The sequence below is a fragment of the Garra rufa genome, chromosome 11, assembly GCF_049309525.1.
Source record: "Garra rufa chromosome 11, GarRuf1.0, whole genome shotgun sequence".
Classification (NCBI taxonomy): Eukaryota; Metazoa; Chordata; class Actinopteri; order Cypriniformes; family Cyprinidae; genus Garra; species Garra rufa.
Genome location: NC_133371.1, coordinates 16,278,744 through 16,422,202, shown reverse-complemented (window position 1 = coordinate 16,422,202; position 143,459 = coordinate 16,278,744). Strand labels below are relative to the sequence as shown.

The 143,459-nt window shown below is 40.0% G+C and overlaps 2 protein-coding genes and 1 long non-coding RNA gene across 3 annotated transcripts; 1 reads left to right on the top strand and 2 right to left on the bottom strand.

Moving 5' to 3' along the window:
- Nucleotides 1-36,025: 36,025 nt before the first annotated feature.
- LOC141345468 (uncharacterized) lies at nucleotides 36,026-36,988 on the bottom strand. Its single transcript, XR_012357019.1, has 3 exons — nucleotides 36,883-36,988; nucleotides 36,549-36,619; nucleotides 36,026-36,123 (listed from the first exon to the last, which is right to left on the bottom strand). It is a non-coding gene; the product is annotated as an uncharacterized lncRNA (long non-coding RNA).
- A 33-nt stretch (nucleotides 36,989-37,021) lies between these two features.
- LOC141345245 (uncharacterized) lies at nucleotides 37,022-40,454 on the bottom strand. The gene is made up of 6 exons (XM_073850131.1): nucleotides 40,265-40,454; nucleotides 38,435-38,585; nucleotides 38,049-38,268; nucleotides 37,869-37,944; nucleotides 37,088-37,347; nucleotides 37,022-37,036 (listed from the first exon to the last, which is right to left on the bottom strand). The coding sequence occupies exons 1-6, from the start codon at nucleotides 40,452-40,454 to the stop codon at nucleotides 37,022-37,024; spliced, it is 912 nt and encodes a 303-aa protein (XP_073706232.1).
- A 40,554-nt stretch (nucleotides 40,455-81,008) lies between these two features.
- Nucleotides 81,009-141,271, top strand: drc4 (dynein regulatory complex subunit 4). The gene is made up of 11 exons (XM_073850853.1): nucleotides 81,009-81,253; nucleotides 81,827-81,919; nucleotides 82,041-82,238; nucleotides 123,126-123,332; nucleotides 123,819-123,873; nucleotides 125,310-125,515; nucleotides 125,734-125,901; nucleotides 126,022-126,108; nucleotides 133,365-133,574; nucleotides 133,694-133,759; nucleotides 135,651-141,271. Exons 1-11 carry the CDS (start codon nucleotides 81,251-81,253, stop codon nucleotides 135,795-135,797), a joined length of 1,440 nt encoding a protein of 479 aa, XP_073706954.1. The 5' UTR covers nucleotides 81,009-81,250; the 3' UTR covers nucleotides 135,798-141,271.
- The last annotated feature ends 2,188 nt before the right edge of the window (nucleotides 141,272-143,459 follow it).

Genomic DNA, 143,459 nt, shown 5'->3' with positions numbered 1-143,459 from the left:
AACTGCTGAAAACTGCTGAAAACTTCAAACTATTTCAGACTGAAAACAGTCAAACTTTTAAAACTTTTACAAACTTTAAAAACTATTTTAAACTATCTGGTGAGACTTTCTCAAGCCAACTTCAAAGTTTGTCTTGACGAACTTTTTTATCTAGTTATTATTCTTCTTCTGAGACAAAAATTTTCTGACTGCTACTCCTCCTAGAGCTTTAACTCTACAAACTCCAAACTCAGCCCATATCTTCAGTCTGGCCTCACTCGAGTTGCTATATCTTTTCTAACTGATCGGATTTACGGTTTTCCTAAAAATGCCGATTAAAATTGGGAAATAAATCTCATTGACTTACATTGACGGAATGTTCAAACTCCAACTGTCAAAATTCAAATTTAAACTGCCAGAATCCTTTGAGACTCAATCAGGCTTCCCTTCTATCTACTATTTCTAATCCATTCAAACTCATTTAAACTCATCTATCTATCTATCTATCTATCTATCTATCTATCTATCTATCTATCTATCTATCTATCTATCTATCTATCTATCTATCTATCTATCTATCTATCTATCTATCTATCTATCTGTCTATCTATAAATCTGTCTATCTATAAATCTGTCTATCTATTAATCTGTCTATCTATAAATCTGTCTATCTATAAATCTGTCTATCTATTTTATTTATTTATTTATTTATTTGAGAAAAAGGGGACAATACATATTAATGAACATTTTCACAAATGTAAATATGTCAGATTATAGCCTTAGGCTAATTTCCATCTGCAGACCCCCTGGCAGGTTGGTGTTACACACAAATTAATAAATACATACAGAGCCATATATACAAACTATATACAGAGAGACAAGGACAAAAACAGTGATCACATCATGTTAGAACAAACAATAACAACAAGAGTGAGCAACAAAGGACAAAATAGAAAACCAAAAAGCATCAACTGTATTACACACACCAATTTTGCACAAGCCCTGACTGACCTGATATTGCACTGACCCATATTACACCATTCTATATTGCACTAACCCGCATTACCCAGGTGAAAAAATAATATACTTAAATGCAATTAAAATACACTTAAATACCCGCAAATACATTTTTAGTACATTGTTTTTTTTTTGTGTTAAATAAAAGTTTGATGGTTATACACTATAAATTTACTAATTAAAAGTATGTTTATACTTCAGTAGGACTTTAGTACACTTGACAAAAGTATACTAAATATCAGTAATACTTAAATAATTTTTTAGTGTACTACAATAAAGTACACTACAGAAAAAACATCCAAAAGAGTTTTATTAGTGTGTTTTTCAAAAGTGTGCTTTAAATGCTTTAAACATTAGTTGATTTTTAGTACACTGTTTACATACTAATCTTGAGTTTAAAATAAGTTAATATATAAAAAAATCTATTAGTAATGTATTGTAGTAGAAGTACATTTTCCCAAAAGTTGTACTTAAGTACACTTAATATGAATGCATTATTATCACTAACACTTAAATTGATTTTGAGTGTGGTAATTTTAAGTTTACATTAAATTGATTTTATTAAAAATCTATTAGTAATGTACTGTAGTAGAAGTACATTTTCTCAAAAGTTGTACTTAAGTACACTTAATATGAATGCATTATTATCACTAACACTTAAATTGATTTTGAGTGTGGTAATTTTAAGTTTACATTAAATTTATTTTATTAAAAATCTATTAGTAATGTACTGTAGTAGAAGTACATTTTCCCAAAAGTTGTACTTAAGTACACTTAATATGAATGCATTATTATCACTAACACTTAAATTGATTTTGAGTGTGGTAATTTTAAGTTTACATTAAATTTATTTTATTAAAAATCTATTAGTAATGTATTGTAGTAGAAGTACATTTTCCCAAAAGTTGTACTTAAGTACACTTAATATGAATGCATTATTAGCACTAACACTTAAACTGATTTTGAGTGTGGTAATTCTCCCAGGTTAAAAAAAAGTGCACTAAAATACACTTTATTTAAGTATACTTAGTACACTTTTCAGTAATGTACTAAAAGTACTCTATTTTCGCACACTAATTTTGTACTTATTGTACTAAAAATAGTATTAAGTATATGTTAAGATAAACTTAATACCATCTAAGTGTACTCAACTGTGCTATTTTGAGACACCATGAAATTGAACTAAAATGTGCTTTTAACATACTATATCTGTATTTAAAAAAATATATTTAGTTACAACTAGAAATACACTTGAACCCTACTTTTGAACATTTATAAATATATTTATGACTAATTTAAAGTATAGCAATAATATATTAAAAGAATATACAAAGTGTGAAAAAAGTGTGCTAAAATACAATTTAAGTACACTTAGTGCACTTCCCTAATGTACTTAAAGTGCTCTATTTTCGGCCACTAATTTTGTACTCTATATACTAAAAGTTATTCTTAAGTATATGTTAAGATAAACTTAAGATCATCTAAGTGTACTCAACTGTGCTATTTTGAGACACCATGAAGATGAACTAAAATGTGCTTTTTACATACTATCTCAGCATTTCCAAAAAATGTATTTTGTTACCACTTCTAATAGGATTGAAACATATTTCATAAACCTTTAAATATACTAATTATACATAAAAAATAAACTTACTGATTATTTAAAATACATGAATAATATATAACAAATGTATACAAAGCGTATTTATAATGTATTGCCCAGATATTTTTATCAATAAAAAATACACTTGTTGATTATTTAAAATACATAAATATATAACAAATGTATGCAAGGCGTATTTATAATGTATTTCCCACATATTTTTATTACAAAAAAAATACACTTGTTGATTATTTAAAATACATGAATAATATATAATAAATGTATACAAAGCATATTTATAATGTATTGCCCACATATGTTTAATAATAAAAAATACACTTCTTAATTATTTAAAATACATGAATAATATATGATAAATGTATACAAAGTGTATGTCATGCCCTTGGACTGTTTGTCTTGGTTTTTCCCAGTGTTTCCCCCATTGGACTGTCTGTTTGGTTTCTCCCATGCCCTTTTTTGGTCTTCCTGCTCATTAGTGTGATCCCCTCCACCTGTTGTTGTAATTATCTCCCCTTTATAAGTTTGTTTGATTTCCTTGTTTCTTTGTCCGGCTACAAGCGTTACACCTATGTTCCTTCGTTGTGTGCGCGTCTTCTCCCGCCATTCCTGTCTATTGTTACTCTGCCTGAGGATTTATTGAAGACTTTTTATTGAAGACGTTATTTTTTGCTTTCCTACACGTTTCGTGACAACGTATTTATAATGTATTGCCCATACATTTTTATTCATTATAATACACTTATTAATTAATTAAAATATATCAATTATATATAATAAATTTATTCAAAGCGTAATTATAATGTCTTGCCCACATATTTTTATTAATAAAAAATACATTATAAATACGCTATGTATACATTTATTATATATTATTCATGTATTTTAAATAATCATCAAGTGTATTTTTTATTAATAAAAATATTTGGGCAATACATTATAAATACGCTTTGTATACATTTGTCATATATTATTCATGTATTTTAAATAATCATCAAGTGTATTTTTTATTAATAAAAATATTTGGGCAATACATTATAAATACGCTTTGTATACATTTGTCATATATTATTCATGTATTTTAAATAATCAACAAATGTATTTTTTATTAATGAATATATGTGGCCAATACATTATAAATACGCTTTGTATACATTTTTTATATATTATTCATGTATTTTAAATAATTAATAAGTGTATTTTTTATTAATAAAAAACATGTGGGCAATACATTATAAATACGCCTTGTTTACATTTGTTATATATTATTATTGTATTTTAAATAATCAGTAAGTTTATTTTTTATGTATAATTAGTATATTTAAAGGTTTATGAAATATGTTTCAAATGTATTATAAGTGGTAACAAAATACATTTTTGGAAATGCTGAGATAGTATGTTAAAAGCACGTTTTAGTTCATCTTCATGGTGTCTCAAAATAGCACAGTTGAGTACACTTAGATGATCTTAAGTTTATCTTAAGGAGTACTTAAGAATAACTTTTAGTATATTAAGTACAAAATCAGTGCCCGAAAATAGAGCACTTTAAGTACATTAGGGAAGTGCACTAAGTGTACTTAAATTGTATTTTAGCACACTTTTTTCACACTTTGTATATTCTTTTAATATATTATTGTTATACTTTAAATTAGTCATAAATATATTTATAAATGTTCAAAAGTAGGGTTCAAGTGTATTTCTAGTTGTAACTAAATATATTTTTTTAAATACAGATATAGTATGTTAAAAGCACATTTTAGTTCAATTTCATGGTGTCTCAAAATAGCACAGTTGAGTACACTTAGATGGTATTAAGTTTATCTTAACATATACTTAATACTATTTTTTAGTACAATAAGTACAAAATTAGTGTGCGAAAATAGAGCACTTTTAGTACATTACTGAAAAGTGTACTAAGTATACTTAAAGTGTATTTTAGCACACTTTTTTCACATTTTGAATATTCTTTTAATATATTACTATTATACTTTAAATTAGTCTTAAATATATTTATAAATGTTTAAAAATAGGGTTCAAGTGTATTTCTAGTTTTAACTAAATATATTTTTTAAAATACAGATATAGTATGTTAAAAGCACATTTTAGTTCAATTTCAGGGTGTCTCAAAATAGCACAGTTGAGTACACTTAGATGGTATTAAGTTTATCTTAACATATACTTAATACTATCTTTTAGTACATTAAGTACAAAATTAGTGTGCGAAAATAGAGCACTTTTAGTACATTACTGAAAAGTGTACTAAGTATACTTAAATAAAGTGCATTTTAGTGCACTTTTTTTTTACCTGGGTACACTGATCCCTATTGAACAACCCATGTTATACTGTCTCTTATCGCACAACCCGTATTGCACTAATAATTGTATTCCTTTTTGTAATGCACTAACTCTGTTTTACGTCTTATATATAATGAACTAAACATGATCACATGTTTGTATGTCCCTCAGCCACAGTTTTAAATGACTCCTAAAGGTAGGAAGACTTGTGCTTTCCCTCACTGACAGTGGAATACTATTCCAGAAGCTCACTCCCTGATAGGACAGGACATTCTGTGAAAAGGCGGTCCGCCTAAATGCCAATTCACAATCACCTCTCTATAAATCTATCTATCTATAAATCTGTCTATCTATAAATCTATCTATCTATAAATCTGTCTATCTATTAATCTGTCTATCTATTAATCTGTCTATCTATAAATCTGTCTATCTATTAATCTGTCTATCTATAAATCTGTCTATCTATAAATCTATCTATCTATAAATCTGTCTATCTATAAATCTATCTATCTATAAATCTGTCTATCTATTAATCTGTCTATCTATAAATCTGTCTATCTATTAATCTGTCTATCTATAAATCTGTTTATCTATTAATCTATCTATCTATTAATCTGTCTATCTATTAATCTATCTATTAATCTATCTATCTATAAATCTATCTATCTATAAATCTATCTATTAATCTGTCTTTCTACTTGTGACTTGCTAGTAATGCTAAAATCATGCTAGCGACTTGCTAGTAATGATAAAATCATGCTAGCTACTTGCTAGTCATGCTAAAATCATGCTAGCGACTTTGCTAGTCATGCTAAAATAATGCAAGCGACTTGCTAGTCATGCTAAAATCATGCTAGCGACTTGCTAATCATGTTAAAATCATGCTAGCGACTTGCTAGTCTTGCTCAAATCATGTTAGCGATTTGCTAGTAATGCTAAAATCATGCTAGTGACTTGCTAGTAATGCTAAAATCATGCTAGCGACTTTGCTAGTCAGGCTAAAATCATGCTAGCGACTTGCTAGTCATGCTAAAATCATGCTAGCGACTTGCTAATCATGTTAAAATCATGCTAGCGACTTGCTAGTCTTGCTAAAATCATGTTAGCGACTTGCTAATCATGTTAAAATCATGCTAGCGACTTGCTAGTCTTGCTCAAATCATGTTAGCGATTTGCTAGTAATGCTAAAATCATGCTAGTGACTTGCTAGTAATGCTAAAATCATGCTAGCGACTTTGCTAGTCAGGCTAAAATCATGCTAGCGACTTGCTAGTCATGCTAAAATCATGCTAGCGACTTGCTAATCATGTTAAAATCATGCTAGCGACTTGCTAGTCTTGCTAAAATCATGTTAGCGACTTGCTAGTCATGCTAAAATCATGCTAGCGACTTTGCTAGTCATGCTAAAATAATGCAAGCGACTTGCTAGTCATGCTAAAATCATGCTAGCGACTTGCTAATCATGTTAAAATCATGCTAGCGACTTGCTAGTCTTGCTAAAATCATGTTAGCGACTTGCTAGTAATGCTAAAATCATGCTAGTGACTTGTTAGTAATGCTAAAATCATGCTAGCGACTTTGTTAGTCAGGCTAAAATCATGCTAGCGACTTGCTAGTCATGCTAAAATCATGCTAGCGACTTGCTAATCATGTTAAAATCATGCTAGCGACTTGCTAGTCTTGCTAAAATCATGCTAGCGACTTGCTAATCATGTTAAAATCATGCTAGCGACTTGCTAGTCTTGCTAAAATCATGTTAGCGACTTGCTAGTCATGATAAAATAATGCTAACAACTAGCTAATCATGCCAGCAACATGCTAGTAACCACCCTGGGTACCCTAGTAACCGCATAGCAACACCTTAGCAACCACCTCAGGTACCTTAGCAACCACATAGTAACACCTTAGCAACCACCATGGGTACCTTAGCAACCACATAGCAACACCTTAGCAACCACCCTGGGTACCTTAGCAACCGCATAGCAACACCTTAGCAACCACCATGGGTATTAATCTGTCTATCTATAAATCTGTCTATCTATAAATCTGTCTATCTATAAATCTATCTATCTATAAATCTGTCTATCTATAAATCTGTCTATCTATTAATCTGTCTATCTATAAATCTGTCTATCTATTAATCTGTCTATCTATAAATCTGTTTATCTATTAATCTATCTATCTATTAATCTGTCTATCTATTAATCTATCTATTAATCTATCTATCTATAAATCTATCTATTAATCTGTCTTTCTACTTGTGACTTGCTAGTAATGCTAAAATCATGCTAGCGACTTGCTAGTAATGCTAAAATCATGCTAGCTACTTGCTAGTCATGCTAAAATCATGCTAGCGACTTTGCTAGTCATGCTAAAATAATGCAAGCGACTTGCTAGTCATGCTAAAATCATGCTAGCGACTTGCTAATCATGTTAAAATCATGCTAGCGACTTGCTAGTCTTGCTAAAATCATGTTAGCGACTTGCTAGTAATGCTAAAATCATGCTAGTGACTTGTTAGTAATGCTAAAATCATGCTAGCGACTTTGTTAGTCAGGCTAAAATCATGCTAGCGACTTGCTAGTCATGCTAAAATCATGCTAGCGACTTGCTAATCATGTTAAAATCATGCTAGCGACTTGCTAGTCTTGCTAAAATCATGCTAGCGACTTGCTAATCATGTTAAAATCATGCTAGCGACTTGCTAGTCTTGCTAAAATCATGTTAGCGACTTGCTAGTCATGATAAAATAATGCTAACAACTAGCTAATCATGCCAGCAACATGCTAGTAACCACCCTGGGTACCCTAGTAACCGCATAGCAACACCTTAGCAACCACCTCAGGTACCTTAGCAACCACATAGTAACACCTTAGCAACCACCATGGGTACCTTAGCAACCACATAGCAACACCTTAGCAACCACCCTGGGTACCTTAGCAACCGCATAGCAACACCTTAGCAACCACCATGGGTATTAATCTGTCTATCTATAAATCTGTCTATCTATAAATCTGTCTATCTATAAATCTATCTATCTATAAATCTGTCTATCTATAAATCTGTCTATCTATTAATCTGTCTATCTATAAATCTGTCTATCTATTAATCTGTCTATCTATAAATCTGTTTATCTATTAATCTATCTATCTATTAATCTGTCTATCTATTAATCTATCTATTAATCTATCTATCTATAAATCTATCTATCTATAAATCTATCTATTAATCTGTCTTTCTACTTGTGACTTGCTAGTAATGCTAAAATCATGCTAGCGACTTGCTAGTAATGCTAAAATCATGCTAGCTACTTGCTAGTCATGCTAAAATCATGCTAGCGACTTTGCTAGTCATGCTAAAATAATGCAAGCGACTTGCTAGTCATGCTAAAATCATGCTAGCGACTTGCTAATCATGTTAAAATCATGCTAGCGACTTGCTAGTCTTGCTCAAATCATGTTAGCGATTTGCTAGTAATGCTAAAATCATGCTAGTGACTTGCTAGTAATGCTAAAATCATGCTAGCGACTTTGCTAGTCAGGCTAAAATCATGCTAGCGACTTGCTAGTCATGCTAAAATCATGCTAGCGACTTGCTAATCATGTTAAAATCATGCTAGCGACTTGCTAGTCTTGCTAAAATCATGTTAGCGACTTGCTAGTCATGCTAAAATCATGCTAGCGACTTTGCTAGTCATGCTAAAATAATGCAAGCGACTTGCTAGTCATGCTAAAATCATGCTAGCGACTTGCTAATCATGTTAAAATCATGCTAGCGACTTGCTAGTCTTGCTAAAATCACGTTAGCGACTTGCTAGTAATGCTAAAATCATGCTAGTGACTTGTTAGTAATGCTAAAATCATGCTAGCGACTTTGTTAGTCAGGCTAAAATCATGCTAGCGACTTGCTAGTCATGCTAAAATCATGCTAGCGACTTGCTAATCATGTTAAAATCATGCTAGCGACTTGCTAGTCTTGCTAAAATCATGCTAGCGACTTGCTAATCATGTTAAAATCATGCTAGCGACTTGCTAGTCTTGCTAAAATCATGTTAGCGACTTGCTAGTCATGATAAAATAATGCTAACAACTAGCTAATCATGCCAGCAACATGCTAGTAACCACCCTGGGTACCCTAGTAACCGCATAGCAACACCTTAGCAACCACCTCAGGTACCTTAGCAACCACATAGTAACACCTTAGCAACCACCATGGGTACCTTAGCAACCACATAGCAACACCTTAGCAACCACCCTGGGTACCTTAGCAACCGCATAGCAACACCTTAGCAACCACCATGGGTACCTTAGCAACCACATAGCAACACCTTAGCAACCACCCCAGGTACCCTAGCAACCACATAGCAACACCTTAGCAACCACCCCGGGTACCCTAGCAACCGCATAGAAACACCTTAGCAACCACCTCAGGTACCTTAGCAACCGAATAGCAACACCCTAGCAACCACCCCAGACACCATAGCTATCTATCTATCTATCTATCTATCTATCTATCTATCTATCTATCTATCTATCTATCTATCTATCTATCTATCATCTTTAAAACTGCTAAAAACTATTTCAGACTGAAAACCATCAAACTTAAAACTTTTTAAACTTTTTAATCTTTTTAAACTTTTTAAAGCTTTCAAAACTTCTTTAAACTTTAAAGCAAAGCTTTCTCAAGCCAACTTAAAGTTTGTCTCGACGAACTTTTTTATCTAGTTATGTTGGCTTGGAGAAGCCAACATATTGTTATGCTATTTAAACTTATTATTATTATGTTGGCTTGGAGAGCCAACATACTGTTATGCTATTTAAACTTATTATTATTATTATGTTGGCTTGGAGAGCCAACATACTGTTATGCTATTTAAACTTATTATTATGTTGGCTTGGAGAGCCAACATACTGTTATGCTATTTAAACTTATTATTATTATTATTCTTATGACCTACAGAAATTTCTGACAGCTACTCCTCCGAGGCCTTTGAAGCCACAAGGCCCAAACTTGGCAGAGACCTGGGCCCTTGTCCCGAAAGAGTTGCTATATCTATTTGGACTGATCAGATGTACAGTTGATTTATTATTAATTTTTGAATATGACAAATTTCCCAATGAAATACATGGGCTGAGAAAAAATGCGCCCTCTAACAGTAATACCTCTCGACTGAACAGGCGGGACTCAAACCTCTTACTTACAGTCACTCTGAAATCGGTGGAAATACAAATAAATACCGCCTTAAAAATTTTCATATTACAGCGATTTAACTCTAAATACCGATTAGAACATATCAACAGCTAAATTCAGTGGTTTGTGAGTAGTTCTTGTAAAAGAAAAGCTCGCACCCTTCAGCGCTTATACAAGCCGTCATCATGTACTCTCTCTGTATGTGCTCATTAACAACATAATTTGCACGAATTAGAACGCCTTTAAAATTAATATATTTCAGTGATTTATTTGTAAATACCCATTAGAACACATCAACGGCTACATTCAGCTGTGAGCTGTTTTGTGTAAAAGTTAAACCGCTGTCTTTACAGATTGTCTTACAGATGAGCTTCACATCTCCGTCTGAGAATTATACATGACTGCACGTCTTTTAAAAGCATTTAAATAAAAACACTCCAGCGATCCAACACAATAAATATACAAGAATATTTTAAAGAACTACATTAGCTGCAAATGAGCTTTTCAATACGTTTCAGTAACGAACATGTTACCGAGCTTTGACTTACTTTCACTTTGAACTCGGTGGAAAATGCATATAAATAATGCCTTTAAAATTACAATATTCCAGCCATTTAATTGTAAATACCCATTAGAACACATCAAGACCTGAATTCAGCTGTTTGAGCGAATTTATTGAAAACCCTAAGCATTTCCTTCACCGCATATGGTTGCCTTCAACGAGTATACATGGAGACGAACGACATAATTTGCACGAATTTGACCGCCTTTAAAATTACAATATTGCAGCGATTTAATTCAGTCCACCCATTAGAAAATATCAACAGCTAAATGCAGTTGTTTGTGAGCATTTTGTTTTCACCCAGAGAGCGATGTATTCAGCAGTGTGTTAGACATGAGCTCCGAGATGTCCGTCTGAGAATTATACATGACTGCACGTCTTTTAAAGGCATTTAAATACAAACACTCCAGCGATTGCACACAATAAATATATAAGAATATTTTAAAGACCTACATTGAGTGCAAATGACTTTTTTCACAGGCTTAACTAACTAACATGAGATGCACTGCTCAGTCTTCATCTGCATCAAAGACATCATTTGCACGTCTTTTAAAGGTATTTAAATACAAACACTCCAGCGATTAAACACAATTATAGTAGAGTAATATATTACACAGCTTAAATGCTTGCTTATTAATGCTTTTAGGCTCAACCGCACAGCAACGCTTTCAAGCACGCGCTGCACACTTGTTGTATGGCAAGCTGTTTTAACCTAAAATACACATAAATCCTCTATGGCAAGCTGTTTAGCCTAAAATATACTAAGCATTACTTATCGTAATAGCATTTTTATTAGCAACAATTCAATCAGAGAGCTCTAAGTGTTCTGGGCTGGCCCTTTTGCCCGAAGGCTGCCCAATTTGGCTCTCCAAGCCAACATTTAAAGTTTGTCATCGAACTTTAGCTTCTAGTTATTATTATTATTATATTTTATTATTCTTATGACCTACAGAAATTTCTGACAGCTACTCCTCCGAGGCCTTTGAAGCCACAAGGCCCAAACTTGGCAGAGACCTGGGCCCTTGTCCCGAAAGAGTTGCTATATCTATTTGGACTGATCAGATGTACAGTTGATTTATTATTAATTTTTGAATATGACAAATTTCCCAATGAATTACATAGGCTGAGAAAAAATGCGCCCTCTAACAGTAATACCTCTCGACTGAAGAGGCGGGACTCAAACCTCTTACTTACAGTCACTCTGAAATAGGTGGAAATACAAATAAATACCGCCTTAAAAATTTAAATATTACAGCGATTTAACTCTAAAAACCCATTAGAACATATCAACAGCTAAATTCAGTGGTTTGTGAGTAGTTCTAGTAAAAGAAAAGCTCGCACCCTTCAGCGAGTATACGAGCCGTCAGCATGAACTCTCTCTGTATGTGCTCATAAACAACATAACTTGCACGAATTAGAACGCCTTTAAAATTAATATATTTCAGCGATTTATTTGTAAATACCCATTAGAACACATCAACAAATCAGCCTTTTGTGATCTGTTTTATTTAAAAGTTAAAGCACTGTCTTCAGCAAATGTGTTATACAGACGAGCTAACTTACCCGACTGAGAATTATACATGACTGCACGTCTTTTAAAAGCATTTAAATAAAAACACTCCAGCGATCCAACACAATCAATATACAAGAATATTTTAAAGAACTACATTAGCTGCAAATGAGCTTTTCAGTTTCACTAACGAACATGTTACCGAGCTGTGACTTACTTTCACTTTGAATTTGGTGGAAAATGCATATAAATAATGCCTTTAAAATAACAATATTCCAGCCATTTAATTGTAAATACCCATTAGAACACATCAAGACCTGAATTCAGCTGTTTGAGCGAATTTATTGAAAACCCTAAGCAATTCCTTCACCGCGTACAGATTGCTTTCAACGAGTATACATGGAGACGAACGACATAATTTGCACGAATTAGAACGCCTTTAAAATTACAATATTGCAGCGATTTAATTCAGTCCACCCATTAGAAAATATCAACAGCTAAATGCAGTTGTTTGTGAGCATTTTGTTTTTTCATACAGAGAGCGCTGCATTCAGCAGTGTGTTAGACATGAGCTCCGAGATGTCCGACTGAGAATTATACATGACTGCACGTCTTTTAAAGGCATTTAAATAAAAACACTCCAGCGATTCAACACAATAAATATAGAAGAATATTTTAAAGACCTGCATTGGGTGCAAATGACGTTTTTCATAGGCTTAACTAACTAACATGAGATGCACGGCTGCATTTATGTGTCTGTTAACAAAGACATCATTTGCACGTCTTTTAAAGGTATTTTAATACAAACACTCCAGCGATCCAACACAATAACAGTTCAGTCATATAATAAAAAGTTTAAATGCTTGCTTATTTCTGCTTTTCGGCTCAACCACACGGCAACGCGACGCAACTTTGAAGCAGGCGCTCATCACTTATTCCAGTATGGCAAGCCGTCTTAACCTAAAATACACATATTCATCCACTATGGTGTTCTGGGCTGGCCCTTTTGCCCGAAGGCTGCCCAATTTGGCTCTCCAAGCCAACATTTAAAGTTTGTCATCGAACTTTAGCTTCTAGTTATTATTATATTTTATTATTCTTATGACCTAAAGAAATTTCTGACAGCTACTCCTCCGAGGCCTTTGAAGCCACAAGGCCCAAACTTGGCAGAGACCTGGGCCCTTGTCCCGAAAGAGTTGCTATATCTATTTGGACTGATCAGATGTACAGTTGATTTATTATTAATTTTTGAATATGACAAATTTCCCAATGAATTACATGGGCTGACAAAAAATGCGCCCTCTAACAGTAATACCTCTCGACTGAAGAGGCGGGACTCAAACCTCTCACTTACAGTCACTCTGAAATCGGTGGAAATACAAATAAATATCGCCTTAAAAATTTAATTATTACAGCGATTTAACTCTCAATAACCATTAGAACATATCAACAGCTAAATTCAGTGGTTTGTGAGTAGTTCTTGTAAAAGAAAAGCTCGCACCCTTCAGCGCTTATACAAGCCGTCAGCACTAGGCTACTCTCTCTCTACATGTGCTCACAAACAACATGAATTGCACGAATTAGAACGCCTTTAAAATAAATATATTTCAGCGATTTGTTTGTAAATACCATTAGAACACATCAACAAATCAGCCTTTTGTGATCTGTTTTATTTCAAAGTTAAAGCACTGTCTTCAGCAAATGTGTTATACAGACGAGCTTTCACGGATCGGAGCTAACTTACCCGACTGAGAATTATACATGACTGCACGTCTTTTAAAAGCATTTAAATAAAAACACTCCAGCGATCCAACACAATAAATATACAAGAATATTTTAAAGAACTACATTAGCTGCAAATGAGCTTTTCAATACGTTTCACTAACGAACATGTTACAGAGCTGTGACTTACTTTCACTTTGAACACGGTGGAAAATGCATATAAAATAATGCCTTTAAAATTACAATATTCCAGCCATTTAATTGTAAATACCCATTAGAACACATCAAGACCTGAATTCAGCTGTTTGAGCGAATTTTTTGAAAACCCTAAGCATTTCCTTCACCGCGTACAGATTGCTTTCAACGAGTATACATGGAGACGAACGACATAATTTGCACGAGTTAGAACGCCTTTAAAATTACAATATTGCAGCGATTTAATTCAGTCCACCCATTAGAAAATATCAACAGCTAAATGCAGTTGTTTGTGAGCATTTTGTTTTTTCATACAGAGAGCGCTGCATTCAGCAGTGTTTTAGACATGAGCTCCGAGATGTCCGACTGAGAATTATACATGACTGCACGTCTTTTAAAGGCATTTAAATAAAAACACTCCAGCGATTCAACACAATAAATATAGAAGAATATTTTAAAGACCTGCATTGGGTGCAAATGACGTTTTTCATAGGCTTAACTAACTAACATGAGATGCACGGCTGCATTTATGTGTCTGTTAACAAAGACATCATTTGCACGTCTTTTAAAGGTATTTTAATACAAACACTCCAGCGATCCAACACAATAATAGTTCAGTCATATAATAAAAAGTTTAAATGCTTGCTTATTTCTGCTTTTCGGCTCAACCGCACGGCAACGCGACGCGGCTTTGAAGCAGGCGCTCATCACTTATTCCAGTATGGCAAGCCGTTTTAACCTAAAATACACATATTAATCCACTATGGTGTTCTGGGCTGGCCCTTTTGCCCGAAGGCTGCCCAGTTTGGCTCTCCAAGCCAACATTTAAAGTTTGTCATCGAACTTTAGCTTCTAGTTATATTTTATTATTCTTATGACCTAAAGAAATTTCTGACAGCTACTCCTCCGAGGCCTTTGAAGCCACAAGGCCCAAACTTGGCAGAGACCTGGGCCCTTGTCCCGAAAGAGTTGCTATATCTATTTGGACTGATCAGATGTACAGTTGATTTATTATTAATTTTTGAATATGACAAATTTCCCAATGAATTACATGGGCTGAGAAAAAATGCGCCCTCTAACAGTAATACCTCTCGACTGAAGAGGCGGGACTCAAACCTCTCACTTACAGTCACTCTGAAATCGGTGGAAATACAAATAAATATCGCCTTAAAAATTTAATTATTACAGCGATTTAACTCTAAATACCCATTAGAACATATCAACAGCTAAATTCAGTGGTTTGTGAGTAGTTCTTGTAAAAGAAAAGCTCGCACCCTTCAGCGCTTATACAAGCCGTCAGCACTAGGCTACTCTCTCTCTACATGTGCTCACAAACAACATGAATTGCACGAATTAGAACGCCTTTAAAATAAATATATTTCAGCGATTTGTTTGTAAATACCCATTAGAACACATCAACAAATCAGCCTTTTGTGATCTGTTTTATTTCAAAGTTAAAGCACTGTCTTCAGCAAATGTGTTATACAGACGAGCTTTCACGGATCGGAGCTAACTTACCCGACTGAGAATTATACATGACTGCACGTCTTTTAAAAGCATTTAAATAAAAACACTCCAGCGATCCAACACAATCAATATACAAGAATATTTTAAAGAACTACATTAGCTGCAAATAAGCTGTTCAGTTTCACTAACGAACATGTTACCGAGCTGTGACTTACTTTCACTTTGAATTTGGTGGAAAATGCATATAAATAATGCCTTTAAAATTACAATATTCCAGCCATTTAATTGTAAATACCCATTAGAACACATCAAGACCTGAATTCAGCTGTTTGAGCGAATTTATTGAAACCCCTAAGCATTTCCTTCACCGCGTAGTACAGATTGCTTTCAACGAGTATACATGGAGACGAACGACATAATTTGCACGAATTAGAACGCCTTTAAAATTACAATATTGCAGCGATTTAATTCAGTCCACCCATTAGAAAATATCAACAGCTAAATGCAGTTGTTTGTGAGCATTTTGTTTTCATACAGAGAGCGCTGCATTCAGCAGTGTGTTAGACATGAGCTCCGAGATGTCCGTCTGAGAATTATACATGACTGCACGTCTTTTAAAGGCATTTAAATAAAAACACTCCAGCGATTCAACACAATAAATATAGAAGAATATTTTAAAGACCTGCATTGGGTGCAAATGACGTTTTTCATAGGCTTAACTAACTAACATGAGATGCACTGCTGCATTTATGTGTCTGTTAACAAAGACATTATTTGCACGTCTTTTAAAGGTATTTTAATACAAACACTCCAGCGATTCAACACAATAATAGTTCAGTCATATAATAAAAAGTTTAAATGCTTGCTTATTTCCGCTTTTCGGCTCAACCGCACGGCAACGCGACGCGGCTTTGAAGCAGGCGCTCATCACTTATTCCAGTATGGCAAGCCGTTTTAACCTAAAATACACATATTAATCCACTATGGTGTTCTGGGCTGGCCCTTTTGCCCGAAGGCTGCCCAATTTGGCTCTCCAAGCCAACATTTAAAGTTTGTCATCAAACTTTAGCTTCTAGTTATTATTATTCTTATGACCTAAAGAAATTTCTGACAGCTACTCATCCGAGGCCTTTGAAGCCACAAGGCCCAAACTTGGCAGAGACCTGGGCCCTTGTCCCGAAAGAGTTGCTATATCTATTTGGACTGATCAGATGTACAGTTGATTTATTATTAATTTTTGAAAATGACACATTTCCCAATGAAATACATGGGCTGAGAAAAAATGCGCCCTCTAACAGTAATACCTCTCGACTGAAGAGGCGGGATTCAAACCTCTTACTTACAGTCACTCTGAAATCGGTGGAAATACAAATAAATATCGCCTTAAAAATGTAAATATTACAGCGATTTAACTCTAAAAACCAATTAGAACATATCAACAGCTAAATTCAGTGGTTTGTGAGTAACGTTAGTTCTTGTAAAAGAAAAGCTCGCACCCTTCAGCGAGTATGCATGCCGTCAGCACGAACTCTCTCTGTATGTGCTCATAAACAACATAACTTGCACGAATTAGAACGCCTTTAAAATTAATATATTTCAGCGATTTATTTGTAAATACCCATTAGAACACATCAACAAATCAGCCTTTTGTGATCTGTTTTATTTCAAAGTTAAAGCACTGTCTTCAGCAAATGTGTTATACAGACGAGCTTTCAGGCTCGGAGCTAACTTACCCGACTGAGAATTATGACTGCACGTCTTTTAAAAGCATTTAAATAAAAACACTCCAGCGATCCAACACAATAAATATACAAGAATATTTTAAAGAACTACATTAGCTGCAAATGAGCTTTTCAGTTTCAGTAACGACCATGTTACCGAGATGTGACTTACTTTCACTTTGAACTCGGTGAAAAATGCATATAAATAATGCCTTTAAAATTACAATATTCCAGCCATTTAATTGTAAATACCCATTAGAACACATCAAGACCTGAATTCAGCTGTTTGAGCGAATTTATTGAAAACCCTAAGCATTTCCTTCACCGCGTACAGATTGCTTTCAACAAGTATACATGGAGACGAACGACATAATTTGCACGAATTAGAACGCCTTTAAAATTACAATATTGCAGCGATTTAATTTAGTCCACCCATTAGAAAATATCAACAGCTAAATGCAGTTGTTTGTGAGCATTTTGTTTTCATACAGAGAGCGCTGCGTTCAGCAGTGTGTTAGACATGAGCTCCGAGATGTCCGACTGAGAATTATACATGACTGCACGTCTTTTAAAGGCATTTAAATAAAAACACTCCAGCGATTCAACACAATAAATATAGAAGAATATTTTAAAGACCTGCATTGGGTGCAAATTACTTTTTCATAGGCTTAACTAACTAACATGAGATGCACTGCTCAGTCTTCATCTTCATCATCAAAGACATCATTTGCACGTCTTTTAAAGGTATTTAAATACAAACACTCCAGCGATTAAACACAATAATAGTAGAGTAATATATTACACAGCTTAAATGCTTGCTTATTAATGCTTTTAGGCTCAACCGCACAGCAACGCTTTCAAGCACGCGCTGAAACACTTGTTGTATGGCAAGCCGTTTTAACCTAAAATACACATAAATCCACTATGGCAAGCTGTTTTAACCTAAAATATACTAAGCATTACTTATCGTAATAGCATTTTTACTAGCAACAATTCAATCAGAGAGCTCTAAGTGTTCTGGGCTGGACCTTTTGCCCGAAGGCTGCCCGGTTTGCTTCTCCAAGCCAACATTTAAAGTTTGTCATCGAACTTTAGCTTCTAGTTATTATTATTCTTCTTCTGAGACAAAAATTTTCTGACTGCTACTCCTCCTAGAGCTTTAACTCTACAAACTCCAAACTCAGCCCAGATCTTCATACTGGTCTAACTCGAGTTGCTATATCTTTTCTAACTAATCGGACTTACGGTTTTCCTAAAAATCCCGATTAAAACTGGGAATAAAATCTCATTGATTTACATTGACGGAATGTTCAAACTCCAACTGTCAAAATTCAAATTTAAACTGCCAGAATCCTTTGAGGCTCAATCAGGCTTCCCTTCTATCTACTATTTCTAATCCGATCAAACTCATTTAAACTCATCTATCTATCTATCTGTAAGAAATATAGTCTGCCTCGACCCAGATTCCACTCCACAATATATGTTTAATTATGCTCATTTCCCAAATTGGCTTAATTATTATAGAGAAGACGAAAGTCAACAGTTTAGACCATTTGGGATAATCTCATCCCAAGCAAAAGGTGACCAATTGTAGAATGGGAGCGGGTGTGAGACACTGAGACCCATCTCAGACAAAGGGGTGTCAGAACTTAATTAACATACAGACCACAGCTGTTACGACAGGAGCAACTTAATTTGCATTAGGATAGTAAACTGTAATGCTATAAAATGTTTGAGCAAAGGATGTTCTGGGTTCATTCTGACTCCGCTGAACCCAAGGTACAACATGTACTTTGTCACTGCTATGCTGCAATAAACATCTTCATCGAGATCTTCTACGTCCTCATCACTTTTTCTTACATTGGCGAGCCACCCAACGAGGATTTCCGAAAAAAGCAAGAAAAGGTAAGAAAAGCAGTTTCTTTCTTCTATGCTGTTTTTGTCAGGGAACCCCCTCGTTTAAAAAAATCTAGAAAAGAAATTGTAAGGATTGAAGAAAATATAGTTTATTTCGTATTGGCAGGAGGAGTTCTTAGGCCTATTCTATACAATTCTGTTTAAAATTCTAACGGAACTGAATTAACCCGACATAGTGTGGTGACAGAACTGTATTGGAATTGTTGTTTCTAAAGTAACTGAAGCAAAGCGTTTAAGTTTAAAGTTTCTAAAGTAACTGAAACTTGTTGTTGGTCTCTTATAATTCTGTTAGGATTCTAATGTAATTGAATCAACCCGACGCAGTGTGGTGGCAGAGTTGTATTAGATCTGTTGTGTCTGAAGTTGTAAGTTTCTAACGTAATTGAAACGGACTGAGATGATGTTATAATTCTGATTGAATTCTAAAGTAACTGAATTGATCCGATGTAGTGTGATCACAGAATTATTTCATGATATTTGTGTTATAGTGTAGTGAGTCCGACGTACCGTGACTCTGTGAAGTTTAAAACAGTAACCCGAAGCAGTGTGGTTTTTAGCCCGACGTAATGTGGCACTGTTTTTAATCTGATAAATATCAGTTTGAGCCTGAAGAACTGTGGCTAGAAAAAAAGCTGTTTAAAAAAATATGTAACAAAAAAATGTTTTGTTCCATGCACTGTGACAAACATTGTTATATATATATTTTTTAAACAGTTGCAGAAGCTGAAACTGTAAGTGCTTGTTTTGCCTGATGTGTGAGACACTTGTCATAATTCTGTTAGGATTCTAATTGAATCAGCCCGACGAAGTGTGGTAGCAGAGTGATATTAGGTCTATTGTTTCTAAAGTAATTGAAACAGAGTAAGTTGTTTTGATAATTCTGATGAAAGTAAACTGTTTTAAAAATATAACCTAAAACCCGAAGTAATGTGGTTTTTGTCCGACATACTGTGATAGTGTTACATTTTTAATAGTTTAGTGTAGTGAAGTCTAAGGCCTGACGGAGTGTGGCCATGTCCGAAGAGGTAAAAATTTGGTTTAGAAGCCTGATGTAGTGTGGTTGTTTTATTCATTTGTGTCCAAAGCACAGGAGCTGTGAATAATTAGACTAACAGCTATCTTAAAGTAACTAGATAATGTTCAGTCAGTAAAGGAATAAAGCCTATTAAATTGCTGAAGACAATTTAATAAGATCATGAAAATGGAAGAGCTGATAGTAAAATACATCGCTAAGCATGGCTCAGTAGGAATGTTTGATGGGATAGAGAAGGCAGATGACCCATATGAGTGGGCTATGTCTCAATTCAAAAATTGTCCCAAAATGCCTAAAAACAAAGAGGGAAAAGTTGCTAATGCACTTCAAGCTCTTTTTGCTTCATACACGGTAACTAAGAAAAGATTAGAAGAAATAAAAACAGAAAACAAGTTGCTAAATTCTCAAGTCAGCTGCTATGTTATGTCTTTGAGAAATTGCGAGGCTGAAGAGATCATTTTGAAAGAACAGATAGTGAAATTGACAAAAGAAATTTCAAAAGCTGAAACAGAGAGGGAAACATTTAGATCTTTGCATGAAGGGACAACTATACGGTTGGTACATGCCCAATCCAATTCTGAATATGACGAGAAGAAGTGCAAGGAAGCCTTTAGTCAACAGCATAATTCTTCAGATGATTCTGTGAGGTTCCCAATAGCACCAGTGCGAACAAGACAGTTTGGAAATAGAAATGGAAATGAGAGGGTTCTTGATCAAAGAACGGAAAATGGCCAAGCTGTTAGACAGCTGTCTTTTATGGACTTCCAAAGTCTTGTTGCAGCAGTGGGTACTTTTGAGCCTCATAACATGGAGCCTGTAGAGTTCTTGTCAAAAATGGAAAAGGTAGTGGATGTTTATAGTGTGTCAGACGAAGATGCTTGTAGACTTCTCATGATCTGCATTCCTCGCTCATTAACTAGTGCTCTCTCACAGGAAATTAGAGACAAAAGAGCAGACAGAGGGGCAAGGAGAGAGGCTCTACTTAGACTTGTTGCAACTGATTTGGTTAACTTGAGGAAGATAACTGAAGTGACAATGGAACCTGGAGAGCATCCTCTAGCATTTGCTTCCAGGCTGTGGGAAATGTTTAGCTGTTACAGTGGTTTGCCAAATGCAACTAAACAAAATCTCATGTTTAAGTCTGCATTAATTGCACAGAGCAGTCCACACATGCGAGAAGCCATTGCTCTTCATGTAGATGCAAATGCACCATACGAGCAAATCATTTCCAAAATTACACAGTATTTTAAATGCAAATACTGTAGTCAAAGGAAAGCTGCAGAATCAAGACATCCAGTTACTGCCTTTGGCAGGAGAGATTATTCTGGATTATCTGATGGTTTCCATCAGAGACCAAGGAGATTTGAAAGAGTAAATACAGAAGGTGTTACTCTTTGTTATGCGTGTGGAAAAGCTGGTCACATTGCTAGACTTTGTCAAGAGAATGAGAGACCTCATCAAAGCTTTGTCTGTTATGCATGTGGAAAAGATGGTCACATAGCAAGGCATTGTTCGGAGAAAAGTAGGAAAGATCAGGAAGTTGTTTGTTTTGCTTGTGGAAGGATGGGACACAAAGCAAGACAATGTCACTTTTCACACAAAAGAAAGATGGGCTATCGTGATTTGCTTAAAAAGATTTGCAATTTAGAGACCCAGTTGGCATTGTTGAAAGGAAATAAGGAAAAGGCCATTCACACCTTGCCAGACACAGCACTGCAAGAACATGACTGTAGCTCAGTCACAAGCAGATGCTGATGTGAACTGAAGGAATTGTTTTATGATAGTATCATATTTTAGAAAAATATGCTTACTATCAAAAGGGGGGTGATTCTTTATGAATTATGAGAAATGTGATAATGGTATTGGTATTTAAATACAATTTATGAGAAATGATTTAATTGCATTCTGTGATTAGATTTCTGTAACTTTGATGTTTGGAATGTGAAAAGATTCTTGTGGGGGAAAGGGGGGGCAACCTCTTCTTTTTGATCTTGTTTCAGGTATATGCATCTAGATGTTTGTTGGAAAGGTGTAAACTCCTGGAGAAAAATGATCTGGTCATCCAAAGGACAAGAAGGCCAGCAGAACCAGTGGAGCCAGGGAACTTCCACAAGAAAAGAGACTTCTTAAAGAACAGAGTGACCATCAGAACCAGAAATCCAGAGATTTACAGACCTATACGATCCAAAACTCCACACCTAAAAGATCTAGAAATCCTGAGATGCACCAGGGGATGGACTTGAGAGACCCGCGCAGACTGCAACAACACCAGTGACTGCTTCTGAGAATTTACTATCAAATTGAAAAGAATTTACAATGGAAAAGAGAACCAAGGAGAGATCAAACCTTTTCAGAGACTATGGACAGCAATCATTCCACCAAGATGGAAAAGAAGTGGGCAAAGGACAGACCCACTCAAAGAAATGCACAAAGACACAGACTTACTGCACACAACACTAGAAAGACACAAATATATGCATACTCGAATGCAGAAAAGATATTATTGTGTACTGAATGCACACATGTGGATAAAGGTTGTTCACACACTAAGAAAATGGCACAATGCACATGACACTAGAATGACACAAATATATGCAGAAAATATATTATTGTCTATTGAATGCACATGTGGACACAGGAGGTTCACATTGATAAAAGGAACAGAACGCATGTGAAGAAAACACAATGCATGGGCATGGCTACACACACACTTTATGCTATTGATTGATGTTTTAGTCCTTAGGCTTTTGGCTATGTTTTGTACTGTCGTAATGTTTAGTACATTTAGATAATTCCTTTTGCTGTTATGGTTCTCAAGTGCTCCTCCCACAAACCCAAGAAAATGTTTGTGTGTCATTTTGCTAAATTTTAGAAAAGGTCTCTATGATAATTTTGCCTAATTGGATGGAGCGATAACCAGTGTGCATGAGGTGATGACCCAATGACGGGTAAGATTCTCTGATGGCCATTTAAGAGGACAACCTAAGCCAGGGCTTCACCGCCACTGGGCACCTGCCCAGGAAGGGAGGTGTAATCTGTGTAAGGGAGTGGATGTGATGCTTCTTCCGGGCCAAAAGCATCAAACGGGGGACTGTAAGAAATATAGTCTGCCTCGACCCAGATTCCACTCCACAATATATGTTTAATTATGCTCATTTCCCAAATTGGCTTAATTATTATAGAGAAGACGAAAGTCAACAGTTTAGACCATTTGGGATAATCTCATCCCAAGCAAAAGGTGACCAATTGTAGAATGGGAGCGGGTGTGAGACACTGAGACCCATCTCAGACAAAGGGGTGTCAGAACTTAATTAACATACAGACCACAGCTGTTACGACAGGAGCAACTTAATTTGCATTAGGATAGTAAACTGTAATGCTATAAAATGTTTGAGCAAAGGATGTTCTGGGTTCATTCTGACTCCGCTGAACCCAAGGTACAACATGTACTTTGTCACTGCTATGCTGCAATAAACATCTTCATCGAGATCTTCTACGTCCTCATCACTTTTTCTTACATATCTATCTATCTATCTATCTATCTATCTATCTATCTATCTATCTATCTATCTATCTATCTATCTATCTATCTATCTATCTATCTATCTATCTGTCTATCTATTAATCTATCTATCTATAAATCTGTCTATCTATAAATCTATCCATCTATTAATCTATCTATCTATAAATCTGTCTATCTATAAATCTATCTATCAATCTGTCTATCTATAAATCTATCCATCTATTAATCTATCTATCTATTAATCTGTCTATCTATTAATCTATCTATCTATTAATCTGTCTATCTGTAAATCTGTCTATCTATAAATCTGTCTATCTATAAATCTGTTTATCTATAAATCTATCTATCTATTAATCTATCTATAAATCTATCTATCTATTAATATATCTATTAATCTATCTATCTATTAATCTGTCTTTCTATAAATCTACTATCTATTAATCTGTCTATCTATAAATCTATCTATCTATAAATCTATCTATCTATTAATCTATCTATAAATCTATCTATCTATTAATCTATCTATTAATCTATCTATCTATTAATCTATCTATCTATTAATCTGTCTTTCTATAAATCTACTATCTATTAATCTGTCTATCTATAAATCTATCTATCTATTAATCTATCTATCTATAAATCTATCTATCTATTAATCTGTCTATCTATAAATCTATCTATCAATTAATCTATCTATCTATAAATCTATCTATCTATTAATCTGTCTATCTATAAATATATCTATCTATTAATCTATCTATCTATAAATCTATCTATCTATTAATCTGTCTTTCTATAAATCTATCTATTAATCTATCTATAAATCTATCTATCTATTAATCTGTCTATCTATTAATCTCTTTCTACTTGTGACTTGCTAGTAATGCTAAAATCATGCTAGCGACTTGCTAGTAATGCTAAAATCATGCTAGCTACTTGCTAGTCATGCTAAAATCATGCTAGCGACTTGCTAGTCATGCTAAAATCATGCTAGCGACTTTGCTAGTCATGCTAAAATAATGCAAGCGACTTGCTAGTCATGCTAAAATCATGCTAGCGACTTGGTAATCATGTTAAAATCATGCTAGCGACTTGCTAGTCTTGCTAAAATCATGTTAGCGACTTGCTAGTAATGCTAAAATCATGCTAGTGACTTGCTAGTAATGCTAAAATCATGCTAGCGACTTTGCTAGTCAGGCTAAAATCATGCTAGCGACTTGCTAGTCATGCTAAAATCATGCTATGGACTTGCTAATCATGTTAAAATCATGCTAGCGACTTGCTAGTCATGCTAAAATCATGCTAGCAACTAGCTAATCATGCCAGCAACATGCTAGTAACCACCCTGGGTAACCTAGTAACCACATAGCAACACCTTAGCAACCACCTCAGGTACCTTAGCAACCACATAGTAACACCTTAGCAACCACCATGGGTACCTTAGCAACCGCATAGCAACACCTTAGCAACCACCCTGGGTACCTTAGCAACCGCATAGCAACACCTTAGCAACCACCCCGTGTACCTTAGCAACCGCATAGCAACACCTCAGCAACCACCCCGGGTACCTTAGCAACCGAATAGCAACACCCTAGCAACCACCCCAGACACCATATCTATCTATCTATCTATCTATCTATCTATCTATCTATCTATCTATCTATCTATCTATCTATCTATCTATCTATCTATCTTCAATCTTTAAAACTGCTAAAAACTTTAAACTATTTCAGACTGAAAACCATTAAACTTAAAACTTTTTAAACTTTTACTACTTTTTAAAGCTTTCAAAACTTCTTTAAACTTTAAGGCAAAGCTTTCTCAAGCCAACTTAAAGTTTGTCTCAACGAACTTTTTTATCTAGTTATGTATTACTCTTGTATCCACAGGTTGATGACAAATTAGGTCATGGCCCGTTTCAATATGAAGGGGGGGGGGGGGGGGGGGCAAGCTTGCCTTCATCAAGCTCAATCTGTACACTGTTGTCACAGGTAAAGAAAACAAACTAACTAAATAATAAAAAATTTAGTGTTGTATGACTGTGACAGATTTGTTTAGCTTCCTTTTTGATTGTTAAATGAAAACCACATATTGTAGTCAGCAGGTTGGTCAGCTGAGTAGATCAATTTAAGTGATACCCACAAAAACTGTCACTTCACTGCACTTTTTTATTGTTTTCTTTATTGTTTTCAGGTGAAACTGTTTTAACAGTTTGGGCCTGTCAAAACTATTTTTTCAGAGTTATCTGTCACACAGAAATAACACATATACACTGATTTCTTGATTGGCAGGTCATTCCTGTTACTAGACTACCTTTCTGTTTGAGATATTTATTGTTAGTCAGAACTTGAACATTTATTTTTGCATTCATACTGATGTCTTTCATCTATTGTGAATTTACCTTAAAATACTAAATAATTTAATTAATAAAATAGTGCATCAAATCCTATATTCCTCATACATTTTTATTTTTAAATATTTCCAGGAAACATCAAAAGAGACAGAGGCGAATATTGCAGCAGTCATCGAATTCTGTTAAAAATATGCCCCAGAGTAGGTGGAGGTGGCAGAAGAAAAAGCTGTGAAAAACATTGATGTTAATATGTTTTGAAATATTGGAATTACAAGTGGATCTCTCTCTCTCTCTCTCTCTCTCTCTCTCTCTCTCTCTCTCTCTCTCTGTGTGTATATATACAGATTCCAATTTGTTGATTTAATATTTAGATATTTTTAAGGGTTGATCTCATGCCAACAAAATCCAGATTAAAGGGATAGTTCACCCAAAAATGAAAATTGGATGTTTATCTGCTTACCTCCAGGCTGTAGGTGACTTTGTTTCTTCAGCAGAACACAAATGTAGATTTTCATTTTTGGGTGAACTATCCCTTTAACCACATCTTTCTTTAAAGTTGGAATTTGACAGCTTAATTTTAATGTTTTGAAAAATGTTGGAAATGTTAATTTGAAAATGTTCAATTTCAATAATGCTAATATAATAAAACAAATATTTTAATATATAGTCCAGTCATCTCTTTTGTCATTTTTCTGATATAACCAACCCACTGTCAGGAACGAGACTGAATCCAAATGCAGGTGAAAGCAAGGCTTTTTATTAATTAGGGAAAAAGAGCAAACAAAAAATTAAAGTAAAAAATTCAGCTTAATAACAGCCGCAACAGTCAGCAACGGTCAACCTAGACCGAACGGGGGACAGACCAGCCCCAGCCAAGCCAGCAGGGAAGAGAGTCGGCTTAACCGCGGCGATCGACCGCAGATAAACTCCAGAGGGAGCACAGAGAGCGAGCAGAAAGAGAGCAGACGGGGCTTCCGTGAAGAATCTGCGTTGAGCTCCAGATGAGGCGGGGCGTGCGAGCTGAGAGAAAACAGGCAGGGCTGCTTTGTAGTGCTGTTGATGAATTCCAGAAGATCGCGGCGTGCGAGCCGAGTGAGAGCAGGCGGGGCTGCCGTGGATTGCCGCTATTCGCGGCGTGCGAACTGAGTGAGAGCAGGCGGGGCTGCCGTGAATCGCCGCTGTTGAATTCCAGAAGATCGCGGCGTGCGAGCCGAGTGAGAGCTGACGGGGCTGCCGTGAAGGGAGGGAAATCCGGGCAGACGTGAGCCAAGGCAGAGAGCAAAAGGAGTCCTAAAGAGCGGGCGGGTAGAAACAAAAAATGACTAAGTCAGGAACGCTAGACAGACAAGACACTAATGGAAAACAAGACGGGCTTAGTAGTAACAGCTAGAAGTCAGGGCTAGAAAATTAGAATCACGGACTGACACCATACAGAAAACACGAGGGGATTATAAAGGGGAGATAATGAGGACAAAACAGGGTGCAGGTGATGGGGAAAATTAGCTAACAGGGATAACAAGAGGGGCGGGGCTGACAACACAATGACAGCGGAGCACATGGCGAGCTGTCAGACACAAACAAGCATGTGCTCCAAGACAACAAAAGCACCAGAAGAACAAACACAAGACAACAAAACCTAGGCAGACCACACCGAGATCGTGACAGTACCCCCCCCTTCAAGGACGCCACCAGGCGGCTCAAGGAGGGGGTCTACCTGGTCTCCGGAGGAAGTCCCTGATCAGCGACTGATCCAGAATATCCCGAGCCGGAACCCAACTCCTCTCCTCCGGACCATAACCCTCCCAGTCCACCAGGTACTGGAAACCCCTGCCACGACGTCGAACATCTAGCAGTCTCCTAACAGAATAGACAGGAGAACCATCCACTAGACGAGGGGGTGGGGGGGCAGGGGATGACATGTTGGCATTAAGAGAGGATCTGAAAACAGGTTTAACCCTGGATACATGAAAAACAGGGTGCACCCGACCAAGAGAGGAAGGTAACTTGAGCCGTACCGCAACCGGATTAAGGACCTTAGTGATCTGGTATGGACCAATGAACCTAGGCGCTAACTTGCGAGAGACAGCCTTGAGAGGCAGGTCCTTGGTAGAAAGCCATACCTTCTGACCACAGACATAGCGGGGCGCTGGAGTCCGGTGGCGATCGGCCGCCGCTTTGGTCCGTCTGGAGGCCTGGGCCAAGACCTTCCTAGCCTTTTTCCAGACACGGCGACATCTCTGGACAAAGGCTAGGGCAGACGGTACTGCAGCATCGGGTTCCTGAGAGGGAAACAAAGGAGGTAGATAGCCAACAGAACATTCGAATGGTGACATACCTGTGGATGCCACTGGGAGAGTATTGTGGGCATACTCAATCCAAGAGAGCTGTTGGCTCCAGGAGGCAGGATTGCGGGACGCCAGGCAGCGGAGAGCTCGCTCGAGATCCTGATTGGCTCGCTCACATTGTCCGTTAGTCTGGGGATGAAAACCTGACGACAGACTCGTAGAGGCCCCGATCTGTCAACAGAATTCCTGCCAGAAACGGGAGACAAACTGGGGACCCCTATCAGAAACCACATTGACCGGAAGACCATGGATCCGGAAGACATGGTTAATTACCAGTTGAGCTGTCTCCTTGGCAGATGGGAGTTTGGGCAGGGGAACAAAATGAACCGCCTTGGAGAAGCGATCCACCACCGTGAGAATAACGGTGTAACCTTTAGAAGGGGGCAAGCCAGAGACAAAATCTAAGGCTATGTGTGACCAGGGACGAGAGGGAATAGGTAAGGGTCGGAGTAGACCAACAGAGGGACGATTGGAAACCTTATTTTGGGCACAAACTGAGCAAGCCAATACAAACTGCCTGACGTCCTGGCCGATGGAGGGCCACCAAAATCGCTGGCGGATGGCAGCCAGCGACCTCCTGATCCCTGGATGGCAGGTAACCCTAGATTCATGACCCCACTGAAGGACTTCAGGGCGCAGCGCCTCCGGCACGAATAACCGACCCGCTGGACACTCATCTGGCACTTCCACCCCTCGTCCGGCCTCCTCTACCCGTCGCTCAACGTCCCAGGAAAGGGCCCCTACCACCACTCCCTCAGGGAGTATGGCATCGGCCGGAGACTCCTCTCCCGGGCGCTCAAACTGACGGGATAGGGCATCAGGCTTAACATTTTTGGACCCGGGCCGGTACGAAAGGGTGAAGCTAAATCGGTCAAAGAAGAGTGCCCAGCGAGCCTGGCGCGAGCTCAGCCTCTTGGCCGAACGGATATATTCTAAATTTTTATGATCCGTCCAGACCAAGAAGGGCTGCGCTGACCCCTCCAACCAGTGACGCCACTCACCCAAGGCCAACCTAACCGCCAGCAGCTCCCGGTTACCAATGTCGTAATTACGCTCGGCTGGGTTAAGGCGATGAGAGAAAAATGCACAAGGGTGCACTTTCTCATCCTTGGGGGAACGCTGGGACAAGACTGCGCCTACCCCGACATCAGAGGCGTCCACCTCAACAATGAATTGCCGTTCAGGATCTGGAATGGAGAGAACAGGAGCAGAGATAAACCGGGACTTTAAATTATCAAAGGACTCCTGAGCCTGAACACTCCAGGTGAACGGTACCTTGATGGAGGTGAGCGCCGTTAAGGGTGCAGCTACCTGGCCAAAGTTCCTGATGAATCGCCGGTAGAAGTTGGCGAAACCCAGGAACCGCTGCAGAGCTTTTCTAGAGTCAGGGACTGGCCACTCAGCAACAGCCTTGACCTTGGCCGGATCAGGCTTAATCTCCCCAGGCGAAACAATGAACCCCAGGAACGAGACCGACTTGGCATGGAACTCGCACTTCTCCGCCTTGACATAGAGCTGGTTCTCCAGCAGCCTTTGGAGGACCTGGCGTACGTGCTGAGTGTGTACCTGAAGGGATGGGGAAAAGATGAGAATATCATCGAGGTACACAAAGACAAACTGGTTAATCATGTCTCCCAACACGCTATTGACCATGCCCTGGAAGACAGCTGGGGCATTGGTGAGCCCAAAGGGTAGGACCAGGTATTCATAGTGTCCCGTAGGGGTATTGAAGGCTGTCTTCCACTCATCGCCCTCGCGAATGCGGATAAGATGATAGGCGTTGCGGAGGTCTAACTTAGTGAAGACCTTGGCTCCCTGCAAGAGTTCAAAGGCAGAAGACATTAAAGGCAAGGGGTACCTGTTTTTAACAGTAATGTCGTTCACACCCCTGTAATCTATGCAAGGACGCAGAGAGCCATCCTTCTTCTTAACGAAGAAGAACCCAGCGCCAGCAGGGGAAGACGAGTGGCGAATGAGACCGGCTTTGAGGGATTCTTGAATGTATTTGTCCATAGCCTCTCGTTCAGGACCTGACAGGGAAAATAGACGACCCCTGGGCGGAGAAGTGCCTGGGAGGAGGTTGATGGCACAGTCGAACGGCCGGTGGGGAGGAAGTGAGGTGGCCCGGGACTTGCTGAAAACCAACCGCAAATCACGGTACTCCTCTGGGACCCCGGTGAGATCAGCTGCCTCAACCTGCAAAACAGGAGACACAGACACAGGAGAAGAGGCAGCACCTAGGCAACACACATGACAAGACTGACTCCAAGACAAAATAAGGTTGCGAGACCAATCCACGTGAGGGCTGTGCTGAGCCAACCATGGATGCCCCAAAACGAGACTGGCATGAGGGGACTCCAGGAGGAACAGCACAACAGACTCACGGTGATTGCCCGACACAACAAGACTTACACGGGGGGTGGTGTGGGTGATGGTGGCTAAAGGTTGGCCAGAGAGGCCCCAGACAGTGACAGGAGAGGAGAGGGGAATGGCAGGTAAGCCCCAGCTCTTGGCCAAGCTGCTGTCCAGAAAGCTGGCTTCGGCACCAGAATCAATCAGGGCCTTGCAGGAATGGACGGAACCTTGAAAGGTGATAGTGGCGGAGAATTGGGTGCGTGACTGAGGGGAGACTAGAGGAGAAACGCCCACCAGGACTCCCCGGTTAGCTAGTGGGCCTTGGCTTTTAAAGGACAAGATAGAGCAAAATGGCCCGAACCCCCACAGTAGAGGCAAAGGCCCCGAACCAGCCTTTGTTGTTTCTCTTGAGCCGATAATCGAAGCCGCCCCAATTGCATGGGCTCAGGTTCAGGCAGGAGCGATTGAGGAAGTGAGTGACTCTTGGAAGGTTGGACTTCGTCCAGCCCCCAGGACGAGCGTGGAGCCGAGCGTCGTTGACGCAAACGGAGACGACTTTCGACCCGTGTGGCCAGATTGATAAGGCCCTCCAGGTCCTGGGGCAGATCGTGGGTAGCAATCTTGTCCTGGATGTCAAAGTTAAGCCCCTCCCGAAACATCGCTCGCAGCGCCCCCTCATTCCAATCGCAGGAAGCTGCTAAAGTCTTGAACAAGATGGCATATTCGGTCACAGAACGGCCTCCTTGACGGAGCCGTGCTAGCTTGGAAGCAGCCTCATCCCCCTTAACGGAGCGGTCGAAAAGCCTTTTCATCTCAGCACGAAACTCCTCAAAATCAGTGCAGAAGGAAGCACCTGCATCCCATACGGCAGTCCCCCACTCACGAGCCTTTCCTGTCAGCAGGGTAATGACGTAAGCAACCTTTAATCGTTCAGTAGCATATCGGCGTGGTTGCAGCGCAAACACCAATGAACATTGAGACAAAAATGCCCGACATGAATTAGGGTCCCCATCATACAAGGGCGGATTGTTGGCATGCGGCTCGACCTCGCGCTGAGCAAGAGAGAGGGGAGCCCCTGACACAGATGACATAACGTCTTGGAGATCGTGGAAGCGGCCGCTTAATTCAGCCAGTTGGGAGGTAAGGGTTTCAACCTCCTGAGCGGTAGATGAGAGCTGGCTGGCTTGGTGGCCGAGAAGAGCTCCCTGATGAGCGATGGCTGCTCTTACAAATTCTTCACCTGCTGGATCCATGCTGGTCAGTCCGTGCTGTCAGGAACGAGACTTAATCCAAATGCAGGTGAAAGCAAGGCTTTTTATTAATTAGGGAAAAAGAGCAAACAAAAAATTAAAGTAAAAAATTCAGCTTAATAACAGCCGCAACAGTCAGCAACGGTCAACCTAGACCGAACGGGGGACAGACCAGCCCCAGCCAAGCCAGCAGGGAAGAGAGTCGGCTTAACCGCGGCGATCGACCGCAGATAAACTCCAGAGGGAGCACAGAGAGTGAGCAGAAAGAGAGCAGGCGGGGCTTCCGTGAAGAATCTGCGTTGAGCTCCAGATGAGGCGGGGCGTGCGAGCTGAGAGAAAACAGGCAGGGCTGCTTTGTAGTGCTGTTGATGAATTCCAGAAGATCGCGGCGTGCGAGCCGAGTGAGAGCAGGCGGGGCTGCCATGGATTGCCGCTATTCGCGGCGTGCGAACTGAGTGAGAGCAGGCGGGGCTGCCGTGAATCGCCGCTGTTGAATTCCAGAAGATCGCGGCGTGCGAGCCGAGTGAGAGCTGACGGGGCTGCCGTGAAGGGAGGGAAATCCGGGCAGACGTGAGCCAAGGCAGAGAGCAAAAGGAGTCCTAAAGAGCGGGCGGGTAGAAACAAAAAATGACTAAGTCAGGAACGCTAGACAGACAAGACACTAATGGAAAACAAGACGGGCTTAGTAGTAACAGCTAGAAGTCAGGGCTAGAAAATTAGAATCACGGACTGACACCATACAGAAAACACGAGGGGATTATAAAGGGGAGATAATGAGGACAAAACAGGGTGCAGGTGATGGGGAAAATTAGCTAACAGGGATAACAAGAGGGGCGGGGCTGACAACACAATGACAGCGGAGCACATGGCGAGCTGTCAGACACAAACAAGCATGTGCTCCAAGACAACAAAAGCACCAGAAGAACAAACACAAGACAACAAAACCTAGGCAGACCACACCGAGATCGTGACACCCACATTTGTGGATTCCACTTTCAGATTAAGTGAAATTCTTTTTACTAATGTCTTTAAATTATTAATTTGGTGTTGTCCCACATTGGATCTTGACCTCTGTCCAATCTTGTTACACTTTCTCTGTATGTTTTGTTTTTCTGTCTGTATGCTGATTTTTGCATCAAAAGTCCTGGCTCTGTTAAAGGATTGATGTCATGCTGACAAAATCCATTTGAACCATCTTTCTTTAAAGTTGGAATTTGACAGTTGTTAGATTTTGACTCAAACTGATTTCAACCATGATTATGCAAATGATTATCTGTTGGAAATAGGACACTGACGTCATTCTGACGTTGGGTTCTGACGTCAACCCGATTTTCATTTCCAACCAAAATGCAACATCTGACCAACGTTGGACATTGACGTCGGTCTGACGTTGGATTCTGACGTCAACCCGATTTTCATTTCCAACCAAAATGCAACGTCTGACCAACGTTGGACATTGACATCTGTCTGACGTTGGATTCTGACGTCAACCCGATTTTCATTTCCAACTAAAATGCAACGTCTGACCAACGTTGGACACTGACGTCGGTCTGACGTTGGATTCTGACGTCAACCCGATTTTCATTTCCAACCAAAATGCAACGTCTGACCAACGTTGGACACTGACGTCGGTCTGACGTTGGATTCTGACTTCAACCCGATTTTCATTTCCAACTAAAATGCAACGTCTGACCAACGTTGGACATTGACGTCTGTCTGACGTTGGATTCTGACGTCAACCCGATTTTCATTTCCAACCAAAATGCAATGTCTGACCAACGTTGGGGTACAACGTCAATCTGACGTCACGTTGACATCCTGTGCCTGCTGGGTGTGATGTAATGTCCCTAACTGACTCCCTTGGAAAAACAACGTGGTGACTGTCGAGTCTCTGACAGAAGTGGCCAGATGCCGGTGTCTTTGATGCCTTTTCTCAAATTTTTAATCTGGCATTTAATACGTCCAAGTACCTGAAAACATAGACAAACTCTGAGGTTGGCTTGAAAAAGCCTGGTCTGAGATTTATTAAAAAAAAAAAAAAAAAAAAAAGCACCATACATTACATACATACATACATACCACACACTGACACAATGCAATCTCTAGCTCCTTACCCTAAACTTACCCATCAGAATTAAGTGCCTCACCCAAACCCTTATCCTAAACCCAACCCAACTCAACCCACACACACACTAATAATTTACAAGGATTCACAGATGTACAGATGTTTTGCAAGGTGGGTGTTATTGCCATGATTTAGTACTGTACAAACATGCATGTTTTTTAATCCCCAAAGTATGTTACTAGAAGATGCTGATTATGTAAATAAAGCCTGAATCTTTTTTAATGACTTCGGTCACAATATTATTATAAAATAAACTTACAGCATGTGACAACAGCTGTTGAAACAGCCAGTCTCGATTGCTCAATGAAGGAACAGGGAGATCCCAGAAAAGGCAAAGATCTGTCAATCGAGTCATTTCTTCTTCAGTGAGTTCTGTTTTCTTGAGCTGCAAGAACAAATCAAAAAATGTGAAAAGTGTTACAATGATTCAGTGACATCTTTATACAGAAAGAAGAAAAAGAAAAAAAAACTTTTACTGAAGTACTTTATTACATTGCAAGTACTCACCAAACTAATGGTTTCCCTGTGGTCTAGGTCTGGGCAATCCTCCAGTGTCAGAGCTGAAGCTGCACTGTCAGCATTCCCTCCAGTTAGAAGGATGACCACAGGTAAACTCAGTCCAGAAAGACAAGGACCTCCATGTAAAAAAGAATGACCTATCATTCGGCCAGCCATTCGAAATAGGTTGCTGTCCCGTAGTACAGCAGATGCAGAGGGGACACAGTGGTTTTTTCCCCCCTCAAAAAGGGCTGCGGCAGAGGCACCTTAAGAAAAATATCTGTTAGACAATCATCTTTAACAGTACTAGTTGTTTAAAAGCCATAACATTATCTGCATCTGGCATATTTTTACAGAACTAAATCCACCACTGGATCTTAAATACATTCATCAGATGCAAAACATTAATATTATGTGTTCGTAGGGAATGGCCAAAATGAACAATTCACACAAATTGTTTTCAGAAGCAGACCAGCACCATAAAGGGCTTATATTGCAGGCTTTATGTATCCGAGGTTCTAAAGGGATCTATTATTTCTTTAAGTTCAAAGGTCTACTCCACAAACCATGCTTGATTGAGATGGACAGATGGACTTAAATAAGTCTGTCTGACACCAACAATCATACATCATCTGCATACAATCATGCAGAAAGGTTGATGACCATCAGAATCAAGGAAAAAAAAAAGTGATCAACATATAAAGTGTGTGTGTGTGTGTGTGTGTGTGTGTGTGTGTGTGTGTGTGTGTGTGTGTGTGTAAAAGAATAGTAACCAATTAGACACCCAAATTTAAAGCGAAGCCAGTCTTCAGTTTTTGCATCATCAATGACAAAACATGACGGTTGACTCCTTTGCCAACAGCTGCGTCTCCTAAAAAGGCATCAACAAAACAAAAACAAAAGAACAGCAAGCTCATGTACATTGCAGAAACTGTAAAATGATTGCTTCAAATAATGACAGTTTTAATAATTACAGCAAGCAATACCTGTCAATCTACATTTAAATGGAGCTGACCAGTTAGCACTGTTCATTTTATAAAATGAAACCAGTGTACTGTCCTGCTCATCCACAGTATCAAACTGGTTGAGGAGTAGTGACAGAGATGGACAGTGTGCATTTTGGGACAGCAATTCCTCACAGAACATGCGACATGCATTCTGTGGGTCAATTTCATTTTTCCATGCTGAAAAAGAAACAATTTATGCAAAAGACATTTTACAACTATAGAAAAATGAAAATCTAGGGTCAAAAAGCCACAACACAGAAAAAAAAATTCAATGCATATACATGCACTTGTTTCACAGCAGTACAACAGCACTACCCAAGCAGAATGTGTCGTGCATAACCTGCTGATAGCGATGTGGTTGATTGTGCAGTTGAGGGTCCTGGCAATTCTTCTCTTGTTGATGTGCTTGGAGAGTCACTGCCACTGAAAGCCCTCCCTCTAGAATAGGTATGTCACATACAACTTTTCAGTTTCGTTTATCCAATCAGTTATTTTTTATTTTTTTTTGGCGGCACAAATGAAGTAACATTGATTCTACATAGACAAGATTTTAATTCCTAGTCCCAGACTAAAATGCATGTTTGAGCCTATTTAACTGAACGCAGCTTGCACTGACATATCTGAAAATGTCAGTGCCATTAATCTGTCTGAAGATTGCACACCAGTAATGTTTTTTTTTTTCTAAGACATGTTTATAAAAAAAAGTAAACTAAGGCCCTTAATCTAAGCCCTGTCTGTAAAACCAATCTATTGTCTTTTATATAATGAATGTTTAAAAAAATATAATAATAATATTTTTTTTTTTTATTAAAGTTAGGGCCTACAGGTAAAATGTCATTCTACATACTGTAGTCTAACCTTACCCTTCACCACACATGCTTGCATGATAAGGTAAGACATCTGTTGGGAAAGAAATCTGGCAAATGGGACAAATCTGTTAAAAAAAAACAAATAAACACACACACACATACGTTACTCCTTGGTTTCCAGCAAAAACAAATCAATTTGTTGACTTAATTGTTTCAACATAAATGTTGAATACCATATATGCTAAAGTAAAAAATTTCAGATCATACTCATCAAATTCCAGAATAGCCTCACACAACAATTTGCATGGAACCACAGATTCTTGTGAACATTTTGCTAAACAAAAACACATATCTGCATTTATCAAGGAATGAACTTTGATCAAAATACCTGTGATGATTGTTCTAAATCTGTGTGATGTGAGCTCGGCTGGTCAGTGGATCCACTAACATTTTCATCTTCATCATCAAGAACAGTCACATAATTTACAGACTTCTAAAATAAAGGAAATGGGTTTGCAATGGAAATGTTAAGAAAGTTTTGTCTAAAAAGAAAAGAGAGAGAGAAAAAAAAACACTTTACAATTAAAACCTACCGTCTCAGTTACTTTGCACTCTTCAATGTGTAAGGGTAGCAACGGCAGTGGCATTTTCCTACCACATTTCATACAATTTGATTGTGGCATCTTTGCAAACTCTACAGAATCAAAGGGTAATGGTTCAATAGAAAGCTGCTCTTGTAGTGGAACTACAAAAAGGATGTTCTTCCCATTATTTGACATTGATTTTAGGAGCCGAGTTGAGTATCCATCACAGTCTGTGGGAATTATAGACAGCTTACGCCGCCCACCACCACCTGACAGTAAAATCAGAGGAGAATCAAACTCAGGGCTAATACTGCCTTCATGTGCTATTAGAATTGTTGTTATTAGTTACAATTATAAAATGATTTTGGACATAAATATTCTCTTAAACTGTATTCATCACTGGGTAGCTCAGTGATCATTTTAATGCACAAGTTCCTAAGTTGGGCAGGCTATAAACTTTAAACATGGGAGAACAATCGCTGCTGTGCCTGCTATTCTTTATTGTTTTTTCCACAATAGCTACATATTGTAATACATAAATTCATGAAAAGCCATTATAAATGAATGTTACTGAATGTTTTACACTCAGCAAAAAATAGTCTGCATTTAGCAAAAAATCCAGAATTAGCAAAGTAACACTTGAATGTGAAAGCTTGTAATTAGGACTTTAGATGTGTAAAGTAGGACATTTCTAATAGCACAATGCGGCAGCATAATTTCCAATTTCCACACCAAAAAATGAATCCTTCATTACATGTTTTTTTATACTTGACATGCAAATTATAACTACCTGTAGACTTGTAAAACATCCAGCCCCCTTGAAGGGTTTTTAGTTTAGGAAATTCTTCCTCAAGCAGAGTGACAATCTTTAACAAACGTAAAACACCACATTCATCATTCATTTTCTTAAGTAATTGGGAAAAACTGTGTATCATATAAATACTTGCATTATGATCATGTTTGGAATTACCTCACTGTGTTTAAAACTGTCTGGAAGAGTTAACAGCCTTTTCCCAAGCCCAGCACGTACAAGCTCTAGGTCTTCATCTCCTTTTGGAGTAAACAGGGTTGGTTCGGCAAGCACATAAATTTGAAAATCTGTCTTTTTCACATTGCCAGGTTTCGCCACAGAGAAACGTTTTTTGCCCCTAGGCTGGCCATGTTCAGTCCCAAACATACTTGGGAACTGTCTACGGTAAGAATGACAAAAAGACAAATTTATGAACAGTATTTCAGCAGAAGATAAGAAAGAACAAAAAGCTCTATCTTTTGGTTGTTTATAAGGGTCAGGCTACTACCAGATTTTAAAATATTTAAATAATACTAAATATTAAAATGGTAAGAACAAAAATTTACCTTTTTAACGCCTGCCTCACCCTATTTTCTGGTTCTGGAGTGGGCAGAGAAGTAAGGCCACTTGTCCCACTCAATCGGATGTTTTCTCTGATTAGTGTATTAGAATTCCTTGATGTACTAGTGCTACTTGAAGATGGAACCAGGCCCCTGGCTAAAACATCAATAAGAGCTCTTGCTGCTGATTCCACTTCTGATGTTAACGCCTGTCAAAAAAACATTTTACCTTAAAAACCTTAAATGAATTAATGATAAATTTAGGGGAGGGGGGGGGGGGGGGGGCGGTGGGGTTGGGGAACAGCTGGCTATGTGATCCACGGAAACCTCCATCCATGTCAATCCATGTGCTAACTCCAGCAAATTGAATGTTTTATTAACAACACTGTCCACAACATAATGTGTTTTTAGTCACAATTCACTGCTATTAAAAAAATCACTCACACGTACATCCCGTTCTTCGTTCGCCATGCCGAGTTGCTGACGTAAAGCTTCATTTCCGTTCTAATTAACTCAGATTGCGCAAAAGGTGTGCAAAGCTGGGCTCCTTGAGTCCTGCGCTCTCGGCGGGTTATGATTGGTTGAATGATGAGCTGGCATCTGATTGGCTAAAGAGTACGAGTCACACAAGTGGGAGAAACAGGCTGCCAGGACAGTCTCAAAAATACACACACGCAAATCCAGGGTGATTCACACACGAATGACGATTCGTACATTCACAGTCACGATTTACTTGTGAATTTTAAAGATTCAAAACTTTTTGTACACAGTTGTACATTTGTGGATTGTGTTTTGCGTTTGTGACACGTATTTTATGAATATGTATTTTTATTTTGTGCACGTGAATTACGTTTCATGCATGTGAATTTGGTTACGCATGTGTGCATCGTGTCTTTTGCGTGAATTATTAATGAGACTAATTTGCTTCCATAGCATTGCTGGTGAAGTAAGCTTTTAAACTACTGTCTCTCTATTGTGCACGGACGAAAGTATCCTATACTGAGAAGAATCCCTACCTTCCTACTTACGGTCTGAGTCCTGAAGTATGCAGCATTGCTGGTGAAGTAAGCTTTTAAACTACTGTCTCTCTATTGTGCACAGACAAAAGTATCCTGTACTGAGAAGAATCCCTACCTTCCTACTTACGGGCTGAGTCCTGAAGTATGCAGCATCGCTGGTGAAGTAAGCTTTTCAACCACTGTCCCCCTATTGTGCACTACGAAGGTATCCTGTACTGAGAAGAAATCTTACCTCCCTACTTGCCGTCTGAGTCCTGGACGTGTGCAGCATCGCTGGTGAAGTAAGCTGTTGGATTACTGTTCAATTACTGTGCACCGACGAAAGCATTCTGTATTGAGAAGAATTCTTACCTTTCTACTTACCTACTGTCTGAGTCCTGGAAGTATGCAGCATTGCTGGTGAAGTAAGCTTTTAAACCACTGTCTCCCTATTGTGCACTACGAAGGTATCCTGTACTGAGAAGAAATCTTACCTCCCTACTTACTGTCTGAGTCCTGGACGTGTGCAGCATCGCTGGTGAAGTAAGCTGTTGGATTACTGTTCAATTACTGTGCACCGACGAAAGCATCCTGTATTGAGAAGAATTCTTACCTTCCTACTTACCTACCGTCTGAGTCCTGAAGAATGCAGTATCGCTGGTGAAGTAAGCTGTTGGATTACTGTTCCATTACTGTGCACTGACGAAGTTATCTATCTGTAGTGGGAAGAAGATCTAGGAAACGTTGAAGTCCATTACGTCTGAGTTCATTGATAAATAGTGTTCAATAAAGATTGTTATTTCTTGGAAAATCGTTTCTTTTGTCTGCTTCGTCCAACTGTTGCGGGCCTGTGGTGTCGGCTCCTCGCGGTGGTGGTGCATTAAAGACAGGGGCGGCTGGTCATTGGATCGAGTCTGTCCCGGTGACACCAAAGTGGCGTAGTCGGCAGGATTTACCACCGTGGGTTGTAGCGGCCACAGGTACGCGATGGTGGACGAAGAGGCACCAGCGGCTCGTCCGTAAGTCATGCCGATCTTTATGGGAGCTCCTTGGGCACAGCGTTATGGAGGGCCAGGATCGGAGTTGAGTTTGCACGATTGGAAGGCACAGACGGAATATCTGGCTGGATTACAGGGATTGAGTGCATTACAGAAAGTACAGTTTGTGTTGGGATCTTTGGAAGGAGAAGCCAAAAGGGAAGTTCTTGCTGCACTTGTCAGGATTATATGGAGATTCCACGCCGGTGGCCACTCTTCGTGCCCAATTCTTCAACTATCAACAGGGGCCTAAGCAGACTCTGCGGGCATACTCCCTGGAATTGCGGGAGCAGTTTGGTCGGTTGAAGAGACGACAGGATCATGGATTAGGTGAAGGAGATATCTTGTTACGGGACCAATTTGTCCTGGGGCTGCGTGAGGGGCCGGTACGTCAGGGCATACGGCTCCAGCTCCGACGAGATCCCACTATGACCTTTGAGGCTCTGCGACAAGAGGCCTTGGCGTTGGAATTAGATCAGGGGGAGACGACTCGTACATCGGTTTGTGTGGCAGCAAGTAGTGCTAGCGGACCCGCGTCTGTTGAGCTGAGTGATTGGAAACAGAAACTGAGGACTGAATTATTAGAAGATGTCAAGGGACAAATGGCGGAGTTGTCTCAGAACCTGCTGGGTGAATTTCGGCGGGGCCGAGTTGAGGGCAGATCAACTGTGAGAGAGAGGTCATATTCAGAGGAGGGGCGAGGTCTTGTGCGCCACCCCCTACGTCCTGCGGGCCCCCGGTTCCAGTGGGATGATCAGGGCAGGCCCATCTGTAATTATTGTGGAGAACCGGGACATACTTGTCGTCAGTGTGGACCCCGTCGGGGTTCGCAAGGGGGTTTTTAGTTCCACCGGTCACTGTGGGTCAAGTGGCCGGTACCCCTTTGTGTGACCCTTTCTCTGCCCCTACTTTACGAGATGACTGGGTAGGGCGTTGTCCCACCGTGGAGGTTCAAGTTAGCGGAGTCACGATAAACTGTCTGGTCGATACAGGATCTCAAGTTACCTTATTCTCGGAGAGTCTGGCCCAGGAACTGTTTGCAGATCGTCGGCTCCAAGCAACGGAAGCTTCCAGATTGACTTTACGGGGGGCAAATGGTCTGGACATCCCCAACACTGGGTACATCGTAGTAGACTTTCTGGTCCGAGGGGTTCCCGTCCAACGAAAAGGGGTTGTTATTGTTCGAGATCACTGCTTGGGCATTCATCGAGCACTCCTAGGGATGAATGTTATACTGGATTGCTGGGAGGAATTGTTTCGGGGCCGGCCGGCTCGGACGTCGCTGTCATCGGTAAGGCAGGACTGGGACCGAATTCTGGCCGATTGCCGAAGAGTGCACGCAGCTAGTCAAGTGGAAGAGAGAGAAGACATCGGTCGAATTGTCTGTCGGTACGCTTTGTCTGTTCCAGCTCAGAGTGAGACCGTCCTTTGGGTCCGAGTGCCTGCAGGACCCCGTGGGTCGGGTACCTGTGTTCTGGTGGAACCTCATGAGGACTGTCAGCCCATCGAAGTGGCTCACGGGCTAACGGTCGTCCGCCGAGGGCGAGTTGCAGTAAAGGTGCGGAACGCCCATCCGTACCCCGTACTCCTTCGTCGACACCAACGTCTGGTCCGAGTTTCCTCGGTACGTCCTGCCCAGGTTTACGAACATCAGGATGTCTGCTTCCGGTAGGTGAGCTCTGTGGTGGTAGAAGTCGCCGTCCGCCCAGTTGAGGCAGAACCGGGCCCTGTGGGAGGAAGGGTGCCGACCCATTTGATGGGAGAGTCCCTGAAGGGTGAGAATCTAGAGGAAGAACAAGTGTTACAGCTCCAGGAGCTTTTGAGAAAATGGCAACATGTGTTCTCAACCCATGAAGAAGATTATGGCTGCACTGGGGTAGTGAAGCATCAAATACCTACCGGTGAGGCGACGCCTAGCCGAGAGCGGTACTGTCCGGTGCCACCCACTCTCTATACCGAGGTTCGCACCCTGTTGAAAGGGATGCTGGAGGCAGGCATTGTCCGAGAGAGCAGTAGTCCGTGGGCAGCGCCAATCGTCCTGGTTCAGAAGAAAACGGGAGCTTGGAGGTTCTGTTGACTACCGCAAACTTAACAACGTGACGAAGAAAGACGCATTCCCGTTGCCACGGATTGAAGACTCACTCACCAGCCTCACCCAAGCGGCGTGGTACTCAACATTGGACCTGGCTAGTGGATACTGGCAGGTGCAGGTGGACGACCGAGATAGAGAGAAAACTGCTTTCACTACCCCGTTTGGGTTATTTGAATGGGACCGTATGCCGTTCGGCCTATGTAATGCCCCTGCGCTTGATATCAACGCTTGATGCAACGCTGTCTAGGCGGACAACTGGTCGATTCGACGCTGGTCTACCTGGACGATGTGATCGTCTTCTCTCCTGATTTCCGCACCCACCTGCATCATCTAGAGGAAGTGTTCAGGGCCATGGAGAAATATGGCCTGAAACTTAGACCAGACAAATGCCAGTTATTGCGGAAGGAGGTACAGTTCTTGGGGCATCATGTCAGTGCTGCTGGGATATCCCCCGACCCGGAGAAGGTGGCGGCGGTCCAAGGGTGGGAGCCGCCCCGGACAGTGAGGCAGGTTCGGTCATTCCTGGGTTTCGTGGGATATTATCGACGGTTTATAAAAGGATTTTCTGGGCTTGCTAAGCCATTGAACCAACTCCTTGCTGGTTCCGGACGTGCCCGCGGCAAGGGCTCCCAGTCAGTGAACTGGGACTCCTCCTGTGAGACCGCTTTTCAGAACCTCAAACAGGAACTTCTGAAGGCCCCTATTTTGGCCTACGCAGACTTCTCCCAGCCGTTCCTTCTGTACACGGATGCTAGCAATGCAGGTTTGGGAGCCGTGTTGGCCCAGGAGCAACAAGGAGTGGAGAGAGTGATTGCATACGCAAGTCGAAGCCTACATCCCGCAGAGCGGAACACGGCGAATTATAGTTCCTTTAAAATCGAACTACTGGCAATGAAGTGGGCAATGGCAGAGAAGTTTAAAGATTACTTGTGGGGAGCCAAGGTAATGGTGATTATGGATAATAATCCATTGGTACACTTGCAAACCGCCAAGTTGGGGGCTGTAGAACAGCGTTGGGTGGCACAACTAGCAAATTATGATTACCAGCTCAAATACCGACCCGGCAGAGAACATGTGAATGCAGATGCCTTGTCGAGACTCCCAGCCACCCAGAGGGACGACCAAACGCCCCTTTGTAGCCCTGGCCCCGAAGACGAGTTGCTGGTGGCGGTGGTGGAAGCTCCCGGGACCCTAAGGGATGTTCCGCTCAGTTGGGGATGGGACCCCGGGCGGTGGAGAAGGCTGCAGCAGGGAGAAGCAGACCTGTGTCAAGTTATGTTGTACCTCGGACGGGGATGCATGCCGAGGGCAGAAGAAAAGCGGGCTCAGACGGTGGGAGTACAACAGCTCCTCAAGCAGTGGAAGAGGTTGCGACTTCGAGAAGGGGTAATCTGCCGTTCAATGCTAGATCCTAGAACTCAGGAGACGGTACATCAGGTGGTGGTACCGGAGGGCCAAGTCTCGGAGCTATTGACCGCCTATCACACCCATGCTGGTCATCAGGGCCAAGAAAAGACGTTGTCGCTGCTGAGGAGGTATTTTTACTGGCCTATGATGGAGAAGAAAGTCGAGGAGTTTGTTCAGAGTTGCCCACGGTGTACGTTGTTCAAACGCAGGAAGGAAGCCCGAGCCCCACTGGTCCCCATGCGGCCTAAAGCACCTTTGCACATGTGGGCTGTCCCAACTGTAGATCAGACAGCAGCTACCACAGCCAGCGCCCTTTGGAGGGCAGTGATACAACCCTTCGGCTGCCCAGGGAAGGGGAAGCTCAGCGATCGCTGGGAGTCGATGCCATATGTGGTGGAACGACGGCAAGGGCCTGATGCTCCAGTTTACTCGATACGGCCCGAGGGAAAACCAGGACCGATACGGGTGCTCCATCGAAACCTGCTCCGTCCATGCCCGAACTATCCACAGCCAGTGGCTGAAGCCCCAAGTGTGCCACCCATCCTAGAGGTACCCATGGTAGGGTGGGCTGTGGTCCCAAGGGACCCTGAAGTTGGAGCAAGAGCGGCTCCGCCCTCGCCACCCCGTCGATCCCAGCGGGACACCCGAGGACGGCCACCTGAGAGGTACGGCGAATGGAACTGAAGGAACACCGGTTCTCGGGACTAGAACCGATTGGTAGGGGGGGATGTCACGGGTGACAAACGCTCAGCGAGCGGAACTCTCTTGGCAAGTTTCCCGAGGGAACCATTTGGGTGCAACACGTCTCACTTTGGTTCCGGGTGTGGCAGGAACATTGTACGGCCTGATTAACGCTAACGCACGGCAGGTGTGTGTGCTTCACAAAGACAGATAAAAGGGCCATTCAGAGAAGCTTTGAGGCGCGTTGTTTTCTGGGAGTGAGTTCGTTGTCCAGGAGAGAAGTTCAGGTCTTGTCAGGGCAGTTTCAGGCACAAGCTTGTCAGTGAAGTTTGTTGGGAGTGGGAGCCGCCCAGGATGTCTACTGGATGAATTTATCGATTGGATCTATGCTGGGAAGAGAGAGAGAAGATAAGTGAATTGATTCCATCTTTCCAATATTCAGAAAGCTTGAAGAGCATACAGTGAATGTAGATCTTACTGGTAGGGAAGCTTTGGGTTTCAGAGTGGGCTGAAGAGGAATTGAGAACTGAATACCCCTGACGTGAGCGGAACGGATGGATTGAGGCTCTGATCAGCCCTATTGTGTGAGTGGATTGCAGTGCTTTTGTCTCATTGATATACATGGATTCATTGCTGTGGATTTGAAGTGAACACGAGTGTGGTGTGTCTTTGCTGAGAAGTGGCCCAACCCTTGCTTACACGTTTGTGGAAAGAAATATTATTAACCTCTTCTCTGCTTGAGCCCTGTGAGTGTACAGCTACGCTGGTGATATATTATTAACCTCTTCTCTGCCTGAGCCCTGTGAGTGCACAGCTACGCTGGTGAGATATTATTAACCTCTTCTCTGCCTGAGCCCTGTGAGTGCACAGTTACGCTGGTGAGATATTATTAACCTCTTCTCTGCCTGAGCCCTGTGAGTGCACAGCTACGCTGGTGAAATATTATTAACCTCTTCTCTGCCTGAGCCCTGTGAGTGCACAGCTACGCTGGTGAGATATTATTAACCTCTTCTCTGCCTGAGCCCTGTGAGTGCACAGTTACGCTGGTGAGATATTATTAACCTCTTCTCTGCCTGAGCCCTGTGAGTGCACAGCTACGCTGGTGAAATATTATTAACCTCTTCTCTGCCTGAGCCCTGTGAGTGCACAGCTACGCTGGTGAGATATTATTAACCTCTTCTCTGTCTGAGCCCTGTGAGTGTACAGCTACGCTGTGTGAAATATTATTAAATTCTTCTCTGCCTGGGCCCCGTGAGTGTACAGCTACGCTGGCGAAGTAGTATCAACCTCTCTTCTGCTTGAGCCCTCATCCTGTACTGAGAAGAAATCTTACCTCCCTACTTACCGTCTGAGTCCTGGACGTGTGCAGCATCGCTGGTGAAGTAAGCTTTTAAACCACTGTTTCCCTATTGTGCACTACGAAAGTATCCTGTACTGAGAAGAATTCTTACCTTCCTACTTACCGCCTGAGTCTTGGAAGTATGCAGCAGCGCTGAGAAGTAAGCTTTTAAACCACTGTCTCCCTATTGTACACTACGAAGGTATCCTGTACTGAGAAGAAATCTTACCTCCCTACTTACCGTCTGAGTCTTGGACATGTGCAGCATCGCTGGTGAAGTAAGCTGTTGGATTACTGTTCAATTACTGTGCACCGACGAAAGTATCCTGTACTGAGAAGAATTCTTACCTTTCTACTTACGGTCTGAGTCCTGGAAGTAGGCAGCATTGCTGGTGAAGTAAGCTTTTAAACTACTGTCTCTCTATTGTGCACGGACGAAAGTATCCTATACTGAGAAGAATCCCTACCTTCCTACTTACGGTCTGAGTCCTGAAGTATGCAGCATTGCTGGTGAAGTAAGCTTTTAAACTACTGTCTCTCTATTGTGCACAGACAAAAGTATCCTGTACTGAGAAGAATCCCTACCTTCCTACTTACGGGCTGAGTCCTGAAGTATGCAGCATCGCTGGTGAAGTAAGCTTTTCAACCACTGTCCCCCTATTGTGCACTACGAAGGTATCCTGTACTGAGAAGAAATCTTACCTCCCTACTTGCCGTCTGAGTCCTGGACGTGTGCAGCATCGCTGGTGAAGTAAGCTGTTGGATTACTGTTCAATTACTGTGCACCGACGAAAGCATCCTGTATTGAGAAGAATTCTTACCTTCCTACTTACCTACCGTCTGAGTCCTGAAGAATGCAGTATCGCTGGTGAAGTAAGCTGTTGGATTACTGTTCCATTACTGTGCACTGACGAAGTTATCTATCTGTAGTGGGAAGAAGATCTAGGAAACGTTGAAGTCCATTACGTCTGAGTTCATTGATAAATAGTGTTCAATAAAGATTGTTATTTCTTGGAAAATCGTTTCATTTGTCTGCTTCGTCCAACTGTTGCGGGCCTGTGGTGTCGGCTCCTCGCGGTGGTGGTGCATTAAAGACAGGGGCGGCTGGTCATTGGATCGAGATTGTCCCGGTGACATATACACTCTCAGAAATAGGGGTACAGTAGGAGTCCATTTCTGTACCCCAAGGTATAATCTACACTAACGTACCCCATAGGGCTTGTTATTGGGCCTCAAGGTACATATATGTACCTTTTTGTGGGTCAAAAAGGTACATATATGTCCCCCAGCATTAAAAGGTACATATATGTACTTTTTCTTTTAAAGGTTAAGGTACAATATCAAGAGAAAGCCTCTGCTAAGCCAATTATTATTATTATTATTATTATTATTTTATTTTTATTTTTTTGTAAAAGTAGTTGTTTAAAGGTTTTAATGACACCTTAATTATTTAAGGTAGATTTTAACTTATCGCTATATTTGAGTAGCCTTGAAATAAAGGAAATAAATGTTTTGTAAGTCAATTTGCTGATTTAAAATCATTATAATACAATTATTCAGCTGATGAAATTATAATATTATATTGATTATGTAAATGACAAATGGCTGATTCTCACTGTTATAGTTTATTTCATCAGAAACATTTTTGCATTGATTGCATAGCCTGAGTACATTATCCCTCCCTAATTTACTGGAGAGAGCGGGAATGGAGACTGCCAGCTCACTACTTTTGATTGGTGGAAAGATGTGTCAAATATGTAGAGCCAGTCCTGATTGGCTGCTTGAATCTCAATTTAAGAGAACGTCGTCCAGTTCGCGGTCTTTCTTTCGGCAATCGGTGGAGAAGAAGTCATTCGGTTAAGTTACTCATGGTTCTTACAGGGCTTTCAACCGAGGAGGTCCTTCAAAAAATATCAGAAGCAGGCATAGAAGTAACCGGCGTCGAAGCCCAGAGATTCAGAGGTAAGCTTTTATTTAAATGCCATTTTAGTTGACAAAATATTTGTGGTAGCCAATGCTAACGGGCTAATGTTACCCCGCCAAATTGTATATGTCCTCTGGCCATGTTTTTTAATATTAATATTATAAAGTATTAGGATTGCAGAGGACTTTTCAGAACTTTAAACTATGACCGGGCCTTGTGCATAAGCTCGACAGTTGGTGGCGTCATAGGCCAGTCCCGCCACGCCACCATCTTGGCCGCTGCATTTGCGTTGTGAAATGCGGCCGCCATCCTAAACACTTAAATCTTAGTTTCGTTGCGTGGCAGCAGTTTAGATGCTGAGCGCTATAACGTACAGCATTTTCCTGTTCAAATCCGCGGACAATCGCAAATAGAGCTCGGGGTAGAGCCCTGCTCGGGACTGTTTTCTTCATCCCGCTCCCGCCCGCGTCCGCCGAATTTCTGACTATTACCGCCCGCTCCCGCAACGTGTGTGTTACACTCCTGCCCGCTCCCGCAATATGTATGTCCACTCCCGCTCGCACCCGCAAAACTCTGAGAATTTATTCCCGCACGATAATAGAAATGCATTGATTTTGCCTCTTCTCCCGTCCCGCAGGAAAAAAAAAACGTATTTGTATTGGTGTTATTAAAGAGATTCATGTTTTTTTCTTTCCCTGGCCTGCATGTATTCTGACACACTGGTAGGGATTAGTAGCCTGGGCTATCGGGGACATCTCAAACGCTTAGGCTACCGACTTCAAGTACTTTTTTCACGTAATCGCCGGAATGCAGCCAGAGGAGGGAGCGCCGTGCCACTCATTACAACACACAGACTAATCCAGCGCGTTGTGCCGTAGACAGGCCGTTAGAAGTATAGAACGGATTTGCATCGGGCGAGGGAAGAGGGAGGGCACTGCGGGTCAGCCCAAACAACGGGAAAAAGGCGAGTGGACGGAAGAAAACTGGACAGGTTTTCCCGAAACCCCCTCTCGAAATCCCCCTGTAAAAACAAGTTAAGCTGTCCAATGAATGGAGTTGCACTTTACCTTATTGGAATACCTCCGTCCTGAAAACGAAGTAAGTTTAAGACTTAAACATACTAGTATTTATGTCTTGAAGCATCGCAGACGCGACGTAGGTTGTCGCCCACTATGACACTATACGAGATGAAACGATCGAATCTTGCGTCCCAACGCCCGTTGTCTTCTACGAATCCCCACGACACCCTATGTCAAACGAATCGGGCTAAAATCGTGTAATCTGAACCAGGCACAACAGTAGTTCCGCATTACATTAACGTTACATAATATGCACACAAGTTTTATTTATTTTTATACCGTGTATATTAATGCACCGAACCTAACATGGGCATTGGCCACAAAGCTAATGTTGTTGCTATTATATGCTGGTCAAATTATTTAATTTTGTTTGGATTACTTTTTAGTCAAGTGCACAGCTGTTTCATATCCCTGTTTACTTTATTTCAGATAATGATGTGGATGGTGAAACAGTTGACTGTGGCCTCACAGAGACTATGGTATCGTACTTGTTTCAAGGATCTTTTAAGAAGCAGGTCAAATTCAACCAGTTTGTATGCAAGCTGAAAGAGCCAGTAGTAACGCTGACATTAGAGCCTGTGCCTCCAGAGGAATGCCAGCAATCTAGTTCAGCTATACCAAGGTTAGTGAATGTATGATGTTTTCAAAGCATCTTCCAAGTTTCATCTTAGCTTTAGTGACCAACTTGAAGCTTAAGAACACTAGTACACTAGTACCATAACTTTTGTTCTAGTAATTATTGTCCTCATAGCGGCTAATATTTGGGGCAGACATTGCTTTTTTTAAGGCTACCTGAATTTTCATACCTGACCTGTTGCAAGGATTTAAGATATATTATCAAAGACTGCAGGCCTGCGCTTTACATATTGTTTGGTAACCTATTAATTGGAAGGGTCTTAGCAGTGTAAACTGTTTGTTTTAATTTGATTTACACCTGAAATTAAAAGTAAAAAAAAAAAAAAAAATGCTATATTACAGGAATGGAGCTAATGTGAGACTGCCTGGTAGTTTTGACATTCCAGCATTCCCCAGCTACCTACAAACAAAACTAGACAACAAAGAACCATGCCAGAAAAATCCAAAGGATAGACACATAATGATCCGGGTTCTCTATGAGGCTGTGGCACAATACACAATGTACGTAAGTGTGTTGAAGGCAATACTAGACATGGGAAAGCGATACAATGATTTGCAAGACTTGAATGTCAGTGATGCATCAACCTAAGCTAGTTCAAACAAGTTAACTTAACCTGCATGTAAAAGGAGATGTCACCTAGACTTAAAGCAGTTGAGCTAAGGCTAATCTATACTTCCATTAAAATTTAATCTGATTCTAGGAAACCACCAGAAATAGTTAAATTCCCTAGGGGGGAAATATTTTTATAGGTGTATAAAAAATCTCTGTATACTCAATTTGAAAGAAGAGATCATATTGGAATTTTGCTTGGTGACAGTGGGTATGCTCTGAAGGATTTCTTGTTTACGCCATACTTGCACCCAACAACAGCTGAACAACTGCGCTACAACCAGGCTCATATACGCACAAGGGGTTTAGTCGAGCGCATGTTTGGAAGAGTCGTTTTCAGTGCTTTAGGAAAACACTCAGATTCAAACCAAGTAGATGCTGTACTGTCATCATTGCAACAGCTGTTCTTCACAACTACCAGGGATGCCCAGATCCCCCAATAGAAGAAGATGACCATCCAGATGTGCCACCATTTACAACAAACCACAGAGAAGGACTTGCATACAGGGATGCTTTTGCATTGTGCCACTTTAAATAGATCTGTTTACATTATTTAACTTTCAACCCTCTGTTCAGATCTGATAAATGTAAAAATAAAACAAAATATTTGTTGAAAGTGTACAACTTTTTGGTCAGGTATGTAACTGAAACCACCACAGCATCCATCTTTTCTTAATAAAACAATATTTATTTCACAGATTCATGTACTGATGTGACATTTGAGCCTGTTGCATCTCTCTCTCCTTCATCTTTATCTCCAGTTCTACTTGTAGTATCTTCATCTTCATTTCATGCTCCTCCTTAAGATACTTCAATTTATGTTCATGAAAATCATTAGCCAACTTTTCATGAACAGTGAGTCTTTTCTTCTGGTTACCAGTACTGGCAGACATTGCTACCCTAGCTTCTGAGGATGTGGAGGGTAAGCTGCTTTCCAATTGTTCAGTTCTGTTTTGACCTTCTCCTTGAAACATGAACAGTTCATATATGGTCAAATAAATACAGATTAAATCGGAAAATGTTTCACATCATATGACAGAAGCAAATAGAAGTTTGAGAGGAGAGAAACAAAAGCCAAAATCATATTCAAATACTTAATATAGGTGCATGTGATCCATCATATGAACTGTCCAGATGGTCATCATCTGGTATGTTCTCCAAAGGTTGCTGATTCTCCAGTATTCCTGTCAGTTACTCATCCAACACATCACAGTCTTTATTTGCAGGTCCTCCGCCAGTCTTAAACCTCTCTCTTCGAGCTTCAGCAAGTTTTTTTTAGGTTTATTTTGAAATTTTTCCACAACACCTGTATTAAATAACTATTGTAAATACAACATTGATTTTAAAAAGCCATAATAAAACTAATGCTTCTTACCTGAAGTTGTTGTATTGTTTTTGTAGATGTGTGTTCATTTGCATTAAATTAATTACAAATAGATGTCCAGGCATTCCTTTTATTTGATTCAACAGCTGATGTGTGCAGTTTATCTTCGATAACAAGATGTCTCGAAACTATTTGCTTTAAAAGACTTTTCTCATGTTCAAAAAAGTTCTTTGATCGTACTCTCTTTTCAGCTTCCATTGCCATTTGCTTCTCAGTTGCATACAATTTTAACCTTTTCTTGGTTCATTCCATCTTTTATAGGCAACCTCAATCCAGCTAATCCTGATTTGCACAGGTGGTATTAAATGAATCAAGTGTATTTTAGTTGAGGACTCCATAGTCCAGGTGTAAGTAATCTGTACTTAATCTGTGTTTCAGAAAGCCAGTAGTTGCGTTCGAAACCGCATACTTCTATACTATATTGTAGGCAAAAAGCAGTAGGCGAGTGAATTAGTAGGCGAGTGGACTAATTCTCGCGAGATTCGGACGAATGTATACTTAAAGTGCATTCGAATATGCCTACTTACCTACTATATAGTAGGGAAAAAGAGTACGTGAAGAAAGAAGTACGTTCGAAACCTCAGTATTCATAAAAGAGTAGGCGAGAAATCCCCGGATGTCCTACTGCTTCAGCCCAGATTCTGAAGTGTTCATCTGATGCACACTTTTCAATCTCAGGAGGCCACAGGAGGCCAAAACGTCATCATCGAACGTGATTGAGAACCCGCGATGAGGGTGTTTACAAATGTGAGTATTACAAACTAATACACGGTTCCCTGTCTTAAAATCAGATTTGTTGAGCTACTGTATCGTAAACTGCTGATTTGCATAAGGTGTCAAGACATTAGACAGTAACGTTAAAGTATATTTGTGATTTCGCTGTAAAACACATTTTATACAACACATATACATCTTAAAGATGATTACTAAATGTTTAACAACTGACAGGAACATGTTCTAAGAGAATTAAATGAGCACATCACAACACCAAACAGACATCTAAATGAGTGACGGTATGTGAGCTTATGTAGAGTTCACTGTTGTCAACACTGCTTTAGATGACTTTTATGTAAAAAAACACATGTAGGCCTACATATAGTAACTAAACATGAGGTATCTATTTCATTTGTCTATTAGTACTGTTGATAAATTCAGGAGCATTTGTATTTGATGATAAACCAATTAACACAACAGCTACCTCATAAATATGGTATTGAGCACATGAATCAGAGGGAACTGAATCTTGGCTGGATGTTACAGGGACAGATGAGACAAGTATGCTTGTCTGGTGAAGAGTGATTGATGAAGCAGTGCTGCCATCAAAGGCTTTGAGTGAATACACTACAGACATCAGTAAAACATATTTTAAACCTTAAGTTGCAGTTTATTAATAATATTTAATTAAAAAAAATAACTTTAAGCAGAGCTATTATAGCACTTTTCTTATTCTTGATTTCTGTGCCTTTGTTGCAGATATTTTGTGGTGGAGCAGGACCTGAAAGCAAAGGTGATAGCAGTATTTGAAAAAAAAGTAAAATCTAAAACTTAATATAAAGTTAGATAATTTTGTTGCTTCTAATACAGAGATCTAATGCCATTGTGCTGTAAAATGACAACTTTTGTATTGTATTTGTGCATCTTTGTATGATCGAAATGTCTGCAGACTGGTGTGTGCAGTAAGAAAAGAGAAATCCACAGCAGCATCCTGGAAATGGCCAAGTGCCATCAATGAGACCCTCCATCACTCCACCTGCCCTTGGTCTCATCTGGACCAGATGTTGCTGTGGTCTCTTCATCCTCAGAGACCAAAGAGCCAGCGAGAGCATCTAGAGAAAGACTAAAATACCAATATGTCTGAAGCTTTGTTCCATGTGTCTTTATTTATGTTCAACTTTAATTTATTATTTTACTCATTTATCCATGTTGTTGTCTGTAAATAAAATATAAGTTTCATTAACATATGCATTAATTAATTAATTAATAAAATAAACATGCTTGTTTTACTAAAAATATAATTAATTATAGGTCAGCATGTACCATTATTATTGATCAGTGCATTCTGAAGTACTCTTAATTTCTAAGTAGTAATACTTAAATTTTTTTGAGTGTAAAATCAACTGTCTTCTCCAAACAAGATCTTCGAGCAGCGGATCCATGTCTCCTTTGTGCAGATATTGCAAACATGGAGGAAGATGTACTAGGAAGGGTCGTTGTGTTACTGATGCTATGAGGTGTTTGAGCACCGTTTGTGCTTATTAGGGGCCAAGCACCGAAGGTGCATAGGCACCTATTGTAATCGTTCTGTTTCTTATTATTATTATTCTTCCGCCACAAGTCTAAGGCAGCCCATAGAACCGCTTGCGGGAAAGTTGTATAATTTGTCACACTGATAGAGGACAGTCTCAACTTTAACCATAGCAAGTTTGAAGTCTCTAACTCAAACTCTCTAGCGCCACCACTTGTCCAAACTTTCACTTTCTTTTTGCTGATAACTTTTGAACCGTAAGCCATAAAATCAAAATTCCAATTTTCTCTGAATCCTTGGGTCATGCTGAGTCGAATGAACAGCAAATTTCAAAAATCAGAAGGTTTAGTTTTTTTTCAATAATTTATTGTTTGTAAAACCTACTTTTTCGAACTCGTCCTAGACGGTTTGTCTGATTTTCACCAAAATTGGCTCAGATCATCTTCAGACCATGCAGGCAAAAAGTTATGGAATTCAAGTTGATTGAAAAAACCGTTATCGAATAACGCGCTAATGAATTCTACGAAAAGCGTTCAAAAATGTAAGTGAGGCCATATCTCCGCAACGCTTTGGAATATTGAGACCAAACTTGGTGTGTGTTATAACAAGCATGACCTGAGGCTACCTGCAGAGTTTCGTCACAGTACCACCTAGTGGTCAGGAGATATGAAAGTTGCCTATTTTTGCTTATAACTTCTTAGTGATTTGGCCAAAAATCTCGTCCCGTTAGATTCGGAGGAGCATGTCGAGTCGAACCATATCCAATTTTCCCATGTCAGCCATTTTGGGTGTCGGCCATTTTGAATTTAGCTTTAAAATGCTGTATCTTGAGAACGGATTAACGTATCGTTTCGACAATAATTACAAAAATGTTCGGCACCATGCCCTGAATGTACATAAAAATTTTGGGGCCAGCGCCACCTTGTGGTCAAAAGTTATAACGAAATTCTAAAAATGCTAATAACTTCTGTAAAAAAATGGCTTATTGTAATAAAAGTGATCTCAAAATATTCCTTGGGTCAGGCCGAGAACATTGATACCAATTATGCCAAAATTGGTCTAACTTCCTGTTCGCCATTTTAATGAATGTAGAAAACCTACTTTTTCGAACTCCTCCTAGACCGTTAGTCGGATTTTCACCAAATTTGACTCGGATCATCTTCACACCATGCTGACAAAATGTTATGGATTTTGTGTTGATATTCAAAACCGTTTTCATTTAACACATCAACGAATTTGCTGGAAAGATGCCAAAGCGCATCGGAAGCTGTATCTCTGCAAAGCTTTGAGATATTTGCACCAAATTTGGTATGAGGCATTACCACCTCACACTGATTACACCACATTAATTTGGTAACAGCGCCACCTATTGGTCAAGAGTAATGAACCATTAATTAACCATTAGTTTTAAAATGATCAAAAATGCTAATAACTGTAGATAGCATTAGCTTATTGTAATGAAACTGATCTCAAAATATTCCTTGGGTCATGCCGACAACATAGATACCAATTATGCCACAGTTGGCCAAACTTCCTGTCCGCCATTTAGATCTATGTTGAAAACCTACTTTTTCGAACTAGTCCTAGACCGTTTGTCCGATTTTCACCAAAATCGAGTCAGATCATCTTCAGACTGTGCTGACAAAAAGTTATGGATTTCATGTTGATAGTTGAAATCGTTTTCGTACAGCAGCTCTATAAATTTTAGGCTTGATGTGAAAATGACTCTAAGGCTATATCTTTGGAAAACTGACATAATGACACCAAACTTTGTGTGAACGTTTGTCATCTCACACTAAACACACCACATCGATTTGATAACAGCGCCACCTGTTGGTCAAACCTAATAAGCCATTAAATCATATCAGTAGGCGTTCTACATAATTTTTCTGTCGTTTTGACTAAAATCATCCTAAAATGGCTTCTTTTTACTTATTGTTGCAGTTGGTCTGCTGTTCCTGCCATCCTTAGCTCCTCATTTTCCCATTTGAGTGCTTGGCCCCGTAATTGCTGCTTGCAGCTATATTTTTCTTTTTATTATTATTACTACATAACTTATTATTACAGGCTCAGGGAAAGGTGGTATTTATCTTTAACAATGAACAATCATAATGAGAAAACCTGAAAACATAACTATTAGGCTTGCTTACATCATAGTATGCAATTATATACACAGGGAAATATGATTAAATATCTCTGAATAATCCAAATATTCACATCATCGTTTATCAAAAATTGGATTTGTTTTTGTTACTGATAAGCCTCAGGGATGAAAAAGGATTACATTCAACAAGAATTTAAGATAGCTTTGCGTGTGGATAAACAATTTTGAATATAAAACAAAACAAATAACTTATTTAAAAAATAAAGAATTTGGTTTTTCGTAACAAAAATTATTTCTTTGAGAATTAAAAAAATGCAAAAACCTTAATGAACCCAAAATGTATCTGTACAATCACAATAAAAGAACAGCTGTTTATTCAACATGACCACAAAATGAACAAATTTCATCAATATCAAAATATTTATAGAAAGATGAATTAAACCTGTCGCTATATGTTAAGTTGTTGCACTTGTTATAACGTCGTTGGTCACATGATAACGTCAACATGGCGGAAGACGTGCAGATCCCATTCATACTCAACGAGATTTGGCTGTAGAATACATACTCTTTTAGCGCTCGTTAAGTAAGTACTTATTGAAATTAAGTACCTACTCATTGAGTATGCGGTTTCGAACGCAGCCATTTAAAAAAAAAAAAAAAAGATTAACTATTCTAGATTAAGGCCTACTCCTGTCTTAATTTAATTTTGGTCCGGGAAACCACCCCTTAGTGTTTATTTTTATGTCAGATGTGTTTGTTAGTGTATCTCTCTCTATCTCAATTCCCATAAAGGCACCAAGTGTTCTGGGTGAGGATCCATCCTCCATTGAGGCTCATGTGAAAAATGTCTTAAATAGCCAGTACCAGAAGATGCTACCTGACTTCAGGATTGTACGTGACCGAATGCAGCAGACGTTTGCATGGCGGCAAAAGGAGATTGCTGATGGCATGACTGTAGAGGACACAGTTAAGAAGTACCCTTTTTTTAAGGACACCCACCGGGGTAAAAATGTATCCTAAGATCATAGTTAGAATTCTTAATGGTATATTCTTATTTGCTGGTCCGTGTGAGTGTAATGCATGCACCAAGTTTGATTCCCTGTCATGAAAATGAGAACTTCACCAGGAGTGTACTGGTCCAAAATGGCGTACACACAGATACAGGGCTCAGTGCGACCATTTTGCTCACTTATGCCCCTAAAAATCGATATGTGCGAACTGGAAAAATAATTTACGAGCACAATGTGCGAGTAACTACAACCTACCAAAATCCCCCCCACCCCCCCAGCTGCGGTGCACCTTCACTAATCATTCAAAACACCACGTCCCGAGTAGCAGGCAGGACGCGACACAAAGCTGATGTCAATCATATGAAAGTTGTTGAAAGTCTGGCAGGAAAAAAGCCATCTAGTCACCGGAGCGAGATTCCTTGTGTAGCTTTCATGACAGGGAAGGAGTTATTGGGTCAAACTTGGTGAATGTATTGTACTCTAATAAACAAGCAAAAACCACTATGTAACTGAAATGTTATTGATCATCATTAAAAATGTGACAGTGGAAAGAAATGATGTGAATTTTAATGGTTTTATAGCATGAAAACTAACATGTAGTCTACACACAAATGTCACATATCTTCCATATGCCATTAAGTACTGCTTCTTAGATTAGTATCAAGCTGCATGATGATTTCTGGTATGGAATAAAGCTTAATGTTTTTTCGTCTGTAGTTGTGTGATGAGTTGGAACGTATCCATCCAGCAACAGGGAACTTGTGTCAGCGATTCAATGAAGGCTTCAAATGTATTGTACCGAAGGTGCTTCAACTAGCTCAAAGGAAATGCCCACTATTCCAGTTTTACCTGGAGACAAAAAGTAGAAGCTCTTACTGAGGATCTTTCAGGTACTTGTAATGTTAATGCCTATACATTTAGTGATGACCTTTATATTTACCTGCACTGCTTCTGAATTAGAAAAATGTTGTTTAAATATCAAGTATATCTTATGTCTTGCAGATATTGACTTTAGGGCAGCCCTCGTCTTTCTGCCTTACATCTTCAAAGAGAACATTGATCGCTTTATTACACTTGGAGAGGTATGTCTTGCTTGCTAAAATCTCTTTTGTTCACCTCCATAACACCAAATACACTTGACAAATGTACTGATAGAAAGAAAATCATATTAACACCACACATGTCTCCACTTAAAGGAATACTTTATTCACTTTTAAATATTTCATTACTTTTAAGTGGAATTTAAAGTGGTAATGAGGCTGATCACCTCATCATTGTTGCTACGCTGAAGACTTGCTTGGATGGTCCTATTGCTTTTTGTCTTCCACCATTGTTAAATTACTTTTGATTCATCAGTTCTTGCTTAAATCCAGTCAAACAAGTTTTAACAGCAATTCTTATCTGTTCTTGTGTGAAAGGAAAAGGCGGAAATTTGAGTACATAAGCACAATATTTGTGCACAATGACTACAAAATAAAATTTTACTTTAATTGTGTAGCATGAACACCCAAAACAAAATCTAATTTACTAGCTACCGAATCTGCACACCACACCAGAATATAGTCACATTCTAATTATAAACCACTCTTTGAGCATATAATGTGTATGCAAAGAATGTAGATGATGCATGTGCTTAGTAATCTAGTGTATCTGCCCAATAACACAATGCTAATTATTGCTATTTTAACAACCTTATAAATGAACAACAGCCTCACATTCCTCACATTTCATGCATGCAGTGTCAAGGTTGATAAAGAATGGACTTTACTGAAACCAGCAGATGAAATGGACTTTCAGGCATATGACACTTACTCAGTTGACGACAAGTTATGTCACAGTTAGACATTGTGTTTAAAATGAAATGTAAAATAATAAAATAAAAAGGACTTAATAAATTCTGATATTAATACAGCGCGTGTGTGTGTGTGTGTGTTTGTAATAATATATATCATAGTCAACGATTGTACCCTGTCAAAGGCAATTTTGTACCCTTATTGAAGGGTCCATTTTTGTACTGTTAAATAAAGGTACAAAATTGTCACCACAGGTACAAGACTGGTCTCTTAAGGTACAAATCACAAGGGTACAAATATGTACCCTATGCCAAGGGTACAAAAGCTGTACCCTTGAGGGTACAGCCCCAGTGACAAGCTAATGTACCCCTAAAGGTACAATTATGTACTTTATTTTCGGAGAGTGTATGAATATAAATATGAAGGGCACGAAACCCCTGCAATCGTGGAGGTATCTGAAGCAAATGGCTTTTCCCAAACTGCGCATGATCGGTGACCTATGCAAATTCTCAAATAGGCCACGCCTGCCTGGTGACGCAGTATCAATTACGCTGTTCTGAAACCCCTGGAAAAAAGTGCATCCCATCAGGGCCGTTCCAAGCATGATTGTGATGGGTTCATTTTCAAACTCCAAAATTAGATTATAATTTAAAATAAAAAAAAATAAACGTCATTACTTTATTTGATTTATTGACAAAATATTTTAGTTTGTTGTGTATATTTTCTCATTCGATCAGTTAACATTTTAAGCTGTCATATGGTTGTGTTACAACGTACCTCAGCTATGGGGCATGTTGTCACATTTGACTTCCTTTTCTTTTGAGGTAAATAACGAAAAACGTATACACCGTAAATATAAAACAAAGCCACATATTTGTACTAGACATGTGTGAAAATAATGTGGACAAAAAGAAAGCAGCTGATTCTTTGTAGCCTATACCCACGAGTCACAACTGCTTTAACTTATATGCAGATTTAACATGTGCAACACACCGGAAAATAAAGGTCAGTATTTTAATATGATGTGTAATGATAATCATTTTCATTATATTTTACAAAATATGTTCATTACCTGTATGATGTGATGTTAGACGTAATCTCGTTGAGGGCACACAGACTCGACATTGTTGTGGTCTTGCATGCGTAATCGTTTCCTTTTGGCACACAAGCATCATTACTGTCACCTGCAGGACAAACTGTGTATTGCACCCGAAAATGCTCGGTTGTGGTAAAAAAATTCCAGAAACGATTCCAGATTTAGGGGGGCCAGTGGAGTGGCCAAGTATGCTGACGCAGGGGCACTGGCCCCCTGTGCCCCTCCCCCTAGAACCACCACTGATAAATGGACATCTGCTATGTGACATTAAAATGTTACATTTATCTGTACAGAATGCTCTTTCTCTAACCAGAGACATCAGTGCGAGACAGCTGACACAATGCCATGTGCTGGCAATGAGAAAGTTTGTGTACCACAAACTGAAGCAACATTCCTCAGTTCCAGCTGTGACTTACTTTTCATGTGTTTTATTTTTTCTGGTGTTCCGGTTAAGAAACCAGTGACTGCAAGTTTCACATTTTGGTGAAAAATTAATAAATGCCTCTTTAAGGCAACAAGAGTCATTCTATTTTAAACAAAACTGCTTTCTTTTAAAAAATGTTGATAAATTGGTAAAAAGATTTGTACAGTGGTGATCAAAATTAGAGAACAACCTATAGTTTCCTAAATTTCGAGGTTACTGCCTAGTACTAATCTTAATGGGATTAAAAGTGCAGAATTTTTTAAAGCATATTTTATACATTTGCTGTATTCCAAAGCACAGTATAAAAAACTTATAGATATAAAAAAAAAAAAAAACTGTGATCAAAATTAGAGAACACTTACAGATACCTCCCAAGTTATTTATGTTAATCTTGGAAGCTGGTGCAAATTTCTAAATTGTAACAAACCCTGTTTAACTGGCAACATTCCTCTATTTGTCACAAAAATTGCAAGATGATGGGCCACTCTAAGTTTACAGAAACCCTGTGACAGGAGGTTGTCTAGATGAAGGCCAAAGGATGACCCTTTCAGCCATTGCAAGAGAAGTTAATGGTTCCAAATCTGTGATTTCTTATATTGCAGGTTTACAATGTCATTCATTTAAGTCCCCCAAAAAGGCTGGTAGTCCATGAAAGACAAATGCATTAAAAGACAGGATAATGCGGATACTCAATGGGGAATCAGTTCAACACTGCAGCTGAAATTGCTTCCCAGTTCTACCAGAAAGACTCGGGAGAATTTATACTATACCGATTACGTTTATGTAGAAGCTCAGCAAGCAATCAGGTTCTTTGGCGTAGGCCCCGTTCGTAACTCGCGTTCAGAGGGTACAGAAACAGCGAGTCCCGCCTGAAGACGAAGGCGGGGGCGCCGCTCACCCCCCGAGGAGTCAAGAAGGGGCCAACTGGTGATGGTGGGGATTGAGGAACGACAATCTGAGTCTTCACGAAGGAGGGGATAGCCTGATTGATAGTGATGTGGTAAATAGAGGGATGACCCAGCTTGGTGGAGTAGAGGAGTTGGAGGAAGATTCCATCTTGGTGGAGGTGGGGAGGATGGAGGTGCTGGAGCGACAGCATCTGTGAACTCAGACGTGGTAAGCGCTACCCTTTAAAGCTACAGTAAATTATATGATTGGGAGATGAGGAGGTAATTAGTGACGCGACCAATTAAGTCTTCCTGGCAGAACTTGCGCTAGCTTCATTTCTACCAGAAAGACTCGGGAGAATTTATACTATACCGATTACGTTTATGTAGAAGCTCAGCAAGCAATCAGGTTCTTTGGCATAGGCCCCGTTCGTAACTCGCGTTCAGAGGGTACGGAAACAGCGAGTCCCGCCTGAAGACGAAGGCGGGGGCGCCGCTCACCCCCAAAGATAGGTGGACTTAAGGATTCACCGGAACGGGGCCCACCCCCAAAGGACTGTTTTAAAATGACCTAATCGGTCGTGAATCCTGGGGTTCCTGGCTTAGATGGAGAAAGAAAGAGAACAAATTAGATTTAGATGAGTGCCATTCATGGTTATGAACCACTAGCTGTTTTTTTTTTTTTATATATATCTATCGTGAAAATGAACATATGCTCCTGGTATCCTTGATTGCGACGTGAAACAGGGCCGTCCTTTGATAGAACACGTGGCCCACAGGCCATCTTTGATAGAACGCATGGGCCACAGGCCATCTTTTGATAGAACGCTTGGGCCACAGGCCATCTTTTGATAGAACGCTTGGGCCACAGGCCATCTTTTGATAGAACGCTTGGGCCACAGTCCATCTTTTGATAGAACACATGGGCCACAGGCCATCTTTTGATAGAACACATGGGCCACAGGCAAGGGGCAACTTCCCGCTCTCTTTATTGAAACCAACACGGAAGTGTCTTAAAATGCAATTCATCGACTGGCCGCTAGAGACTGGCTGCAAAAGAGAGTCAGTCCCATTGACTCCCCATGTTAAAATGCCCAACTTTACAGCAGAAAAAAGTATGTTTACAGCCTGGTTCAAAAAATGGTTTTGGTCTATATAGCTAGTTTTGCCCTTCATGTCAACTGTGAGGGGGGTGAATTTTTTTTATATCTCATCCGTTTAAGTTATATTAAGCCTTAAAGTTCAGCATAATTAAGGGCGTGGCCACTTGAGTGACAGGGGGATTGCCGCTGCTGTCACCACTGTCGCGCTAGGCGGCCGTGGTTTCAGCAACCAGCTCCACCCACGTCCCCCGCCTTTTAGCCCATTTTTGATTATCCGGGAGTGACGCGCGGTGACGCAATTCCAAGATGGCGACGGCCGAATCCCGCCCACAACAGGCTTCAAAATAGCGCTTCAGAATCCTACGGGTGACGTCACGGATACTACGTCCATATTTTTTACAGTCTATGGCCACAGGCCTTCTTTTGATAGAACGCATGGGCCACAGGCCATCTTTTGATAGAACACATGGGCCACAAGCCATCTTTTGATAGAACGCATGATTGAATACACAGGCCATCTTTTGATAGAACACATGGGCCACGGGCCATCTTTTAATAGGACGCGTGGCCGCTGGCCGTCCTTTGATAGAACACATGGGCCACAGCCCGTCTTTTGATAGAACGCATGATTGAATACACAGGCCCTCTTTTGATAGAACGCATGATTGAATACACAGGCCATCTTTTGATAGAACGCATGATTGAATACACAGGCCATCTTTTGATAGAACGCATGATTGAATACGCAGGCCATCTTTTGATAGAACGCATGGGCCACGGGCCGTCTTGATAGCTTTGGTATTTACCATAATTACGATAGCGCATGAAGGCAGCATAAGCTGCAGCCACTTGAACCTATAGCGTGTACAGCTGTTTGACGGACGTATAACCCGCAGGCCATCTTGCTTTGGTAGCTAGCCATACAATTCGTGAAAGTGCCAACCGCTTTGGTAAAACACCACCACCAGTAGAAAAATAGGATTTTACCTAGATCGAGACTGGAAAGCTTGCTGGGCTTCGAGGATGGAGGTATGGGAGCGACAGCAGCGGTGAGCACCGCGGGTTCGTATCGACGCTCGGCCGCTCGGCTCTCTCCGGCTCGGGTTGGCGCGTGTAGCGCAAGCGCGCTGGCGATCAGAGCCTCGTGCCGCCACTTGAGCAGCTCGAGCTCACAGATTCGCCAGACTGAGCTCTAGCCGCTGCTTCTGTCTACCGCCGCCAGCGAGACGACGGTACATTGTTACGACTCCTGCGCCGCAAACACATCCGCAGAGGGGAAGAACCGCACGGTTCACGTTAAACTATGCCGACAGCCGTTTTTAATGAAGTAACCATGGTATCCGTGATAAATCCTGTCAGTTTGAGAGAGTTAACGGCTCCGCTCCTTGCAAACTGCGGCTGGATTCCAGTTTCACGGCTGCATATATGAAAAAAAAAAAAACAACACCTAACCCTAAAAAAATTCTAACAAAAGGTTTCTCAGCTGTTTTTCGTAGTATTAGCTGTCCTTAAAAACATACTAAAAGTTTACCAAAGTTTGACCACTACAAAGCTGTCATTTTCAAGATGGCATCCAAGATGGGAAGAAAACCCTTAAAATAGCCTAACTCCTTCATTATTTGACCTAGCCAAGTAATCTTGGTGTCTAACCCAATATTTTCTGGGTCTATGAATCCGTTGGACTTGTCTAAATTGCACTGACATGATTACATACTTATGGAATACATGAAGTTGTGAGATTACTGTAAGGTTTTATCTTTGTTTGGGGTGAACCAGAGATGTAAACGATTTAGCCTATGTCATGTAACTCCTACTCAATACGTGTTTTTGGACACATACAGCTTTTTTTTTTTTTTTTCTAAAACACAGACTTGACATTCAATGTAAAAGTTATTGCACCCAAAAGTTCCTTAAATTGGAGTTGTATAACTTTGAACATAAACAACTCTGAATTAGCCCTAACAGAGGCCTGAGTGTGAACCCTCTAAATAGTCATTTATTTCAAATTGCTTTAATATATAATTGTACTTGTAATCACTTTCAGGTGCATCTCAATAAATTTGAATGTTGTGGAAAAGTTCATTTATTTCAGTAATTCAACTTAAATTGTGAAACTTGTGTATTAAATAAATTCATTACACACAGACTGACGTTGTTTTAAGTCTTTGGTTCTTTTAATTGTGATGATTTGGCTCACATTTAACAAAAACCCACCAATTCACTATCTCAACAAATTATAAGACCAATAAAAAAAAAAAAAAAATGTTTAGTGAATTGTTGGCCTTCTGGAAAGTATGTCCATTTACTGTATATGTACTCAATACTTGTTTTGCTTTAATTACTGCCTCAATTCAGCGTGGAATGGAGGTGATCAGTCTGTGGCACTGCCAAGGTGGTATGGAAGCCCAGGTTTCATTGACCTGAACCTTGAGCTGATCTGCATTTTTTGGTTTCTTGTTTCTCATTTTCCTCTTGACAATACCTCATAGATTCTCTATGGAGTTCAGGTCTGGTGAGTTTGCTGGCCAGTCAAGCACACCAACACCATGGTCATTTAACCAACATTTGGTGCTTTTGACAGTGTGGGCAGGTGCCAAATCCTGCTGAAAATTGAAATCAGCATCTTTAAAAAGCTGATCAGCAGAAGGAAGCATTAAGTGCTCTGAAATTTCTTGGTAAACGGGTGCAGTGGACCAACACCAGCAGATGACATTGCACCCCAAATCATCACACATTGTGGAAACTTAACACTGGACCTCAAGCTACTTGGGCTATGAGCTTCTCCCTTCCTCCAGACTCTAGGACCTTGCTCTCATCCGAAAAGAGGACTTTGGACCACTGAGCAACAGTCCATTTCTTCTTCTCCTTAGCCCAGGTAAGACACCTCTGATGTTGTCTGTGGTTCAGGAGTGGCTTTACAAGAGGAATATGACAACTGTAGCCAAATTCCTTGACACATCTGTGTGTGTAGTGGCTCTTGATGCCTTGACGCAAGTCTAGTCTATTCCTTGTGAAGTTCACCCAAATTCTTGAATCGATTTTGCTTCACAAGCCTCTCAAGGCTGCAGTTCTCTCAGTTGGTTGTGCATCTTTTTCTTCCACACCTTTTCCTTCCACTTAACATGCTTGGATACAGCACTCTGTGAATAGCCAGCTTCTTTGGCAATGGATGTTTGTGACTTACCCTCCTTGTGAAGGGTGTCAATGATTGTCTTCTGGAAAACTGTCAGATCAACAGTCTTCACCATGATTGTGTAGCTTAGTGAACCAAACTAAGAGACCATTTTGAAGACTCAGAAAACCTTTGCAGGTGTTTTGAGTTGATTAGCTGATATGCAAATCAGCATATTCTAATTTGTTGAGATAGTGAATTGATGGGTTTTTGTTAAATGTTATCCAAATCATTACAATTAAAAGAACCAAAGACGTATTCTACTTCAGTCTGTGTGCAATTAATTTATTTAAAGGGGTCATCGGACACAAAACTAACTTTTACATGTTGAATATTAATGTGTGTTGGCAGTTTGTGTACACAACCACCCTACAATAATAAAAATCCACCCAGTGGTATTTTTCAATCTTTAAAAGTAATATCCCCTTTTTAAAATCGGGTCATTCGCAGCTTTTTGTCGTGACGGAACACCAACAGAGGGCACTCCCACAATATAGAGGTAGATTGACATGAACGTCTTACCTTAGGTCCGCCCTCACCGAGCTGAAACAGTCCGACTCTGATCGCCATTGTGTCGACTTAGGTGCAGAGGAAGACTCTAATTGAGTGATTGAGGTGTTCTGTTGGATGCAATAATGAACATAGCAGTAGTCATTTGCTCATGACATCTAAGCTGCTTAAGAGGTAGAGGACAACGTTACTTTAGTTTTTAAAAGGAAAGCGCTAGGGATGTAACGGTATTGTAAATACCGTCATACCGCAATAACAAATTTTTTCTATACTACCGTGGTCGCATGACTCGATAAAACGATAGGTCTTCTGAGAAAAGTTTGCTCAGGCGAAAGGAGCGAACGGGAGGTAGCGGGAACCACATTTCCCATCAGCCCAGGCGTGGCCATCATCCTTTGCGGTCTGTTGTCGCTACAGACTGTAACAGCAAGGAAAAGAGATGGAAATGGTCGAACCTACATGCTCCGTCTTCAGTGCGTATGCGTTACGTATTCTTTTCAGCACCCATGTTAACGGATTAGAGCGTTCACACTGCACGCGGTTGCTGTCCGGCAGTACGTCCTAGAAGCGTTGCCTTTGCAGCAGTGCAGCGATCGTTTCGGCACAGAGTCTATTTTTTGCTGCGCTGTATGCGCTGAATTAATGTTACAGTGCATTGTTCGATGTAAAAATGAACATGGATTGACACGGAAATGTACCATAAATGCATATAAATGAAGTCTACTGTGTTTCACAGTCAACACGTGGCTTTTTGGCTAGGTTTAAAATAAGGAAAGGTGCAGTTTTAAATAAACTAGGCAACATAATAGAAGCACTTGTCCAGGTAGAAAAGTTCTTTAAAGGATTGTTTTTAATAAAGATTTAATGCGAAAGAAAGGCATGAGAGCCTACTGCACTGCAAAATAAAGCTTTTCTTACTTAGAATTTTGTCTTGTTTCCAGCCAAAATATCTAAAAATTCTTAAATCAAGAAGGATTTTCTAGACAAGTAAAAATTATTGTCTTGTTTTTAGTAAAAACAAGTCAAAATTAAGTGAGTTTTTGTTTAAAACAAGCTAAATAATCTGCCAATGGGGTAAGAAAAAAAATTCTTATTTCAAGCAGACTACTAGATTTAGACAACTCATTCAGCTAAACTGATTTGACTGTTTTTTACATGCTTTAATAATTTTTTGTTACTAAAATTGAAAAATTTAAGTTTCAAAGTTTACAGATAGATGGCTAATTTGTATGCCATTGATATGTTCAGTGTTCATGTAAACTGTTTAATAAACACTTCTGGCACTTTTTTCGAGTCTCTTCATTAGTTTTGTTTTTCCTGTAAATGATTCAATAAATACCGTACCGTGAAGTTTTGATACCGTTACATCCCTAGAAAGCGCCGATCCCGATCTACGTATGCGACTCTGTTCGTATGAATCTTAATAATGTGCTCGTTGGCAAGTTTCGCCGATAAACACGGCTAAATGCAGCTAAACGCAGCTAAAGTAAACATTACAGCTCCTATTCCCTCAGCAGAGAGGGGCCGGGGCGAGCAGAGCTCTTTTGCATTTAAAGGGCCCATGCTATTAAATGAGCTGATATTTTGCAGAGCTGATTATGACAAGGTAAAAGGGTGTTTTTTTTACACTACTATTGAGAATTTTTAACCAAAGTATATTACAGACTTTTCATTAAGACCCTAAAAAATCATGAACTTGTGGAAAATGGGCATCCGATGACCCCTTTAATACACGAGCTTCACAATTTGAGTTGAATTACTGAAATTAACTTTTCCACGACATTTTAATTTATATATTTATATTTTAATTTTATAATTTACCTGTATCGATCATGCAAATATGCTAATTAAAATATTAACTGCCCAAAATGTGTATCAGGCACCAGTATTCCTGGTCTAGGAGGAATACAAAGGAGTAATGGTCATTTTAAGTACCTGACCGCCGCCATTTTGAAAATGGGGCCTTTCTTGGAGTCAAACTTTGGTAAACTTTTAGTATGTTTTTAAGCACATCTGATACTACTGTAAACCACTGAGAAACCTTTTGTTAGAATTTTTTTGGGGTCAAGCCATATTTGCAGCTGACTATTAAGAGAAGTCGGACTGAAAGTGCACTCTGCAGCGACCAAACCTCTTTTTAGCAAAGAGAATCATGCTGAGGAGCATGTTGTGTGACAAGAGGTGAATGCATATACACAGGCACATACATATGCATACACGCACACACTCGCATAATGCTGTTGACTGCGATCCATTGTGGATTTTGGTCAAATGATGAGGCAGAAATATGTTGTTAGTTACATTCTGGAAGAATTTTACGTGAAAGATGAACAGTTACAACTCCTGTGGGGCATGAAGAAAAAGTTATGTTACTAGTAGTGTAACTAATTACTGTTGCCAGAAAGTGATAAGCAAAGTAACAATAATACTTTTTAAAGGAGTAACTAGTAATGCGTAATATATTACGTTATTTGAGTAACTAGCCCAACACTGTCTGACAGTGACCTGTTCTGCAATAATGCTTTTATTTATTTAAGCAAAAAAGGTCATCTTCTTCGATGCACAGAGCTTCGACGGGCAATGTAATGCATAACTGTATAATCGTTTTTTCCCCCATAATTGTATAACACAGGGATGCAAACAGAGGTATGGTCAAAAAGGAGTGAGATTATCGAAGCCCGTGCCCCCGCAGCAAATATCATATAATTACATTGCCACCAACCTCTGCCATCCAGGGCTCACCCTATACACATACAAACTTCTTTATATAAAAATACACAGATTCTGTAACATCAAAAATTTTACAGCCCTCATCCACTTTCTGCACTGTAAGTGCCTGGCTCTCATCAAATTCTCTCATTCTGCAAATGAAAAGTTGCATATTTTAGCCTCAGTGTAGCATAAAGCGACCTGACATCTATAATCAGGACGTCTGGATACCCTATACCAGGGCTATTCAATTAGATTCATTTGAGGGCCGGATTATTGAACTGAAAATTTAAAGGGGGCCAAGGGGGTGGGGGCCGTCCTGATCTCTTTCTAGGGAGAACTATACAATTACATTGAAATGCATATTCACTAAAATTAACTAATATTACCAACACCAGCATCTATAAAAGGTTAACATTATTGCTGTCTTTCAATCAATAAAAATAAAAAAATCAGACATTTTTCTGTAATTAATCGTGATTAATCGCATATTTATATATTTATATTGTCAATTTCACACTGAACCTCCAAATTAAGGTAGAAACAACATGAAGTATATTTTAAATATGTGTTTAATGTCATCTTTTTACCAAGTAGCCTATTATTAATGAAGTATTGATATCAGTACTGCTACTGGTGACTCTATTAAATGAATTTTCTCTCAGTTTTACATATGTCCATTTCAACATCGGTATAATTGAAAGCCAATATTTTCAACATTTAATAGGCTCTGAAATATATAAAAACTTTTAATTTAGGTAATTTTAAAACGATCTTCACATAAACTATAAATTGTATATACATAAACTATACAGATTATTATTGCCATATACTGGTTATAATGGTGATTTTATGTATTTTAATTTGACATAAGTGTTTGTTTACCACAAAGTATATTTTGGCCATCAAAATAACATTCAAATTGGATCATAAGAGCTTTAAAGTGCTGAAAATGGTTGAGCAAAAAGCTTGAAAGTAATTTAAAAGTGCTTAAATTTGTCTCTCAAAGGTTGTACAAACCCTGAAATGAATACAGTAATAACATTCGACTTTGCTTAAGTTGGTGTTACTTCTGGTTGTCTGACATAGCCTACTTCAGCGCTGTTTATAACAGAATTCTGAGCAGAATTTGAATGATTCTCCCTAGATCTTGCAGCTGTCACACCCTCAGCACATTCCCTCAGTCCCAACCACCGCGATCCATCACCAACCAGCCAATCCCCACTGCACCACACCCGTGAACCATCACCGGAGCTCTAATTACCGTCACCTGCACCAGCAATCACCACTCCCTTTAAATACTCACCTCTGCCATTCACTCACCAGCTGGAATCAAAGTTACATGGACACCTCTCCGTGGATCTTCACCTCTTCCTGTTGTCTCTCCTGTGCTCCTCGTGGACTGCTTCTGTGTTATCCTGTGAAACACATTAACCGCCTTAAGGGAAGTGACTTTTGCTCTTGCTACGATACTGATGAACTAGAACTCACCTGTTGTGTTGTGTTTGAAGACTCGGCTACCGAGACCCATACTCACCTGTCTTCACATGTTTGAACTGTGCACCATTGTCAATAAATATCACGAAAGATACTCACCCTCTCCTTTTGTGTGTGGACGTGACAGCAGCAACCCTAATTCATTCTGGACGAATTCAAACACTTTTCACTGGATCTCGCAGCACTGTGCAGTGTCGCAAAATCAACTTTGGTTCTCGAGTAAAGGCTGTTCTGAGCTTGGACAAGCGTGTTTGTGTTGCGGTCCTAGCTGATAAACGGTCCGCGCTGCGCAGCTCAAACGTGGCACGCTTCGGTTTCTCGTTCGTTTCGTTTGCCGTTTTATGTTTCTCATATGAAACAGTAATAGCAGCGCTTATGAGTTAAACAACGCGGTGGTCGCGCCAATGCGACAGCTCACAAAATTTCGCTGCACCGGCAGACAAAATGCGACCAATTTGGTCGCAGTCTGGAGCCCTACAAGCGCTTTTTAACCCTTGTGTGGTGTTCATATTTTTGTTACTCAGCCAATGTTCATGGGTCTGGTGGACCCGCTAGAGTTTTGGCTTTCCAAATTAACACTATCAAACAATTTTATGTTAAATTACTCAACAAATGCTTACTTCATCCCAATTACAAGCCATATGAACAACAAACATGGTTAATTTTTCCCCTTAACCTTTGTTAGATCACATTGATGAATTAATGTGCTTCTCGGGTTTTTTGACATTTTTTGACATCCATATTTCTTCACTTGCTGTCTGGTGGGCTTGCTCTGGTCCTGGAGCTGGCTGCTGATGGGGTACTCATCTTCGTTTTGTTACTAAATGGTGCTCAACCTCATCCTCTTCTTAAAACTCACTGTCAGACTCTGAATTTTCAGAAATGTGATCCTCATATTCTGAAACCTCTTCCTCGACATCATCATCAGAAGCTCCTCTCTCTTCAATTGCAAGGCCCTTGCAGCAGATAATCTTTTGGCCATCTTGATCAGTTGTGAAAAGGAACCACACTGGCAAAGTCTTATTTATAGTATTATGCCCCTAATTTGCAGGTGGGACAGGGTATGTGAAAATAAAGCTTGGTTCCCACAAGAGAGAGGATAAAATGTGCGGGAATGTAAGAGCAGACAGTGTTGATAGTTGAATTTTCAACAATGTTGCAACTTTGTGCGGGAGCAGGAAGGGGAGGGGAAGAAAACAGCATCACCAGAAAGGATGAAGACAGAGTGTAGGAACAATGGACCTACACTTTCAACACTTTTATTAGACCTGGGTCCAGTGGACCCGAACACCTTGTATGTAATGTAAATGCATGGGGAGAGGTACAGTATGCGGTCATTGAAAATTTGTTCGGATTTATGTTCTTCACAGAAAATAAGCCAAAGCCAATGAATTTCAGGCTGAAAAAATAATTAATTGTTTAATTTTTCTTTTGAAAAAAACTGAAAACGGGTCTCACAGACCCGAACACCATACAAGGGTTAAATCTGCCGTCTATTGATGTTGCCGCGGTGTCCGGTAGATTGTTGTTGTTGTTGTTGTTGTTGTTGTTGTTGTTGTTCTTGGCTCTCTTGCTTTACTTTTTTGGCTGGCCCGGGCCAGTGTTGCCGCCTAGTGGACAAACTAATTAGTGCAAAACCACTCCAACCCCCCCCCCCCCCCCCAAAAAAAACCTCAACTGATCTGCACGATTCACACATGTCCCCCACACAGCCGTGAAAAAGGCAGCATCCGCCAAAAGGCACGCCGTTTGCATCCCTGATAACATAACCTTTAGGTAACCTAGCAACAATATCACGTTACAATGCCTCCAATCCTCCAAAGCCTGTCTGCTCATGTCAATATTATCAAGCTGCAGACTCGGAGACTGCTGCATCGACAGTCCCGCACCCAGAGTCCCGCATTCTCAGACCCCTCGTTTCTCGAGACAGCGCCTCCTGCTGTTCGGAAGATCGTATAACACCCTTATCCAAATGCCATTGAAAATATTAGAATGCAATATTACGGTCTCTTTTTATTAAAAGTTATCCAAATAAATATTTGCGTTCCCTGCTTAATGCATGTGCCAAAAAAAAAAAAAAATCATTGTGTTCTCAAACTAACTAATTACCCAGTATTTATTTTTTGAGCGTGGGTGTAATTGAAAGGAAATTACTGATGCAACCGATACAAATACAAATTGAACTATCATCTGAAAAATATTATGTGACATTATATTGCTACAATGTTTTAGTTTGTTTTTGTACAATGTTTCAAATTCCATTTTTACCTTTCAGCTCAACATATAATGGTCTAATTAACATTATACCATGCTAACATTACAAAACCTGTTTTTTGATATTTTGAATGTGAAGCAAAACTCAAATAATAGACAAAACACCAATAATGAACAATTCTGTACTTTATTTAATGATCACCTTGCTGTAAACAGGACAAAGCAAAGAAAAAAGGAAGAAAGAATTGTGTTAGTGACTTTATTTTCGTCTTCAATTGCATTAAAAAAAACTCCTCATTTATAAGTTGCTTTGGATAAAAGCGTCTGCTAAATGAATAAATGTAAAATGTAATGTAAATGCATAAGGTAAAATAATTACTTTCTGGGAGGCAAATGTTGCTTCTTTTCTCATTTTTTTTGTTATCACCCGGTCAAATTCCTCAACTTCACTAAAATAAAAGATAAATGCCATTGTCAAAAATATTGTGTAATAATAATAATATTTTTTTTTTGCAAATTCAAATTACAAGCATACCTAGGGTGATAAGTAGGGCCACGAAGGAACACCTCCTCAGCCTCCTGCCAGGATAATGCCTGCAGCTCACATAGGCCATGAATGATGGCCTGTCCATATAAACAAATACATATATGAAATGTTTTATACATTAATTAATGGCAATAATAGAAACAATCCAATTGACAAACATGTGCGGGCCTACCTCCGGAAAAAGAAAACTACAAATGAACTCAGTTGAGTTTTACAATTGTGTAGCACAGCTTTGAGGTGTTCAAAAAGAATGGCACACTGCTGCTCACTGTCCATGAAGATTGACACACGTGGCTTTAGGGGGAACCATTTTGATGGTTTCCCATTGAGAACATCCTGCGGGGCAAACAAAAAGTGTTGTTTTATATATACACAAGCCGTCAATGAATAATTGGCATAACCATTAAAAATATAGCTAAAGAGCATATTGGATAATCAATTGACAATGTTGAAGTTGACAATGATCACAGCCCTGGGTGAGTCATTTAGGAATGCTAATCTTTAAATGGTGAAAAATGACCATTTCAGTACCACTAAATGCTGCTCTGTTCCCTTTGAAGACACAATGCAGTCCACCAGTGCTTCTTCAGTTCTTGTCTGATCTTGGACTGCTTGGACGTGCTGTGGGACATCTGGTGTGGTGCTTCTGCTTCTTTTTAGCCTATACAGAGGTTGAGTTTTCGCCTCCAATAAGCATTTTGCCTCGTCTGTCCAGAAGGCAAACCTGCGCCCATAGCTTGCAAACAATAATAAATAAAAAATTATAGGACTAATAATAAAAAGAAAAGAAATTGTCGCTTAAGAGAGTTATTAAGGGTGTTTAGTTACTCATGCTAAATAAAATGTTGTATTGAAAAAATATACAAAAGTAATATGACACATTTAACTCATATATGGGACCTCTGAATAATATTTTACCAAAATGTACAATACTTTTTGACATACCCGTCAATTTGAAATCGTTCCATTAGCATAAGACACCACCATTTTCTAATCATGGGCATGTCAACCTGAAAGAAATGCCCAGTTAAAGGTCATACTGTTTTCTACTTTTACCAAATAAACTTAAAGTAAATAAAATAAACATAAATTTCCTTTTTTTAACTTACCTCTTGGAAATCGAACTCGATGTCACAGACCATTGAGGGGGTGTACTGAAATACAGGAGACAAGCTGTTGTTAACACTGTTCACTAGACCTTACTTATAAAAACATTAAAGACCCTACCATCAGCACAAAAACACCACAGTCATTCCCTCTTGTCTGACGTGGCAAAGCCTATGATTGAGAAAATGAGAAAAAGTCAGTTTAGAAATTAATAATAGATAAAAGGTACAGATGCAAAATAATAATTTGTGCAGTAGAATTATCACCGAAAAATCCTTTCCAGTCATTTCTGTCCAGATCCCTGGATCAATTTGGTTGGCAATTTGTCTGTAGAAAAAAAAACATGAATATGACTGATCAAATTGAAATGACAGCTCATCTGTAACCTGAGAACAGAGTCAGACACACCATGCAAAAAAGGCTAAATGAATGTAGCCAAAACATGCAAGAAATGGCTAGGAGAACATAGCCAAAAATTAGAGTTAAGGCAATAGAACATGGCCTTTAAACTTTGAACAAAGCTAATTGTATAGTAGAACAAAAGCTAGAAATGGCTAAAGGAACATAGCCAAAATTAGAGCCTGAAACTGCATGTCCTAACCTAAAAATGGACCTAAAAATTGCTCTGTATTCCTCATCTCCAAAGCCGGATTCGTGCTCTGCATACTGAGAGTCTAAAAAGACTATCTCCCTTCGAAGTGGCCTCATAATCTATAATGTGTTAAGGTGTAACAAGATTTAATTCTAAAGTTCTTGGAAGAAGCATTGATGATAAGTTTAGTTTTAGAAACACAACAATTATGCTGTAATCAACATATCTATGAGACATTCAATATCTAGTAAGAAATAATTCCTTACACAGACAATGTAGTGGTCAGGGCCATTAGCTTTTGTCCATGCTGGAAAGACTATCAAGTCTTTCATATCTGCATCCTCCTAAAATTGATTTCAGAAATTATGAAATTTTTGAAATAAGAATATATGCCTTTTTATAGTTTTTACCTCCCACTCACTGGTAATGCTGTAACAATGTTTGGGGTTTCCTTCCAAGTAGGAACAACATAAAAGTTCTCTATGCATATATCTTTGCCCTATGGAAAAAGAAAGCAAGCAAAAATGTAGGTTGATTCAGACACATGTATACTCTTTGACAGTTTACATTGTAATATTTTATATACAATATTCCGAGCCATTTCAATAATAAGCTGCATGCAGGCGTTTCCAATCTGCAATAAATAATTAAATTAGTCACTCATTAGTGAATGTTAAAATACAAATATAGCTTTCCAAATGCAGACTGCTTACGTGGGAATCCATATCCCTCAGCAAACCCAAGCTCCAAAACTCCTCTCTAATGAGACACAATTTCCCCTCCTTGACAATAATTTCAGCTCCAGGCCGTTTGACATCCAGCACGTAATCAAGCTATAAAAAAAAAGTTAAATAGTCAAACAATAGTGCTCAACTGAAAATGCATGCACATTCAATTTCAACGATAATTTTACCAGTTTTTCTTGCACTGGATGCCAGTCCCTTTCCCATGGCTTTACTGGTGAAAAGTATTCCAACAGGGTTATTGGTCCCAAAGCAACGGCTTCTGGTGATGCAGTCTCACTCACTGTAGGGATGGCAATGGTTGCTGTAATGGCTGGTGATGCAGTCTCACTCACTGCAGGGATGGCAATGGTTGCTGGTGTTGCTGAGGGTTTTAAAATGGTGTCTGTCACTACTACTGAAAGTAAGGTAAAAAACAATCAAGCTTAGAAATCATAAACTTTGTGTAGCTCCACCTGAGGGAGGGGACTGGACACAACAATTTACTTACCTACTGACACATCCATGGATTCCTCAGATGTTATATGTTCTACAAAAACATAAATGAACAGATCAGTCCAATGAGTAATAAAGTGTTACATTCATAACAAAAGTGCACAAGTACAGTGAAAAATTACCCAAAACAGCCTGGCTGTGGACATTCATTAGAATGTTTGTCTGAAACTCCTTTTTCATCTGCTTAAGTCGTTCTTCATTTTTGCGAATATTGTAATGGTGAATTACGTTTCACATGAGAAACACGAGTCGACGGCAAAGCCATGTTTAGGAAGTAGTTTTTTTTTTTTTAGTTTTGCAAATAACTGTTCCACGACTTGGCTGTAAACTTTTCCAGCCAGTTGCGGGACCAGGCGAAGCTTCCGCAGTGAATCTCGAGCGTCCTTTGTGTTGTCCTCATGGAACCGGTCATACAGAACATAATGTTCTGCTGAACCAGTTATAGGGTGGCCATCAGGGTCAGGATTTTCCTTTTTGCATGTCAGCCAGGGTAGTGACACCTTTACGTTTCCAGCTTTGGCTTTCGCAATGCTTTCTGCTGTTGGGTCCATTAACCTCCCTTCAAATGGTGTGAAGGGTATTGTTTGTGGTTGTCTTAGGTTAATGTGGGTTGACAGTCCACGTGCAAAGTCGTAGACGACAATGTTCGGCATTTGCTTCCATGAAAGAAGCATGTCCGCAAAATCACGCGGGCTCTCTGCTCGGATGTTGCATTTCAAACTGTAGACAATGCCACACGGACACATAATCACGGCCCAACCAGTAGGCACTTTACTGCTATTCATTAAAATAATAAAAACAACTTTAAAGAATAAAGAAAAAAATATACGCATCACCTGCAACAGGTTTCTAATAGTGAGGCAGAGAGGTAGATCAAGAAGGACATGGTCATTGAAATTATGTACACCTTCACTCCACTCTTGATACCGGTACAGTGCTCCACACTGAGGACAGTATTTGTAGTATGTAGAAATATCTGCAGACACAAAAGGTGTAAAAAAAGGAGTGGCTCAGTTCAAAACACAACATTATCAGAAGTACAAAATCACAACCATAAAAATAAATAATAATCCACCTTGGACAATTCCTGAGGTTGTAAGAATTTTAGCCTTTTGAGTAATGCAGATCGGGTTGCTGAGGACCATGCGGTTTGGACAGTGGTGGCACAATGTCTCCTCAGGAATTAGGTGTCGTGGAAATTCCTTATCCACTGAAGAAAGTCTCAAATGGTTGGGAATAGTAGAAGGTATCTTTTTGTTCATTAAGATGTATTGTACCATGCCTTGTATTGCTGGAGCATCCTTTGGTGGGTAGGTGTTTTCACCCACATGAGTTCCATCACTTTCCTCCATTGCTGTCACCTGAAACTCCTCACCGCTCCTTTCAGTGCTCCGGACCTTCCGAAAGAGTTCTGCATTGGTTTGGAATAAGTGCCATTTTGCGATGTATTTATGCGTGCATGATCTCTGTGTTTTTGCACAAGGACAGTGCCATGAATTTTTTTTTGTATCATAAGACACCATGACTCTGCCTAGTCTGCTGTAATATGAAATAGTTGGCTCATGAACCGATATAAATTTTTTAGATGGAGGGGCTCCAATCTTTGACAGAACTGAAAGTGGTGCATTATTTTCTGTGGCTAGGGTTTGACGATCAACACACAGTTTAATTTTGTCCTTCCCAAACCATTTGCTTTTCACCATTTCTTTAAGACTATCTTCTCTGAGTGAGGGCGAGGTTAAAAAGGTTTTGCAGTATGAAACTGACCGGAGGTGTACACACTGGTATGACTGCAGTCCACTTCTCCATGCCAACTCCATATTAGCTTGGCACTCACTAAATTCACAAGAAACATGATGTTGTTCCCCCCATATTTTAATTTGAACATGGAGTGGAGTAGAAGCCCCATGAATACTTTTGTGGACTGCATACAGTCCATTCTGGGGATCTATGCATTCACTTTTGAGATGGGATGAGGATGAAATGTCCATTTTTGCTGTGTGTCTTCGTTCAATGTGCCTTTTTAATTTTTTTTTGTAAAATGTCAAATTACATTTGGGGCATTTCTGCAATACTTTTGGACCCACACGGATGCCAGTTTTTGTGACTGGCCTGACAATGGCAGAGGTGGTTGGCACAGAGGTGGCAGCGATGGCTGTGGTGGATGGCGCAGCAGTGGGAGGCACAGAGATGGCAGCAAAGGCGGCATAACAGTAGGTGGCACAATGATAGATGGCACAGAGGTGGCAGCAATGGTTGTGGTGGATGGCGCAGCAGTGGGAGGCACAGAGATGGGAGCCACAGTGCTGGGCGGCACAGAGATGGCAGCAAAGGGCGGCATAACAGTAGGTGGCACAATGATAGATGGCACAGAGGTGGCAGCAATGGCTGTGGTGGATGGCGCAGCAGTGGGAGGCACAGAGATGGGAGCCACAGTGCTGGGCGGCACAGAGATGGCAGCAAAGGGCGGCATAACAGTAGGCGGCACAATGATAGATGGCACAGAGGTGGCAGTGATGGCTGTGGTAGCTGGAACAGCAATGGCAGTAGCTTGTGCAACACTAGTTGCCACAGCAGTGGGTGTGCTGTTACAGGCATCAGTGGCACTTGCTCTCTTAACATGCTTGTATTTGCAGGATCCTAAATGTGTGATAAAATCTGTCTTTCTTAAAATTGTGGACTGACAGTACAAGCAATGGTAATGTTGCTGGGTTCGGCAGGGGCGACCGCATCGATGTATGGTGTACTCTGGAATACAACAGCATGCAATTGCACTGTCACACACAGTCTTATGATCTTTCAAAAATCAAAAAAAAAAAAAAAGATGTTTGCTAATGTTACCTTCATGTTGCACTGCTCTGTTGAAGTGTCCCTTAACATGTTTCTGAACTTTGGACAACTTTGTCGGTTGGAAATATATCGGGGCACAGAATGGGCAGTGAAAATCACTGCAGCATTTATTACATTTCTGTATTTCTGGAAGTGAATTCCCCGTTTGAATTGTTATATCCATCTTCAAAAAAAGAGAGAGAGAGTCAAACTCAAATTCAAAATTTAAGACCACCCCACAGAGCCCATACAGTCAAATTTCAGTCAAAACAAATTAAAACAAGGAACCCCCAAAAAAGGCCAAATGAGACATTCTAACTCACATGTTAATACCACAGACTGGTTAATACATAGTGAAGGCATAGCAAATTTGATTATTAAGCAACTGTAGCCTATGAGTTGTAAATGGCTGGCAACAACTTCATATCACAGTAAAATTAATATTGATCCATTTTAATACTTACGTTTTAAGAACTAATTTAAGTAGTCTATATAAATTATATAAAGTAAAATAATTACTCTGGCATTAATTAATTCAATTTATAGTTTTAGGAGAAAAGTTCCGATAATTAAAGTTAAAGGTAAATCTGATTAAATAATTAATGATGACATTCTTTGATATTAACACACTTAATGTATTTAATTGGTCTACTTTAATGTCAACTAAATTTAATAAAATTTTTTACAATGGCTTGTCTACAAAAAGTCCAAGGTTAAAGGCTAACGTTAGCTATCAAAATATTTTCGGGGAAAAAAGGCGAAAAAACATACATTAACGGCTCAAATTTTGTTACAAACTATCATTACAAATATTAAATAGACTGTTCATATGTTGGGGTGATTCTTAGACTATGGGCACTTTTATGTACTTTGGTCATATTTTTAAAAATACATACAATTTTGGACAAATTCCTCTTTATTTGTCAAGCTAACAATAAAACCAACCTAAAAAAAAATTATTTTCTATTATGATTTTTTCATACTTTTCATCCTTCTTATAGGTGTCAAAATCACTGTTTTCTCCTTGTCGCACACCCAGACTTTTAAACTTCAACAATGAAAATAGAGTTTAAAAATATGACTTATCTGGTAACTATTAATTACCTGAATTAAGCACTAGTAAAATAATTAAAATACATTATAGTGTTTAATGTGAGACCTCTATCAATATTTCTTTTTATACAAAATATAGCTGTCGCACAGTATTGGTGTCATTTCCACCACAGCACTGTAATGTATCTTTAAAAAGTTTGTGTGAAAGATTTTTTAGGTGGTTTCAATGGAAATGTTCAGGGACATCAGAGCACATGTTGGACATGGAGGGAATTTAAATTTTCATCAACAACAAATGAAGAAAAATCAAAGTAAATATTGCTTGATCAGTGAATATATTTATTTTACGTCATTTCCACCACATACTGTACCATCAAGGGTGTTATTAAAAAGCTAAAAATTTTAAGTTAAATAAGAGTATTTTACATACACAAAATGCTAAGTAATAATTCAAAGCCAGTCAGTGAAGCTATCTTCCATTTTTTCACAAAAAACTACAGAAATGTCATTTCCACCACAGTCATTTCCACCACACTGCCCTCTGTGGTGGAAATGACATTTATGGTTACAAAGTACAATTTATATGGATTGTGAAAATAGATTTGCATGATCTGCAAATGTTTCAATCCAGAAACAGTCATGTTCCAGCATAGGGACGAAGCTTTTCTATATTTACCTTAATTTCTTGTCATTTCCACAATACGCTGTCATTTCCACCACCACCATGTCATTTCCACCACACACACATTTTTTAAAAAATATTTAAAAGGTTCTTATCACACATTAAAAAAATTATCCACAATTTATGAACCATGCTCTACTTAATATAAAAACCAAAGTTATTCTATTTTTTAAATAACAGCTGTATATTGATATGCACATTTGTTCATTGCAGGTCAAAAATAAAAAAAGTAAAATATTAACTATTTCTCTTGTAATCTAAGTTTGTCCTCTTACAGACCTTAAAACTAGACAAATTATTTAAACTTATGAGACTGTTATGTGACTTTTGAACATTTTTTTTTCTTCAAATTCTCAAGGCTAAAAGTGCACCTAGTTGAAGAAACGCCCGTTGGTGTATCGATGAGCTATAAAGTAGTTTGATTAAAAAAAGAAATCATTGAATAAAGTTGACGATACTCACCGTGTTCGTGTCATTTCGGTTCTTCACATGTTTATCCATGTGTTTATCCGATCCAATTTGAAAGGTGGCGCTGTCTCGAAAAACGAGGGGTCTGAGAATGCGGGACTCTGGGTGCGGGACTGTAGATGCAGCAGGCTCCTGCAGCTTCATACTACTCGCTCATGTTGGATAATTGTCAATTGTCCATTTGGGGGATAGGTGGCGGTAATGCACGTTTTGTTTTCGAACCACCGTAAAACAAGAAGCCAAAGAAGAAGAAGACGAGCTCTCATGTTGCTAGGAAACCGCTGTTTAGTAGTATCAGCATGTGAAGCGACAAGCCACTGTATTTTTATTTGAGGTGATAACTTGTTCACAAATAATGGTAAGCAAATGTTAAATGCTTATAAAATCATGTCGTCTGTGCATTTACTGATAAACTTTTAGCGGGATAAATGAATGTGGCTCAGTATCGCTGTTGTTGTTAGTCCAAGGGTGAGACGTTTGTTTACCGATTAATATAGGCTACTATAAGCTAAAGTCCAATAAAAAGTATATTTAGTACAAACTATTTTTCGCTAAACTAAATAGCAAATGTATCCTCTGCAGTATATTGATTTTGTTGTGTCATTCCAGTAAAAGTTATATAAATACGTATAACGTTATTCCTTGCGAATATTTACCTCAAAATAACATACATACATAAATAAAATTATAGTTGTTGTAGTTTAACCATCGTAAACCTAAATTAACCACGGTTTTGCTACACTAACCTTAGTTTAGCCATGGTATTTGTAGTAAAAAAAAATGGTTACTACACTTTGACTTCAATAAAACTTTTTTCCGTAAGGGAATCATGTTAATAGTTTACTGTGTCATGTGTGATAGAAATGTAGGTTTTCCATCACAATAGACTGCACTTTGGTTAAACTTGAACTTTTTTCTGTCCATTTTCCAGCCGCCAAAAAGAAAATCTTCCAACAAGTCCCCAAAGGGCAAAACTCCAACAGTAGTGGATGGTTTGTCCACAGATGAAATGTCCAAAGAGCAGGTGTGATTTTCTCCGTATAGAGTTTACTACTACTAATTAAAATTAAAACATGTTGTTAATGGCATCCATTAATTTGTATTTAATTTTACCAATTTGCCTGTAACTCATGAGTGTTTTGTAGTTAGAGGAACACATTGTGCGTCTGCGAGAGGAGCTGGACAGAGAACGAGAGGAACGCAACTATTTCCAACTAGAGAGGGACAAAATCCACACGTTTTGGGAAATCACCAAAAGACAACTGGAAGAAAAAAAGTGTGAACTGAGAAACAGAGAGCGTGAACTGGAGGAGGGTGAGGAACGCCACCAAGTGGAAATTAAGGTATTGTTATTTTCATAATTTATTAATTATATATTCATAATTAATTAATCAGGTTTGCCAACTCTTAAGCATTCAGCGCAGTACTCACACAATATACACTTTCCTCATGCTCTCACGCCACACAACTATTTTCTCATACATTCAAAAGCACCCTCAGTTAAAACTGTAATAATAGGATATTGGCGAAACAGGTTTGGTAAAGGCTCTGTGTGCATTTTTGTTTGATTCTGTTTACAACATGTTTTTATAGTACTGAGCAATGTAGCCAATAACAGACGTATCGGTTGACTTCTTGAACACCTGTGATTGGCCATTGCGTTCACTCATCTCTGAAGACCAGATTTCCTGCATGTTTGCAAATCCTCTTACTGTAACACTGTGATTTCACAAAGTTCCTTTATAATCAATGAACATTTTATTTACACTATGAACTGAAGTTAAGTAAACCCTTTTTGGTAACACTTTACTTGGAGTGTGCATAAGACTGTCATGACACATAATCGTGACATGACGCATGTCTTGAATATGAAGGAGGTTTTATGCATGTTTATGACAACTGTCATTAAGTGTCATTTACTCAGTTATGTCATTTTTAATGCAAAGATGACATTGTTTGTGATGCATTTGTTATGACAAGTTGACAAACCAATACATCATAATCTGTCAGTGTTTTTGTCATGACAACTTGACATTACCAAGACAACATAACCTGTCACAGATCTGTCATAAACATGACATAGCAGATTAATTTAATACATTATTTAACAAATAAAAAAATACTTAGCTTTATGGGCTAGCGTTACATTGCCATGTTGTTGGTTTTGACATTGGCTGCCATTGAGGCCATTATAATTGAGTCATGAATATATTTCTAACCAATTTTTTCAGTGGTACCAATTTAATTTATCATTAAAAATGTCAAGTGCTAATGCTCTGTCAAATATTTTTATAACAGCCTCATGAATATTTTTTGAGCTCAACTACAGTGGTACAAGTTGAATTTGTCAATAACATGTCATGAAGTGGTAATATTTTGTCAAATAAATTTGTAACAGCATCATGAATGTTTTTCTTTTCATAATGTTTTCTCTGACAGAAGGTCAGATAATAGACCATTTCAAATGTCAAAAAAAGTGTTTAGAAAAAATGAACAGTTTTTAGAGAAATAAAATCAATCATCTAATAATAATAATAATAATAATAAATTATAAAATTGTATTTTATTGCATTTGGAGAGCAGTTCACCCAAAATTAAAATGAACACAGTACAATAGTAGGTTAAGTCATGCAGAGTTTGGTCCATGGGTAAGTCTACCCAAGACACCACAATAATGGCGTACACCTAATCAGTAGTGCCATTCTTTCATTTTGAGATGAGTTTTCAGTGACTCAGGAGCATGATTTCCCTTTATGACGCCATATTTCAAACTTGTAATTCTGCCATGCATGCTCAATATGCTGAGTATGAGCACCAGTCTCTGAATCAACAAAGTGTCTTTTATGACAGACTGACAATATTCATACTAGGAAAGCTGTCTCTTGTAGGCACAGCATTCATGCGTAAGGATTGATGTTCTGGGTCTGATATGTTGTTAAATTTGGCTTATAATTGTTTGCCTTGAGCGGTACTTGACGAGTCTCAGAATGGGTCTTCTGGAAATACAATCAACCTCTATCATCCCAAAGACCCATTGGGATTCACGATGCAAAAATATATAAAACTTAATAAGGGTTGTGCTGTATTTAAAAAAAAAAAAAAAAAAAAATCCCCCAATCACTAGAGTCCAGTCCTCTTGGACAGTTGATAGACTGATCCTTCTTATCTGGCTTGATAACAAATAAATGCCCAACAGGTGCAAATGCATTGTTATTTCTTTTTTTTTTTTTCATATGTCATATTAGTGTTGTCACGATACTGGAATTTCTAACTTCGATACGATACCTTGAAAAATATCGATATTTGATACTATTTTCGATACCACAGAGAAAAAAAAACTACCACAATATTAAGGAGGATTTTTTTTTTTTTTTTTTTTTAAATAAATATAGTCTAGAACATGACAATGAGGTATATGCATATTTACACTGCTACAGTCCTGTTCAGCTTCTTAACTTTATTTGAGTTTGAGCTTCATAGTTTATTTGCTGTTTAAATACAACTGGTAGTGTAGGTTGTAAACTTTTTTTTTTTCTTTTTAGACCACACTTTTAAAATTAACTTAACTATCTAACTAATCTTAGAACTGAAGTTAATGGTAAAAGATATTCGTTAACATTAGTTAACATGAATAAACAATGAAAAATACTTCCAAAATATTTATTAATCTTAGTTAATTTAAAGTTAGTAGTTAAAGTTAATTTAAACTAGGGCTGCAACAACTAATCGATAAAATTGATTATTATCGATAATGAAATTCGTCGACAACGATTCTAATTATGATTAATCGGGTCCGCCCACAGTGCACATACAACTTCAGAGGATCACGTCAAATTACAGCACCGAATGACGCATTTCTATAGACAAAATGCATCTAAAAATAGTGGAGGAAATAGACTGAGATGCTATGAGGGGCAGGAACTGTATGGCTGTGACGGTGGCAGATTTTTACCACCGTGGTGGTAATGGACCAACTACGCCGGTGGTGCGGTGTTTATATATAAAAAAATGAGTTTAGCAATTCCGTTGGTGAACAAGCAGCCTACAAAGGACCTAGGGTTGATCCTTGGGGAACACCCTTATCAACAACCAAGTAATCCGAGTTTGAACCTTGAAATGAAAAATATTGTCATCTATTATGAAGATAAGAATTAAACCTGAATGGAGTATCATCTGCCATCCACTACCTCCACCCTGGTCCACACTGACAGCGCGGCCAGAAGGGGGGTGGATAACACCTGCAGTGGCTCTCAGCAGAGCCCAGAACCCAAATGACAACAGCTGTGCTGCACAAGCCATCCAGCGATGTGCCAGTGACACCAGAAGACAGAGGGAATCACAGAGACCTGCCACCAACGTGTGATGTTTATAACTGTCAATGCCTGTAGACCAAGAATCCCACGCACACAAACCCATGTGCTCATAGACCCAAGAGTGAGGCAAGACACGCCCAGAGCAGGTAACTAGTGGAAAACAACAAGCCTGTCCCACTGCAACATCTTAAGCCGGGCCACCTGACATCACAGCACGAGTGACAGCTACCCGGATCAACCCTCCTGTCGCAGCAACTCACAAGAACTCCCTCTGAAAATTGCTAACCTGCATAGACTCAAATGAGACTAAGCCTAGTTTCAAACATCACCACTCAAATTGAAACATAGCAAACCAGAAGCCAGCCGAGCATCAACACCTGTTCCAGACAAGCATTGCTATCACAATAGGAACATTACATGTTCATCCGTGGAAAAACAGTGAAAGGCCCAGTAAAAAACAGGTATTTTGTGGCACCCTAAGGTTTTCAACAAAAAAAAAAAAACACCCACCCACCCCAAGCATCGCTTCTAAGCCACAAGCAAACGCCTCACGCTGCTACGCCGCCTGCATCACACCCATGCACACTGGCTCCACCTACAAAATAGCTTTGCTTAAGCAGCCTCCACCGCTCACAAGCAATGCTAACACACCTAACCTTGCACTGTCCGACCACACTGAGGCACTAAGCCAAAAACAACTCAGTGAGGTCACACACATGCTGCATCTAGATGACAACATTCTCACATTTGTTCCTGATAACCAAACACCGCCACAGCTCCCAGCTTTCCAGGAACAAAAGGGGGGTCAATGCTGATGTATGCCAAAGACGCACCATGCAGAATACACCAGAGTACCTGAGCCACTACCAACGCAAAAGAGGCGCACTGCCCAGCATGCAGCGACAGAGGACATCGGAATATGCTAAGTTTGATGCCAGCTCAAACCAGCGGATTTCAAATGACATGGCCTCTCAATGATGCAAAGCAGCCAGGTCGGACCTCAAAATGCGGATGTAACCTACACAAAGGTCGACGAGAAACATCTGTGAATGTTAACCACCAGATGGCACCAGAAACAACACCCCTGTGTCAACTAAGAGACCATCCTTGTCACCACCTACATCGCTCACCAGTAATTCAGTGAAACATGCCAGAGCGCAGGAAGCCAAAAGCCTGCCGCAGCCAGCGAGATTCACAGTAGGAACTGGTGAGAGTGACAAGATTTATTCCTTTCATTCATTCACCTCCCATGTGTTGTCTTAGAAACTTCTGCCACAGGCTCTAGACAAGCAGAGGCCAGAAGAAACAATCTGCCCTCTGTTTCACACCTCACGAGTCGACACCAGCACTGCAGAAATGAGCCCTCACAAGGAGAACCCCTTTCTCTGCCTGGGTCACCTGAACTGCTGAAACTGGTGAGAGAACCCTTCACACAATCCTCACCCAACATCTGATGCGGTCCACGCACCTGCTGTTCCAGCCTATGTATCTGAACCTTGGTACAACCACACCACGATCTAAGGACAGCACCCCGTGGCTCAACCCTCATGCCAGGAAGCACCAATGGCCACGGAGGCCACCCACGCTACCTGCAGTGCATGCTGGACACACGTCTGATCGTCATGCACATTTGTTTTTGCTCGTATTTGTCCACAGGTCAGACAAAAACGCGCAAAAAGGGGGGAAATGTAGTGCATGGAGCCCATCAGACATGAAATAAGTAGTTGTATTCCTTATAACTTCTCCCCCCGATCTGCAATTAACACCTACTTGCTATGAGCCAGACCTGGTTACTATCCAACTCATCCCCCACCATCAAGATAAGACTCTTTACGGCCTACAAGAATGCAGGGAGATGCACACTCCTTATTCAGACATACAGTCCGACATACAGTTATATAGAAATGTACACATATCAATGTGTTACCTTGTCTTATATTGTTGTTTCTGTCATGTATGTCTGTCTCAAACATTAATCCGAAATAGGTGAATTATTGTGTGTGCTAAGACTCTCACATTTAGAATCACTCATTCAACCGAGATGATACATAGATCATGTTTGGTGTCTATGAGCTGCATTTATGATCTCCTAAACGTTACTGTTTGTTGCATCTTAATAACTCCTTGCTTGATAGGTATTATTGAACTTTTGGAAGTTTTGTGACAAAACAACCTATCAGCTTCCACATGAAAAACACCATGGTTGAAGACAAAGACTTGCAATCTTCCCTCCAAAACTCAGATCAACCGGATTGGACAAGGTCCAACTGTGGGCGTGAACGACCTACAGGTTTAAAAGTCACGGACATCTTCTCTCTCTCTCTCTTCCTTTCTCCTGGACTCGAACACACGTCATCCCGCACCTCCCCTAGCATTGGCCATGAGACCTAGCATTCTGGAACCATGCTTTGAAAAGCCATGCGGCCTACGCACCCTTCTGGAAAGGAACTGGGAAAGGACTTTCTGAACTGAACACATACGGAACCAATGCACAACAACAAGAGCTTGCAAGTATCCGTTCTTTCTACAAACATAGCTGCGTTTAAGGTGTTTTATGAAAACGATTTCAGGTTGTTCAGAACCGTTCATTCCTGTACCATGCAACTCTCTCTCTCTCTCTCACTCTCTCTTCTCTCTCATACTCTCTCTCTCACGCGTTCTTTGTCTATTTGTGTTTTATGTACGTTTGTCTATGTGCGATTGTTTGTAAGTAGAATAGTTTAATAAATAACCATATATTCACATAATGATTCTCTGTGCTGAATGCTTACATTACAATAGTCACGTTAACTGTTTTGATCTCATATTGCTACCTTAAGCCCTACTTTGTTCAATTGTTTTAACTGATTAGTAAAACAAGTTGCCGTGACGACGAGCTGACGTAAGAGTAATCAATATCACTGAAGAATTTGCTGGACAAAGGAACAAGTCAATATCATCATTACTGTTACTAATCAGAAACTGGAAAATGTGTATATTTAATGACAATTATTATATACAGTTTCCTGTGAGTTAAACTACTTTCCCTGACTGAAATTTATGTTTTAAATAACTCATTTCATTCTATTAATTGGTCAAAAGACCTGGTGGAGATTTACTGTGTACCTGTGATGAGAAAAACAGGGTCTCATACATGTGCACACACATACTGATCATGTTATATTATTTGAGCTAACAAATTCTCTACAATCAATATATTGTTTTCTCTGAACGAGTGAATGAGATGATTTTTCACATAATTTTGTGAAAAAACCTCTAGCCTACCACATTCAATTCTTAATAATCTTGTGAACAAATGTTCTATATGTGTTTCATGGCCTTATTGCAGTGACTTAATTTTTATTTGTTTTTCACTAACCACGCATAACGTCTCGGTTAAGTATGGTAACCCTTGTTCCCAGATGAAGGGAACGGAGACTTGTCCAAAGTTAGGCTCTTGAGAGCCCAAACACCTCTGATGCTTCGAGAAAATTTTGCATAGCTGGCCACGCCCTGGATTTCCAGGTATAAATAGAAAATAAATGCGATCTGCTCATTCGTCCTGTTCTGAGGAGCCGAAGCGTCTCCAGCTCACTCAGAGGCAGTCCCGAAGTTGTGGCAAGAGGACACAACGTCTCCGTTCCCTCCATCAGGGAACAAGGGTTACCATACGTAACCAACAAGTTCCCTCTGTCGTTCACCTCGATGTTGTGTCGAAAGTTACAACACTAGGGGTCCTAGGGAAGATGCCACAACTCCCGGACTGCATCATGAGTGTCCGGAAATGCACATATTAACAGGTTTACGTGTTGGATAGCGCATCTCACTTCTTAATGTTTTTCCAGTGTCTAAGAACGTCCAGCCGGCCCCTGTCGGGACAGTGTTTGTTACCCGAAGGGAAAATGAATACTACAGAGGTCACACCCCACCCATCTGGGGTGAGGTGCAAGTTAGGGAGGTTCAGCCTCCGGGCACCTCTGAGAAATCTGTTAACCAGATCTTGCTTCCCCACCATTCTGCCCTCTAACAGGTCATGGTTAGCAGATATGGACGCTACCTAAACCCTGAGAGTTGAAGCAGAAAGGTGCCTATCTAGGCCTGCTTGGACAAAGGATAGCACAGATCCAATGCCACACCTCAGTGGGATTTCACCTTGGGAAGTACACCAGTCTGAAAATTTGCACCATCTTATGTTGTAGAACCACCTTGTGGAGGGGGCTTTAGCCTAAACAAGGGTGTTTATCACAGTAGGTGGGAGATCTCAGAAGTCGTCTTGGTTGCGTCCAGGGACCAAAGGTGGAGGTTCCAGAGATCTGAGGATGGGTGCCAGATTGTGCCCTTCCCCTGAGAAGGGAGGTCCTTCCTCAGGGGGGATGCGCCAGGGAGGGATGGAGGAGAGGAGCACCAGCTCTGAGAAAGGAGCCACTAGCAGGATCTGTTTTTCGTCCTCCCTGACCTTGCACAGTGTCTGTGCTATGAGGCTCACTGGGGGAAAGGCATACTTTAGTACGTCCCTGGGCCAGCTGTGTCTCGGTTAGGCTGTACCAGAACTGGCAGTGGGTGGATTCCGGCGAGGCAGACAGATCTATCTGAGCCTGGCCGAATCAATTCCAAATCAGCTGGACCGTCTGAGGGTCTCCACTCTCACAGGGTCTTCCCCAAAGTGAAGTCTGCCTTGAGAGCGCATTGGCCAGACGGTTGAGTTCACCTGGAATGTATGTGGCATGTAGAGACTTGAGTCTGGCAGGCTAGTTGTGACAAGTGAACTGAGCCGACGCCGCCCTGGTGGTTGATTTACGGTACTGTCGCTGTTGTCTGTCCGGACCAGCACGTGCTTGCCCTGAACCAAAGGTCGTAACCTCTTCAGGGCCAAGAACACAGTCAACAACTCTAGGCAATTGCCCATTGCAAACGGCGCCCCAGCCTGTCTTGAAAGCATCTGTTGTCACTAGGATACGTTTTGTGACATGCTGGGGTGATGTTCACCCGGTAAGTGCCTTGGTGCCATGCCCATCTCGGGACTTCCACGTAGCCAGTGCTGTAGTGGTCTCATGTGCTGAGCCTGATTCTGAGAGAGGCGTGCAGTCATAGTCACCGAATCCAGTTGAACACAGAGAAAAGAGATATTCTGCACTGGGGAGAGTTTGTTCTTTTCTCAGTTGACCTGAAGTCCAATTTGGGCTAGGTGGTTGAGAACCACATCCCTGTGGGCGCAAACAAACTCCCGAGAGTGTGCTAGGATCAGCCAGTCGTTGAGGTAGTTGAGAATGCGTATGCCCACCTCCCGGAGAGGGGCAAGGGCAGCCTCCGCGACTTTCGTATAGACGCAGTGGGACAGCCCAAAGGGAAGGACTTTGTACTGGAAAGCCCAGCCTTTGAAGGCAAGCCATAGAAAGGGTCTATGTCTTGGAAGGATCGAGACATGGAAGTACACATCTTTCAGGTCTATGGACACACACCAATCCTGTTCCCTGACGCACGTGATTATGTTTGAGAGTAAGTATCCTGATTCAGGACTCTCAAATTCAGGATTGGTCTGAGTCCACCACCCTTCTTGGGTACAATGGAGTAAGGGCTGTAGAACCCTTTCTTCATTTCGGTTGAGGGGACTGGTTCTATCGCGCCCTTCGCCAGAAGAGTCGCGACCTCTGCCCGAAGAACCCCAGCATTCTCGCCCTGAACCATGGTAAATGCCGTGTCCCGCATCTCGGCCAGGTTTAACCACAGGTGGCGCTCCTGGACCACTATCATGGATATCGCCCTTCCCAGAGCCTGCGCCATGACTTCGTGCTTGTCGAGCGTAGTTAGTCGCCAAATGCAGTTCCTGCATCAATAGGGTCTGGAGCACCCTCGTGCTGATCTTTCAGTACCTTGGCCAGATATACCTGCAGGATGGCCGTGGCATGCAGGGCGGACACAGTTTGTCCGGAGGCCATATAAGCCTTCGCCATGAGGGTGGACGAAAACTTACAGGCCTTGGACGGGAGTCTCGGGCGATCCCGGGCTGCGATTTGCAGGGACAAGTGCATCACAATCACTCTCTCCGCTTGAGGGACCTCTGTGTACCCCCTCACTGGACCCCCATAAAGGGTGGTGAGGGAGGAGGAGTTGGAGTACCGTGTACAAGCCGAAAAATGGGCTTTCCACAATTTTGTCAACTCCTTGTGTACTTCCGGGAAGAAAGGCACCGGGGCATGGCCAGGCGTCACGGTCATCCCCCAGATACCAGTCGTCCAGCCTAAAGTGTTCGGGACCGGGCAGAGAGTTCCACACAAGCCCAATTGCTTTGGCTGCCTGTTCGAGCACCGCCGCCATTTCTGCATTGGTGATCGACTGAGACTCGGACCCCACAGTGGCCTGCTCAGCCAGATGGAGTGCGGCCTTCCTCCAATGCTGCTGTAACTTCCTCCTACACAGCAGGAGCCCCGAATAAGAAATCAAGCCCGTACTGAAACGAGCTATCAAAGTCATCAAGGAACTCGACTGGTGAACACACAGGAAGAGTGGCCTGCGGGGATTCTCAAGATCTCACTAGTTTTCTCCCGCTGTTTAACGCCTTATACCAGGAAGTAGAAGGACTGGAACGGGAAGCAGTTGAATCGAGCCACGGTCTTTCGACAAAGAACGCGACTCATGAGCGGAGCGTGCCCAATGGCATGTCCTCACAAGCAATGACATGTGCCATCAGTAAACACTGATGGCACATGTCGTGCCGATCGTTAGGGAAAAGGTAGAAACCGCAAACCAGAAGGACATGGATGGGAAGACATCATGAAAACACACAATCCACCGTGTCAATTTGCTCTTTTAGAAATTTCATTCTTTTAGAGGAAAATCTTCTTTGAGATCACTGTCGCTTCGAGGGGCACTCACTGCAGCTGGCTGAGTCTGAGAAGGGACAGACCGCTGCCTGTGCCTATACAATCCTGCCATGCCATAAAAGCGGAACGGCTGACATATAAAAAAAGCCTAAAACACATAAAACACATTTGTACCACTTCAACACTTCTAAAAGAGCCAAGAGCACAACTAAAGCAAGGCAATACTTTGTGAGGATTGACCTATATTCTGGCATCTGCACCTCTAAGCAGATAAGATCTGAGCCTGCAAGGCTGAAACATCACAGTTATAAAACCTGGCAAGAGTGGACGGCGAGGCCTAGCTGGCCACTGAACAAATGTCTGCTATAGACACGCCACTAGACCGCGCTCCTATCTCTAACTGCTATGTGGTAAGCTAGTGTAATAACTTCAACCAACCATTGAGAAATTATTTTGTGACCGCATGGCCAGCTTTTGCTCCCTATGTGCATCAATGAATCTTGGCCACCCATGACCCTGTTGCCAGTTTACCACTGTTCCTTCCTTGGACCAATTTTATTGATAGATTCTGACCTCTGCAAACAGGGAACACCCCACAAGAGCTGCAGTTTTGGAGATGCTCTGACCCAGTCGTCTAGCCATCACAATTTGGCCCTTATCAAACTTGCTCAAATCTTTACACTTACCCATTTTCCTACTTCTAACACATCAACTTTGAGGACAAAATATTCACTTGCTGCCACCCACTAACAGGTGCCGTAATTAAGAGATAATCAGTGACAGATATAAAAAAAAAAGCCAGAGGTCATCAGTCAGAATAATGAAATGAATTACTAGTTTAATAACAATAATGTAGCATCATAACATTAAATGTCAACTAATTATTCTAAATGCTTAAAGCATCACCTATTTGACTACAATTAGAGTAAAATATAGGCTACAGTAATGGCGGTCCTTTAAGAGTGCTACTTTTTACTGTACAGTATTTCTGGCTTACTAAAAAACCCTGTAAGGCCCAATCCCAATTCTATTTTTAGAATTTTTTCGGTGTTCGCACCGTTCATTCACATGTACATATATGGCCATAAGCAAAACAAACATCGTGTTATCACATGCGCTACAAATTGCTAATCAGTGGTGTAGTGGTGCCGGGAGAAGTGGGTTTATGCTTCATTTGTGAATTTCGTTTGAACTTTCTATTTGAACGCATTTCATTTACTGGATCCTTGGACTAAAATGTTTACAGGGGTTCACTGGTTTAACGAATTTCTGATTGTAAAAATCTGCTTCTTTTCATTTGTAAGGTATTGTTTTCATTATTATGTACTGATTTAAATTACTGGTGCGGGAGACGGAGCGGGCACAGTCACATTAGGCGCAATCATCAAATATTTTTCAAAGCAAGTCGGCGCCATGGTCCTAACTGCATCATCACTGCCTTTATTGGGTGTTTTTAGTGAATATTTACATTTATTCACATGACTGGATGTGGTGGACTGCCATGATTTTGGCTAATGCAGGACACTACTGAATAATGCGCATCAGAGGGGATTTAAAAAGTGGAAGTGTGTATACACCATATACCTGCGTACACCCTCCACTACACCACCGTTGCAAATTGCTGTGCCACTGGTCTTTCATGTTTCTAACATGCAGTCAAGTGTATATGACAAAAATATACTTTGTAATATCATGCAATCAGTGCTATCTGCTAGTAAAATTAAGCGATTTTTTTGCAAACGTTTTTTTTTTACAAAACAACACCATAAACACAAACACAAGATTGAAGGTAATATACTTATAATGAAACATTGTCATAAAAATCCTTATTAAAGGCAAACATTACTTGCATTTATGGGTCTGCTTGCTCAATTGAGCAGCCATGTTGGAAATTTCTCTTAGCCCTCCGTTTGAAGTGAGGTCCCGAAAAATCTTCGTTTCCCCTTACCCCTACCCCTCCAACTAAAAGAGAAATGAGACGTGAAAGCGCCAAACGGAGGGGTAGGGCTAAGTGTAGGGGTAAGGGGTAGAATTGGGATTGAGCCTTAGTTGACTCGTTTGACTGATGCTAATGCCAGTATCATAGTGGTCTTTAACAGCAAAGTTTTCAAGTCAGCAGACTCTAGTGGCTTATATTGGGAACCCTTGAAGGCTTTCAGGACCGTGTGCAGATCCCACGCAGGGACCTTGTGTAACCAAGGAGGATTGAGCCTTCTAGATCCTTTCAGAAATCAAACAACTTGGTCGTTTCGGCCCACCGACTGCCCGGCTATAGGAGAATGGCACCGATATGTCACATAAAACCTGGACATTGCCACGGGCTGAGCATCATGCAGAAAAGACCAACTATTTAAGAGCATAGGCATCTTGTAGACAGGGCTCTAGCTTGTGAGATAGTATTCAGGATGCTCTACCTCTGCCCTGCCAAAGACCTCCCAGATTTTCTGAACCATTTGTGGGTGGAACATCCACTCTTTCGAGGGGTCATTGCTTCGACTTAGCTTGTCTGCTCCTTGGTTCATTACACCGGGCACATTAGCTGCCCTTAGTGAACCCAGATTGTGCTCTGCCCACTCTAAAAGGCGTTTCACCATCTCGAAAAGATGCTTTAAGTGAGGTGATTTATGTATGACACCACTGTCATGCTGTCTGAGCAGACTAGCACATGGTGTCCGGAAAAAAGGTCTGAAGGGCTCGATATACTGCCGTCATCTTGAGGTAGTTGATGTGTAGCTGACCCTCTACACCCGGCCAGGAGCCGAAGGCCGGTCCGACCTCACACAGAGCTCCCCAACCTGTGTTGGAAGCATCTGTCGAGACAACCTTTTTTTCTGTCAATCATTCCCATAGTCGCACTCTGCCTATACCACTGTGGGTCCCTCAAAGGGGCCAGAGCTTACAAAGGCGCCTGAGATGCCATGCATGGGACGAGATTTGTGCTCAAAATGAGCAAAGTTGACCCTGAGCCCCAGGCACTCTAAGTGGCTGAGAAGGAGGGTCCTGTGGTATATCAGCTCGGCCTCTGATTGGGCTAAAAAAAAACAGTTGTCAAGGTAATTCAGAATGCAAACTTCCATCTGTCTCTGAGGGGAGAGAACCGTGTCCATACATGTCGTAAAAGTGCAGGGAGCCAGAGACAGCCCAAAGGGCAGGACTGTGCCCTCAAGGTAATTAAGAATGCAAATTCCCACCTGCGTCTGAGGGAAGAGAGCATGCCATACACTTCGTAAAAGTGTGGGGAGCCAGGGACAGCCCAAAGGGCAGGACCATGTATTGGGGGGGGGGGGGGGGGTACAGAGAAAAGATACAGAGAAAAGAACCAGTCCCCTAGGTAAATTTGCGAGAGGACCACTCCGCTGAAGTGCGGGGGTTTTCGAAGAATTCAAGTCAAGTCAAGTCACCTTTATTTATATAGCACTTTTAACAATACAGATTGTGTTAAAGCAACTGCACAGTATTTAAACAGCACAATAATGTGTAAGTAACGCATTATTGTAAATAATCAATTTTCAGTTAAAGGCAGTTCATCAATGAATTCAGTGATATCATCATCCAGTTCAGGTCAAATAGTATACAATATCGCTGGAAAGTGTCCCCAACTGAGCAAGCCAAAGGCGACAGCGGCAAGGAACCAAAACTCCACAGGTGATGGAGAAAAAACCTTGGGAGAAACCAGGCTCAGGGGACCAGTTCTCCTCTGCCCAGACGAAACCAGCAGTTTGTAACAATGTCTGATTGTAGAGAACTCGTCAGGATCCTATGGTGTAGCACCGATGGCCGTCTAGGTTGGCGAGGTCTTCATTGATGATCCGTCTCTGGAGCTCATCTGGTTGACATCCACGGCTATTGAAGTCATCTCCAGGTGGTGATCCATGATCTAAGCTGGGTACAAACTGGATCCGGGGGACTGCAGTGACCATCTGATCTGGATACAGGCTGGGTCTGGTGGCTACGGTGACCTCGGAATAAGAATGAAACAGACTAATATTAGCGTAGATGCCATTCTTTTTACGATGCAACGAGTGCATCAGATGTTATGGGAGGTGTTTTCGGTTCCGGTTGACGTAATTAATGCAGCCTAAGGCCCCGATCACACCGAACGCGTCTTTTAGTTCTAAAAACGCGAGGCGCACAGCACTGCCTTTTTTGGTGACTTTTAATAAAAGAGCAGTGTGCTGCGGTTTTTTTATGTTGCTAAGCAACGACCAAAACAGCTGTCCTGTCAGTCAAATCAAAGGATTATATCGCGAGCGCTCTAAAATCTTAGTTTTTTGCTGTTAAGTAAACTGTCATATTAGCAGAAACCCTAAAAAATACAGCTCCGGGTTACCCACGATAGACACCAAAGGTTTCTCCTCTATTTCTTGCAGTCTCCGGACTTTTTAAGCAACGGTAAACTTTCGTCACCACAACAGAAGGCCCGCCTATCCATTCATTCGATTGGTCAATGGAAAAGAACGCGAATGACGTTGGGCGTTTTTCCGCTCAGAGTTGATTTTTTTTCAACTTCAGGCGCTCAGAGCGCTTCTGCAAAAAGGCGAGGCGCAGCAGGCGGCGAAAACGCGAGGCGCCTGGTGCGCATAAGCAGCGCGCAGAACACTCACTGCCAACAGAAAACTATTCAAAAAAGGCGCCTCTCACTGCAAAAACGCGTTCAGTGTGATCGCGGCCTAACAATCCTTTAACGGATTTGAATTATAGGAATGTGTTAATGTTTTTATGTGTAAGCCAGGTTAAAGAGATGTGTCTTTAATCTAGATTTAAACTGACAGATTGTGTCTGCCTCCCGAACAGTGTTAGGTAGATTGTTCCAGATTTTAGGCGCTAGATAAGAAAATGATCTGCCGCCCGCAGTTGAATTTGATATTCTAGGTATTATCAAATTGCCAGAATTTTGAGAACGCAGCGAACGTGAGGGACTATGATACGATAGGAGCTCGCTCAAGTACTGAGGAGCTAAACCATTGAGGGCTTTATAAGTAATTAGCAAGATTTTAAAATCTATACGATGTTTTATAGTGAGCCAATGCAGTGCTGACAGAACTGGGCTAATATGGTCATACTTTCTAGTTCTAGTAAGAACTCTAGCTACTGCATTTTGGTCCAGCTGGAGTTTGTTTATTAAGCGTGCAGAACAACCACCCAATAAAGCATTACAATAATCTACCCTTGAGGTCATGAATGCATGAATTAATGTTTCAGCAACACTTCCCGGATGGCTTGCCAGGCCTCGACCCATGTGGCGAGGGGTTGGATTAGTTCGGGTGGCAAATTGCTGTGAGGGGACTTGGTTCTTATAATAACTGGGAGAGAAAATTAGCTTTTTAAAAAAAAAAAAAAAATGTTTGTTTTATTTTTTTCATTATAACAGAAGCTGTTTGTGTGGGCACTTTTAGAATTGGCCCAGTATTTACAACAGTTTTTACTACAAACATGCTGGCCCCTGCACGCAGAACCAGACTAGCTTGCAAGGCCAGGTCCCTGAAAGCTGCAGGGCCAGGGCCGGACTCGTCCATGGTCTGGAGAAGTTTGGCCTGAAAGACCTGGAGCACGGCCATAGAGTGCAGAGCTGAGTAGGGAACACGCCACAATTTAGTGAGCTCGTTGTGGACCTCCAGGACATGCTGTCATTTAGCAGCTCGTACTCAGTTTCACCAAACGAAACCATGTCGCTCGCCTCTGCCAAGGGATATTAGTCAGGGTGTTTTAACAGGACGGGAGAGTTCTCTCTGCTCTGTGGGAGCGTGGGCGAGGCTTGAGACCCTCTGCCCCCCTTTTTTTTCCTCACAGGTCCCTGGAAGGAAGAAAACGGGAGGGGAGAGTGGCGGAGTCACTCTCTGAAAAGAAAGCGATCCGAGCAAGCAGAGAGGTGAGACACTGTTTACATTGTGTGAACATTCCAGTGTGCAAGGCGAACTTGCATGAGCTGCATTGACGATGTGGCTTTTGAAACGGTGCTGCCGCTCTTTTAGGAAGCTGAAGGAGAATTGAAGAAAATCTGAATTCCTCTGGTGAAACGCCCGCTTATATAGCCATATGGCTCCTTCCCTTCTGGCGAGCTCCATTGCCACAGGCTCGTGCAGCACCACTGATGAGCCATTAGTTAGTTTTCTATTTACTGCACGAATCAATGGCCATGCAGTTACACTGCGTGATTGTAAAGACTTCAATCCTTGGAGAAAAAGGAGTCTTCCCCATAGTGTCTAGCGACGTAGTACGAATGAAGTATTGAAAGGGAACATTTTTTGTGAGCCATATTCAATACAATACAAGCTACAAGTTTTGTAATTTAATGAGATCTATTATATATCAATTTACATGCTAGTCTTTTGTGGAACTGATATTTGCAGATGAGCTAAACTGCAGAGAACAAACAGAAACAAGATGCAGCTGAGCTTTGCTGTGTCCAAAACTGATGGTTTATATTAGCAATAAGATACAGAATACATAGAAAACGGAATCTAGGACTCATAGCAAAAGTAAAGACGTTAATGATTCCTATTTTAGACTGTAGAAAGTAATTGTAGCCTATAGACGTTTTTCCTGAACGCCTGACACTTAAGGCCTTTTCACACCAAGCACAATAGCGATAAAGATAACAATGACGATAACTATATTTGCGTCCACACCAGTGAACGATAACTGGCTGTTTTTATTACATTTTTCCAAACTAGTGCTGAATTCCTGAGGTAATTATATATTTTATGTTACTCTGTTTGCTGTGCAAAGTCTCTTTGCTTCTCTACAATGTCGCCTGCTATTTCAAATGCACAAGCCATTTAAATTTTAGTGAAGTCTGATTCGCTGTCAGTGTTTTATCGTTCATCCGCTGTAAAAAAAAATCGTTCTGAAAGTGATCCAATGATATTGTTGCCCTGTGTCGTTATCATTACAGTTGTTGTGTGAACACTGCTATTCTCTTAAATTGTGAATGTTATCTTTACAGTTATAGTTATCATGCTTGGTGTGAACAGGCCTTTAAAGGGATAGTTCACCCAAAAATGAAAATTTGATGTTTATCTGCTTAATGTAGGTGTACCAAGATGTAGGTGATTTTGTTTCCTCAGTAGAACACAAACGAAGATTTTTAACTCAAACCGCTGCAGTCTGTTAGTGATTTAATGGCAGTGGATGGGCACCAAAAGTAAAAAAAACAAAAAAAACAAACAAAAAAAAAACATGCACAGACAAATCCAAATTACACCCTGCAGCTCGTGACGATACATTGATGTCCTAAGACACGAAACGATCAGTTTCCGTGAGAAACTGAACAGTATTTATATACCTTTTTACCTTTGATATTCAGCCATGTCCAGCATCCGGCTCGTTACATGTGTACGCGCTCTTGCGTAGTATACGCAAATGCCAGAAACGATCTCTCACGTGTGTATGACACTCATTGTTTACACAGTGCACAGAGATTGTGGGTATAGCGGCTATTCAAAATGGTAATTATTTGCACTTATTGTGTTTGTTCAAACCGATTTAAAGCTAAAAGATTACGTTTTTCTTGCGCAAACTCACCCGGGTCTGTTGACTTTTCACCGATTTCCCCTTCTGACGTCCCCTTCCGCCACAGCACGTCGGTAACGTGCCGGATGCTGAGCTGAGTTGGACATTGCTGTATATCAAAGGTAAAAAATGATATAAATACTGTTTAGTTTTTTTGCAAAAAACAATCATTTCATGCCTTAGGGCATCAACGTATTGTCACAAGACGCAGGGTGTAGTTTGAATTTGTCTGTGCATGTTTTTTTTGCTTTCAAAGGTTTGGTGCCCATCCACTGCCATTAAATCACTGCAGCGGTTTGAGTTAAAAATCTTTGTTTGTGTTCTACTGAGGAAACAAAGTCACCTACATCTTGGATGCCCTGGGGGTAAGCAGATAAACATAAAATTTAAATTTTTGGGTGAACTATCCCTTTAACCTGAAGAATGCTTCGCATTTCCGGTCTCCAGTGTTTCTATTCAAAGTAGCGTTTATTTCGAGCTGTTAATCTAATGTTAAACCTATTTTAAAAAGCACATGGCTCTATAGCGCCATCACTTTGCAATGACATCATTTGTCAGTGCCTTACTCAAAGTTTAATGAGCATGTAAACGACACAAAGCTGCCGACGTTAGCTACATTAAAAAAACAGATGGATGTTATTTGAATGGGATCCTATGGAGACCGGAACATAAGAGCATCCATCGTAACACAATCTCTGGCAGTTCACTATAATGTACAATAAACATATAGCCTATACTGTAGCATCGTATCACACAGTCATCGCAAAACTGTCACCTGTGCATGACACCTCCTGATTATCTTTATTATTAACAAGTGAGACTAATGAACTATGTAGATAACTGTTTCTCTATATATAATAACAACCCTAAACACACACCCTGTCCCGCTGTGTGAATTCTCACTTCAAGTTGAACTTTTTTTTTTTTTGGAACTTTATTTTTATACATTAAAGCAAATTACAAACAATTGTAGCATGGCCACATAAGAGGGATATTTATAAGCAGTTAATGAATTGCTAAATTGCTTATTTATTTGTATCTGCTGGTGCAATTTTATCCCCTTGTCTGTATTGCCCCGCAAAATGTGGTTTCCCCTGTTCTTGTCTCGCGAGAGTTCTGCCGCGCTACGTCAGGGAATTCCCTGACGTCATCTAAAACACCTGATTATACACTTCCGATAAAAGAAGCCGGCATTTCAGCATTCCAGAGGGCTCTCTGGCAATACGACCGTTAAAGCTGTCTTTACCTGTGATTATCAGCCTTCGTGGAAATACTGCACTGGTGGATTAATCTCGCTGGGGATTACGATTTTGTTGGACTGTGTTTCGGGCGATTATGTTACAGGACAGCGCTGTTCCTCGTCTTCGTGCTCACGGACTCAAATGCTTCACCGGTGAGGCCGAAGCAAATCATACACACGCACACACATACACAAACATTGGACTATTTTGGAGTTTACAAACGCTCATACTATATGTTGTATATGTTCATATGTTGTTGTTATTAGTATTGGTCTTTTGTACTGTAAATACACTTTGGGTTGGTATCCAATCTTCACGTTGTTTGTCTGTTCTGTATAAATCCCTTTGAATAAGGGTTGAGAGAGGGATTACCGAACTAACTTTTATTTGTGTAGCCTGCCTGACTTGGCTGAGTGTTACATATTGGTGGCCTGTACGGGCATCTCTCTTTTTTTTTTTTTGTTTTTTTTTTTTCAGTATGGATGTACCAAATGTTGATCCAGTTGCAGTTGATACTATTGTAAATACAGATAACCCTACTACTCCTGTAAATGATCAGCTTGATGTAGATTTCACTGCAGGCCCATTTGTGACAAGGTGTAATCCTACAGCTGAAATATCTTCTATGCTTAGCTCATTGCATATTGCCGATTCAGACTCTGAACAAGGTGATGATGGTGAAGAGAGTTGCAATTTTAATGTTGAAATAGTACAAACAATACAAGTAGACGTAGCACAAGTAAAAGGGGATTTATTGGCTCTCAATCAAAAAATACAATCTCTAGAGCATGATTTTAAACAATCAATGTGGACAGCACGTTGAATCGTGAAGCCAGTTTCAGGCAAGCCGTGGATGCTAGCTTGGCGGGGTTGGAGGATTATTTCCAAAGGTCGTTGGAAAAATTAGAAAGGGCTGTGACTGATTGTTTTCTGCGGAGAGATGAAAAATTGGAAAGTCAAATGAAAAAACTAAGACTTACCAGTACTCCAACCCTCTCTAGATTACAGGCCCACTCACCAGCCTCGGCTCACATCTCTCCTGTCCAATGTCCCCAGACCCCCAGGCCAGTGGCTAAACACAAAGATGCAACTTATAAAGTTCCAAATACTACCTATGCTGTTGATTCTTCTGTGCATACTCACCCATCTAGTGTGCTTCCCTCCTCAGTTATGGCTGGTTCATCCTCATTCTGTGCTCGGCCTCCCATCCGCCTAGAGTTCCCCTCTTTCGGCGACTCCTGCGAGACAGCGGAGGTGCTTAACTTCATCGAACAGTGGGAGAATTTCTTGGAGATAAGGCCACTCCCCAGTCTCGAGTTCATTGGAACATTGAGCACTGTCCTGAAGGGACCAGCTCAGAGCTGGTGGAAGGCAGAGAAGGCTAAGGTAACAGATTGGCAATCCTTCAAAAAGGCATTCATGGCGGCATTTCTTTCAGATGATTACCTCTCAGAAGTAGAGGAGAAGCTGAGGACGTTGGTCCAGCAGCCACGACAACGCCTGAGGGATTTTGCTTATGACTATCGGGCCCTCTGCTTAAAATGGAAGCCTGAGATCTCCGAGGAGGAGTTGGTGAACCGCATCCTAAACAACATCAACCCCAGGGTTGCAGGATGTCTAAGGGGAACTGTGAACACTGTGGAGCAGCTGGTGAAAGTGGGGTCCTTGGTGGAAAAGGACTGCATGGGAGCGAAAGATTACTGGCAAAAAGTCAGTACACAGGGTGGCAAAGAAAAGACCAAAAAGTCAGTGGAGCGTACCAACACCAAAAATCTGGCAGGAGTGACCCTGGCTCAACCCCATACGGTCACATCTCTCCTCATCGTACCGGTAAGGGTGAATGGACAGGAGCTAAAAGCAGTAATAGACACAGGAAGCTCTTACACTTTGATGCAGGAGAGTTTGTGGAAGCAGCTGAAGACGGAGACTCCATCAGTCATCTCCTCTATCCCTCAAAGATTCATAATGGCCGATGGAACCATTCACCAATCTCGAGACCTGCAACAGTTAAACTACCAATGGCATGAACAAGAATGCACGTTGGATACCTATATCCTGAAGAACTCGCACCTTGCCTTTCCCTTAATTGCAGGGCTGGACTTCCTTACTGCTATGGGAGCCATCTTGGAAGTGGGACAAGGCAGGTATGGCTTGAGATCTGGAAAAGGATATAAATATTATCCTTTCTTGCCATCACAGATTCCAGTAGGTCCGACTATCCAGTCTGGCCAAGCTCATTTCCTTACGGCTGCTAAACTGAACTTATACTACGCCTTACCACCGACTGGGAGAGTTCCCGAGCTAATGTCCTTCACCCCAGAGATCTCACTATGGGACTCTGACAATCAGGAAGAACTGTTGAAGTTGGTCACCACCTGGCCGCATACCACGTCGAACATCCTGGGTAAAACATCAGTTGTACAGCACAAGATCACTTTGACAGATGACATACCTTTCAAATCCCGGGCCTACAGAGTTTCTCCCATCAAGAAACAGATAATTGAGGAACAAGTTGACCAAATGCTCCAAGATAACATCATTGAGCCATCCTTCTCGCCTTGGTCATCACCTGTGGTCCTGGTCCCCAAACCTGATGGCTCATACAGGTTCTGTGTGGATTACAGGAAGTTGAACAGCAAGACTGTACCTGATGCTTACCCAATGCCTTTTATTCATGACATCCTGGAATCCATGGAAGGCGCCTCCTGGTTCAGTGCATTGGATCTGCAGTCGGGCTACTGGCAGGTGGAGATGGAGGAAACAAGTAAAGAGAAGACTGCTTTTATTACCACCAAAGGGCTATTTCAATTCAAGTCTATGCCTTATGGACTCAGGAACTCTGCAGCTACCTTTCAACGGCTGATGGAGAGAGTTTTGGCCGATTTAAGAGGGAAGATTTGTTTCGTCTATATTGACGATATCATTATCTATTCAAAAACCGCAGAGCAGCACATTCAACATCTCAATACAGTCTTTCAGAAACTTACCCAAGCCAACCTAACGCTTAACATGAAGAAATGTCACTTCTTCAAACGCCAGCTCAAATTTTTAGGCCATATTGTCTCCGTTAAGGGCGTGGAGATTGACCCGGAGAAGACTAGGGCTGTTGCGGAGTTCCCTCCTCCACAAGATCTTAAAACTCCGCAAAGATTTTTGGGCTTGGCAGGATGGTATCATAAGTTCATATAAGAGATAAGATAAGATAAGCCTTTATTTGTCACATACACTGTTACATGCAGTGAAATTGGACCCCTTTGACCATACACAGATATCACAATTTCGGGGGGAAACAGGTCAATCGAGAGGTAGCATAGGAAAAAGAAAACAAGATACATTAGGAAAAAGTGAAAAAAAAGCCCCTCCCATACTGTCCTTCAAGTAGGGCAGTGTGAGATCAGGGGGGGAAAAAAGCCCCAGCACAAGCACATAAACAACACATAGACATAACATTGCAACAGGGGAGGGGGGACAGGGGGTGTGTAAATAGTCCAATGTAGGCAACAGCCATCCAGTCCTGCAGCTATGAGAGCGCTGGTCACAGACCCGCCTACCCACATCAGGGGGTAAAAGCACATGAAGGCGTGGGATCTGGGGGAGGCAATGATTGTCTATCTGTAACTATGTACGTATGTATGCGTGCAGAGTCTGTGTGTGTGTGTAAGCCTGTGAAGTAACAGGTGTCCTTGGGACGGGAATAAGGGAATCAGAGCGTCTTGTTATCTTGTTCTCCGGGGGAGGTTGTTTGTCTCCAGAAACGGCGGTGTAGGACTTGGGGCTATCCTCACCCAACAGTCTGAGGAAGGAGAAAAAGTGGTGGCGTATGCATCAAGGACCTTAACAGGGGCTGAAAAAAAATTATAGCACATCTGAAAAAGAATGTCTAGCTGTGGTGTGGGCTGTGAAAAAATGGAGGCATTACCTGGAGGGGAGGCCTTTTGACGTCTTCACAGATCATGCTGCACTCGCCTGGGCCTTCAATTGCCCCAAAAACTCCTCTCGTCTCACTCGCTGGACTCTCCGACTTCAACAATTCAACTTTCAAGTGCATCACAGGAAAGGCTGCCTCAATACACGTCCGGATGCGTTATCCAGGATTTATGAGCCACATTCTAATAATGCTGCCCCTTGCCTTTCAATGTCATCTCATCATGCGAATACCTTACCGCATTCCTTGGAAGAAATAGCTAAAGCTCAACGGTCAGAGAATATCAGCACTCACCTTCAGCCAGGCATCCAACCACGTGCAGTCAAATAACAATCCATCACCTTTGAAGAACATCAAGGGGTGTATTACCGCAAAGTACCTTTAAAAACAAAGGGAGAAAAATATCAGCTGGTAGTACCTCAAGCCCTACAAACAGATTTCCTGTACTACTACCACGATAATCCGTTAGGAGGCCATCTTGGTCAGTTAAAAACCCTGCTGAAAATCTTGGAGGTAGCATGGTGGCCGTCCATCAGGAAAGATGTCTGGGAATATGTAAAGAACTGTGAGGTATGCCAGAAATACAAACCCAGTAATACTAAACCATCGGGACTTCTCCAAAGTTCACAAGTAACAGAGCCTGGACACACCCTAGGCGTGGATCTAATGGGTCCATTCCCCACTAGTAAAAAACGTAACACTTACCTGCTTGTTGTTGTGGATTATTTCACATAGTGGGCGGAGATGTTTCCACTTCGGGATGCTAAGACCCAGAAAATAGTGAAAATTCTCCGGGAGGAGATTTTACTCATTGGGGGTCTCCCAAAGCACCTAGTGTCGGACAGAGGGCCCCAGTTCACTTCCAGCATTCTGGGTGATCTGTGTAAGACATGGGGTTGTGTCCAAAAACTTACCACCAGCTACCACCCACAAGCAAACCTAACAGAAAGAGTAAACAGGACTAATGGCTTCCAGAATTCCGCTATGCCATCAACACAGCCCAGCAGGAAAGCACCGGAAAGACACCTGCGGAGCTCATGTTGGGCAGGCAAATGCTGGGACCGCTGGAACGCCTAATCCACCGATCACCTTCACCTGATCAAGCTGCATACACCCTGATAGAACGACAGAACCTCATGGCGGAGGAGGCGAAAAACAGGATGAGGATGAGCCAAGCCAAACAAGCTAGGTATTATAATTACCGTTCCGATAAAAGAAGCCGGCATTTCAGCGTTCCAGAGGGCTCTCTGGCAATACGATCGTTAAAGTGCCCCTATTATGCCATTTTAAAGGTAGTTAATATTGTTGTATTAGTCTCTTAAAACAGGTTTACATGTATGCAAGTTCAAAAAACACTTTAGTTTTCTCCAAAATTAGATTTAATTTTACCCAGTTTCTTTTTTTTTTTTTTTTTTTTTTTTTTTTTTTGACTTTGCACCAATTCTTTTTTTTTTTTTTTTTTTTATTATTATTATATGCAAGGTGTACATAAATTGGGATCACAAACAGGGAAAACAAATAAACAAACAAACAGACAAGACAGGCAAAACAAAACCAATACAGTTAGGAACTAACAGATGTGTGCGTTTGTGTGTGTGTGCGTGTGCATGTAAAGGTAACTGGGTGGACGTGTCACAGTACATACTTTGGAAAACAGGTGATAGAGGGGAGAGAAAAAAAAAAAAAGATATATATATATATGCAAATAATCATACATACATAAACGTGTATAAATCAGTATAAGAAAACAAATAACAGATATAAATAAAACAAATGTAAAGAAATCAATCAGTGGTAAGGAGTGACTACGAATACTACTACTACAACATCTACTACTACAACTACTACTTCAACAACCACAACTACTACTACAATAACTGCTACAACTACAACCACAACTACTACTACAATCTCTACTACTACGATAACTGCTACTACATCAGCAACTTGAATAATGACAATGGTAGAAATACTTGATAATGATGATAGGATAACAAAAGGACAAATCAGAACAGTAATAATAGTAATGATAACAAAAGTATATGTAATGATAGTAATGAAGAGGTGAGGGGAGGTTTGGGAAATCAGGAAGGGGACAAATGATAATAATAATAATAATAATAACAAAAGTATAAGTAATGATAGTAATAAAGAGGTGAGGGGAGGTTGGGAAATCAAGAAGGGGACAAATGATAATAATAATAATAATAATAATAATAACAAAAGTATAAGTAATGATAGTAATGAAGAGGTGAGGGGAGGTTGGGAAATCAGGAAGAGGACAAATGATAATAATAATAATAATAATAATAATAATAATAAGAAGAAGAAGAAGAAGAAGAAGAAAAAGGAAAGAGCAGCAAAAAAAAAAAAAAAAAAATTAGAAAAAAGGAACAAAGAGTAGAAATAGAAGTAGAAGAGGAGGAAGGGGAAAAAACATAAGACGCTAAAGGAAAATAATATTAATAATGATATTAATAATAATAAAAATAAGAAAAAGAGTGGAAAGAAATATTACAATAATAATAATAATAGTGGTGATAATAAGATTGAAAGAGGTAAATAGTGATAATTATAATATACTCGTATTGATAGTAATAATAAAACAACATTAATAATTATATGAGGAGGTGGAAGTTATATGATCAGTGCATAGTGTGTGTCAGTTGCTTTGTGATGCATTAAAAAGGTATGATGTTTAGCATGTAACAGTCCAGTGCAATGCCCAGGCTGCCGTGGCCACATCACCCTTGCCCTGCGAAGTTTTTTTTTTTTTTTTCCTTCCTTCTCACCTCCCTCCTATTTTTTTTTTTTTTTTTTTTCCTTTTTTTTTCTTCCTCTTTCAATGTTTTTTTTTTTTTTTTTTTTTTCCTCCCCTTTCCCCTTCCCTTCCTTTCTTTCCCTTCTTTTCTTTTTTTTTCTTTTCTCTTCCTTCACTTATAAATAAAAGAACTGAACCAAAAAAAAAAAAAAAGGATAATAGATATACAAATTAAGAGAAACAGCAGAAATAGAACGAATAGAGTAAATAGAACAAGAGGGGAAATAAAGCAGTACGTAAAGTTTTTTTTTTTTTTTTTTTTTTCTTCCCTCTTTCTTTCCCTCCCTCCCCCCTTCTCCTTCTCCCCTCCCTCCCCTCTCCCTTCCCTTGGATATTTAATTTGATTAAGTATTAGACACCGTTTCTATCTCTTCCTAACCCCCTCTCCCCCGCCCCCACCTCTTGTTTAAGTACTGATGAAGGTGTTGTTGGGGAATGACTCCAGACAAAGAGGATCTTCAATAGAGATGTATTCTGTTAATAAGTTTTTCCAGGATGAAATATAAATGGTATTTCTTGATTTCCAGTTCATGAGGATAGTTTTCTTGGCAATAGTTAGGAACACCAACAGCAGTTGACCATTTGAATTATTTATATCTATTGTGGATATGTCACCTAGTATGCAGAGGGAGGGAGACAATGGGATGTGACATCCCATAAGGTTGGAGAGTGAGTCAGTAACCTTTTCCCAAAATGTTTTAATTGAAGTGCAATGCCATAAGGCGTGAAGATAAGTGTCAGGGGTGTTTTGCGTGCAATGTGAACATGTCTCTGAGGTGAAACCCATTTTAAATAATTTCTGCCCAGTTAGATGAGTTCTGTGAAGTACTTTATACTGTATGAGTTGTAAGTTAGCATTTTTAGTCATGGAGTATATGTTTTTGCAAATTTGAGTCCAGAAATCAGCATTGGGAGTAATGGATAGGTCTGATTCCCATTTGGTGGTTGGTAAAACTAATGCGTTGTCTGATTTTGATATCATTTTGTATATTTTGGAGAGTAATTTTTTGGAGGAAGATATATTAATAAACTCGGAGATTTGAGGGGAAAGGTCTAGATTGATTGGTTGGTTAAGTAATTTTGATTTAATTGACGATTTGATTTGTAAATATTCTAAGAAGCAATTACTCCCAATGCTGTATGTCTGGGCTATATGGGAAAATGGTGCCAGGTTGTTGTTATTAATAATATGCTGTAGTTGTGTGATTCCCTTATCTGCCCATGTGCGGAAGTTAAGTGGCTTCTTGTTAGCTAAAAAATCAGGGTTATTCCAAATTGGGGTGTATTTACATGGTATGAGTGGGGAATTTGTGATCTGATGGAACTTCCACCAGGCTGTCAGAGTTGCTTCTATTGTTGGCATTTTAAAACAGTGATGTTTTTTGATTGTTTGACTGTGAAAAGGTAATTCTGAGATGCTAATGTCTTTGCAGATTGATTGTTCAATATCTTGCCATGTGTATTCTGATGAGTTAGGTTGAATCCATTTGTATATGTTTTGGAGTTGATTTGCCAGAAAATAATTATAAAAATGTGGTGCTTCTAATCCACCTTGTGATTTTGGTTTCTGTAGGGTTGTTAATTTAATTCTTGGGGTCTTGTTTTTCCAGTAGAATTTTGTAATAATTGAATCTAAAGATTTGAACCAGATACGAGTGGGCTGTGTTGGAATCATTGAAAATAAGTAGTTTATTTTTGGGAGTATAGACATTTTTATTACTGATATTCTGCCCATGATTGATAATGGTAATTTCATCCAACGTTGAAGATCATCATCTATTCTTTTTAGTAATGGGGTATAATTGAGTGCAAACAACTCTGACAGCTTGGCGGAAACATTGATACCCAAATATGTGATGTAATTGGTGCACAAAGGGATTTGTGATGTTTGGGATGTCACATCCACACTGGTGGAATTTAATGGAAGTATAGCCGATTTATTCCAGTTAATTGAGTATTCAGAAATGTTTGAAAAGTTATCAATGAGTTTTATTGTTTCTTGTAATGATTTTTGGGGGTTTTGTAAGTATAATAATATATCATCAGCGTAAAGACTTATTTTATGGTGTATGTTTAATGTTTGAATTCCTTCGATGTAGCTGTTTTGACGGATAGCTGCTGCAAGCGGTTCGATGAATATGGTGAATAGAGATGGAGAGAGTGGGCATCCTTGTCTAGTTCCCCGGTGTAGAGTGAAGCTGCGTGATGTTAGTCCGTTAGTAATGACAGTGGCTGAGGGTGATGTGTAGAGAATTTTAATCCAGTTAATAAACGACTCCCCAAAACCAAACCTCTCTAATGTGGAAAACAGGAATTTCCAGTTTACTTTATCAAAAGCTTTTTCCGCATCAAGAGTGATTATGACAGATTTGTTTTTGTTTATTGATGAGTGGTGAATTAGGTTTATGAGTCTGCGGGTATTGTTTGATGCTTGTCTACCTTTAATGAAACCGGTTTGGTCGGGATGGATTATAGTTGGCATGATTCTTTCTATTCTATGGGAAAGAGCTTTAGCAATTATTTTAGTGTCTACGTTAATTAGTGAGATTGGGCGATAACTTGACGGTAATGTTGGATCTTTATTGGGCTTGAGGAGGAGTGCAATTGTGGCTGTGTTCATGGTGTCTGGAAGTTTTGATTTTTGTTTTGATTCGCATATCAACCGGATGAAAAGTGGTGATAAAATAGACCAAAAGTGTTTGTAGAACTCAGCAGGGAAGCCATCAGGACCTGGTGATTTATTGTTGGGCATGTGTTTAAGAGCATTAGATAGTTCTTGTTCTGATAAAGGCGATTCTAGAGTATCTATTTGCTGTTTGTTAAGTTGGGGTAAATTAATATTGCTAAGAAACAGATTTATGTCATCCTGGGATGGATTCTTTTCAGGGGAATATAGTTTACTGTAAAATTTTTGAAAGATTTGATTTATTTCTTCTGGTGAGTTGGTGGGTGTCCCTGCTGAGTCCTTAATGACTGATATAGTTGTTTTTTCTTTGTTGTGTTTGATTTGATTAGCCAGGTATTTACCAGATTTATTACTATGATGGAAGTGTTCTTGTCGTAGTCTGTGAATAAGGAATTGAGTATGCATATTAATTAGTTTATTTAATTGTGATTTATATTTTCTTAGCATATCCTGTGTTTCTTCTGTTGGGTTATTTATGTTGATGTCTTCTAGTTCTTTAATTTTCTGTTCTAGTTCGTCTTGTTGTTCTTTCTCTTTCTTTTTTTTGTAAGTGGAATATGAAATTATTTTGCCTCTTAATACTGCCTTTCCTGTTTCCCACAGAAGAGATGGGGATATTTCCGGGGAGTCATTTATCTCTAGAAAGCATGCCCACTCTCTTTCAAAGTAACTGTTGAAATCGTGGTCTTGTAGAAGTGAGGTATTAAATCGCCATCTAGAAATGGGTTTATGTGCAGTGGTTATATTCAATTTTAATGTTAATGGAGCATGATCACTAATGATTATTGGGTGTATCTTTGATTCGGAAATATTGGAGATAATAGAATTACTGGTGAGAAAAAAGTCAATGCGAGAATATGAATGATGAACTGGTGAAAAAAATGAGAATGCTTTAATGTCCGGATGCTGGAGGCGCCAACTATCGCCAAGACCAAGATCACACATGAACTGTTTTATGGTTTCTGCAGATTTCCAGATGCGTTTATTGTCAGTGTTGTTACATCTATCTGTAGTTGGGTCTAAAACTGTGTTGAAATCACCTGCTATTATGATTGGACAATTAGAAATATTTGAAATGGAAGAAAAAAAATTCTGAAAAAAAGATGGGTCATCTGTATTTGGGCCATATACGTTTCCTATTGTGAGTGAGTTATTGTTAATTGAAATATTAATTATGATAAAACGTCCCTCTGGGTCTGTAATTGTGCTGTTATGAACAAATTATATTTTTTTATTTATTAAAATACATACTCCTCTCTGTTTCGTGTTGTAGTGGGCAGAATATAAATTATACTGTGATGATTTGATTTTGTTTTGATCGGATTCAGATAAATGTGTTTCTTGGAGAAGACATATGTCTGCTTGTAATTTGTTTAAATGATTAAAAATTTTGATCCTCTTTGTCTGGGAGCCAAGTCCACGGACATTCCAGGATAAAAAAGTGATTGGTGACATTTCTCAGAAAAATACAAAAAGAATAAGTAAATGATATGTATGTATATTAATATATGGGCTTGTTAGTACTGCATATGTATATATGTGAGTGTATGTATTTGAAAAGGTGTGGTAGTGTACCTGTGTGTGTGTGTGTATGACAACGCAATGTTATTGTTTTACTGAAAGACGTACAATTTAGACATGGAGTTAACAAAACGTACATAATAGAACAATGACCAAACAAAAAAAAACTTGAAGACCGACATAATGTTTAAAGAGGTGGGAGGATGAGACCTAAGTGCAATTGAAAAAACATAACTCAGTTATATGAGGGAGATGAGTAAAGAGATAATGTGGAGTAATGTGTTCAAAAAAGCCAGGGGGTAGTGTCCTTGTCACGATATAATTGTCCATCTATGTATAATTTGTCCACTGTTATGATTGCACGTTTTCCTTCATTCATTTTCTGTTTTCGGATTGGGAAGAGTTGTTTTCGACGTTCGAGGATGACCTTTGGATATTGTTCGTTGAGACCGTAAGCTGTACCTTTAAGTTGTCTGCCTTGTTTTTGAACCAGTTCTTTGTGTTTGTAGTGTTCAAATTTTGCGATGATAGGTTGCGGTCGGTTGTTGTTTTGTTGAGAACGGATGCGATGGACACGGTGAAAGGTAATGCTTTGTACAGTTTCAGCTGGTAGTTTGAGTTGTCTTGTCATAAAGTCCTTGATTAATTTTTCGGGGTCGTCTGGCGTTTGATCCGGGATGCCTGTGAACACTAGATTGTCTCTCATACTGCGTGCTTGTAAATCCAGAATGTTTTCTTTCATCGATTTGTTTTCTGTGACAACGGAGGTGAGCTGAGCGGAAAGTGTGTGAACTGTGTCCTTTAGAAAGTTATTTTCTTTGGTGAGCGTGTCTATCTGTTCTTGGCTGAACTCTAAACTGTGACGTAATTCTTGGAATTCCTGGTGAATAACTTCTATTATTGCGATTCTTGCGTCGAGTCCGGAAAGTTTGTTTTCAATTGAGCGTAATATATCGCTTACCTCGGTACAGCAAGATGGTGAGGATGGTGTTGAAGGTGAATCAGAACGGGGTCTCTTGGAGATTGAAGCGGGATTACCTTTGTTATTTGACGTGTTCATGTTGCAGCAGAGTGCGTTGTAGTGAGCGTTGATGTATTCTTCGATTTGATCCAGGGTGAACAATGGAGAGCAAATAGTCCAGTTGTATTGATTTAGTCCAATTTTCGATGCGTGGAAGAAGAGAAAACGGTAGAAAAAAGAAAAAAAGATAACACTGAAGTTGTTTGTTCCTAGCAGACGGACGCCGCCATTTTACGTCTAGCACTCGGTCTCGCGGGTTCTCGCGTTACTCAGCCATCAGCTCTCGTTACCCAGCCCCCTCCTTTCCGTTACCCAGCCCCCTCCTTTTACCCTACCCCGTTTCTAAATGATTCGTAAACGACTCGTGTGAAGCAGTTCGAAGAATCAGTCTCTCTAAACCCCTCCTTTCCGTGAGCCCTCACTGCTGTGATTGGTCAGATGGTGCAGTCCTTTTGGATTGGTCTACCGCTAAAGCGCAAAAACGAAACGCCCATTGGCATAACTGAATGACAGCTGCGGAGACCTGTTAATGCATAGAAAAGATAGCCTCGATTTTACCCTATCAATTCGAGCCGGAGTCTGACGATGAAACGGTTGAAGTGGCACATAGACAAGAAACTGTTTTGCAAGCACGACTGGAGCAGGACGTCTCTCAGTGGTTAGTGTCATATGTTAACTGTGGAAAGTGCTTGCAATTTGCTTTTGTAAGCGAACCGGGCACACCTCTACGCTGTGAACTTCAACACTGTACAATGCATAACACTGCGTTAAGCCATCGTTTATCATTATCATTACTTAAACTAATATGGCAGACAGACAGTCAAGCTGCATCAATCACAATTTTTAGACTACATTGCACTCACAGCTGAACAACAGAACTACAGAAACGCAAGTTAGCCTGTTACCAAGACATGTGCGGGGTTGTTACACACCATAACGTACACAAAGACGTATTTTGAACGATCGCTAGAAAATACAATCATCAATTATTAATCATACTTACAGGTAGAAGTTCAGAGGAGCAAGCCGGTCCAAATAAACTGGGCACTGATCCATTTTTTAAAACCAAGCGTTTGGTGAATCTCGCGTTGTAACGTTACTCCCCAAGATTGGAAAAGCAGTCATCAGTAAAATGACGCGAACACAACACAAGATTGGCATTGGACTGTTGAGGTTATTGAAAAAATTAATGTTAACCACTCATTCTTGGTAGTTTCATCTTTCGGAAGGGCATATAAAACAAATTCACTCTCACAGCGCAGGACGCCTTCTTGACATGATGTAATCCACGTGAAAATGGTAGGCCTACTGTTTGTGGGCGGGCAAGTTGTTCGCGACATGGGCGGACATTACGCAAATATGTAGCTCGTGACGTGTGGCCGTTACAGAAAAAGATTCGAATTGCTGACGACTCGTTTAGGCGAATGTGAGCCGACTCTTTTTTTTGATAGACAAAAACTTCATTTATGGTGCACTGTCGGCGTCACAACTTTGCAGATAGTTTATGTTCACATACAGCTACATGACACACTACATGAAATATCATATTTGAAAAGGCATAATAGGGGCACTTTAAAGCTGTCTTTACCTGTGATTATAAGCCTTCGTGGAAATACTGCACTGGTGGATTAATCTCGCTGGGGATTACAATCTTGTTGGACTGTGTTTCGGGCGATTCTGTTACAGGACAGCGCTGTTCCTCGTCTTCGTGCTCACGGACTCAAATGCTTCACCGGTGAGGCCGAAGCAAATCATACACACGCACACACATACACAAACATTGGACTATTTTGGAGTTTACAAACGCTCATACTATATGTTGTATATGTTCATATGTTGTCGTTATTAGTATTGGTCTTTTGTACTGTAAATACACTTTGGGTTGGTATCCAATCTTCACGTTGTTTGTCTATTCTGTATAAATCCCTTTGAATAAGGGTTGAGAGAGGGATTACCGAACTAACTTTTATTTGTGTAGCCTGCCTGACTTGGCTGAGTGTTACACAATGAACTGAACTGATGGGGAAATGTGGGTCTTACACAGTTTGCCCAGGCACATCTTGTGCTACTACTTTCACTGTCGATCATCGCGCTGTGCTCAGTAGACGCAGCATTCCGAGCTGAAAGCATCAGGTCAGACCATGCTGGTTAACTAGACCGACAGCAGCCTGGCCTGTAAGGCGGGAACCTCCAGGTTGTAAAACCTTATAAATGTAGACGGGGAGGCCCAGCCCGCCGCCGTACAAATATCTTGTAAGGCAATCCCACTCGACCAGGCCCATGAAGAGGCCACGCCCCTCATGAAATGTGCTCTGACACCCAACGGGCACTACATGCCCTTGGAAGCGTATGCCAGCGCTATAGCGTCAACTATCCATCTGGATAGGCTCTGTTTCGACGCAGCTAGTCCCTTAGAACGCCCACTGAATGAAACAAAAAGCTGCTCCGTCTGCCTGAAAGCAGATGAGCGAGACACATAAGCTCGTAATGCCCTGACTGGGTAATGCCCCAGCTCTTTCCTCATCAGAGACCGGTAGGGCTGACAGGGCGATGACCTGCGCCCTAAATGGTGTGTTGAGGGATTTTGGAACAAAACCGTGCTTAGGTTTGAGTATAACTTTTGAGTCATTAGGCCCAAACTCCATGCACGTCACGCCCACAGAGAGCCAGCAGAAACACAGTCTTGAATGACAGGTATTTCAGATCAATCGTCTGTAAAGGCTTGAATGGTCCACCTTTCATGGCTTCCAGCACCGTAGAAAGGTCCCATACGGGTACTGAGGGAGGTCTGGGAGGATTCAGTCTCTTAGCCCCCCTAAGGAAGCGGATGACTAAATCGTTCCTTCCTATTGACTGACCGAGCGTTGTTCTTGAGAACGCTGCTATAGCCGCCACATAGACTTTGAGCGTGGAAGGGGTTCTGCCCTTGTCCAACAGCTCCTGTAGGAAGGAAAGCACCTCCATCACTCCACAGTCTGTGGGTGACACGCCACGGGTTGTGCACCAGCCCGAAAACACAGACAATTTTGAGGAGTAGAGCCGTCTTGTAGACGGAGCTCTAGCCTGCGTGATCGTGTTTAGTACTCCCTTAGAGAGTTTATCATATATCTGTTGGTGGCCCAGACATGAAGGGACCACAACACTGGGTGAGGATGCCATATCGAGCCGTGGGCCTGAGAGAGGAGGTCTCTCCTCACTGGCACTGGCCACTGAACAGTGCTCGCCAGCTGCATCACAGCTGGGAACCAAGGCTGATTTTCCCAGAACGGTGCTACCAGCAATACTGAGCATCCTTCTTCCCTGATCCGCTCTATCACCTGAGGCAGGAGAGAGACGGGGGGAAACGCATAGAGAGGACGGCGGGGCCATACGTGAGCCAGCGCGTCCCTGCTCTTGGAGAAAAATTCCGGACAGTGAGCGTTTTCTTGAGATGTGAAAAGGTCTACTTCCGCTCTGCCGAAGTTCTTCCACAGTAATTGGACTGTCTGCGAGTGCAGAGACCATTCGCCTGCCGGAACATTGTTCATGGACAGTCTGTCTGGTCCTATGTTTAGGAGCCCCGGCACGTGCGCTGCTCTCAACGAGCGCAGGTTGTGCTGAGCCCATATCAGGAGGCGTTCTGCTAGCCTGTACAGGTTTGTGGACCTGAGGCCGCCCTGGCGATTTATGTAGGACACCACAGACATGTTGTCCGAGCGGACTAGGACGTGGCGTCCTTTTATTTGGGGACAGAAACGCGTAAGCGCGTTCTCTACTGCCAGCATTTCGAGGCAGTTGATGTGCAGGAGCTTTTCCCGTTCTGACCACTGGCCAAAGGACGGTCTGCCCTCGAGCAGCGCCCCCCATCCCGAGGTGGATGCGTCCGTGGACACCACTCTTATCCTCGAGGAAGTCCCCAGGCTTTCACCTGATTGGTACCAGTCGTCCGTTTTCCAAGGTTTCAGGGCTGACGTACTTCTGATTGACCTTGAGGCGAAGTCGACCGGATGCCCACGCTTGGGGCGGGACACGCGCTTTCAGCCAGAACTGCAGTGGGTGCATGCGGAGCAGACTCAGCTGGAGGACTGATGATGCTGAGGCCATGAGACCCAGCATTTTTTGAAATTTCTTAAGCGGGACAGACGAGCCGCAGTGGAACGAGTCCGCTGTACGCTGAATGCCTACCACGCGCTGTGGTGATAGTCGTGCTATCATGGACAGTGAGTCCAATTCTGTGCCCAGGAAAGAAATCTTCTGACTGGGGGACAGAGAGCTCTTCGACCAATTGACACTGAGACCCAAATTCTCGAGGTGATTGAGTAAAATGTTCATGTGTTCTATGAGCACTGAGCAAGATTGCAGTAGAATAAGCCAATCGTCCAAATAGTTCAGTATTCGCACACGCCCCTCATCTTGAGGGGTGAGAGAGCTGCATCCATGCACTTCGTAAATGTGCGGGGTACCAGGGATAAACCTGGGACTGTGTTCTGATATGCCTGGCCCTCGAAGGCGAATCTCAAAAACCGCCTGTGATGTGGCGCTATCTGTATTTGAAAATATGCGTCTTTCAAATCTACTGACACGAACCAATCTCCGTAGGCGGTTTCGCATGGCCTGCTGCAGAGCTGAAGTGAGACCATCAGCCACAGGTGCCTCTCGGTCACAGTGAGAGAGGCCATGTTGCGTCCAATGGCCTGTGCTGCAAACTTAGTAGCGCGGAGGGCGAGGTCCGTGGCGCTTCTCAGGTCCGGCACGCAGATCGCGTCGGGTTCTTCCTCATCCAGCCTTTGGAGGAGGTCGGCCTGGAAAATCTGCAGCGTGGACATGGTGTGCAGCGCTGACGTGGCTTGCCCGGTGGCGGCAAAAGCGCGGCGGAGCAGGCTTGACGTTGTGCGGCATGCTTTAGAGGGCAGGGCCAACTTAGCGCGCCGTCCAGTGGAGGGCGGACATAAGTGGGCTGCTATCGCCTCTTCGACCGGCGGCAGTGAGAGGTATCCTCTGTTCTCGGCGTCGTCAACCGTAGAGAACGCCAAAGAAGTAGAAGGACGCACTCTCGCTGAGTAGGGGGCATTCCAGGAAAGTTCTTCATGCAACTCAGGAAGAAAAGGCGCTGGCCTCGACGCAGGCTAAGCGCGAGGCGGGCGAACCGGCGAGCTTTGGCGGCTGGGGGAAGGTTCCGGGGCCCGCTGGGCACGGCGCTTTTTGATGATGATGATGATGATGATGATGGGCACGGCGCTTTTTACGGCGCGAAGCCGCAGCGGGCGGGGGAGCAGCCTCGATGAAGAAGGCCAGGCGAGTCCTCAGTGAGGGCAACCACCGTCAGCGAGCGCGAGAGCTGCGTGTTCTTTACCCAGGCAGGAAACGCAAATGACGTGGCGGTCCCCGTCGCTGAGTGTGGCTCTGCACGAGCTGCAGGAAGGCATCTTATAAAGACGCCTTTGCTCTTTTAGAAAGTGTGACACACAGATTACAGAGCGTAAAGGATATAAGCGCCGGAAAGCGCAGCAGGAAGGCAAGGAAGGCGGCATGGCCAGCGACTTCAGTGACTCGTCCCGCTGAAGGTGCTCTCAATCAACGGCGCGGCTTCTTCTCCAGCTCCAGCGATGCGTGTGCTTCGCTTGAAGGATGAAAAAATCAGATAATAGCTGCCCGCGAGCGGTATTTATAGGCCTAGACCACGCCCGTTTCGGCGGGAGGTGGCGCAGTGGGCGCGAAGCACCCTCATTGGGTCTGACGTCACGCTAGGCCTCGCTCGATAGGCTGCTGCAGTTGCCGCAGAACAGCCAATAGGCGCGCAAGCTGTCTCGCCTATGTCTGTATGCTGGAAAGAAACGCGTTTTGCATTATTACAAAATTAAGGATAATTTTTGGCTTCAATATCTCGCGGAAAAGGATTTTCCCCTAGGGTAAGATATCTTACGCGAAGATATCTTAAGAGAATTAAACATTTCTTGACAGCAGCAGTGAATGAAGGTAAAATAAATTGATATGAGTTTATCCAGCACATTAAATGTAGATGCCGCAATCCATACAGAGAGGGACTGAAATAAGAAGAGCAGTCTAGGTAAGACATTCATTCTCACTGTCTCAATCCTACAAAACAATGAAAGTGGTAAAACCTCCCATTTTAGTAAATCATTTTTAATTGTGTGGATCAACTTGTCATAATTTGCCTGATACAACTGTGAAATTTTAGGTGTAATGGTATGCCAAAGGTTCAATGCTCAGAGCGAATAAGACAGGAGACATAGCATCTCCTTGTCTTGTTCCCCTCCCTAGATCAAAGAACTTTGAACAGTAACCGGTCACCCTAACTCTTGATTTAGGATTAAGATAGAATATTTGTATCCATCTTATAAATGTGTCATGAAACCCCATGTATGCTAGTGTTTGTTTCAAATACATCCAATCTAATCTATCAAACGTCTTTTCCGCATCCAAACTAAGTAACATTGAAGGAACCTTTCTCTTTCCAGCAAGCATCTGTATGTTTAGAGCTCTCCCTAACATTGTCAGTACCATGGCGTCCACTATCAAATCCTGTCTGGTCTGGCTTCACACATTTTTTAATATGTGTCTGAATTCTCTCTGCTAAAATTGAAGTTAAAATGTGTAAATCCTGGCAGAGAATGCTTATGGGCCTATAACCTGTACATTAAGTGGGGTCTTTTCTGGGTTTATGGATAACTGTTATTACTGCTTCAGCCCAAGTCTTTGGGGGATCTCCTTTTTCTAATGCTTAATTGTACATTCAACACAGAATTGGGGTTAATTAATTTATGAAAGCTTTATAAAATTCTCCCAGGAAGCTATCTACTCCCGGCGACTTACTATTCTTGAGTTTACCAATACTTTTCTTAATTTCCTCTTCTTTAATGGGACTAATCATTACTTCAGAGTCCTCCCCTGTCAGTCTATTCAGTTTAACAGAATCCAGAAATTGTTTTATTTTTCTTCCTTATTTGACTGTTCATCCTTTTTATATATTTTTTTTATATAATGATCTTTAAATGCGTCTGCAATTTTTTTTTAGGTTGTGATGTCATAATATCCGTACATGGATGTTTAATTTTTGGGACAGCTCTACTAGACTGTTATTAGTGCTTTGGCAGCGTCCCATAACACAGAAGGAGAGACAGATCCATTATCATTTATTTTTTATATAATCTTCCCATTCCCTCTGTATTTCCTTTGTGTGTTACGTTATTCAATATTGAGACATTTAGTCTCCAATATTTGAACTGTTTGTGCTGCCCCAAATTTAGTTTTAAAATAACAGGGCCATGATCTGACAAAGTATTAGGCTCTATATTGCACTGCACTTCTAGTTCAGTTTTTGAAATGCAGAACAAATCCAGTCTAGAATAGCTTCCATGTGTTTGTGACATAAATGTGAAATCTTTTTCTTTTGGGTGGAGATATCTCCAAACAGAGTATCTGCGAATCCTTAAGTCTGAAATAACATTTTTCTAATAAAAGGCCTTAATTCTTAAATTCAGTTTCGATAGGTCTTAAATAGTTTTGGTCACACTTCCGCTAAAATATCTTCAGTCTTCATTATTTAATTTAGGTCCTGATGGAAAATGTCAGGTAAAGCATAAAGAAAATGTCGTTCTAACAGCGTCTTTACATCCATTTTGACCACTCCCAGCACCCATACCGTAAGTGCGCAATTAGACGCGCATGCCAAAAAAAAAGTGAGGCTGGCGTGATCATAGATACCTATGGGCGTGATTGTGTATTTTCAAGACGCGACTGGCATGACTGCAGTGTCTAACGGACTCAAGATTGAGTAGCGCAATACAGGTCTGTATATAATAATGGTCTCAATAATAATAATAATAATAAATATAGGTCGAGCTAGCCTTCAAGATACTTTTTAAATGTTTTTTTTTCTTGCCCGACCGAACGAACAGCCTGATTAAAACTGAAGTGACAAAAATAGCCAGTGAAGCATCAAAAGGCAAGAAAGATTCCTGTTTTAATACATTCAACATAAACAGCAATTGATAGTGTATTTCTGGTCTATTTGTGACATACTTTAAAACAAATGAGCATAACAGCACACATAGAAACTTTACAGAAACACACTGAGGCAACAATTGAAAATGTATTGTTTATTTATAACATGATGTAGTTCAGTAATATACCAAGGTAGCTTTTTGCTGAATAATCTCACGATTACAAACGTTACATTTAATTTTATTTTAATAAACTAGTTAGTCAAGTAGTTACTTACATTAAGCAAAATATTTACTGTTTTGTTCTGTTTCACCAACGAAAATAGTTCCAAACAAGGATGACAGCAGAAGTATAGCACATTCTTCAAGCAGGTGGGGTACTTGTCGGGGTGATGTTTGGCTGGGTTCTGGGTCAGGAGTGGGATTGACGTCCTCTTCAACGAAGTCGATGGTCCATGATGATTGACAGGACGCCAGCACCCACTCGATGTAATCTGGCAGGCTCTCTTGAGGACCCTCCCCAGATAGCAGCGCCTTGGTGGTAGAATTCAGTCCAATGAAATAGTAGACGCATAGGCTGCTATCCGGGAAGTGTGACTGGTTGGCCAGGAGGAGAAACTCACGTGTGTGGTCCTCAAGAGAGCGTTCCCCCTGCCTCAGGAGGATCAGGAGAACGGTAGGGTCCATCTCCAGGTTCGGGCTCCATCCCGAGCTCGGAGCCCTCCCCTTGGACAGCACGCCAAAAAATGCTTACCATTTTGCCTTTTCACATTATATGAGAGTGTGAACTCGTGAAATAATATTACCGCTGTCAAGGAGGAGTGAATAATGAACTTGAACATCAAATTGAACTGCATCACATCCAACTGTTTGCACTTTACATAAAGAATATTCAACTAAACAGAAATACAAAAAGGCAACCAGTTCCTGATTAAAAGTGGGCAGAGAGTTGTGACTCAGTCTCTCTGGGGAAAAAATATTTGGCGTGTATGCGACCTTATGATTCAAATATCTCCCTTGAGAAAGTCTCGGCCCAACAGGCGAGTATAGTTCACTCATAAAATGTTATTATGTCCGCCATTATTGAAAAAAAACAAACAAAAATGTACCAGTCCTAATGTAGTCACGGTATAAATGTCAATCATAATAAAGTCTCTACTATATCCCTCCCAGTAACAAGTAACAAAGTCCTTACCTCACTTTTCCAAAACAGGGAGGTGGGAGGGCAATAATTATAGTTCTGCATTTGTTAATGAAAACAAAAAAACAAAATCCTCTAGCCAGAGAAGAAAACTTTAACATCTGCGTCTGACAGCGTAGCCTGATTAATCTGGCGGCCTCCTCTCCGCGTCTGCCAGAGGGATTTTGACATCTCCATCTCCAAAGCATCGCGTTCCCCCATTGGTATCTTGATACCGAGTTCCTGTAGTGTTGGTAGGGCGTCCGCCAGCTTGGAAAAAGTTTTGTCGCCGGTATCCAGGCTAATCTTCAGTTGTGCCAGGTAGAAGCTCCGTGCAGTAATGCCCTTCGTCTTGAGTTGTCTGATCACATCTCGCACCTGAGCCCTTCTTCTCTGCAGATCAGGAGAGTAGTCGTGGTCTAAATAAATTTGTTTGTTGTTATACATGACTTGTTTTTGTAGCCAGGCCTGGCGTAGGATTGCTTCTTTCACTGAAAAATCTGTGAATTTTACCACTATTGACCTGGGTGGTTCCGTGTCTTTTGATTTGGGAGCCAGAGCTCTGTGAACCCTTTCAATTTTTATTTCAACATCAGGAAGAAAGTTTAAAGATACAGTGAGTAGGTCTTTCACAAATTCAGCTGGATTATTCCCTTCTTCGCTGTTTTTGGGCACTTGGTAAATTCTTAGGTTATTCCGTCTTAGCCTGTTTTGCAGATCATTGCACCTGGCTCATAGATCCACCTCGCGTTGCAGCAGGTATCGAATCGCCCTCCCTTGTCGTATTACGGAGTCCTCGTTGTTGCTTATACGTTCTTCGGCCTCTACGATACGCGTTTCCAACTTTGTTATTTGATCTTTCAATTCTTTGACCGAAGTTTCTAGTCTTGTCAGCGATTATTTCGTTCCAATGTGACTCTGCTGATTTTCCTTGTGCATTTGTTTAAGTTCACCAACCAGATCCGCAATGGCTAATTCAGTGCTAGCCCGCGTCTGAATAGGACTTAGCGACCGTTTCTTTTGGTCTCGCTCTCTCAGATTATCATGTTTTGTCCCAGATGAGCTCATCTTTATGTTGCAAATGGTGTTTTATTTACTGTGTATAAGTTGTTATTTTAGCTGGTTTAACACTAACTTAACGGAGACCTCATTTATCGATGTCTATTCAGTCATGGCGTCACAGGAAGTCCCAAATTGAACTTTGAATTAATTAATTTTGGTTCATAATGAACATAATACTTTGTGATATTAATCTGTTTTTGTTCAGGTTTATAAGCAGAAGGTGAAGCACTTGCTGTATGAACAGCAGAACATGCTCTCTGAGCTGAAGGCTGAAAGTGTTGTCAGCACCAAACTGCTGCAGAAGGAGCACGCTGACCTTGAGAATAAGCTGCAGAAAGACATGTGCTGCTTAAAAGTGGACATTAAAGAGCAGGAGCTGTCCAGTGAGAATGTGATCAAGAACCTTCATCTGGTATGAGTTATGATTACAATATGATTGCAAATTATACAGTGTGGGAGGAAGGGACAAACATAAATTGTTGGTAATGTTGTGAATATTGAATGGTAAACTTTGAATTTTGCATTTTGGTAACAGAGGCTTGTATTGTATTATTTACTTGTATACTTGAATCTCAGATATCTCTCTTTTTTTTTTTTCCCTACATATTTACGGACATAAAGAAATATATTTTGTGTTAGGAGAACAACCTGTGTTGTCAGTGTGCAATAGATACACCCATCTTAATGTTTTTTTTTTTTTTTTAATTTATTTTTTTTATGGCTTTTGGTGCTTGAAAGGACCATTATATTCAATATTTTTAACTTTATATTACAAGTACACTAATCCCAATTCCCCTCACTGTAATTTGCACTCTGGGTATAATGATTACAGTTACAATCAGTGTTACATTTTTGCATTAGATCTCAAATGAAAATAAACAAAATTGTCTTTCAACAGAAACACGATGAGAAAATTACTGTTCTGAGAAATGGTTTTGCCAGACAAGTACAAGGTAAAGTCTTTGTCTTTATAGATTTGAATGGGCTGCATTTTTTTTACAAAATTTTTCTTGTTGCATAGAACTAATTTTGAGCACTATATCGACCCTCTACAAAGCAAGTAAAAATCGCATATGCTAAATTTCCGTGCTAGGCGAGCAAATAATGTTTATCGATATTGAGTTAGAGGCTAAACTAAAAGCTATTTTTTAACAAACAAGGGTGTAAGTGTAATTGTAAACTTTAGCCCCTTTCACATATACAGTCTTTACTGGTAAATTACCTGTAAATTTGTTCCGCAAATTTACTAGTAAGGGTAGTTGTAACATTACCAGTAAATTGCTGGAATGATGCTGTTGTGTGAATGTTTTTTTACCATTAAAAAACAGAATGCCATTGCTTGTGTGAGCAGCATATTTCCGTATTTAGCCGTAATATCATACTGGTAATTTTACGGCAATTCACCGGGATTGCTGTGTGAAAGGGGCTATTAACTCTCTTGAATTAATATTGACACTTTTAGAAACAAAGGCAACTGTGTTTCTTTAAGTCAGTCATTGCATTACTTGGGATTTTAGACTTAAAATCCACATGAAATCAATATTAATTGTCTCTATTATGAGCATTAGCATATTGCTTGTCTTGAGGTGAACAATTAATCCATGTAAGTAAATCCACAGCATAAATTGTTTGTCTTGGTAATATTTAAAAAAGATCTGAAAATTTGCTTCCACGAATGCTATTCCTTCTCTGATAGTGTCATTTTGATAGTTTGGGCAGAATATGCTTAATCACACCCCCTAATTGTTAATTTGCTGTGAGCTGCTGGATTTGTGCTCTCTAAAATCCTGCCCTCTATTAAAAAACAATGCTAAATTCAGAAACAGAAATAATGTAGGCAATAGTGATTGAAAGAATGGGGTGATATCAGACACATCATGTGTGTCTTTTTCAGAGTTAAGTTGTATCAGGTGTTTTATTAGGGAAACATGTGCTATGTCCAAAATCATGTACTGTCAGAGTAGGTACTAAATTTAATGAAGAATTTATTTTGTGACCATTACAAAGTGTGTTCTATAATGTATATGTACATGTGCAACATGAATATTGGTTGTCATGGTTGTAGCATTGCCCAAATAAGCATTAAATGGGGTTACATAGTAATGAAAAAAAAAAAAAAAATCTCAAGTACACACTGGTTAACTAATGATGTGTTTTCTGTTTTTGTAATTTTTAAATTGAATGCAATGTTTGGATTTTTTTTTTTTTTTTTTTTTTTTTTTTTCATTTTTACATTTTGAAGTATTTTGATGAGTAGTAAATGTTCTCAGTTAAATACTATGACAGTATAATGGTGGCATTAATAAAAATGGGTTGGGAAGTGAATAGTTTTTTAGGCAGGAAAAACTTGATTCAATGATTTAACATGGGAGTGAAAATGTTGTCACAGAAATTGAGTCTAAGTATAAGAAAAGGATGCAGAAACTACGGCAGGAGGAAGAACTAAGACGCAAAACAGAGATTCATGAGGTCGAGGAGCGAAAGAACAGTCACATCAACATGCTCATGAAGAATCATGAGAAAGCTTTCAGAGACATCAGAAACTACTTCAGTGACATTGTTTACAAGAATCTGGACCTAATCACTTCACTCAAGGTGAAAACAAAATGCTGCTGGATGTTAATGTGAACGCATGCATGCATTTTTAATGATTATAAATCAAAGTTTCTCTCATTAAGCTGTTTTTAGGAACTTTGTTCATATCATCATTACATCTTCACAATTATTACATTAACTATGTTTATCTGGCAATCAAGCTATATTTAAGTATGTTCAGTTCTTACTCATTTTCTTCTCTGGTGAAATGTGTGCAGAAAGAGTTAAAGGAGATGAAAAGGAAGGAAGAGAAGAGAAATAAAGATATGGCTGAAGTGCTTGAGGAGAATAAGTACCTTAGAGAGTCTCCACAAAAGGCCAAAGAGGAAGTTGCAGAACTCCAGAAACAACTTGCCAACTATGAGAAGGACAGGAGTGCTCTAGCTGTATGTTCAGGGTGTACCGTAGCAGACAATGAACTGTGATAGTGTTAAATGTTATCTATAACAATAGTTTTAATTAATCTTTGTAATGTATGGAATTTTTGTTGTTTCTTTTGCTGTCAGAGAACAAGAGCTTGTCTCAAAATATCTGAGAGAGAAATGAAGGAACTGAAGTGGGTGCATGAAGTGTTGGAACAGAGATTCACTAAGGTAATTAGAGAAACAGCATCAGACCTTTATAACACACTGAACTAGTAGCCTTAATGGTCTTATGACAGCTTAGTAGAAGTAAATGTTTTCTTCATCTTAACATGTCTGCCATGACATTATAGGAACCTCTGTTCTGTGTACACACTCTAATAGTACCAGGGCTCGCAAAATCGCTAGCCCGACGTCCCGGGGCTATTGTGCTTTCCGGTAGGGCTACCAAAATGTTTCACCGGACTGCCCGACGGGCTATCGTGAAGTAGAGGGCTCCTGCTGGTCCTTCAATTTAGTTGGAACCGACTGTCCTAAGAAACGTGACGTTGGCATTTTCATTTCATGCCTGATAAAACAGCGTTAATGCTGCTTTGTGTACAGGAGTTACTGTGGAAACTGTTATATTTCAGTGCTCCTAAAACGCCACCTTGTGACAGAATAAATTATTTCCAATACATTTTTTTTAGCTGTTTATGGTCAAATGATTGCAATTATCTACCCATGTTTTTATGCAGCAAACACATAAAGTTGTGTAAAATGTGTAAGAAGTTAATGTGCCTTCTAAAATCTAAACAATTAAGTAATATTTCAATAAATATAATCAATTATATACTTGATTTTTTTTTTAAATGGTATAAAGGCTGAAATGCCATTGTATAAAATATTTTGTTTTTGTGTGAACCTGTATCGGAATTATAAATCATGTCATTTTATGGCTTAATATTCTACCGTACATTGTCCAACCCAACTCATGCTGTTCATTTTACTTGTGCAGCTCTTAAAAAGGGTCATAAATTCCCTAAATTGATATTTAAAAATTCTGCAGATACACTAAATAGCGAAATAAAATTCCTTCCTTGATATTTGTTTATATTTGTGTATTCAAAACATTTTGATTGACATTTAGACTCCTATCTGATTTTCTATATTTAAAAAATATATATATTGTCTTTTTTATTTGGGCTAGTTAAATAAATTTTTGGGCTACCAAAATCTAAAGAGAACCTACCCGAAGAGCTACCAGAGATTTTGAAATTTTGCGAGCCCTGTGTACATTCCAGCCAGTAAATTTTTGTTTTATTATATATTCTGTATATTTTTTACAACATTATTATATTGGATAAAGGCCCGTTCACACCAATCACGATAACGATAAAGATAAAGATAACAATAACAATTAAAGCTGCAAGCAGCATTTAGCGGGGTTTGAGCATTTAAGGCCTTTTTTGGCTTTTATGCTGTTAGGGTGCAGGCCAACATGAAATATAGGCTGACACCAGAACACATCCATTATGAAGAATACACTCACAAACAGAAACATACACAGAAATGAAATGGTTAAACTGTTATGTTCATTAAGCATGATTACACACACAGACAGATGCACACATATTTTGTTGTACATAATAGATTTGTATAATAAATAAGTGACAAAATGCTTAAGACTTGTGTTTTTAAAATTTGATATATCATTGTCATGTTTCACTGTAATCATAATCATGTGTAATTGTCAAATATGATATATCTGTATAAATTAAGTTTTAAGCTTTGGCTAAATGTGATTTGAAAAGGTATAACAGTGATTTAGTATCATTTAAAGCCATTAAACCATACAAAGCACTGTTCTAGTAATATGAGTAAAGCCACTAGTGGTATTCTACTGCCATCTAGTGGCTATAGTTGCAATTTCATGTAGTTTGAAAAGAGATGCATTGTTTTTAAGCTTTATAACGATTACATTGCCTTTTTTTGCCCTATGTCCATAAACATATGCTTGTTTTGAATCATATGATGCATGATTTTACTTAGGTTTGTGAATTTTTGTTTTCTTTTAGTATTTGTAGACTTTTAGCTACACTAGATGTAAACCATATTATGAAATGGCTCTGTTATAGCAGTCCAAATGCAAATGTTCAACTTTTTTTGATAATTACTGACCAAGAGAGTCTGGAGAATTGTACTGCACTGATTTTATTGAGTATGGGTTGAAAACCCAGGACAAGTTCACCAAAGTCTGTTTTTTAAATAATCTCACATATTGAAAGAACAGCTTGATTAACAACAGTGATCCTAGAGGCAAACTTGTTCAGAATGAGGAGACCTATCATATGATATGAAGGTATAGTGTATTTGTGGACATATGGATGTTTAATTGTGTTTTTAGTTCTTTATTCAATAGAAAAATCATGTTTTGGACACCTTTTTAACTGTTATAGCGCCACCTATGGTCCGATCTTCATGAAACATTGCATGCTTGTTAAGGGTCATCTGGTTCATGTTGTCACCAATTTTTGTAAAGTTTTGCGTTTTTGTTTAGGTTCTATAGGCTTTTGAGTATATGTGGCCACACCCCTTTTCTAAATGACCCTGTTATAGCCAACCAAAGGACAAAATTCAACATTTTTTCGACAATTATTGATCTAGAGAGTCCAGAGAATGTTACCGCAGTGGTTTGATCGAGATCGGGCAAAAAACCTAGGACTAGTTCGCAAAAGTAGGTTTTTAACATATTTGTGAATAATTAATGAACAATTTGATTGACAGCAATGGTTCTTGAAGCAAATTTTCTCGGCATGAGGAGATCTATCAAATGATATATATATATTGTGTGAATGTATGAAACGCCACGCGATTACAGAGCCAAAAACGTCGTTAGCACCAACTAGTGGGCGATTTCTTTCAAAATTCTTACAGGCCTTTAGGGCCATGAGTCAAACATGCCCACCGTTCCGATTGACCTCCCTTAACCTTGTCAAATAGGTGCTCAAACTTCATTGACCAATGGCGGCCATGTTTTTTTGAGATATGCCAATGTCCTCATAGACACTTGTGCCCCTTTGGTCCAAGACACGGCACACCAATTTTTAAGTCGATCGGACTAACGGCTGTGTATTTATAGCCAATAATATGTTTTTCCCGTTTTATAGCGCCACCAAGTGTTCAAGCTCCACATTTTTTTTATTTGACCAAAGATTGAGGTGATATACATAATAATAATAAAAATCCTAACAATTACAATAGGGTTTCAGCACTTCGTGCTCGAACCCCTAATAATAATAAAAATCCTAACAAATACAATAGGGTTTCAGTGCTACGCACTCGAACCCCTAATAACTATATTTGCGCCCACAACAGTGAACGATAACTGTCTGATTGTGTTGCATTTACACAACTTCAATTGGTTGGTGTCCTCAGCATGCACGTTTCGAGAGCATCTTCTAAACAATGAATTTAGCATAAACTTTCTGATCTTTAACACAGTCAATGTAGTGGAATAAAAACAATACAGACTCGTTTCTACTGCACCTTTAAAGGAGGCAAGACAATGTTGTCCAAACTAGAACTGAATTCCTAAGGTAATTTTCTGTTTTATGTTACTGTTTGCTGTGCAATATCTGTTTGCTCCTCTACAATGTTGCCTGCTATTTCAAATGCACACAGCCTGCATAAAGTAGCTGTGCCTTTTCACAAACCGCTGTGACTTCCATAAAAATGTGACGTCCGATCTACTCAGTCACCGCCTTCAGTCACCCTCCTTTTGCCAAAACCCCAGACAACATCACGTCCATGCCATTGCTGAGCAACAACAGGTAAACAAGTCGAGAAAACGCTGTTCAGTTGATAGATGTCAGGAAACTACATCATTGCACAGGCTTCCGAACAACATAAATATAAAAGACCATTGGCACGTCAACTTCAGCCTCTTTCACACAGCCATTCCGGAAAATACACAGATAATGTGTCCCACAACCCGTAAAGACATTTGGATGTGAGATGTAATGCGACATGTACTTTTCACTAAACTTAAACTAACCTGACAAACAATCTATGCTTCAGTGCTGATAGTGAGGAGCTGCCTGATTGCTGCTTCTACTTTGCAAATATTTTTTTCCTTGTGAAGAGTCACACGATAACATGCATCATCACTACAACACTGCCTTTATGGCATTTGGTTCTGGCTTTTGTTCACACAGCGCTTGTTCCCGTAATTTTCCGGAATCAGCCCGCAATGTGAAAGGGGGTTTACTAAAGCAACAGTTATGTAGTTTACTGCATTCGGTGTTTGAAAAAAAAAAAAAAAAAAACATTAATTATCATTAAAAAATAACCTGTTCTTGACAGATCTCTTAAAAAAGGAGCTGTACAAATATATTGAGATTGATTTTGGGACTTATACCGCAAAACATATATTCGTAAGGACATCAACAACTAAAATAATCCTCCACAAATGTGTACAATATGTGACCTCAGGGGCGGTTCTAGAGGCGGGGCCATAGGGGCCCTGGCCCCTTCTGAAATTTGATTGGCCCCTGATTGGCCCCCCTTCCATCAATCGTCGACGAGAAGAGCAACCGGAGAATTCTTCACAACCATTACAGATGCAATTCCACCCCCAAACAATTGGCGGCAGTAATGTGTCGATGCAACTTGGGTGAAGAAGCAGAGGTCTTGGCTTTATATTTGCGGCTTTGGCTTGGGCGATACCAGAACTTTCTCTGACAGTAGGCGGGAGAAAGAATCCATCTAACAATACTTACAACTTGAAGACAATTGACCTTATGCACGGAGCATTCTTTAGAACTTCCGCAAAATGATAAGCCAGCTCGTAAACTTCCGCTGAAGCTCATTGTATATGTGCTATATATTAGGTGGACACTCTTGAGACTGAGCTAGTGCCTCGTTCTTATCAGAAACTGAGAAAAATTATAATTGCAACATTATAAACAATGTTAGCGGCATGAACATTAAGTTTCATATTATTTAACAACATTTAATGTAAATGAGCCTGGTAATCCGTACTCACCATATCTGCATAGTTGTACATTTAAATGCTGACAGCTAAATACTATCATAACGTGTTTAGGCTAACGTTAGCTAGCTAGCGATATTTCTCTTACAGGACATCTTAATCGTATTATTGATAATCACTAACTTGCCTTTATAGTCATGAACACATTTTTAAAATCTTGCAATATTTCAAAGCCTTTATTATTTTATAACTCTACAGCTGTGAAATAAAATGTACTTTAAGGACAAATTTTTCATTCATAAAAAGGCATCAGAAAAAAATGACTTCACGGAAAACAACGTCTATTTTTGGCTAAAATAATATGGAATTACCCCATATAACCAATAGATCGCAGCAGAGGATTATTTATTATGCAGCTGCCTCTCCCTATATTTTTCAAGACGTCTTGCTTTTCGATTTATTATATTATTACCAGTATTTAAATACCACCCTAAAGTATATAGTATAGCAAGTGCAGAAGGTCATTTAGCTCACACACAAACAGCCTATAAGGGTGAATTATTTAAATACTAATATATAGTTCACTACAAATACGTTAAATATGTATGGTATTATAATTAAATAATGCACTCAATATGAATCGATAGGAATTTGAAATATTTTATAAAATTGAATAACCACTTTTAAGTTTTATCTTGAACTGGAAAATATATTAAATAGCCTACATTTAACCAACACAAACTTGTTACTGCTGTAGTTTTGTTACTCTGAATTTAGTCAATCATTTAAGCTCTTTTTTTTACATCAGCTTGTCATTTGTTTGGTCTGGTTATTACTGTCAATCATAGCAATGACTGCACATATTTAGCCGATTTACTTGCAAATTTTTTTAAACTGGTGTTTGTCATTCTTGAAACGGTATACATGGACGATTGGTCCTCTTAGACAAACAAAACTTTTCTTCGATTGTGAATGGATTATGTAGAGAAAAGATCACTCTGCCACCACCGCTAGTCATATATTGCAAACAAACTTAGTTTCTCTAACAATATATGTATTTGACTGTTCTTACCTCTGTAAACATGATGTTGACTTCTTTGCAGCGGATGACTTGTGAAGTGTGCACGTACGAGCGCGCGCTGCTAGAGCGAGCAGAAAGGAAGAGCAGTTCCGTTTTTTGGCCACAGGTGTCAGTCGCGAGTTTAAATTTCAGAAAGTTACATATAGCCCCTTTAACTAAATTGTGGAAGGAGCACTGGAAGCACTGTCGAAGTAAACCAATAAACTTGTAAGCAATGTTAACATGTTTTTGCTAAGATAGCGCTTGCAAAGATTCTGTAGTTAACTTTATCAAACCAGTGTGATTTTTGCAATCAAAATGACTGATTTTGTGGTGGTAATTTCCAGAAATTTGTGAAAAAAATTTTGATTTTTATATTTTATAATTAGGACATCACATTTACCATAACAGTATTTTGTCAGATCCACAATAGTCGTACGACACAAATCACAAACAAAATGCATAAAGCTTTTTTATTTTGGTCTAATCAAATTTTCATCAAATTAACTTTTAAAACAACCTATGGACAATTTTTCTACTTGACCTATGTAAATATTAACAGCAGGTGTAGTGATTTATACTGTAGAACTGGGTAAATCCTGAGTTGAGGGGTCCTGAGCTGCAGAAAGCAACCACTTACTTATAGTGCGGCATTTTGCATGGCATCCCCACTGCGTACCTTTTAACTACGCAATACGAAGTGGCCGTTCGAAAGGGACCTCCTCGGTTACTATCGTAACCTCAGTTCCCTGATTAGGGAACGAGTATTGCGTAGCCGGCCGCACTATAGTAACCTGGCAAGTTGTCGCTTCAGTCGTTAAACCTGCTAAAATCACGTTTTTCGGGGACTAATGTCATAGACAGTAAAATAATAATATGGGCTAAGGCCGTGCCCCCTTGGCGGCATTGGATGTGCAGTTGCCGCAGCACAGCCAATGAGTGAGCCAGACACTCACTGCTAGCTGTGCAGCTGCAAAATGTGTTTACATTATAGGCTTCAGTAAATCGAGGAAAAGGAGTTTCCCCTTTTCCCGCAACATTTCTGTGTGTGTGTGTGTTTGTGATTTATGCATTGTGTCCTAAAGGACACAGTATAAATAAATGAAAAAAATCATTAAGAACTTTACTGGCTCATACTTTTTTATTAGAGCGTTTGAAAAAAGGAATGACTGCCGAAATGTATTTGTACCGTACTGAATAAATTATTTTGTGTGCTTGAATGTACCCTGTACTTGGCCCCTGAATGTAACATGTGGCCCCTTAATGGCGCCTGTTACAGAAAAAACCTAGAACCTAGAATTTTAGAATATTATCTTTATAGTTATAGTTATTGTTATCGTTATCGTGCTTGGTGTGAACGGGCCTTAACAGTTATCTCTCAGATTTTTTTATATGTTTATATTGATCCACTGGGACTACTGCATTTGTCAGAATTTAACACATTTTGTTGTGTAGGTTCAGTTGGAGCGAGACGAACTGTACATGAAATTCTCTAAAGCCATCCAAGAGGTTCAGCAAAAGAGTAGCTTTAAAAACCTGCTACTGGAGTGCAAACTGAGTGCACTCAATGACACACTGAAGAAGAAGGAAGCACAGCTCAGTGAGGTGCTGTCTGCTTCCAACCTGGACCCCAGCACCCTCAACATGGTCACCCATAAACTAGAGGTACATTTCCGTGTGTACATACTGTAGTTACATACAGTCATACAAAAATAAAAGTTTTACAGTTTTACAGAAGCGTTTGTTAATGTGTCTCTATAATTATGAGTTTTATTTTTGTCTAGGAAATTTTGGAGTCCAAAAACCATACTATCAGAGACTTACAGTATGAAGTGACACGAGTTTGTAAGGTGAGAACCGGTTCCTGTGTAAGGTTTAAATCAAACTTTATTTGCACATACAGTGAGAAAAAAAATATCCCCTGCTGGTTTTGTACGTTTGCCCACTGACAAAGAAATTATCAGTCTATAATTTTAATGGTGGGTTTATTTTAACAGTGAGAGACAAAATAACAACAACAACAACAAAAAACAACGCATTTAAAAAAGGTTAAAATTAGATTTGCATTTTAATGAGTGAAATAAGTATTTGACCCCTTCGCAAAACATGACTTAGTATTTGGTGGCAAAAACCTTGTTGCCAGTCACAGAGGTCAGATGTTTCTTGTAGTTGGCCACCACGTTTGCACACATCTCAGGAGGAATTTTGTCCCACTCCTCTTTGCAGATCCTCTCTGAGTCATTAAGGTTTCATGGCTGACGTTTGACAACTTGAACGTTCAGCTCCCTTCACAGATTTTCTATGGGATTAAGGTCTGGAGACTGGCTAGGCCACTTTAGGACTTTAATGTGCTTCTTCTTGAGCCAACCCTTTGTTGCCTTTGCCATAGGGGTGTGCACTATGATGATTTTTGATCGTAGACGATTAAAAAGTCTCCACGATCTGCTTTTAAAAAAATATTGTAGTATCGTGCTACAGTGTGCCTACATCTCAATATACTGTTCAACACAACATACATTTACTCACAGGACAAAATTAAAAAATAAGATAAAAAATAAAAAGTATATATAAAATCAAGTAAATACATCCCCAATTACAAGCAATCAAAAGCACAAGAGAAAAGATGCGTTTTTACCAGAGATTTAAATGCAGGTAATGAGGAAGCAGTTCTAATGGGTAATGGCAGACTGTTCCACAGTTTAGCACCAACTACTACAAAGGCTCTGTCACCCCTGCGCTGCAAGCGAGATCGTGGTATTCGCAAAAGAGGACCGTCTTGGGATCTAAGAGACCTGACCGGATTGTAGGTGGTGAGTAAGTCAGCGAGATAACTCAGAGCTAGGTTGTTGAGAGTTTTCTACACGAATAGTAAGATTTTATAGTCAATTCAATAGCGTACTGGCAGCCAGTGCAGGGAGCGAAGAATGGGTGTGATGTGATCTCGTTTGCGGCTACCAGTGAGTAGACGGGCAGCCGCATTTTGGACCATTTAAAGGCGAGAAATGGAAGAGAGAGGTAACCCAGCATACAAAGAGTTACAGTAATCGAGCCGAGTGGAAATTAAAGCGTGGATAATAGTTTCAAAACTTTTCCTGCTCAAGAAAGGTTTGACTTTAGCTAATCAACGGATGTGATAAAATCCGGTGCTAACTATTGTATTAACTTGCTTGTCTAATTTGAGACTGTTGTCCGATTGAAATCCAAGATCTTTGACATCTGATGTAAGAAACGGAGTAAGTGCACCAAGATCAACCTGAATTGCCATTTAAATGTTTATTTGGCCCAAATTGAATGATTTGGGTGTTCTCGTCATTAAGCAGCATAAAGTTATTTGTAAGCCACGTTTTGATTTCTTGCAAACAGGCTTCTTAGTCTTTTGTACGCTGAGTTGTCATTGCGTTTTATTGGTATGTAGAGTTGTGTGTCATCTGTTTGGAATCTGATTGATTGATTGCTTCTGTGGACAGATGTCTTTTATACGGGTAACAAGCTGAGATCAGCTCGTTACCTGTACAAAAGACACCTGGAAGCTGGAAATCTTGCTGATTGATAGGGGATCAAATACTTATTTTACTCATTAAAATGGAAATCAATTTATAACTTTTTTGAAATGTGTTTTTTTTTTTCTAGACTTTTTTGTTTTTCTGTCTCCCACTGTTCAAATAATATGTATGTACTAATGTACTATATAAGGATGATAGCTTATCATGATTAAGTGTAGCTGTCTGTTTGCACCAACAGGCACATAATGACCTGCTGAAGACCTCTGAAGCAAAGCTGCGGGCATTTGGGATCACTGTGGAAGAACTCGGCTTTAAGCCACTTGAAAGCAGTTCTGGACAGAGTCTTGGTCAGGGCCCTGCTGCCCACGTTTCTACTCCCAATTAGCAAGAAAGGGAAACACATGATATACCTTAATATAATCATCAAACTCAATGCTAAAACTTGTTATACATATAAAGTCCAAAGGTCCAACATACATCAAATGTCATGTTTTTTCAGTTTGTGAATTCCTATATATATATGTGTGTGTGTGTGTGTGTGTGTGTGTGCATGCCTGCAATGGTGTTCTGAAATGAGAGGCTATTTTTTTAACAAATGTAAATTAATGTCCCAGTCACATTTTCATTTATTCATTAATTTTCATTACTTACACTATCAGAAAAAGCAAAAAATATTATATTTTAATAATTATTTAAATCAATAATGTAAGTTAATCAATATTCTATTTCTTAAACCTGAATATAGATTTAATTAAGTTAGTGTAATAACTAGGGCTGGGAATTTAACGTGTTAATTAGATTAATTAATCACCGGAAAAAATAACGCGTTAATATTTTTAACGCAATTAACGCGCCCCTCCCCCTTTTGGCAACCCGCCAAAATAAAAGCTTGCTTATTTAGGTTTGAAAATGATGAAAATGCCGCATAAAAAATAAATACTATCATTTTATTTTTAGGTTTAATAAAATTTTAAACCATAATACAACTACCACACTTTATTATTTTGTTTACTATTTTATTATTATTATTTTTTTATTATATATTACTATCACTATTATTCATTTATATTTAATGGGTCACACTATGTGTAGTGTGAGGACCAAACCAAATCAGCAGGTACTCTTATGAGAACCAGGCTAAAAAAAATTATGTGCACCCCATATTATAGGCTTGTATTCAATAATAAATGGTAAAACACTGCTTTTTGTGATGTCTGTATATATGTGCGATTAAATGCGATTAATTAGATTAATTAATCGCCACACCGTGTAATTAATTAGATCAAAAATTTTAATCGCTTGACAGCACTAGTAATAACTCAAGGCAGTAACCATTTAATCAATATATTTTATTTGTGAACTTACGTTCAGCTATTCTTTGTAATAGTTAACGTTTTACTATTTTTTCAATTTTGGATCATCAGTCATCAAAGCTATAGGTAAATATTGGTCACAGACAAAGATTAACTTCAAGTTTTACCAAGCTGATTACTCACTAAAAACTCCACAGATCATGTTTTCATACCATTTGTAGTCTCATTTTGACCTAACAAAGGGGTTGTTATCTAGGTGTGTGAGTTGTTCTTCTTATTAAGGCCATTCAGTAATTCATTCAGGCTCATTTGCAGATGCAGGACGGGCACAAACAAAAGAGGCAAGATTTATCACACAAACCAATCACAGCCAAACATAACCAATAATATCTAGGGATGTACGATATTGGATTTTTGCCGATATTGTTCAACTCATTTTGGCCGATACAGAAATAAACAATAATGAGGTTCTTTGAACGCAGTAGGCTAAGCACACGTGACACACCATTGCCGCAATCCCATCTGCGCCCAGTCACCTCACCTCACTTCACTTCACTCTTATGTTTACAATTGATCATAATAAGCAGATTTATTATTTAATTTACGCCAAGAAAAGAAAAAAGCCCGTTGAGATGAGATAAAGCCCGTTTATTACTTTTTAGGTAGGCTAAGATCATAATCCCGTGAAAGGTTTAGGCGGTTTTAGGCTGTTGACTTTTATAACGTGATTTAATGTTGGAAATAATTTTACTACTACCAACGCATCTGCCTTAAAATTATAGTTCCATTGGCTTAAAATGCATTAGGCTATATAAAAACAATGTGGCAATAATGATTGGTAATTAATAATAATCATATTGGTTTCATAATGTGGGCTAATACGAAATAAACAATTAATGTGCATTACATATTAACACTCAAATTTATGTATTTCAATATTAGGATGGGGTAAGTTATGTTAACCGATCACTTTTTTGCTCTCTTTCAATCAGCTATAACGTTACCTCAGTAAACTCATCGCGTTCGTCTCTATACCTCAGTAAATACATAGTGTTTGTATCTCTCTCAGTACTCTACCTTGTCAGTTCATACAAAGATAAATCAAAGTAACATTAAGTTAACTAACCATTCAGACACGTCTAGTATAAGCTGTAATTGCCAAACTTCTCTGCGGGTGTCATCTTGTTTCGGTTCCAACTCCGGTTTTTAAATTAAATTTTAAATGGATGGGGTTGTACAGTGTTTTTTTTTTACCAGGTAAAATTAGTGGTTTTTTTACACTACCATAGAGAATTTTTAATTAAAGTATATTACAAACTTTTTATTAGGACCCTAAAGCATCATATTAACTTGTGGAATATGGGTATCCGATGTCCCCTTTAAAATCTGTAGAAAGTGTCTTCATGTCTGTGGTCTCTCATGGTTTTAAAATCGGTTAAGATTTGAAAATCGTCTAGTGTACAGCCAGCTTTACAGGATGATCAAATTTAATTCAAACATGCACTTAATCTTGCTATAGAAATGCTACAGCCTCTATATTTCTTCAACAAAAAACATGTGGACATCACAATCCTTGTCAAAATTAAACATGGCTTTATCGTAGGAAAACGGCTTAATTTTCTTTTGTGTGATTTCTGAATGCTTGAGACAGTAAAATCAATCAGACAACTGTAATAATAATAAAAATAAATAAATAAATAAATAAATAAATAATTTAAATAGTTAAATTAAAACACCTTACTCAACAGGCATTAGGAAGCAGGGGAGGCTGCCACTGCATGTGCTTTTACACTATCATACACTTAACGCGTCATTCTGTAGAGAATTTTGGTTAGCTCAAAGAATTTCAAATTAATCAATATGTGTGTACATGCATGAGACTGTTTCTCTCATCACATGTGCACTGCAAATCTCCACCAGGTCTTTTTGACCAATGAATAGGATGAAATAAGTTATTTAAAACATACATTTCAGTCAGGGAAAGTAGTTTAACTCACAGGAAATTGTGTATAATAATCGTCATTAAATATATGCAATCTCCAGTTTCTGATCAGTAACAGTAATGATGATATCGACTTGTTTCTTTGTCCAGCAAATTCTTCAGTGATACCCATTACTCTTACGTTGGCTCGTCGTCACGGCAACGTGTTTTACTAATCAGAAGGGAGTTAAAACAATTGAACAAAATAGGGCTTAAGGTAGCAATATGAGATCGAAACAGTTTAAGTGACTTTTGTAATGTAAGCATTCAGCACAGAGAATCATTATATGTGAATATATGGTTGTTTATTAAACTATTCTACTTACAAACGATCGCACATAGACAAACGTACATAAAACACAAATAGACAGAGAACGCGTGAGAGAGAGAGAGTAAGAGAGAGAGAGAGTAAGAGAGAGAGACAGAAAGTGAGTTTGCAAGGGACAGGAATGAAACGGTTCTGAACAACCTGAAATCGTTTTTCATAAAACGCCTTAAACGCAGCTATCTACGTTTGTAGAAAGGACAGATACTTGCAAGCTCTTGTTGTTGTGCATTGGTTCCGTATGTGTTCAGTTCCGAAAGTCCTGTTTCTTGGTCTGCCTGGCCTTGAAGAAGGTTTTTAGGCCGCATGGCTTTAAATGCAGGCCTCATCTCCAATGCTAGGTGAGCCCCCTCCCCCCCCCCTTGAAAGTCTTTGTCTCTCACAACGGTGTTTCGCATGTGGAAGCTGATTGGTTGTTTTGCCACAAAACTTCCAAAAGTTCAATAATACCTATAAAGCAAGGAGTTATTAAGATGCCACAAACATTAACATTTAGGGAATAATAAATGCTGCTCATAGACACCAAACATGATCTATGTATCTTCTCTGTTGACTGAGTGATTCTAAATGTGAGAGTCTTAGCATGCACAATAATTCACCTATTGCGGATTAATGTTTGAGGCCGACATACATAACAGAAACAACAATATAAGTATATATACAATATAACTGTATGTGGGACTGTATGTCTGAATAAGGAAAGTGCATCTGCATTTCTGTAAGAGTCTTATCTTAATGGTGGGGGGATGAGTTGGATAGGTACCAGAGGTCTGGCTCATAGCACCTAGGTGTTAATCATGGAGATAATCGGGGGAGAAGTCATTTAAGGAATATAACTAGTTATTTCATGTCTGATGGGCTCCAGGCACTACAATTCTGTAAATGCATTCTTGGATTAAATGTAGTGAAACAGTGAATCTAATCATTTAGGCAAAACTTTGCTTCAAGAATGAGCCACACTCCTGATGTGATCTAATCGCTAGCACACCCTAAGCACATGTGAGTTTATGTTTTCCTCCTATCCGCAAGACATATTGACATAATTTTTCATAACGGCCCGATGCCATTATTTTAATTTAAAGCCATTATCTGCCGATTACGATAATATTGTGAATCCCTAATAATAAACAAGGAGTAAATAGTAAGTAAGTAAATCAATACTTGGTAGGGGCTCCTTTTGCTTTAATTGCTTTAATCTGCCTCAATTTGTAAAAAACACAGTGGACCAAGTCAAGTCAAGTCACCTTTATTTATATAGCGCTTTTAACAATACAGATTGTGTCAAGTATTTAAACAGAACTGCACAGTATTTAAACAGAACAATAGTGTGTAAGTAATGCATTATTGTAAATAATCAGTTTTCAGTTAAAGGCAGTTCATCAATGAATTCAGTGATATCATTGTCAGTTCAGTTCAAATAGTATACGATATCACTGGAAAGTGTCCCCAACTAAGCAAGCCAGAGGCGACAGCGGCAAGGAACCAAAACTCCACAGGTGACAGAAATGGAGAAAAAAACCTTGGGAGAAACCAGGCTCAGTCGAGGGACCAGTTCTCCTCTGGCCAGACGAAACCAGCAGTTTGTACCAATGTCCGATTATAGAAAACTGGTCAGGATCCTGTGGTGTGGCACTGATGGCCGTCTAGGTTGGCGAGGTCTTCATTGATGATCCGTCTCTGGAGCTCATCTGGTTGACATCCATGGCTATTGACCAACACCAGCAGATTACATTGTACCCCAAATCATCAGAGACTGTGGAAACTTAACACTGGGCTTCAAACAACCTGGGCTATGAGATTTTCCACCATTCTTCCAGACTCTTGGACCTTGGTTTCTAAATACATAACTCTGAATACAAAACTTGCTCTCATTTGAAAAGAGGACTTTGGACCACTGGGCATCAGTCAATTTCTTCTAGGCCCAGGTAAGATGCCTCTGAAGTTGTCTTTTCAGGAGTGGCTTAACAAAAGGAATACGACAACTGTAGCCAAGTTCCTTGACATGTCTGTGTGTGGTGGCTCTTGATGCTTTGACCCCAGCCTCAGTCCATTCCTTGTGAAGTTCACCCAAATTCTTCAATCGATTTTGCTTGACACGCCTCTCAAGGCTGTGGTTCTCTCTGTTGGTTGTGCATCTTTTTCTTCCACACTTTTCCTTCCACTCAACATTCTGTTAACATGCTTGGATACAGCACTCTGTGAACAGCCAGCTTCTTTGGAAATAAAGGTTTGTGGCTTACCCTCCTTGTGAAGGTCAATGATTGTCTTCTGGACAACTGTCAAATCAGCAGTCTTCCCCATGATTGTGTAGCCTAGTGAACCAAACTGAGAGACCATTTTGAAGGCTCAGGAGACCTTTAGAGGTGTTTTGAGTTGATTAGCTGATTGGCATGTCACCATATTCTAATTTGTTGAGATAGTGAATTGGTGGGTTTTTGCTAAATGTCAAAATCATCACAATTAAAATAATCAAAGACTTAAACTTCAGTCTGTGTGCACTTAATTTATTTAATACACAGATTTCACTATTTGAGTTAAATTACTGAAATTAATTAACTTTTCCTTGACTTTTACTGAAATACACCTGTATATATACACTCTGAAAACAAGTGGTATTTCTCATGCTGTCATCTTTTAAAGGATTAGTTCAACCAAAAATTAAAACAACATCAGGGTGAGTAAGTGATGACAGTTTTAATTATTGGGTAAACTAAACCTTTAACCTGTGGAGTTTTGTTGTTTCTTATCAAAGCTTTCTTAAAATGAATGAAATAAGGGTATGGCCACAAAAATATCTCTATAAGGTAAAACAACACATTTTTGGACAAGCTCTGAAGCCTTAAGACATTTGAGTACGTCTGATGTTTGTGAAATAGCATGGATATTCAGAAAGTCAGAATTAAATGGGCAAGTGAAGAACAAAGACTTCTCTGAAAATTCTTTGTACACTACATAAAGTCCATCACTGCATTTCACAATGTTATGTATAATGCAGATCTTGTTTCCAATAACAAACACATTATCCCTGGTTGGATCTTTAACAGTCCACTTGTCACATGCCATCGTACCATACTGTGCTTTCACTGACATTCCATCTACAGGTTGCCCAACAAAGTGCTGCTTTTTAAAAGAGGCACCATTTAAAGGAGTGTCAGTTATTCTCATCTCTGATAATCAACAAATAATTTGGGCAAGGGGAAAGTCTGGTTTTCTGGCAAGCCTTTTTAGCTTGTGAAGGTAACTTTCATAGAGGAATGCAGAAAATGAGTCAAGGCAACCATGTCGCTTTACTTCATCAAGTTCATCTTTGTTATATATTTCACCAAAATGAGTAACAAAAGATCTAAGCAAAGTTTGAGCATACTGTGTGTGGCAGGATAGTCTAGGACTTACTAAAATAGCAATACCAGAGAAGAGTAGCATGAAATTACTGTACATATTTACATCCAGAAAGATAGTTAAGACTACAGGTCCTGTGTACAGAAGAAATTGCCTCAATTCAGTGGCCTTCCAGCGATCGGGGCTTTCTCCAAGAAACTCTTTTGCTGAGCTTGGTTTCTTTGGTCCACAGAACAAACCTATCACTACTGGTTCTTTCATGGGAACACTCAGTAGCAGACCAAGGATGGGCCACAATTGCAGACTAGAGCTCTTAAACAAAGGAAGTCCATCAATGTGTAGCCCTAAATAAATTAGAGACTATTTTAGAATTTTGTCCATGTGGAAATAATGACAGTTCTTGTGACAGTTTAATTGTATTCTGTTGAGAGTAAAATTACTTGTTAAACGCAGGTTCGTCAGCAAGGGGCGCCCACGCTCTGCGTTAGTCATCAGTAGTAGAATAATGAAGAAATAGTATTCATTACGTGATGAGCTTCGTGGTAGACGCAACAGATGCGCTCCTTGTTTAACCTGTCTCTTTTCTATCGTTTCTAACAGGTAAGCTGATAATTATTACTCTAATAACCCTCAACAGTATACTGTGTTTACATAGAGTAGAATTTCTGAACTGAAATGGTGAAAATGTTGAATTTGACCGTGATTAACCTCTTAAACTCTACACAATTTAAAAATTGTTTAAAAATGTTGCTGCTTCATTTACATGACCTTCCTCATATAGTATCAGCCCATATATGATCTCATTTGAACGCTCAGAGTCTCCTCTTTACTAGAAATACCATAACTTTTAGTTTTATGATACATAAAGTAGTAAAATTATGCTTAGAATTGATGTCGTACCACACACAAATTTCCGCCTAACGATTATGAAGAATTATTTTTCTTATATTTTTCACAAAACAGACAAGTCATTTATCACAAGAAAGCTCTCATTCTCAAGAATCTGACCATGTAAATCATTTTATTGTGTGACAAACACAGATCAAATAATCTTCAATTGAATCGTGATGTCAGAATATAACTTGAATA

Coding starts and splice junctions, on each gene's coding strand:
- LOC141345245 (XM_073850131.1), bottom strand. CDS start 40,454: ATGACTTACGGACGAGCCGCTGGTGCCTCTTCGTCCACCATCGCGTAC. Junction 38,269..38,434: donor GTGAGGCAGGCGTTAAAAAG/GTAAATTTTTGT, acceptor TTCTTACCGTAG/ACAGTTCCCAAGTATGTTTG. Junction 37,348..37,868: donor GATGTTTTACAAGTCTACAG/GTAGTTATAATT, acceptor TTTTACTGTCAG/GTGGTGGTGGGCGGCGTAAG.
- drc4 (XM_073850853.1), top strand. Junction 125,516..125,733: donor ACCTAATCACTTCACTCAAG/GTGAAAACAAAA, acceptor AAATGTGTGCAG/AAAGAGTTAAAGGAGATGAA. Junction 125,902..126,021: donor AGGACAGGAGTGCTCTAGCT/GTATGTTCAGGG, acceptor TTTTGCTGTCAG/AGAACAAGAGCTTGTCTCAA.